Below are 135,857 nucleotides of genomic sequence, written 5' to 3'. Positions count from 1 at the left end.
GCCCCGGGGAGGGGGGAATTCGTCCGGGTTTGGCCGAACGGATCGGTCCGGGTTTGGCAGCCCCGGGCGGCGGGGATCAGTCCGGGTTTGACCGAATGGATCAGTCCGGATTTGGCCCGGTTTGGCAGGCCCGGAGAGGGGCAATCAATCCGGGTTTGACCGAATGGATCCGTCCGGGTTTGGCCGAATTGATCAGTCCGGGTTTGACCGGGTTTGGCAGCCCCAGGGAGGAGGAATCAGTCCGGGTTTGACCGAATGGATCAGTCCGGGTTTGACCGAATGGATCGGTCCGGGTTTGGCAGCCCCGGGCGGCGGGGATCAGTTCGGGTTTGGCAGCCCCGGGGAGGAGGAATCAGTCCGGGTTTGACCGAATGGATCTGTCCGGGTTTGGCAGCCCCGGCCGTGGGACCCCCAGGCTCACAGCTGGACGAGGACACGACTCATGCCTGGGGACCCCCGGGCAGCAGAGGAGACGGGCGGGACCCCAAGCCCTGGTGGCCCTGGTGGCCCTGGTGGCCCTGGTGGCCCTGGTGGCCCTGGTGGCCCTGGTGGCCCTGGTGGCCCTGGGCCATCCCCAGCCCGCCCCTCCTGGGAGCAGCAGCCCCCATTCCACATCCCAGCCGGGGCTGATTATCCCCAATCCACATCCCGGGCGGCGGATAAACAAAGCGTGTCTGCTGCTCCCCCGCTCAGCGAGCCCTCCCCGGGGCCGCTTCCATATTCCAAGAGCTTTCACACCGCCACCATCCCGTCATTAGAGGGTCATTTGCAGGAGCTGTCAAGGGTGGGCCGGGGGCGCGGGGCTGACCCCCGGCAGGAGGCAAAGCAGGAACCCGGGTGCTGTAAAATTAAAGTATTTTGACTCTTTCTCCGCGGTTTTGCTGCTCACTGAGGGTTCCAAAGCAGGATTCAGTCCCCCAACGCCCCCCGGGACCCCTGCCCCGCCGGATGCTGTATCTCTGCCATCTCTGCCCCTCCATCGGGTGCTGTATCTCTGCCATCTCTGCCCCTCCATCACGCCTGCCTGGAATCCAGCAGAGGGTTCAAAAAGTTGTGGCGGGGCAGGGGGAGGCAGCAGCCGTTCCCTGGGAAGAGCTGCTGGTGGAAAAATAAAGGCTGGGATTCCAGGGCTGTAAGGAAAACATCAAAGTGCGGGACAATGACAATAAAGTCGGGTTTAGGCGAGGATCTGCCAGGCTCGGGATGGGAGGGGGGACCTGACCTGAGCAGGGAGGGCTCTGGCCCTGCTCCTGCCCCAATCTACATTGGCTGGGGGACACAGGAGCCCAGACACGAGGACAATAAAGCGGGGGAACAGCCCCAGTCCTGCCCAGGAGCCTTCAGCATCGCAGGGTGGGGTAACTGGCAGGTTTCTGCTCTGGGAAGGGTTTGCTCAGCCAGATCACTTTGGACACATAAAAAGGAAAGAGCGAGAACAAACAGAGCGAGGGTGGCATTTGTACAAATGGTGCTTTAAAGCTGATGAGCTGGGGCGGGCAGGTGGCGTTTGTCCCGTGGCTGGGACAGAGGGACACAGGACACGGGGACACCGGGGTGTGCTGCTCTGCCTGCTCGAGACAAAAAGGGGCCGGGATGGGAAATGCAAGGACAAAGCCAACTTGTGCCTGGACCTCCCTGGAGCATCCCAGCTGTGCCTCAGCCACCCACGACTGCCTCCCTCCCTCCCACTGTGCACAACGGGGCTCAGCCCCTGCAAAAAGCAGCTCCTGGGCCCGGGAGAGCAAGTGTTGGGTGAGGAACAGGGCCTGGGGGAGCAGGGATGTGCCCTGGGATGCTGAGCTGCTCCTGGAAGGGCTCTAAACGTGAATGCATGAGGGAGATGTGGCCAAAACTGTCAGGCTGGAGGATGCAGCAGCTGGGGGTGTGAGGGGGAAGGGAGGGAGTGAAGGACCAGAGCAATGGGATGCTGAGACCACTTGGTCCCACACCACCACGGGTGGAAAGGCTTAAGGGATGGGCTTGGGACAAATTGCAGCCGAGCAGATGTGCTCTGTGCAAAGTGGAACCGAATTGATGAGATTTTTTGAGATCAGCAAGCAAAGATTTAACAAAAAAACCCTAGAAATAAGGAAAGGTGTTGCTATCGGGACAACTTTTAATAGAAAAAATGTCTCTGAAGGAGATGACGTATTTATTTGAGTAATTTTTGGTTACCATTCTGTACACTTCCATGCTTGAATAAATATGAAGCATTTAATATCTCTTATTACCATGTTGTGAGAGCATCACCTTCTCACATCGGGGCTTTGGTCAGGCTCTGTGTGTCCCCACAATGATCCCAGAGAGAAGATGTGCACATCCCCTCATCATCACATCAGGGTTTTGGTCAGGCTCTGTGTGTCCCCACAATGATCCCAGAGCAGATGTGCACATCCCCTCATCCCCTCATCACACTGGGGCTTTGGTCAGGCTCTTTCTGCCCCCACAACGGTCCCGATGCACCCATGGCCCCAGGGCCTGCACCCAGAGCCCAGCAGGACCCCGGTGACACCTGGCCAGGTGTTTCACAGGGTTTCCCCCCTCCCTCTGGCAGAGGCACCTGGTGCTTTGATGCTCCCACATCTGCATAAGCTGCAGATACCGATGCAAAGCTGCCAAAGCTGCCGGGACACAGACAAAGCATTAACACCTCCAGCACGTGTTACCTCTCCTGCAGGTGGCAGGAATGGCATTTAAGAGCAGTACCTGCAATATCTGACACCTCCAAAAACCAGGGAGCCACTTCTGCACCAGCACCAAAGCCCAACTCCAACAGCCATGGCTGGCTGAGGCTGAAATCAGCTCATTTCTCCCCAAAACTGCCTGGACATGTAGGGATGGCATCTTGAGGGATCCCAAAAGTGCCTGGACATGCAGACCTCAGCTTGGGGAATCCCAAAACTGCCTGGATGTGCAGCTTGGGAGATCCCAAAACTGCCTGTATGCGCAGCTTGGGGGATCCCAAAATTGCCTGGATGTGCAGCTTGGGGGATTCCAAACCTGTCTGGATGTGCAGCTTGAGAGATCCCAAAACTGCCTGGATGTGCAGCTTGGGATGGCACCTTGAGGGATCCCAAACCTGTCTGGATGTGCAGCTTGGGTGATCCCAAACCTACCTGGATATGCAGCCCTCAGCACCTTGGGGGATCCCAATATTGTCTGGATGTGCATCTTGGGACATCCCAAAACTGCCTGGATATAAAGCCCTCAGCACCTTGGGGGATCCCAAAAGTGCCTGGATGTGCAGCTTGGGATGGCACCTCAGGGATCCCAAACCTGTCTGGATGTGCACCTGAGGGGATCCCAAACCTGTCTGGATGTGCACCTGAGGGGATCCCAAACCTGTCTGGATGTGCACCTGAGGGGATCCCAAAAGTGCCTGGATGTGCAGCTTGGGGGATCCCAAACCTGCCTGGATGTGCACCTGAGGGGATCCCAAACCTGCCTGGATGTGCACCTGAGGGGATCCCAAAAGTGCCTGGATGTGCAGCTTGAGGGATCCCAAACCTGCCTGGATGTGCAGCTTGGGGGATCCCAAACCTGCCTGGATGTGCACCTGAGGGGATCCCAAACCTGCCTGGATGTGCACCTGAGGGGATCCCAAACCTGCCTGGATGCGCACCTGAAGGGATCCCAAACCTGTCTGGATGTGCACCTGAGGGGATCCCAAACCTGCCTGGATGTGCACCTGAGGGGATCCCAAACCTGTCTGGATGTGCACCTGAGGGGATCCCAAACCTGCCTGCATGTGCAGCTTAGGGATCCCAAACCTGCCTGGATGTTCAGCTTGGGGATCCCAAACCTGCCTGGATGTTCAGCTTGGGGGATCCCAAACCTGTCTGGATGTGCAGCTTAGGGATCCCAAACCTGCCTGCATGTGCAGCCCTTAGCTTGGGATGGCACCTTAGGGGATCCCAGGCTCCCAGCATCGTGTGTCCCTCCAAACCCACAGCCCTGGGTGACACAGGGACGCTGCCCAGACACACGGGTCAGGGAGGTGACACCCAGACAAACCCACAGCACCGTGGTAATTCCTCATTTGGGTCGGGCCAGCAGGAGAATCCCCAGCACAAGCACAAGGACTCAGCCCTGCAGAGCCTGCCCAGCCTCTCAGGGCTGTTTCAGTCTTCCCTGCAGTGGGGGAACTTTGGGGAAATTACCATCAACACGGGAAGTTTTCCTAAACCTAAAAGTGCAGCTGCACCACAGCCCAGCAGTGCTATTTTAAACCAAAACCAATTTAGAACAGCAAAAAGTCAGTCCCAGCTGCAGCAGCTCCTCTCTAAACCATCCTCAGAACCTAACTGGTGCAGCTGAGACTGATAAAGTCACACCTGAGGGCAATAAAATTTGGATTTGTTCCCATTAAGGTTTCAGGGAAACCCTTAAATCTTATCTTAGAGAAATGCAGGTTTATCTGCAGCAATTGCTTTGTTCTGTTACTCATTATTGAGGGTTTGCATATCATAATGTCACCACTGAGCATCATTAGCAGATATTTAAATGCTATCTGCCAAAGCTGGTGTGCACAGACACTCCCTGTGGTTTGGGAAGTCTGAAGTTCAGGATTCTCCTCCTGTGAGGTGCTTCCACCCCCCCAGCAGCAACACAGCAACGTTTTACAGACTCTGTGAGGTTTGATAAATGTCCAGACCACACTTATCAAACCTCACAGAGGCTAAAAATGAAGATATTTGCTCTGGGGACCCAAACTGGACCCTCCCACAGCAAAATTGATTAAAATGATTTTAAATTTATTAATTTTTTAAAATTAATTTATTAATTTCTCTGATGAAAATTCCCCTCTCAAAACCAGACTGATTTTGTTTCTAACCCTCTTCCCCAACGCTCTTCTCCCTGCCCACCACAGGATAAAAAAAGAGAAGCAAGGGTAAAGCAGCAGGGAAATTCCACCATGGATCACAAAGCCAGGCTGGCACAAGCCAGAGAAAAACAATTGCAGGGGCAAAGCTGGAGGGCAGCTGAGCCAGGAGCCTCCAGCTGCACTGAGCCCAAACATTCCCACCTGCAGCTCAGCCAGGCAGGCACTGGAACTCAGATTGTGACAGATCCTTCTGGAAGCACTCAGGGCACAGCTTTGGCTCTGTCCTGGGGCAGATGTGACACCCCAAAACTCCCCCAGGGACCAGGGATGCTTGGCCCAGCCCCAGCAGCACAGGGGGCACCATTTAACACCTCAGGCTGGAAGTTTCTTGCTGAAATAAGGCACAGAAGCCACGTTTATTGCATTCATCTCCACACCAGGAGACTCCATGTGATTTTTATTTCTCCCTTAGATTGCATTTCCGTTACTGTTACAGTATTAAAATGATTAACAAAAAGCATAAAACTGGAACCAAAACCAAGGGTGGGGAGGGGGGGAGAGATTCTCCTGCAGCACCCCTGGCCTGGCCCCTGGAACAGGACAAACTCTGCTCTCCTGAGGGAATCTGCCTTTCCCAGAGCAGGAAGGCACTCAAGGCATGGCTGCTGTAAGCCTGGCTGGTGGGAATCCTCCAGACAAGTCCTGCTGCTTCACTGGATCACTCCAGGCAGGTGTGTTAGATGTCCATGTCAAACTGCTCTTCCTCACCTGCTGGGAGGGACAAAACCACAGGTGAGGCCCCCAAAATTCCACATTAAATACCAAATACTTCAGGGAAGGAGTGGCTGGCAGCTGTGCTGCAGAAATGGGGTAATTTGGGTTTAAAAGCTGCATTCAGGCAGCAGGGTTGGTGTGAAAATCATCTTGTGAGGCTGTGGTAAAGGTGTCACTGCTGGTGGGAGGGATCTCCCTCAGGCATACCAGAGCAGAGGCAGAGAAAATGCCCTTTAAATAACCAATTCCTACCCTGGATTTCCTTGTAACAAGGAATGGAAAGGACCACACTGAGGACAGAAGCCAGGCAGGCACATTTCACAGCCCTTATCCCACGGGCTGACAGCCAGGAGCTGCTCCTGAGCACAGGAATTCTCTGGCAGAGCCACAGCCCAGCACCCAGCCTGCATTTCAGGGGCTCCCTTGAGCCACTTCAGGTCACAGCACGAGGCAATCCTGGCTCTGGAAAGGTTTTACTTGCAGCAAGCACACAACAAGAGCCTCTGGATCTTTATTTTTAGAGAGAGAAGACAAATCCTTGCACTTGGTAGGTTCAGGTTGCAACAAGAAATAACCTCAAATAACTTTAAGAACAATTCTTGAAGGCAACACTGGGGCTTGTGTGGCTGCAGCAGGGCCTCAGAGAAGTGTCCCTGTCACAAAACAGGGTCAGAAACAGGCAGGAGGAATTTACCACTCAGGCTGATATTAAAAACCCAAGTAAATCCTGCTCTGAATTGTAACTTGAACCTCCAGCAGCTGCAGCACAGCCCAGCTCAGGGAGAGGCAGCAGCAGCTGCCCCTCTGCTCTCCACAGGGCTCCCAATCCAACAGCAGCTTCCCAGAGGCTGAATTAATGGGAATCCTATCAAATGACACCTCAAAACTGCAAAAGTCACGTTGCTGAGGATCAAACAACTGCAAAACCCTTGCTACCCTGTGACACTGAGCCCACTGGGACTTTCCAAGAAGTTTCTGGAGAATTTCCTGGGAATCTCCTGGCTCCATTCCAGCTCTGGAACTTCTAGGAACCAGCAGAGCTTCCCAAAGGCTGAATTAATGGGAATCCTATCACATGACACCTCAAAACTGCAAAAGTCACGCTGCTGAGGAGCAAACAACTGCAAAACCCTTGCTACCCTGTGACACCGAGCCCACTGGGACTTTCCAAGAAGTTTCTGGAGAATCTCCTGGCTCCATTCCAGCTCTGGAACTTCTAGGAACCAGCAGAGCCCCTCAGAGGCTGGCTGGGCTCTGCTGCCTGCGCTCACCTGCGCTCACTTTCTCCTCACAGCTCTGGACGTGGTGATTTTCCAGCTTCAGCTCCTCCACGCTGGGGCTGGTGACTCCTGGAATGTCGGGAAGGTCGGAGGGAGGGGTTTTGGCACCCGGGGAATTGCGGCATTCCATCAAAAACTTCCTGTCATAAATAATCCTGGTACCTGGGGGGACAGCACAGGCTCAGCACTCCATCATTTTTCAAGTCCCTTACAGCCCAAAACACTCAGGGATTGGGTATTTAGGTGATAAATGTGATGCAGCACTTCAGTTTCCAGAATTCTGGGTGCAGTGACACTAAAGGTGACACATCAGGGACCCAAATGCTGCCCCTGGGCTCCAAACCCCAGGCAGGGCTGGAAGCAGCAGATCCAACCCTTTCCACCTTGCTCAAGGTCACACCAGCCCACAGAGCAAACAGAAAATTGAATTTAATTCCCACTCATGGCCAGAAATGGGGCTGAAAGCTGCAGGTGGACACACAGCAGTGTCCCTCCGAGCTCTGCCCTGCAGGAATTCCTGCATGGACGCTTCCCTTGGCACAGCAGCACTTACACACACCTTGCTCAGGGCTTACACAGATGGTTAATGCTCCAAAGCTTAACCAGGAACCACCCAGCTCCAGCCTCCAGGCATGGATTTCTAGGAACAGCACTGAACACCCTGTTCCTTACAAAGGAATTTCATGGAAACTGCTCAAAAACCACAGGCAGAAAAGGGATCCCTGCAAACAGCCCACAGCTTTAAGCCAGCAAGGGCTGGAAAAGTGTTTGCTTCCCCCTCTGGATCAGGTGTGTCCTGCTCTGCTCCTGTTCCAGCCGCAGGCAAAGGGATTTGTCCTTGTGCCCTCCCCAAAAGTGTTAACTAAAGTACACAAGTGTGGGCAAACAGCTCCTGCCACCATCTGTCCTGGAACAACCAACTCCCTTTGGTTTGAACACTGTAAATATACAATAAATCCATAAAACAACACGTCCAGCAGCTGGGTTCCTAATGGAGTTCTGCCAGGGAGTTCTCAAAACACCAAAAAACTTCTCGCTGGTGATTCTGAACTGCAGTTCTTTCAGGAGGAGGATCCATCCCTACAGTCAGCTGCCTGGGAGGGGGGTGTGGAATTCCTGGGAAGCTCCAGGAGGTGGACAGGGATTCCTGGAACTGCAGCTCTGCACCAGCTATGGGAGCTTCCACCTTCCCTCCAAGAGCCTCGTGCCCAGAGCTCCTGAAAGGCCAGAAGGAGCAGGACAGGACGGGACACTCAGATGGAGCAGGACAGGACACCTTGGGCAGGACAGGACACTCAAATGGAGCAGGACAGGACACCCTGGGCAGGACAGGACACTCAGATGGAGCAGGACAGGACACCCAGGGGGAGCAGGACACCTTGAGCAGGACAGGACACCAAAATGGATCAGGACAGGACACCCAGGGCAAGCAGGACACAACACTCAAATGGAGCAGGACATTCTGAGCAGGACAGGACACCAAGATGGATCAGGACAGGACACTCTGGGCAGGATGGGACACTCAGATGGAGCTGGACAGGGCACCCAAATGGAGCAGGACAGGGCACCCAGGGGGAGCAGGACAGGGCACCCTGGGCAGGATAAGACACTCAGATGGAGCAGAACAGGACACCCAGATGGAGCAGGACACCTTGAGCAGGACAGGACACCAAGATGGATGAGGACAGGACACACTGGGCAGAACACGACACCCAGGGGGAGCAGGACACTGGGCAGGACAGGACACCAAGATGGAGCAGGACAGGACACGCAGGGCGAGCAGGACACTGGGCAGGACAGGACACCCAGCCCAAGCTGTCAGGGCACCAAGAGGCCCCTACACCCACCCAGAGCCACATTCCCTGCAGCTCTGGGTGCTGCCAGGGTGTGTTTAGCAGGAAAATCCCCACTCCACGGGATGCTCTGCCCCCTGTGAGCCCTACAGGGCAGACACACAGCCCTGTCTGTCTGTCCTCCAGCAGCTGAGTCCTCTCTCCCTTCAGCACCCACCCAGCAGGGCCGGGCAGCACACGGTGTCCCCAACACAATGTCCCCAACACGGGGCAGGGACAGCCCCGGGCACTGCCAGGTGGGCACACCCCGGCCACAAACACAGCCCAGCTTCTCCTCCTGCTCCAAACATCCAGGAGACAAAGGGCTGCCAGCCCCGGAGGGCTCATTACTGCACGCTGCTAATTGCTCATTTCATTTCATTTCAATTTCATTTCATTTCAATTCAATTTCATTTCAATTTCATTTCTGCCGCGTTACTCACAGCTGGGGAAGGCTCCTGCAGGTGCTGCTGGAGCCTTCAGCGATTTGCTGCTTCCAGAGGAGGGAAAACACGGCCAAAACAACCCCAAACCCGGCTGTTCTGCACACCCCGGCCCCGTTGAGTCAGCAGTGTCACTTCCCCTTCTCCCCTCGCGATTTAACCCCTGCAATCCTGCGGGACAACAACCCCTCCGTCCCCTCCCACGGTTTGTTCTTTTGAACAGAAGTTGAAAAGAAGTTCAGTTCTGGCTTCACCATTTCCTGCTGCTATACCCACCCGGACAGGGATGCAGGGGGGAGAGTCTACAAGGTGCAGGGGAAAAAAAAATCACCCCAAAATCGCCCCAAAGCAAAGCCCGGCTCGGGGGCAGCAGAGGCTGCTGGAACTCCCCACACTGAGCCTGTGCCACCACCTGCAGCTGGGGCCAAAGTGGGATGGGGACACAAAACTGCCAAAAATGGAGGGATGGGGACACAAAACCTCTGATAGAGGAACACTTGGCATAATCAGTTGATTACTCTTGGGGACACAAAACCTCTCTGATAGAGGAACCCTTGGCATAATCAGTTTATTACTTTACTTAAGGACAAGTCCCTACAGGAGGTTCCTCTCCTGGACAGCAAAGAGGGAAGGAGCCCGTGGCGTGTTTGCAGCAGAGCACTGCGCCTCCACAATTAGGAGCAGTTTGGGGTTGGAAATAAAGAAAAAAGTCCCCAGGCTTTGCTGGCTGCCAGTAAAAACAGCAAATATTAGAGATTACAATTAATCAGTAACCACGGGGAGGCCGAGGCTGCTCCCTGCGAGGCTCCCCCGTGCTCCCCATCCAGCACGGAGCCCCGGACAGACGCTGTCCGCTCGCCCCGGTCCCCCAAACCACCACCGAGCCCCGGTACCGGGCGGGGGCTCCCGGTTCCTATCCCGGGACAGTTCGGGAGCGCTCCCCGCCCCTTCCAGCGCCCTTGCTGGAACCGAGCCCTCCCTCCCGCGCTGTGCCGGCCCGGCGCGGCGCTCACCGCCCGGCGTGGTCCCGAACACGGTGCCCCCCGGTGTGGTGCTGTAGTCGCCGGGCGGCAGCGGGGCCCCGTCGGGCAGGGCGAGGCATTTGCCGGGGCCCGGGATGTCGCGGCTGGGCGTCTGCCCGTGGCAGCAGCGGCCCGACATGACGGGACCGGCACCGGGAGCGGGAGCGCGACCGGGAGCGGCACCAGCGCTGCTGCCGCCGCCGCCCGCCCCCCGCTTCCGGCCCGGGCCGCGCCTCTTCCGCCGCGGGAACGGGACCGGGCGGGGCGCGGGGGTGGGCGGGGCTTACACGGGGAATGGGAGGGGTTTAACGAAAGGGGCGGGATTATGCTAATAAGGGCTGGTCAATGAGGGGGGCGGGGTTTAGCCCGGACAGGGGTGGGGCTTAACGCTAAATGGGCGGGGTCTGGGCGGGACCCCCGACCGCTCCCCTTTTTCTCCCTTTTTCTCCCATTTTCTCCCATTTTCTCCCTTTTTTTTTCCCTTCCCCCCCTTCCCCCCCTTCTCCCTTTTTCTCCATTTTCCCCTCTTTCCCCTCCTTTCCCCTCCTTTTCCTCCCCTTTTCTTCCCTTTCCCCCCCTTTTCTCCCCCTTTCCCCCCGTTTCTCCCCTTTCCCCCCTTTTCTCCCATCCTCTCCCATTTTCCCCCCTTTTTTCCCCCCCTTTTCCCCCCGAGTCATCCCCAGCCTGTGCTCCCCGCTTTTGGGGTGGCGCTTCCCCGCAGAGCCCCGGGGGCGCTGCCCCTCCGTGCGCTCCCGTTCCCGTGGCCGCGCTGGGAGGTCCGGGGGACAGATGCGAGCCCGGCTGTCCCTGTCCCAAATGGCTCAGCCTCCCCCGAGGGACCCGGCGACAAACGCGGGAGGAGCCGGGGGGGGCCACACACGCCGTGTCCCCGGGGATGCTCCGGTGGGGCTGGAGCTGTGGGAAATAATAACTTTATTAAAGAAAAGATCTAAAGAGTGCGGTGGCGGGGGCTGGAGAAGCCGGGGGTGAAACCTGGTGTGAAGCCCCTCCGGGCATCCCACCCTGCTCACGGGAACCCTCTAGAAAAAGCACTTTATATAAGATATAATTTTATATATAATATATATTTATAATATATTAAAGAATGCTATACTAAAACTATACTAAAGAATAGAGAAAATGGGACGCTGTGGTGTTTTCGGGGTCCCCAGGATGAAGGAGGAATTGAGAATCTGGAATCTGACTCCATGTTCTTAGAAGGCTGAGATATTATATTATATTATATTATATTATATTATATTATATTATATTATATTATATTATATTATATTATATTATATTATATTATATTATATTATATTATATTATATTATATTATATTATATTATATTATATCTATACTAAAGAATAGAGAAGGCTACAAAGAACGATAATGAAAACTCGTTCCTGCTTCCAGAGTCCCGACACAGCCTGACCATGATTGGTCACTAAGTCAAAACAATTCACATGAAACCAATCAAACAACCAACAATCTCCAACCACGTTCCCAAGCAGCAAACACAGCAGAAGCAATGAGATAATATTATTTTCCTTTTTCTCCGAGGCTTCTCAGCTTCCTAGAAGAAGAATCCCGGTGAAGGGATTTTTCAGCAAATATGACAGTGACAGCACACAGCATCCCCGGCTCCAACAGATGGAGCTCGGCAGCCGCGCTCGGCTCCGGACCCAGCCCGGGGCCAAACTCATCCCTCGGGTCCCCGGGGAGCGCTGAGCGATTTTTGGGGCAGCGTTTGGGTGTCCAGGGCAGCGGTGTCGTGCCGGGGTATGGACAGGGCTGTTTCTGCCCCCCAGCTGCTGTGGTGACCCCAAGAACCCCCAGGGGACCGGGCAGGCTGCGGTGCCAGGCAGGCAGCCCTGTGCCAGCTGCTGAATCGATCAGCGGGCACTGGGGCAGGAAAACAACATTTCCTGCGTGGAATGACATCAGCAGTGACCCCCAACCCAGAGAGGCGGCTGCTGCCATTTCCTCCTCCTCCTCCTCCAGAACGGACCGTGGTGGGGTCAGGGACTGGGGAAGGTCAGGGTTTGAGGCACATCCTGGCTGGGGCAGAGCCCTGCCACGGTGTCACCCTCCCGTGTTGGGATCTCTGCTGCTCACAGTGACCCCAAGAAAAGTTCCAAAGTCTCTTTTCCCAGCCTGGCGCTCGAAGAAGGAGTCAGGGCTCTTCATTTCTCGGTCTCAAGGTTGTTTATTGTATCTTATCTATAAAATTCTTTCTCCTGTCCTGTCGAGGTCCGCTCAGCAGGACAGTCCAGGCACTCTGCCTGCCCCCGGGGTGGTGTTGTCTTTTTATACTAAAAATTATGTGTACAATATTTACAGTTACTTTCCAATATTTACAATTTATTACTTTCCAATATTTACAATAACTTCCCAATACCCATCACCTGTGTTAGACAGTGAGCTTCTACTCTAAACCAATCCCAAAGTGCCACCATCACAGCAGAAGATGGAGGCCAAGAAGAAGAAAGAGAAAGGCTGGACACACCCAGTTCCCTCCATCTTGCCCCCCTGAATCCCCATTCTAAAAAACCCCAAAATCTACTTTTCCACCCTGTGATAAATTCACTATCATTCTACTTAATTTGTCATGGCTTGCAGGTCTTCATCTAAGGTTGATAACTTGCTCCAGGGGTCATAATCAAACCCAAACAGGCATTCTGGGCTCTGTGCCAGGGTCTCTGAGCCCCCTGGCAGGGCTTTGGGCTGCTCAGGACAGCCAGAGGGATGTGCTGGGTGGGTCCTGACCCTCCCAGCAGCACACAGGGGACAGGGACAGCGATCCTGTCCCTGCAGGCAGGGAAAAGGCGTTGGGTGCTCTCCCACCCACCCCACCAGCACCCTCGGGTTACAGAGTGTTCCTCTCCAGGGCATTTTATCTGCCCATTCCACGGGCAGCTCCTGGGGCTGGAAAGCCCTTGGTCATCCTCATGTGATGCAGAGTTATCACATTATTGCCTTCTAAATCGGGAGCAGAAGTGCTCTCCGAGGTGTCGGCTCTCCACCAGCACTGCCTTTGTTCCTGACCTGCTTTGGATCCCTGTGAGCTGAGCAGGGCTGGATTTGGGGCAGGGCTCACTCCTCTGGCAGGTCCTGGGGGGAAAAATGTGTTTTATAAGCCATGAAATGCCCCTGCCTGTGGTGTGAGAGTGATGCTGGGGGAGAAAATATGTTTTATAACTCATGAAATACCCCTGTCCCTGGTGTGAGAGCAGCCCTGGGGGAGGAAATGTGTTTTATAAGCCATGAAATGCCCCTGTGTATGGTGTGAGAGCGGTCCTGGGGGAGGAAATGTGTTTTATAAGCCACGAAATGCCCCTGCCTATGGTATGAGAGCTGTCCTGGGCGGCCCAGTGCTGCGTTTTGGGGTGCTGAGCACCCCCAGCAATGCCAGGAGCATCCCAGGCAGGGTTTCCTGCGCAGGGCTGGGGCCAGCGGAGGTGCCCATCCCAAAGGCAGGATGGGTTTGTTTATGGGGCAACCTTTATCTGCAGCAGCAGCCCTCGGGGATGCGGCTTCGTCCGGGTCTGTCCTTATCGGCAGCCGCGATCGGAGGGGAATGTAAACAGCGAGGGATGGGCTGGAAATGCCGCGGCACCGGGACATCCTCACTGCCATCATCCGCCCGCTCTCACACCAGGGGCTGGGGCATTTCATGGCTTATAGAACACATTTTCTCCCCCAGGATCACTCTCCCACCAGGGGCTGGGGCATTTCATGGCTTATAACTTCCTCTGTGGCACGGGATTCACCGTGGTACCCTGTAGGAGGTCGGGGGTAGGATGGTTGGGACAGACGGACACGAGAGATCTCTGCAGCCAGGTGGGGAATTTGGGGTTTATTGCAAAGGGCCAAGGGCAGGGCCCTGCTGGGAGCTGCCAGGCACAGCTCAGAGCAGGACTGAGAGAAGAGAGGGGGAGAGAGGATGAGAGGGTGAGAGAGTAAAAGGGGTAAGAGAGCGAGGTTCCTGTTCCAATACAATAAATCTTCTTCTGTGTTGAATATTCTGATTCTCACTAACCAATCCAGTACAAGATACAAATCCTACAGCATTTACATACAGCCTATAAGAATCACTACATTACCATCCTGTGTTACATTTTAAACCCTAAAAGCTCCTCTTTGGGCCCTTCTGCCAAGCTGGCAGGGTCTGCTCTGACCCTTGGAGCTGTCTGCAAGCAGAGGGTGTTGTTCCATCAAAAGGGGATCACCTTCAGCAGCCACACCATTGTTTTCCAGTTGTTCAGTAACTGAGGGATCTCAAAGCTTGCTTTCATTTCAATCTGGCTTACAGTTTCTATATTCTCAGAATCTTTTGCCAGGCAATCATATTTATAAGGCTTTCCTGTTTCATCTTCCCCAGTAGTACCCATGGCCAGAGCCACAGGGGGAGTGTTTGACTCTTCCTCCTCCTCTTCCTCTTTCTCCTCCTCGTTTTTGCTGCTTTTCCTCCCTGCAGGCATCGGGCTGGAAGCAAGCACAGCCAGGAGGGGGCATGGGGAGCAGGGGTGGGTGCTGCTGGGCACAGCTTTGGCTGCCCCAGAGGAAGGGCAGGGGGAGATGTGCCACATGGATGCTCCTGTCTCCCTCAGAAATGCCCTGCCTGACAGCTCAGCTCTCTCGGAGCTCATTTCTGTTGTTGTTTTTTTCTCGGTATTTCCCACACTTTTTGTGAAATCCGGACCCGTGTTATTGCAAACTTCTCCCTCCTTCCCCCCTCACCCCAGTTTGCTTTAGCAACAGCTGGAGAAAAACCAGAAACAAGGGAAAGGAGCTGTGAAAACATCTGTAAAGCCTTTGTGGTCCTGATGGCAGCATGAGGACTCTCCCTTCTCCGGCAGCTGGAGGGAGATGGGACCTGTCAGAAATGGAACCCGCAAAGTTTGATAAAAATGGCAGAAATTGGGAAAAACTGCTGCAGGCACTGCCCTGCTGCTGTCACAGGCTTTCCTCTCAGCAATGCAGGAAAGAAAACAGCTTTACTATGATTTATTTTTTAATTTGAAACCGTAATTGCTCAGGGATCTGGGGGGCAGGAGCAGGACCCGGGGTTGCCTTAGTGCAGCCTTTGTCACTGGCTGGGTTTCAGGAGCTCGGTGCCCCTTTCCCTCATTCTCCTGATGCTGCTGTGGCCCTGCTGGGCTGTGCCTGCCCTCAGGCTGCCTGCTCAGAGCAGGATGGCCCCAGGGCAGACAGACCCCTGCCTCCCTCTGCTGCCCTCTGAAGCTTTGCCCCGAGCTCCATTCTCCATCAGAGCTTTCCCACTCTTCTGGATGGATAATGAGATGATTGGCTCTCACAATTAAAAGATAACCATTGTGTGAATATCAAGAAAAGCTTTAGTGATGTACAGTTATGTTGTTGTGGTTTAGGTGTCCTCTGTTCTCCCCATAGTTCCCTTTCCCCTGTGTTGTGACCATCAGACAGCCTGGGCTGTCCAGGACAGGTACAAAGTGTGGAATTTTTGGGTTTCCCCAGACAGAGGGGGAAATGAGAATCTGACTCCATGTTCTCAGGAGGCTGATTTATTATTTTATGATCTATATTATATTAAAGAATGCTGTACTAAACTATACTAAAGAATGCAGAAAGGATACAGGCAGAAGGCTAAAAGATAATAATGAAAAACTCCTGACTCTTTCCAGAGCCCTGACACAGCTGATGGTGATTGGTCATTAAGTTAAAACAATTCACATGAAACCAATGAAACAATCACCTGTGGGTAAACAATGTCCAAACCACATTCCAAAGCAGCAAAACACAGGAGAAGCAAATCAGATCATTATTGTTTTCATTTTTTCTCTGAGGCTTCTCAGCTTCCCAGAAGAGAAATCCTGGCAAAGGGATTTTTCCAGAAAATGTGATGGTGACAAAAAGAAGGTGTGCACATGTGTCCCTTACCTGGGGCAGCTGGGAATGGAAAAGCTTGGGGGTGCTCAGGGGGTGCAGCATGGCAACACCTGAGCTCCAATCCAGTTCCAAAGCAGTTTCCAGTGATAAATGGCAGAGAAGAGCTGAGTGACAGACTTTGGGAAGGGCCAGGGCTGCTGATGCAACCCCAGGGGTATAGAAGACTGAGCATCCATCTTGAAGTTGGGGTATGCACGAGGGGCAGTTCCCAATGCTGCAGCTTTTTCCTTATGTAGTCCTTTGTTGTATTTTTGTTAAGGTTTAATAACCTCTTTAAATTTTCAGAGTGAGCAGTTGTTTCTCACAGCACCCTCAGCCCCAAGCTGTTCACCCCATGGTGCCCCAGGTGAGGAGGGGGATCCTGCCCGCCCTGTCCAGCCCCTGAAGGGCAGCCCAGCTCCTTCCCCTGAGCTGTGTGGGACCAATCCCACTGGGATAATAAACTTAATAAACCTTTTTAAACTTTCAAAGTGAGCAGTTGTTTCTCTCAGCACCCCTCAACCCTGAGCTGTTCCCGAGGTGAGGAGGGGGATCCTGCCCACCCTGCCCAGGCTCTGAAGGGCAGCCCAGCTCCTTCCCCTGAGCTGTGTGGGGCAAATCCCACTGGGACAATAAACTTAATAAACCTTTTTAAATTTTCAGAGTGAGCAGTTGTTTCTCTCAGCACCCCTCAACCCTGAGCTGTTCCCCAGGCGATGAGGGGGATCCTGCCCACCCTGCCCAGCCCCTGAAGGGCAGCACAGCTCCTTCCCTGAGCTGTGTGGGGCCAATCCCACTGGGATAATAAACTTTAATAAACCTCTTTAAATTTCCAAAGTGAGCAGTTGTTTCTCTGAGCACCCCTCAACCCTGAGCTGTTCCCGAGGTGAGGAGGGGGATCCTGCCTGGCCCCTGAAGGGCAGCACAGCTCCTTCCCCTGAGCTGTGTGGGGCAAATCCCACTGGGATAATAAACTTTAATAAACCTTTTTAAATTTCCAAAGTGAGCAGTTGTTTCTCTCAGCACCCCTCAACCCTGAGCTGTTCCTGAGGTGAGGAGGGGGATCCTGCCTGGCCCCTGAAGGGCAGCACAGCTCCTTCCCCTGAGCTGTGTGGGGCCAATCCCACTGGGACAATAAACTTAATAAACCTTTTTAAACTTTCAAAGTGAGCAGTTGTTTCTCTCAGCACCCCTCAGCCCCGAGCTGTTCCCCAGGTGAGGAGGGGGATCCTGCCTGCCCTGCCCAGCCCCTGAAGGGCAGCACAGCTCCTTCCCTGAGCTGTGTGGGGCCAATCCCACTGGGATAATAAACTTAATAAACCTCTTTACATTTTCAAAGTGAGCAGTTGTTTCTCACAGCACTCCTGAGCCTCCACCTGCTCACCTGGTGCCCCAGGCAAGGAGGGGGATCCTGCCCAGCTCCTTCCCCTGAGCTGTGTGGGGCAAACCCGGCTGGGAAGGGCTGACAAACAGGGACCAACAGAGTGACCTCAGCCCCGGCTGGGCCGGCTCCGACCTCCGGGTGCCTCTTTCATCACCACCAGGAGCTCCCAGGAGCTTCACTGGAAAACAGGATGTGCGTGCTGGAGACGTGGGAGCTCCTGGGGTGCCAGGCTCAGCCCGGCCTGGGTGGGGCACAGGGATCCTATGGAAGGGTTTGACAGCTAGTTTGCAAAGTTGAGTTAATAAAAGAAATAATAATTGATGATTTTTGAGTGTATTTACAGCAAAGAAGAAAAGAAAGTTGTTAGCATAGAAGCAGATTAGAAAAGAAGTTAATAGAAGAAATAATTGATGATTTTTGAGTGTATTGATAGCAAAGAAGAAAATAAAGTTGTTGACATATAAACAAATTAGAAAAGAAGAAAATAAAGTTGTTAACATATAAACAAATTAGAAAAGAAGTTGAGTTAATAGAAGAAATAATAATTTATGATTTTTGAGTGTATTGATAGCAAAGAAGAAAATAAAGTTGTTAGCATAGAAGCAGATTAGAAAAGAAGTTGAGTTAATAGGAGAAATAATAATTATTTTTGAGAGTATTTACAGCAAAGAAGAAAATAAAGTTGTTAACATATAAACAAATTAGAAAAGAAGTTGAGTTAATAGAAGAAATAATAATTATTTTTGAGTGTATTTACAGCAAAGAAGAAAATAAAGTTGTTAACATATAAACAAATTAGAAAAGAAGTTGAGTTAATAGAAGAAATAATAATTGATTATTTTTGAGTGTATTTACAGCAAAGAAGAAAATAAAGTTGTTAACATATAAACAAATTAGAAAAGAAGTTGAGTTAATAGAAGAAATAATAATTTATGATTTTTGAGTGTATTATAGCAAAGAAGAAAATAAAGTTGTTAGCATAGAAGCAGATTAGAAAAGATACATGAAAATTTTTGTAAGCTGAATTACATGTGTAAGTAAATGTGCATATCTGTTTTATTAAATTTTTGTAAAATTTTTATTAATTACATTAATGCTAATCACTTTGCACTAATAAATATAATAAGTTATTATGATGTAATTAATAACTTAAGATTATGCTAGAATATAAAAATAATATAATTTGTTAAGAAAATATAAGCTAAAAACCACATAAAATAAAAAACTTTTTTTCTTCTTAAAACCTAATCATGTGTGTATGTCACATCCAACCTAACAATAACAGGATTGTCCCACTGGGTGATGGGGCAGCAGCCCCAGGGGAGGTTCTAGATGTGCAGCAGGGTGTGAAGCACCCCAAAAACACAGCACAGCCCCTGCCCGAGCCCTGTAAATGTGGGATACAAACCCTCTGGGGGATATTTGCCTTGGGATATTGAGCATGCCTGTGAAACAGCACATTTTTATCATTTTTTCTTCTTCTGACACAGGGATTTTTTTCCCCTTCCTGCACAAGCCCGTGCCCGCCTTTGCCAGGGGAGGAGGGTTTATGTGGGGATCTGAGTTTATGTGGAGCTTCCTGCAGGGCTTCCTGGGACAGGCAGTACCCAGGGGTTAAAGCTTCATCGCAGCCTGTTTATGTGCTGACAAGGAAATGTGGTGACAGAGAATCCCAAACAACTTCAAAGCAAGATCTGTGGAGCTGATACGGGAAGTATTCTGAAAATCCAGGGGAGTCTGTCACCGCTGTGGGGACACAGCTGGGGCAGAGCCATTCCCAGAGCCCAGCCTGGCCCTGTGCCCACCCCAGCCAGCCCAGAGCTCCCTCCCTGGGGAGGGAATTTGGGTGAAGTCGTTCTCCTTTCTCCTTGGCATCTCCTCAGGCAGAGGAAGAGCATCCCATGGCCCTCATCCCTGTCCTGTGCTGTCCCCAGGTGTCCCCCCTTGGGATGGGCAGGTGAAACCCCCTGAGGGTGGCACTTTGGTGCCATCACCTGCTGCACTGGGCTGGTTATGGAGCCTGTGCTGTGATGGGTATCAGCGGCTGGGGGCTGTGCACAAATCACAAACAGGACAGGACTGCTGGGAACGTGCCTTGAGCTGTTTGATTTTCCAGCATCAGCCTCATTCCATGGTTATGACAATGGGAAGATGCCACCAGCTCACATCCCAGGCAGCAGACCAAGAACTCAATGTTACAACTCACTTTATAAGTGTTTTGACCAATCCCACAAAGCAAAAGCACATTGACAGTAGTTCTATCCAACCACTGTAAGCACAGGTACCTTTGGTTAAACAATGCCTGCTTATTTCAAATACAATCCCTGCTTGTGAGCCTTCAAACACAATGCACAGAGCTCCATTATTAAGCTTAGAACTCCCTAATATCTCACTAGATAAACTTTTCTGTAGCTTAGAGAGTTATTCTAGACAAGTGTTAATACACAGACCATTGTTCTATTTGTCCTTGCTTTTCTACTTCTTACATAATTTTTCTGCTGCCCATTCTCATGGCTGCTGCTCAGCTCTAATCACAGTTCTGCTGTCTCTGGGGCCTTTTGCAGCTTTCCCAAACCCTCGGATTTTGTGGATTCCCACAATGGGAGGCTGAGGAAGATGAGGCAGAGGGGAGAGGGGGACTCTGGTGGTGTCCCCACGGTTGGTGTGGCCAGGAGCAGGGGCAGCACAGCGACTCCAGCGTGTGATGGGTTTATCTCATGTCCTGTACCAGCCAGAGTGCAGCCACATGCCAGGGAGGGAGCGAGTTCTCAGCTATAAAAAGCTTTTGTTTTATCCATAGCTGCTACTTGAGCTCTCACCCCTCACTCTCTGTGACCAAGCAGAGCCTGTGTGTGCCCTCAGATGTGTCTGGGATCAGCTCAGGCATCTGTTTCCTCTCTCCAAACACATCCATGGGCACCAGGAACTCCATGTGCTGCCCAAGGAGATGTCTGCTCCCTGCTCTCTGCATCCCAGCTCTCCCCAGGCAGGGATCTCCCCTAACTGATTCCAATTCTCTGTGTGTAAAATGTATTTTTAAATACCCATTGTTCATCCTGCAGCAACGGCCAAAGGAGCTGCTCTGACCCATGGCATAAACATATTTTCCCAGAGTTTTCTAAACAACCCTTGACCCCTTGGCTTCCTGTGGCCTTTTGCCAGGCTGGCTCTGCTTCCCCCAGGTAGAGCCAGGCCAGAGGTCCTGGCAGGGATGGGAAAGAGAAGAAGATGCTTCTCCTGGTGTCTCCATTCCTTGAATCAAAGCTCTGGAGCAGCAGGGATGGGGGTGAGGGCTGGGTGAGCTCTGTGCTTCAGCTTTTCCAGCTGGAAAACTGGGACAAAGATCCAGAACCACGGCACTGAGGAAAGCCCGGGACTGTCCCTTCCCCTCCCCAGGGAGCAGGGCAGGGCATCGAGCCCTCCTGCCAGGGGCTGGCCCTGCTCTGAGGTGCAGAGAGAAGCATCAGAACGAGGGGTTGGATGTCTGGCTGTCTGTCCTGGGCTGGGAAAGGGAAGAGGATGCTTCTCCTGGTGTCTCCATTCCTTGGATCAAAGGAATGCTTTGTCCCAGGGATGCTTTGTCCCAGCACCTCTGTGCTCCAGCTTTTCCAGCTGGAAAAGTGGGCTGGGAAAGGGAAGAGGATGCTTCTCTTGGTGTCTCCATTCCTTGGATCAAAGCTCTGGAGCAGCAGGGATGTGGGTGAGGGCTGGGTGAGACCCAGAACCTCTGTGCTTCAGCTTTTCCAGCTGCAAAACTGGGACAAAGATCCAGAACCAAAGCCTGAGAATGTCCCTTCCCCTCCCCAGCCCCACCCTGGAGCAGGGCAGGACGTTGATTCCTCCTGCTCTGAGGTGCACAGAGAAGCGGCAGAGCGAGGGGCTGGATGCCTGTCTGTCTGTCCTGCCGTGGGCAGCGTGTCTGTCCGTGCCTGGGAACGCAGGGGACGGCAAGGTGAGGAAGGCCAGAAACGCCATAGGGGCTGTCTGCAGGAAAACAGGCTGGGAAATCAGGCTGGAAAATCCCTGGGGATGAGTCTGGCAGCTCCTCGGGGGTCTGGGGGCCAGCACAGAGCTCAGCTCAGCTGGAGCTGCCAGGGAACGGGAGGCAGGGATGGAAAAGGAGGTGAGGATGAGTGTAGGGAAGGGTGGGAAGCCAGCAGCCCCTGGTCACTGCAGAGGGGTGGCAGAGCTGGGCATCCTGCCCCTTTGGTGGCTCCCCAGAGCCCTCATCACCCAGGGACACTCACAAAAGGGACATTCAAAGCAGGACAGGTGCTCCTGCTTTGCTCTCAGACCCAAAAATGTGAGTGTGACCTGGAGCTGGCTGTGCAGGCACGACACACGACAGCATCCCTGCCCCTGTGTGTGTGCCAGGGGCACAAACTGCCCCTGTGTGTGTGCCAGGGGCACTTTGGGGGCATCACAAACTGCCCCCCTGCCCCTGTGTGTGTGCCAGGGGCACTCTGGGGACAGCACAAACTGCCCCCCTGCCCCTGTGTGTGTGCCAGGGCCACAAACTGCCCTGGGAACAGCAATTCCCAGCTCTCTCCCAGGCAGCAGCAAACACCCAGGCTGGGAGCTGAGTGAGATTGGATCAAGCCCTTGGCTGAGGGCTCTGGAAATCCAAAACAGCCTTGTAAAGATGAAGCTTGTAAAAGCAGGACTCTGCTTTCGTAGCTCATGAATGGGAAGAAATGCCAGCCAGATCATTTTTACACATATTTTTTCCGTCTTTGTCAACATTCCCCCATTTGGCTGAAACTTCAAACTGCCCCATTTGGAGACCGTCTGGCTTAGAAGTTGCAGTATTTGTATAAATAACTGATAGGGAAAGATGATCCACTCTGGAGCCTGCCCAGGGGCCCTGGGAACTGGGATGGGGCTGTGGAGCCTCCTTTGAGCTTTGGTGGTTCCCCAGTGCCAAGTGAGTAGGACAGGAAGTGTGGATGGAGGGTGAATTTGGGTGAGGGTCTCCAAACACCAGCACCCACCCAAATTCAGGAAGGGGAGCCAGGAAGGTCTCTTCCATCCACTGGGAAGGAGGCTCAGGCAATAACTGTGGAAGTGAAATGGTGACTGTGGCCCTGGGTGTCACCCGGGTGGAAGCTGGCTGTCACCTTGGCAACCCTGTGCTGATGTCGGGGTTGGGTCACCGTCCCCACCAGGGGCAGTCTGTCCTGCCCGGGGAGAGTCTGAGCACGGAGAGGGCAGCACAGAGGGCTGAGGGCTCAGGGAGGGGATGGTGTGCACGGCAGGGTGCAGAACAGAGACAGACGGGTGGGATTGGAGATCAGAGAGGGGCTGGAGGGCACAGGGAGGGGCTGGAGGGCACAGGGAGGGGATGGAGGGCACAGAGAGGGGCTGGAGGGCACAGGGAGGGGATGGAGGGCACAGAGAGGGGATGGAGAGCACAGGGAGAGGCTGGAGGGCACAGGGAGGGGATGGAGAGCACAGGGAGAGGCTGGAGGGCACAGGGAGGGGATGGAGGGCACAGGGAGGGGCTGGAGGGCACAGAGAGGGGCTGGAGGGCACAGGGAGGGGATGGAGGGCACAGGGAGAGGCTGGAGGGCACAGGGATGGGCTGGAGGGCACAGAGAGGGGCTGGAGGGCACAGGGAGGGGATGGAGGGCACAGACAGGGGCTGGAGGGCACAGACAGGGGCTGGAGGGCACAGGGAGGGGATGGAGGGCACAGAGAGGGGATGGAGGGCACAGGGAGGGGATGGAGGGCACAGGGAGGGGATGGAGGGCACAGGGAGAGGCTGGAGGGCACAGAGAGGGGATGGAGGGCACAGGGAGGGGATGGAGGGCACAGGGAGGGGCTGGAGGGCACAGGAATGGGCTGGAGGGCACAGGGAGAGGCTGGAGGGCACAGGGAGGGGCTGGAGGGCACACGGAGGGGATGGAGGGCACGGAGAAGACCGGGAAAGCACGGCCAGGGGCTGAGGCGTCCGGCGGGGATGCCGGGGGGAGCGGGGCGGGCCGGGGCAGCGCGTCCGGGGGGAGGAGGTGCCGCTCGCTGTCCGCTCCCCTTCCCTCGCCCTCCGGAGCAGCCCGGGGCCGCCCCGCTCCTTTCAAGGCTCCTCCTCCGGCGCGGAGGGGACCCGGCCCCGCCGGTCCGGCCCGAGGGCTGCGCCGGGAGCGCGGCGGGGAGCGCACGGCGGGGCCGGTGCCCGCAGCCCAGCCCGGCCGAGATGAGCCCCCTCCCCGCGGGCAACGGCAGCGCCTGGGGGGGCTCCGGGAACTGCAGCGGGGCTCCGCTGGGCCGGCAGTGGGTGCTGGGCACCGCCATCAGCCTCACCGTGCTGGTCACCGTGGCCGGTAACCTGCTGGTGATCGTGGCCATCGCCAAAACGCCGCGGCTGCAGACCATGACCAACGTCTTCATCACCTCGCTGGCGTGCGCCGACCTCATCATGGGCTTGCTGGTGGTGCCGCCGGGGGCCACCATGCTGCTGAGCGGCCACTGGCCCTACGGCACGACGGTGTGCGAGCTGTGGACCTCGCTGGACGTGCTGTGTGTGACCGCCAGCATCGAGACGCTGTGCGCCATCGCCGTGGATCGCTACCTGGCCATCACCTCCCCGCTGCAGTACGAGGCGCTGGTGACCAAGGGCCGCGCCCGGGCCGTGGTGTGCCTGGTGTGGGCCATCTCCGCCTTCATCTCCTTCCTCCCCATCATGAACCACTGGTGGAGGGACGGGGCGGACGAGCGGGCGGCGCGCTGCTACGAGGACCCGCGCTGCTGCGACTTTGTCACCAACGTCACCTACGCCATCGTGTCCTCCACCATCTCCTTCTACGTGCCCCTGCTCGTCATGATCTTCGTCTACGTGCGAGTTTTTGCCGTGGCCTCGCGGCACATCCGGCTCATCGGCAAGGACAAGGTGAGGTTCGTGCAGGAGCCGCCCAGCCCCACGGGCAGGAGCAGCCGGCGCAGGAGGCCCTCCCGCCTGCTGGCCATCAAGGAGCACAAGGCTCTCAAAACCCTGGGCATCATCATGGGCGTCTTCACGCTCTGCTGGCTGCCCTTCTTCGTGGCCAACATCATCAAGGTCTTCTGCCGGTCGCTGGTGCCGGACCAGCTCTTTCTCTTCCTCAACTGGCTGGGCTACATCAACTCGGCCTTCAACCCCATCATCTACTGCCGCAGCCCCGACTTCAGGAGCGCCTTCCGCAAGCTGCTGTGCTGCCCTCGCCGCGCCGACCGCCGGCTCCACGCCGTCTCACAGGACCTGCAGCGCTGTCCCTGTGCTTTCAGCCCTCGGGGGGGACCCGCAGGGGACAGCAAGGCGGCTCTCGGGGGCCCCGGGGAGGATGGCGAGGCTCGGGGCGGCGGCAGCAGAACAGAGGAGGCTCCTCTGCCCCACCGGCAGCGCCCCCCGGGCGAGTCCCGGCTGCAGGGCGCGCAGACCTCGCTGTGTTCCCAGCTGCATGAGTAGGTACCTGCAGGCATTTGCTCGGGAGGGGCTCGGGGAGTCCGGTCCAGCCCTTTGGGGTCGGTGCTGGGGGAGCAGGCAGACCCCGGGGTACACGGGAGAGGCTCTGGAATGTGGGACTGGGCACTACTGCCCTGCTCCCTGATGTTCCCCTAAAACTCCGACCCCTCCACTGGGCTGCAAAACTGGGGTCCCAACCAGTCCCACTCCAGCCCGCCAGGACCTGATCTGCTGGGTAAAGGAAGCACGGGTGGTGAACAGGGGAGCAAACCAACCGAGCAGCAAAGTGTCCCCAAGCCTGGCATTTCCCCCTTCTCCCGACCCCACTTTGGGCTGCTAAAGAAGGAAAACGCGGGGACCCCCTCCGCAGCGAGGCGCTCCGGCTGCCGGCGCCACTCTGGGCTCTGCAGGTTGTTTTGCCCTCCAGCGGTGTAAATCTGGGAAGGGAATTAATTTCAACCAGCTCCGTTCCATGACGGGAAATGCACTCCCGGAGCCGGCAGCACGCACTGAGCAGGGGGCAGGGGCTGGCAGGGCTGGCAGGGGCTGGCAGGGGCTGCTGGGGGGATGGCTGGGCTTGGCAGGGGTGGCAGGGATCACCCATGCTGTGGTTCTGCCCTGCCGGGACCCCGACACGAATTTCCACCTCCAATTGCAAGGTTGGGTTTTTCCACGCTGAGTTTTTTTATTATTATGACAAAATTGGAGTTCTTCTGGTTACTGAGGATTTTAACCGTGTTTCTCTCCTGATACCCGAGGGCAGGAGAGGTTTCCTGCTAGAATTGTGCAGGTAGAGGTGCCGGAGGTGTTCTCTGGGCAGGATTCACCCATGCTGGGGACACGGGGCGCTGGCAGGAACTTCTGGGGGCTGGCAGGGGCTGGCAGGGGCTGCTGGGGGGATGGCTGGACTTGGCAGGGGTGGCAGGGGACACCCATGCTGTGGTTCTGCCCTGCCGGGACCCCGACACGAATTTCCACCTCCAATTGCAAGGTTGGGTTTTTCCACGCTGAGTTTTTTTATTATTATGACAAAATTGGAGTTCTTCTGGTTACTGAGGATTTTAACCGTGTTTCTCTCCGTGTTTCCTGCCAGAAATGTGCAGGTAGAGGTGCCGGAGGTGTTCCCTGGGCAGGATTCACCCATGCTGGGGACACGGGGCGCTGCGTGGTGGGAGGGTCTGGGCTCTCACCCCTGCGCTCCCCCATTTCAGGTTTGCTGGCGGAGAGACTCCCGCGGGTCCGTCCGAGTGACTGGGAGCAGCCGAGAACCGGGAGGAGAGCGCTTCCCCCGGCCGGGTCATCATCATCATCATCATCATCATCATCATCATCATCGTCGCTCCCGCCTCTCCTCTGCCCGCCTTGGCCGCCGCCCTCCCCGGGGACCACAGCCAGCCCCAGGCTGCTGCCCGGCTCCGGGCATGTGAGTCCGGATCAGCCCGGCCAGAGCCGCTTTAACCCTCCTGGTGCTGGTGCCTGGCTCGCTGGAGCTGCACGGCGCTCCCGGATCCCTTCTGTGCCCGCCGGCGTGGTGGCTGCGGGTCCCTGTCCAGTGCTGGGTGGCACTGTGTCACCTCCCACCCTCTCCTTGCAGGGCCGGGGGTGCAGAAGCAGCGCCAGGGGTGACGGTGCTGGCAGGACCCGGAGAGGAGGAGGAGGAGGAGGAGGAGGATCTCCCTTGGGAATGCTGGTGGCTTTGGGACAGCACCAGCTCCTTCGTGCCGTCGGTGCTGGAGACCTGGAGCTGGGGAAAAGCTCTGGAGCTGCTCAGCAAGGGGCAGCACAGCCTCAGGGATGTGTGGACAGGGGACAAGCTCCCATCTGGGGTGTTCCTGGCACGGCTGGCAGTGGGATGTGGAGACTGCCAGCTCTGCTTTCTTGAAGGACAAAGGACCCTGTTGTCCCAGGCTTGGCCAGTTTCGGACAGTCTGCTGAGAAGGAGAGAGGAGCCTCCTGCAGGCTCAAGCCCTTCCCAGGATTTCCATCCCTGCCCCAGCTGCTGCATTCCAGGGCTGAGTGCAATCCCTTCAGCAAAGGAAAAGCTCAGGGGAACGAGGGCAGCTCCGAGCACGGAGCACTTCCAAACGCAGGGAGCTGGGATCGTGTCGGGTCTCTCGGCAGTTTCCCCCTCTCGTTATGGACACATGTCCCTGGGGGACGGGAGTGCATTCTCATCTCACAGAGTGCGGACGTGCCCTGCCCACGCTGCGCTGCCCCGCAGCACCTCTGGGCACGAGCTGCTGTCAGCATCTTCAGTGACTGCACAGTTCTTGTCCCGGTTTGTGTCCCCCCTGCGGTGTGAAATAAACCTCTGGATCTCTGCGGTGCCTCCACATCTGTCCCGAGCAGCAGCGAATGCTGCACCGTGTGCTGTTCCCGTCTCCATGTGTTGTTCCCTGCTCCATGTGCTGCTCCATGTGCTGTTCCCCGCTCCATGTGCTGCTCCCTTCTCCATGTGCTGTTCCCTGCTCCATGTGCTGCTCCAGGTGCTGTTCCCCACTCCATGGGCTGTTCCCATGTGCTGTTCCCATGTGCTGTTCCCATGTGCTGTTCCCTGCTCCAGGTGCTGTTCCCTGCTCCAGGTGCTGTTCCCATGTGCTGTTCCCTGCTCCAGGTGCTGTTCCCATGTGCTGTTCCCTGCTCCAGGTGCTGTTCCCCGCTCCAGGTGCTGTTCCCATGTGCTGTTCCCCGCTCCATGGGCTGTTCCCATGTGCTGTTCCCTGCTCCAGGTGCTGTTCCCTGCTCCATGTACAGTTCCCGGAGGTTCAGGAGGTCCATCCCCGTCCCGGGGCCGTGGCTGGCAGGGAAGAGCCGGGCTGGGCGTGCCGTGGTGCTGCCCCGAGCCGTGCCCGTGCTCCCGCAGCCCGAGGGCAGGCGGAGCTGCCCGGTGCCACCTCCTGGTGCCAGGGAAGTCCAGGTCTGCGCAGGAACCCGACCTGGGATGCTGCAGGGTGTCCCTGCAGGGACCTGTACACACCTGTACTCACTCACCTGTACTCAGCCATGCATAGACACCTGTACACGTACACCTGTACACATACACCTGTACACACTCACTTGTACACACACATACATACACACCTGTACACACCTGCATACACACACCTATACTCACCTGTACATACCTATGCATAGACACCTGTACCCACTCACCTGTACTCACCTGTACACACCTGTACACACTCACCTGTACTCACCTGTACACACTCACCTGTACACACCCATGCATAGACACCTGTACACATTCACCTGTACTCACCTGTACACACCCATGCATAGACACCTGTACTCACACACCTGTACACATTCACCTGTACACACTCACTTGTACTCACCTGTATTCACCTATACACACCTGTACACACCTGTATTCACCTATACACATCTTTACCCACCTGTACACACCTATACCCACCTGTACACACCCGTACTCACCCGTATCCACCTGTACACACCTGTACTCACCTGTACACACCGGTACCTACCTGTACACACCTGCACACACCTTTACACACCTGTACACACCTGTACTCACCTGTACTCACCTGTACCCACCTGTACACACCTGCACACACCTTTACACACCTGTACACACCTGCACACACCTGTATCCACCTGTACCCACCTGTACACACCTGCACACACCTGTACCCACCTGTACACACCTGTACACACCTGTACTCACCTGTCCGCCCAGGCCCCGCCCCCTCAGGCCCCGCCCTCTCCGCGCTCTCGCGAGAGGGGCGGGGCGGGGCTCGCCCGCCGCCGCTCCCGTCCCATCCCGGAGCATTCTCGGCCCGTCCCCGTCCCCGTCCCCGCTCGCTCGCAGCCATGGCGGCCCCGGGCTGGGCGCCCACCCACGTGCGGGTGACGGTGCTGCGGGCGCGGGGGCTGCGCGCCAAGGCGGCGGCGGGCGGCAGCGACGCGTACGCGGTGATGGCGCTGGGCCGCGACAAGTTCCGCACGTCGGTGGCCGAGCGGTGCCGGGGGGAGCCGCTGTGGCGGGAGGAGGCCACGTTCGAGCTGCCCGCTCGGCCCGCCGCGCTGCGCCTCACCGTGCTGCACCGCGCCCTCACCGGCGCCGACAAGTTCCTGGGCCGCGCTGAGGTGGAGCTGGGCCCGCTGAGGGAGGACGGCGGCCGGCAGCACACCAGGTGCGACCGGGGGGCTCCGGGGAGCGATGGGGACCCTCAGCCGGAGGGGTGCGAGGGCTCCTGTGTCCCACGGGGGCTGGGGAGGAGGATGGAGAGGCCCCTCTGGGTCAGGCGGAGGCTCGGGAGGAGGTTTTGGGGGTCCTCTCAGGCCCACGGGGGTCATGGAGGGGTTTGGAGGGGATTTCTGTGCCCCACAGGAGCTGCAGAGGAGGATGGAGAGGCCCCTCCGGGTCAGGCGGAGGCTCGGGAGGAGGTTTTGGGGGGGTTATGGAGGGGTTTGGAGGGTACCTGTGCACCCCACGGATGTGTGGGAGAGCGCTGAGGGGATATGTGTGTCCCACGGGAGCTGAAGAGGACGGTGAGGGGATTTCTGTGCCCCACAGGAGCCGGGGAGAAGGATGGAGAGGCCCCTCTGGGTCCTGCAGGGAATGGAGAGGAGGTTTTGGGGGGGGTCTCTTAGGCCCACGGGGGTCATGGAGGGGATTTCTGTGCCCCACAGGAGATGGGGAGAAGGATGGAGTGGCCCCTCTGGGTCCTGTGGAGGTGGTTTTGGGGGCCCACGGGGGTCATGGAGGGGTTTGGAGGGGACCTGTGTGCCCCGCGAGGGTCATGGGGAGGTTTGGGGGGGACCCTTGCGTCCCACGGAGGTGTGGCAGAGCGATGAGGAGATTTCTGTGCCCCACAGGAGCTGGGGAGAAGGATGGAGAGGCCCCTCTGGGTCCTGCAGAGGTGGTTTTGGGGGGGTCTCTCAGGCCCATGGGGGCTATGGGGAGGTTTGGGGGGGACCCTTGCGTCCCACGGAGGTGTGGGAGGGCAATGAGGGGATTTCTGCCTGGGGGTCACCCTGTGCCCAGGGCAGCAGGGGGGTTCTAGTGGGGGACTCTTGTTCCCCACAGGGACCCCTGAAGCCCCAAAAGTGCCCACAGGGTGACCCCTATGAGCCCCCACAGCTGGGGGTCCAGAGATGACTTTTCCAGCCAGTCCTGCCTGGTCCTTGGGTTTGATTTTCAACCACTGACACTACAGAGAAAACAGCCAGCCTGACCCCCAAAACCTGGTGTCCTCAGAGTGCTGCCTCCTTCCAGCAGGCCCCGAGCACTAATTTATTTTTGCTAACAAACACTCGAAGCGTGTCAGGGTGGATAATTCCACCTTCCACGGGCTGCTCCTGCCCAGCTCCAGCTCTGTGTCACACACTCGCTGCTTTGAACACAAACACGGGCACGGTGAAACCCAGGGGTGGTGCCCGGGAAGGTTTTACTGGGAGTCAGCAGCCTTGTAATGTGCTCGTGAGTCACCTTCCTCCTCTGCCTCACCTGAGCACCGCCGGAGCCGTCCCGCTCGTCAAGGCTTAATTAGGTTCATTAAGGCTGTGTCAGACTCGGCTGTGTTTACACTGCAGAGCCCCTTGGTCAGCAGAGCTCAGGCCCGGTGCCTCGGGCTCCCAGGCATTCCTTTGTGTCTGGGCAAAGGAAAATTGAGGGGGAGAAAAAAAAAAAAAGAAAACACGGCTTTGGTACTCCTGGGGAAATTATTCGTGTTTTCAGTTGTTTGCAGGCCTCGGTTTCCTGTTTGAAGCCTGTTTTGTTCTTGCTGCCATGGTGATGTGTAGCCATAAAGGAGTAGTTTTATTTGGAAAATAGATAGATGTTGATTGACAGGTGCTGGCTAACACCATAAATGCCACTAATGGGATTTTTTTTTTTGTGGTTTGGGGGTTGTCAGTCCGTGATTTCCTTCCAGCCACCCCCAGGGCTGCTGCTTTCAGGCAGGGCTGAGCTGAACACGGTGTTTGCCCGGGACACACGGGATCGATTGTGGCACAGGATGCTCCTGGAAATCACTGCTTTGGAATAAAAGTGTCAGTGCTGGCTCATGTTAAAGGCAAAGGGGTTGTGATTCCTGGGCTGCTGCAGCTCCAGGGACTGGGCAAAGCCTCAGTCTCCTGATAAAAACCCTTCCCTGGGTCTCTTCTAAGCCCAGGCCAGAGCTGATTGTCAGCCAAGTGTTCATTTAGTCACAGAATTCCAGAATGGACCTTAAAGCCCATCTTGTTCCACCCCCTGTCCTGGCTAGGGACAGCTTCCACTAGACCATTGCTCCAAACCTGGCCTTAAACACTTGGAGGGATAGGACAGACACAGTTTCTCCAGGACCAGGGCCTCACCACCCTCAGAGGGAAGAATTTCTTCCACATTTCCCTCTGAAGTGTCTGTAGCAGATTCCTGAATCCATCTCCTTCAGTTATCCCCATTAGTTTTGAATTTTCTCTGGAGCAAATCACCTTTTCCTGTTCTCTTTTGTTGCTTCCAGTATACCTTTGGAGGTTGAAGTGCAAATTTGATGGCAGGGCACATTTGCATGCTCTCTTTTTGCTGCCTTTATTTTCCCATTCCAGCTGGTGAGGAGGAAGAAACCAAGCAGTTTCCAGGCAGCCTTTCCTATGGGTTCTGTGGGGTGGGGAATGCTGCAACAAACAAAACCATGCTGGTGTGCAGTGCTGATCATTCTCTGTGCTGGCTCAGATGTGGTTTGAGTGTCACCAAGGGGTGCTTGAGGGCGTGGGGGTGGTGGCATTGTGGTTTGGGGTGCCCTGGGCACTGCTGGGGAGCTGTGTCTGGGGAGGGAGAGGGCTCTGCCTGAGCAATGCCCTTCCTGCTGCGTGCCAGTCACGAGCCTGCAGAGGGGAGTGGAAATCCCCGAGGTCTGGGAGGCTGGGGCTGGCTCTCTGCTCTTGATTAGGGGTTCCTTGGCTTAGGAGGCATTAAGGAGCTGGAATGAAAGGTATGAGGGTGTGGGACGCGTGTGCAGCTCTGAGGCTGCTGCTCTCGCTCCACTTCAAAGCTGTGGCCCCTGCCAGTGTCAGGAGGAGAGATGAAAGGGCAGAGGAGAGTGGCTGAGCTGAAATACAGGAATTCCATGTTGTGCTTCTGTTTTTTCTCCTTTTTTTTTAACCCTTCCTGATCTGCTTTTAAAGCAAATCTTATTGATAACTTTCTGTTTATGATAAGGAATGTTTTCTTTGGCACCTGGGGCTGTGAAGGTGACGTCACCATAAGATTAAAGTCTTTCTTTTCCTACACTGTGGGCTGATTTGATTTTTCAGCCACAAGAACTTTCTGTGTTCTCAATTACTGGTGTGTGATGGTGTTCACAGGGGTCTGAGGATGAGGGAAGAGACGAGGATCTGACTCCATGTTTCAGAAGGCTTGATTTATTATTTTATGATATATATTATATTAAAACTATACTAAAAGAATAGAAGGAAGGATTTCATCAGAAAGCTAGCTAAAAATAGAAAATGATAACAAAAGTTTGTGGCTTGGACTCTCTGTCTGAGCCAGCTGGGCTGTGATTGGCCATTAATTAGAAACAACCACATAAGCCCAATCCCAGATGCACCTGTTGCATTCCACAGCAGCAGATAACCATTGGTTACATTTTGTTCCTGAGGCCTCTCAGCTTCTCAGGAGGAAAAATCCTAAGGAAAGGATTTTTCATGCAAGATGTGTGCCACCCTGGTGGTTAAAGAAACCTCCTTGTTGCTGCAGGTGGTACAAGCTTCGCTCCAAACCGGGGAAGAAGGAAAAGGAGAGAGGGGAGATCGAGGTGGATATCCAGTTCATGAGGAGCAACATGACAGCCAGCATGTTTGATCTGTCCATGAAGGACAAGCCTCGCTCTCCTTTTGGGAAGCTCAAAGACAAGCTCAAGGGCAAGAGGAGCAGTGGCCTCTCGGACACGGCGTCGGCGATCGTCCCCAGCACCTCCCACTCCCCTGCTGACAGCGAGGATGAGGCAGTGGAGAAGGAGAAGAAGAAATCCAAGTTCAAAGCGCTGTTCTCCAAGCCTGGCCTGCAGAAGACGTCCCTGTCCCAGTCCATGTCAGTGCTGCCCACTCAGCAGCCCCTCACCCAGAGGGTTCGGCTGCGGCCCAGCGACTTCCAGGCGCAGTGGGATGAGGAGGAGTCCCAGACATCTCCTGCCTCAGAACGTGAGTGTTGGCACAAAACCTTCCCCCAAAGGGATCTTTGCACTTTTCACAGCACTGGTTCGATTCTCCTTTCTGAACAAATCCACAGAAAGTCCCTGCTGGCACTGAGGCTGGCAGTAGTGTTATAGTAAAGGTTATTCTTGCATCTTCAATTTCTCCGTTTTTTTTTTCCAGGATCCTTTGAAAGTGTGCCAGAACAGAAGCCAGCTCCTTCTCCTCTGTTTAAATCTCGTAAACCAGCCTTTTTGGACAGTAGGCAGCTAACCCAGGGAGCCACTAACCACACCAAAAAGGATGGGCTCTCTTTGTTCAGTGGCCTTAAATCCAAAAACGATCCCGTGTCCAAGTCCAGTCTGTGCATCAATGGCAGTCACGTTTATATGGAAGAGACCACGACGAAGGACAAGACTCCAACCTCCTCCCCCTCTCCTCACAACCTCAGGAGGAAGAAGCTCTTTGCTTCAGAGGAGAACCTGTCCTCCAGGTCCACTAAACCACCTGAAGAGACAGGGAGAACCTCTCCTGGGCAGGCATTCTCTGGATCCACGTCCTTAGAGACCTTCAAATCCATGACTTTGCCATCATACAAACTGCTCAGCAGTGAGGAGCACCTGGACACCAGCGTTCCACCAAGCATTGAGCCTGTTAGAGAGACCAAAAAAACAGACCACAAAAAGTCTGCCTTGCTCTCCCTGGTCACTGGGAAGAAGGAAACGGTGAAGCCCAGCGATGCTGAGATCATTCCCGACAGGACCCTGCAGAGCGAGGAAAATACAATTCCAGAAGAGAAGAGTGAAGAGGAGGCCAAATGCCCTGAAGGCCCAGCAGATCTGGGCAGAGGGAGCCCCTCAGGAGATGCTCACCATGCAGAGGAGGCCATCACAACCAAGCAGCTGCTCAGTCCTTGTGAGGAGGAGCAGAAACCTGAGAAAGCTGCACCAGCCAAGACCAAAGCTGTGAAGCCCAGGTGAGTCCCAGCTGCTGGCAGGAGTGGGGGTGGGCAGTGCTGGTGGCAGGTGGCAGAGGGCTGTGTCTGCCACACCTGGGCTCAGGTGCTGCTCTGTGGGTGCCTGTGGGTTTTATGCTGGTGTTGGGAGCTTTGATAGCAAAGAACAACTCCCAGGTTTTTCCTCAGTGTGAATAAAAGATGGATGTGTGCTGCTCCTTGTAAGTGATGCTGGAGTAGTTGTTCTCTAGAGCAGGAGGCACCTGTGCAGGTGCTGAAGGGGTGAATTTTCTTGCTGGATCTCTTGCACAAACTAACTCTGTCTGAGCTGTGTGGCTGCAGCCTCCCCAGGGTCTGAAATGCCCGTTCTAACATCTCTGCTTTCCTCTTCCCTACTTGGCTGTGCTCTTCCCAAGGGTGGCCTTGGAGCCCTTCTGCTTTTGGCATTGCTCACAGCTACACAGAGGGATTTTTGTGTGGATTTGTACCCAAGGCTTTTTCGGAAATTCTGCTCTTTTATCCCTCATACAAATATAGAAATTGTGTATGGGGTTTATTTTATATAAATGTAGGTGTGCCCTACTAATAAGGCTGTGTTTTGTGTGTGTCCCTAACTCCTCATTTTCAGTGCTTCTCAAGTCTGAGTTTCTTGCCTGTGCAGTGTTTTACATACTAATAAACCTGCTTGGGGTGCAAAGAGATGGTGCTTAAAGCAGCAAAACCAAGCTCTGCAGCAGGAGAGTGTGACAGTGTTCACAGGGCTCTGAGGATGAGGGAAGAGATGAGGATCTGACTCCATGTTTCAGAAGGCTAGATTTATTATTTTATGATATATATTACATTAAAACTATACTAAAAGAATAGAATAAAGGATTTCATCAGAAGACTGGCTAAGAATAGAAAAAGAAAGAATGAATAACAAAGGTTTGTGGCTCTGACTCTCTGTCCGAGCCAGCTGGGCTGTGATTGGCCATTAATTAGAAACAACCACATGAGGCCAATCCCAGATGCACCTGTTGCATTCCACAGCAGCAGATAACCATTGGTTACATTTGGTTCCTGAGGCCTCTCAGCTTCTCAGGAGGAAAAATCTTCAAGAAAAGATTTTTCATACAAGATGTCTGTGACAGGGGAGTTCTGACATAAGCCCAGTGCTTGGTAATTTGCTGTAAAGTCTCACAGACAAGGGGACACCTCTCTCTGAGGTCTCTGTAAGGTGTAGCTCATCTCCAGTGGCAGAGCTGATGGAGGCTGGTGCTGTGCTAAAGCTTGTCTGTTCCTGCCTCGTGTTGCATCTGCAAGTGACATGCGAGTTTTTTGTCCCTTTTTGCAGACTGGGCCTGTCTCCAGAGGAGGAACCCAAAGCCACGCTTCCTACTCTTGCACCTGACCCCCTCCCTGCTTTTCTCTCTGTGCACCGTATCAGCAGTGCCAATAATCCTTTTATTTCTGAAGTGGGGCAGACAGTCCAAGTGCCAGACTCTGAAAACGTCACAAGTTCTCCTGCCTCTCTCACTTCTCCTGCTTTTACTGCAGAGCTCTGGAATGACAAGAATCCTTTTACTGCTGAGTGGGACAGGGCATCCAGAGCCTTGGATCCCGACAGCATTGCCCATTTCCCTTCATCCCATCACCCTGCAGCCTCTGTTCCCCAAGTGCCTCTTCCTGGGCAGGTCTCTGCCAGGGGCAATAATCCTTTTGCTGCTGACTGGGGGCAGGGTCCTGAGGGCTCTGAGGCTTCCCAGGGTTTCTCTGGCCCACGTACACCTTCTGTCCCCTCTGTCTGTCCTTTCAATGACAACAATCCCTTCCTGTCCAAGCATGGGGCACAGGCAGTGCCAGGTTCCCGGGCTGGCTCTTCCCCTTCCTGCCTTCCTGCTGGGGAGGATTGTTCCTCTGCAGGACACCCTGCTCGTGGTGCTTCAGGGGGCTCTGCAGATGTGGCTTTAACCAGTGATGTCACAGCTGTGCCAGACCCTCTGGGCACCTTGTCTGACCCCCCTGGGCTGGCTCCAGAGCTGCACTGGGATTCTGCCCGGCTTCAGCCTGAGGGTTCTTTGGAAAGCAGCAAGCCAGGCCCTGGGAAATCTGTGTCCTTTGTCCTTGGGGAATGGCAGGGTGTTCCATCAGGTGATGTGGGTTTGGGTGGGCAGGAAGGTGGAGAGCAGCCCCTAGATTCCAGTGGGAGGTTACAGATGAGTTCAGGGGCAGTAGGAGAGCGAGCAGGGTTTGGGGGTGACCCATTGACAGAGCCCTCAGGGGACAGCACACATCCCACCTGGAGCAGTGATGGAACAGCTGTGGAGGTCAGTGGTGGGAGCACTGAGCCCTGCACGAGGGGTGACAAAGGTTCTGTGTCTGTCTCCAAGTGCAGTGACAGCCTCGTGCCAGAGGCTGAGCAGGCACAATCCCCCAAGAGCGAGCTCAGGGAGGAGCAGGAGCCCTGTGGTGGAAAGCAGTGGGCAGAACGTGTGCCCATGTTAGAGCCCCAGGCACCTCCACCTGCTGGGAATGAGCCACTTCCTCAGGTCCAGCCAACACGGAGAGTCTGCACGGTGTCCCCTGGGGAAGGGGGTGCAGGGAGGGCTGGCAGGGAGGTCCCTGTGCCCCCAAAGCCAGCCCCACGAGTGGCTGTGCTGCTGAGGAAACCCCCAGGGACTCCCCAGGCTGATGCTCCTGCTCCAGGGGACGCTGCAAATTCCACCCCAGGGCTCCCATTCCCTGAGGCCTCAGCTGCTCGTGGGTGCCTCCCTCAAGGGGGCTCCTTGGGCACTGTCACCCCTGCAGTGGCACCCAGAGGTAAGAGCAGGCCTGTAGAAAGGGAGGGTGGGGATGGTTTGTCTGTCTGTCTGACAAATGTCAGGTCTGCCCTTCCTGTCCCCGGGGACCGGAGCTCGGTGCTGCCCGTGATCCCAGAGGGAGGCTCTGATGAGGAGCTGCTGGGGGACTGCCAGGACAGCTGTGGGGCCACTGCAGGTGACAGAGGTGTTCTAGGGAGTGGAGAGCAGCCCCGAGGTGTGACACCTTTGCATGGAGAGCAGAGAGAGCTCTCTGATAGCTCTGCTGCAGCCCCAGCGAGCCCGGCTGCTCCGGGAGGAGGAGCAGGAGCCGTGCCTGGTGCTTGTGAGCCAGGGAGTTTGGCTGTGCTGCCTGCTGCAGTGGGGGCTCCCAGGGTCTGTGTCCAGGGAGCTGACTCAGGCTTAGCTGTGCCATCTCATTCCAGGGAGTGTGACAGTCCCTCTGAGAAACAAGAGCTGGAAAGGAGTGCAGGTGCTGAGGAGCGTGCAGAGTGTGACTTCTCTGAGCCTTCTGCTTTCTCTTCCTCCCTGTCGAGTCCTTGCCAGCCCCACTCTTCCTCTCATTCCCTTCTCTCTGACACCCTGGGTCGTAGAGCAGAGTCTCCGAAAAAGCCAAGAGCCGAGGGCTTCGCAGATAAAGCGGGAAATTCGGGCAAGAAGAAACTTCTCCAGGCACGGGTTTCACCCTCTGAAACGTCCCCTAACCACACCCCATGGTGTGAAACCGTGTCTCCCCAGCACAGGTGAGGCATGTGGGGGTCACAGCAGGTACCTCTGTGCAGCTGTGAGCTTTGCTTTGCCCTCTGGCTGCAGATCCATCCCTGAGGCTGCTGCATCAGGCCAGGACAGCCCTGATTCCTCTGGGGGCTGGGTTTGTCAGGGCTTGGCTGCTGTGGGGCTGCTGCTGGCTCCAGGAGGGTCTGTGCAGCTCCTCAGGGTGCCCAGGGGAGCACCCTGAGGAGAAGAAACTTCTCCAGGTGTGGGTTTCACCCTCTGAAACATTCCCTAACCACGTGAAACCGTGTCTCCCCAGCACAGGTGAGGCATGTGGGGATCACAGCAGGTACCTCCGTGCAGCTGTGAGCTTTGCTTTGCCCTTTGTCCCTGAGGCTGCTGCATCAGGCCAGGACAGCCCTGATTCCTCTGGGGGCTGGGTTTGTCAGGGCTTGGCTGCTGTGGGGCTACTGCTGGCTCCAGGAGGGTCTGTGCAGCTCCTCAGGGGAACAGCTGCTCCTCACAGCTCTTAGGGGAGCTTAGGGAAAGTGCAGGGGGAATGGAGTCATTCCATCCCACTGGCAGAAGGGCCTGGGGCTGAGCTGTTTGTCAGACACCTGATAAATGAGGTGCTTCATTTCCTGCCTGTGTGGGCTCTCAGGGATCACCAGCACTGCTGCAGCTCCTGCTCTGTGGAGTGCTGCCACTGACCTGTCAGCCCTTGAGACTTCACCCCCCAGAGCCTGGGGTCTAGGACACCTCAGGGCCAGAGTTTGCTGCAATAAAAATAAAATTTTGTTCTGTGTTCAAATTGGTGCTGTAAGTCCTGTGCAGGCAAATAATGACAGCACTTCCTCACAGCTGGTGGTGTCAGTTCAGCTTGGACAAGGCCTGACACTTGTCTCAGGACAGCAGAAGTATTTGGTATGTTGTAAGATCACAAATATGTTCTGATTAGGAAAGTCAGCCTGAAATACCAGTTTCTGAGGGATCAGAGTGGCTGCCCTGTGCTCTGTCTCCTCGTGTAGCCCGACCTGGCTTTTCTTCCATGACACACACAGGATGTATTTCCCTTCCTGCTGCTGCTTTATCTCCAATACCTTGAGTCAGTAAAGATAGTAGAGAACTGGAAAATACTTACAAAACTCCTGTGGCTGTAGAAATACCTTGTCTTCCTGAAGCTGAATCTCTTTTCTTTGAGGAGATAGAGCAGGGAGGGAATCATCCCCAGTTTCTTGCTGTATTTGTTCTCATTCTAAAGATCTGTGTCATGCTGCTCTTACCTCTCCTGCCTGAACAACAGGACCCTTTTTTTTCCTGTTGCAGACTCCATCCTGTGAAGCCAATGAATGCCATGGCAAACAAACCTCAGAGCAAGAACCTGAATGTCATCAGCACCATGAATGAAAAGCTGCTGGAAATGAGTGTGAAGGTATGGAGGGAAGTGGCACTTTCACTGCCCAAGCTTTGATTTATTTGAAGAGTTTGATTTATTTGAAGAGTTTGTGTATTCCAGATAGCTGGGACATGAACATCCTTTTGGTCAGCCCCCAAGAGTGGGAGCAGTCCTTCAATGCTGATTTTCGGGGCTTGTGTTTTGTGGGGGAGATTCTCAGCACAGCCACTTCCTTGGAGCACACTCGTGCAGTTGGGTCAGCAGTGGGATTGAGAGGAGCTTTCAGCATAATCCTGGTCTCAAAAGAGACCTCCAGGTTTGAACACAGCTTCCCTGGCAGGCTGATCATAAAGGCTGGGAACATCCCTGGCTCAGCAGGGAAAATCACAGCTCCCCTTATGGTTTGTCAGGGTTTTTTGGGGAAATAGGGAAGTTAGAACTGAAATAACAGCAGTGCCTCCTCCTGGTGAGAGGGGAGAGGATGAGAGTTGAGTGATTCAGACTGACAAAGGGTTCAAAACTTGCAGTGGGTGTTGTGGTGTTGTGATTGCACCTAAATTGTGTGTGATGCCCCACAGGAGCCTGTTGTGCTCACACCCCCTGCCTGGGCAGTGTTCTGGGAGCTGGAGGAGTCAGCAGAAGCTGCCCAGTACTTCTGATGCTGCTTGAGGGTTAAAACCAGATTTTTTTCAAGGGAATAGGAAGAAACAGCAGAGGCCTGGGTGGGTGTTTCTTGCTGTCTAACCTGAATTTGGCTTTCCCAGTGTGCATTTAAGCAGCTGCTTTGAGCTTTCCCAGGTTTGTTTGGCAGCAGCTGTCACTGGGCTGGTCTGTGTGTTGTGTGTCTGGTTTGGAATGTGCTGTGCCTGCTCTGACCCTGCCTTCCCTCCCTCCCTCCCAAGAAATACGATCCCTCAGACCCTGCCTATGCCTATGCTCAGCTGACACACGATGAGCTGATCCAGCTGGTGCTGAAACAGAAGGATACCATTACCAGGAAGGACCTCCAGGTGCGGGAGCTCGAGGATTACATCGACAACCTGCTGGTCAGAGTCATGGAAGAAACCCCAAACATCCTCAGAGTCTCCATGTCTGGCAACAAAAAAGCTGGGAAGATGTGAAGGCTCTGGTGGGCAAGGACTGAATCCCCCCAGGGGAGGGTGAGGAGCTGGTGGTGCTGCTCACAGAAAATGACCTTTTCCTGTTCCTGCCTTGAGCAACCCTCGGATTGATCAAGAGTTCCATCAGGTGTTGTAATCAAGTCACCTTACTGTATTTATTTTTTGGTTTCTTCCCATTATTTGGGAAGGTCAGGCATTAATCCCAAGGCTGTGATGGGAAGGAGGAGGGTTTTTGATGTGTTTTGCTGCCCAGTAAGGCACTGATGATCCTTTAGGAAGATTTTTTTAAATGGTTTTGTTTTGTAGCTGCTTTTAGAGATCAGTTACTTTTCTTTTCACATCTGAAGTTGTAGTGCAATATAAATCCTTGTACAGTAGAGCTTGAGGATTTGATTGTTTTTAAAATAATAATTAACTACACTGGAGAAGTCCAAAGATGGCCCAGCTTCAGAGCTGGGCTGTAACTTAAAAGGAATTAATGCCTTGAAAGTTGACTGTAAGCTGACCAAATCTCAGTTCATCTCCTCAAGTGGACATTCCCAAGAGTCCTTCAAGGGAAGGTTTTCAGGTTTTTTGGAGTAGGAGACATTGAGGTTCACAGTACGTTTCTATCATAGGAATGGCATCAATGAATTCAGGCCAAAGGTACATTTTAAATCAGAAATTGTTCTCTTAGTGTCTTAAATTTCTGCTCTGGAGCTTGTTCAGAGCAGGCAGAGGCTGCCCTGGCTCTGCCCCTTGTGCCCTGTGGGAGCTCTGTGACCTTTTCCCTTTTACACTGCATTGAGGAATCAGAAATCCTTTGGGGTTTGGAGCTGGGGCTCACCTTGAGGGCCCTTCCAAAGGTACATTTAGAATCAGAAATTGTTCTCTCATGTCTTAAATTTCTGCTCTGGAGCTTGTTCAGAGCAGGCAGAGGCTGCCCTGACTCTGCCCCATGCTCTGCCCCTTGTGCCCTGTGGGGGCTCTGTGACTTTTTCCCCTTTTGGGGGAAGTCAGAAATCCTTTGGGGTTTGGAGCAGGGGCTCACCTTGAGGGCCCTTCCAAAGGTACATTTTAAATCAGAAATTATTCTCTTGGTGTCTTAAATTTCTCCTCTGGAGGTTCAGAGCTCACCTTGAAGGCCCTTCCAAGGTGATCAGCCTTGCAGTGCTATTTGCTGTCATTCCAGACAGGGATTCCTGCCTGCTCTGGCTCCTTGCTGCTCCCAGTGGGAGGAAAACCTTGTGTGGCTGAGGGAGCTGGGTGTGCTGGACAGCCCAGAGCTCCTGGGGGTCTCAGGGGTGTTCTCCCCATCCCCTCAGGCTGCAGGAGCAGCCAGCACAGCCTCCCCCACTGCAAACCGAGCAGGGCTTTGTTTGCTGAGCCCTTGGCACAGATCAAAACCATCAGATGCCTTTTGGGACCCCTGGGATTATTTACCAGGGTAGGGAGAGTCCATGAAAGGCTTAGAGAGAAGCTGGAAAACCAACAGAGCCCTGCAAAGGACCAAAGCTTCATGAGGACCAAAGCTTAAAGCTTTCCAGCCTTAATTCTATGGAAATAAACACTCCTACCTTTGGAAATTGTTGGGTTATTGGGTCACTCCTGGCCCAGGGGTGAGTTTCTAACTCCATTTTTCTACAGGAAAGCACTTTATGGGGGACTGCAGCAGCTCTCACCCTGTGAGCAGTCTGCTTACAATGTCACAAACCACTGGAGATCTCAAATGCTGAATTTTGTAGCGAGGAGCAGTTTGATTGATAGATTTGCACAGAGATGTAAACATTTATTAGGAAAATCAAAGAAATGCTGTTAATAACATTTTTATTCCTACTACCAAAGTCTGGAGCTTTACTGGCAGAGCTGTCCCTTATGGGCAGCCTGACCTCAAACAAGCCTTAGGAGCTGAGAGTCTTGCAAGACTTCAGGTCCTTTTATCTCATTTTAGTGTTATTTGAGCAGTGAGGGTGTTCTCTCCTTCCTGCTGCCCCTTCTGCTCTGAGTGAAGGTGGCCTTGGTGGTGGTTTCATTCTGAGTGGTGCTGCTTGGCCTTGCTGCTGCCTCCTGTGCCTTCTCGAGTGAGGAAGATGAAGGATTGATTTGTTTCCTCCTCGTGCTTCCGTGGATCTCTGGCCAGAGGATCCTGTACCTCACTGATAAATTTATATTTTAGACTTTTTCTCTGCTGGGAAGAGTGACCTGCACAGAACCAAAGCAATAAATAATATTATTCAGAAAATAATAATATTATTATTCAGAAAATAAATAATATTATGCTGTTAGCAGAGATGAAGCCTTAACACTTGGACAGCCTCCCTGGCAGCCTTTCTGTGCCAGTTCAGCCCTGGGTGTTGGGTGGAGCCCAAGCTGAGCCCGGGGCTCTGCTGTCCCTGGGGGGCTGCAGCTGTGGAGCCTCTCCTGGAGCAGAGGAGGGGGCACAGGGGGGTCCCAGTCCTCGACCCCCTCAGCCTCGAAAGCCTCACCCAGCCCTCACACCTCGTTTTTATTGACAACACTCATTAAAGCCTTTGGTGTGGGGGGACTGGCATTTTACATCCTCAAGGGCCTTAAGAATCAAATCTGTTGTTTGTTATTGAAGGATTTAATGCATGTTCCCTGTTTGTACTCTCTGCTTTTAGCCCAGGTACTGTTTGTTTTTAAACACCTTTTGGTTTTATGGAACACTAAAATAAAGATACCTTAAACCCAGAGTTCTGAGCACTGTGTCTTTGTTCTGAAGGGCTTTGTCCCCTCCTTGTGCCTCTCTGCACATCCTCTGTGGCAGTACCAGCTGTGGGTTTCTCTGGGTCTGGATTGAAGCACTTGAGACAGTAGTTCATGTTCAGACTCAAATGTTTATTATTTCTTCTCAGTAAAACAGTCTCACTACTGTGAGTTGGGCAGCTTTTATTAGAAGGCACGAAATGGTCAACAGTCTCTTGTTACAAGGTCTTTTAAGACTAAACTATCCAATTAAGAACCAGGGACCGTGGAGGGACTCGGGGTCCTCATGGCAGCGCTGGCCTCGCACTGCGGCGCGGATGGGAGGAGGAGTAGGCCATCAGGGCCCGGGTTCCCCGCCGAGGCGGCCGCGATGTCCGCTCGGTTCCGCTCCCCCCGCGCTCCCGGCGCCGCCGCTTCCCCGGGCATCCCCGGCGGAACTACCGGGGGCGGAACGCAGCGTGCAGGGGCGGTGGCGCGGCCGGGCGGGAGTCGGGACGGACCGCGGCCCGTGTCGCTATTGGTGGGCTCGGGGCGGGCCGCGCCGCTATTGGCTGCTGGCGGTGCACCCGCCCCGGTGCTCCCGCTGCGCGGCGGCGGCAGCGGCAGCGATGGCGGCGCGGGGCCGGTGCCCCGAGTGCGGCTCGGGGTCGCTGGTGGAGGACGCGCACTACGCGCAGCAGCAGCTGGTCTGTGCCGCCTGCGGCTGCGTCCTGTCCGAGGGGCTCCTCACCACCACCTACACCGACGAGGAGCATCTGCGGGGTGCGGTACCGGAACCGGGGTGGGGGGGTGCAGGACCGACGGTCCGCAGCTCGTTTGGGCCTCTCCGAGCTGGCCCGAGCAGCGAAGCGCTCCGAGCTGTGCCTCTGTGCCAGGCATGGTCGGGTCAGATCGGTCAGACCCCGCTCTCCATCCCCCCAAACACTAGCGGGGTTTTCCACCCCACCCGCAGCAATTCCCGACCAGGTTTGGCTTGGAGCCGGTGATGAGCTTTAAATTTAATTAAATCGAAATTTTAAAATTCAAATTTAATTAATCTCTTCTTGTTAAAAGAGATTATTAAAATCTCATTGAAACGTCTTAGAAAAGCTTTAAGTGAAATGCACCAGCCCCGACGCTGTTGCCTGGCTCTGTCTGGAGGGAATCCCCGGCTCAGAGGAGCTCCAAGAGCTCCCTTTTACCTGCTCTCAGTGCCCTCAAACAGTTCTGATCACTGCAGGCCGGTTCTGTGGGCACCTGCTGGCCCCAGATCCAAATGTCTGTGTCCCTGCATTCCTTGCAGGATTGACTGATTTCCCCCCCTGTTTTCCAGAGGTCGCCTATTCCCAGAGCACTGGCCAGAAGGAGCAGCTGAGCCGCTGCCTGCAGCGAGGTAAGAGCAGCTCCCCGTTCTCCAGTTTGTTTCACCTCATTCTGACAGTGAAAAAGTGCCAAAAACCCCTGGAGCTGAGCCAGGGGAGGGCCCTTGGAGCCTGCCTGCCCCGAGGGACTGGGAGGGGCTTTAGTGCCCTGCAGGGCTGGGTGGGTGCTGCCTGTTGTTGTCATTTTGTGTTGATTCAGTTGATCCTTCAGAGAAGCTTTAATAATAAAAGAAAAGCTTTAATATAAAATCCAGGGAATTGTGGAGACCCTGTGGGGGCATTCCTGGTCTAAGGAGACACAAGAAGCTTCCCTCAAAAAGCTGTTAGACCCCATTGGCTCCTTCCCTTGTTCCTATGTCTGTTCCTATGTCCTTGAGCCACTCCTTCCCTATTCCCTGATTAGGCCTCACCTTTGTGAGACCAGGGACAGCTCCCAGGCCCCTGCAGGGAGAAAACTACAGGGTGCTTTGTCTGTGTGTGGGTGCTTTTTCTGTGTGTGGGTGCTTTTTCTGTGCTTTCTCTGTGTGTGTGGGTGCTTTTTCTGTGTGTGTGGGTGCTTCCTCTGTGTGTGTGGGTGCTTTCTCTGTGCTTTCTGTGTGTGTGGGTGCTTTCCCTGTGTGTGTGGGTGCTTCCTCTGTGTGTGGGTGCTTTCCCTGTGTGTGTGGGTGCTTCCTCTGTGTGTGTGGGTGCTTTCCCTGTGTGTGTGGGTGCTTTCTCTATGCTTTCTCTGTGTGTGGTTGCTGGGACCTGAACATTTCACCACACAGCTGAATAAAACATCTGTGGATATTAGGCAAATGTCCTTTTTGCTTCCTTACCCTGGACTATGCCAGCAGCAATTCAGGCTGCTACAAACGGTTCTGAGCAGAAATTGCGATTCCTTTTTCCCCACAGGGATCCGGCGGGTCCAGGACCTCTGCAAGGTGCTCAAGCTGCCAGCAGCCTTTGAGGAAACGGCTGTGTCCTACTTCCAGAGGGCCCTGGAGCTCCCTGCCTTCCACCTGGTCAGCCTGGAGAAGAAGGAGCTGCTGGGGGGCTGCTGTGTGCTGGTGACGTGCCGGCAGCGCCGCTGGCCGCTCACCATGGGCACCGTGTGCTCCCTGCTCTATGCCAAGCAGGAGCTCTTTGCCAGCGTCTTCCTGAGCCTGCAGAGGGAGCTGGGGCTCTCTGTGCCCGCCCTGAGCCTGGCAGACCTGGTGACAACGCACCTGAGCAGGTGATGGGGCAGCCCTTGGCAGCCTTTGTTTGTCCTGGCTGGGTGGAGGGGATGGGGTGTGACACAGCTCGGGCTGGGCTGGCTTTTGTCCCTCCCTTGTCACACCTGGGCTGTGATTCTCATCCTGCTCCATTCTCCTCAGAGAGGTGCTCAGGGAGGCACTGTGGATCAGGGGATCCCAGATCTCTGAGGTTGGAAAAGATCTCTGAGGCCATTGAGCCCAACCTGTGCCCAATGCCCAAATTGTCAGCCAGCCCAGAGCACTGAGTGCCACCTCCAGGGATGGGGATGCCACCCCCTCCCTGGCAGCAATTCCAGTGCCAGGGAACCCTTTCCATAAACAAACTCCTCCTGGTGTCCTAGAGCAGCAGCCGTGGCAGGAGCAGGGTGTGTCTTGTATTTGTGCGGTTCCCAGACAAAGGGAGGAATGATGCATCTGACTCCATGTTCTTAGAAGGCTAATTTATTATTTTATAATCTATATTATATTAAAGAATGCTATACTAAACTATACTAAAGAACACAGAAAGGATACAGACAGAAGGCTAAAAGATAATAATGAAAACTCCTGACTCTCTCCTCAGAATCCAACACAGCTTGGCCATCACTGGCCAATAAGTCAAAACAATTCACATGAAACAATCACCTACCACATTCCAAAGCAGCAAAACACAGGAGAAGCAAATGAGATAATATTGTTTTCCTTTTTCTCTGAGGCTTCTCAGCTTCCCAGGAGAGAAATCCTGGCAAAGGGATTTGTGGTGGTGTTCGCAGGGGTCTCAGGATGAGGGAAGGGATGAGAATCTTGAGTCCATGTTTCAGAAAGCTGATTTATTATTTTATGATATATATTATATTAAAAGAAAATGATATAGTAAAAGAATAGAAGAAAGGATTTAATCAGAAAGCTAGCAAGGAAAGGAAAGAATGATAATAAAATCTTGTGACTGACCAGAGAGTCTGAGACAGCTGGGCTGTGATTGGCCATTAATTAAAAACAACCACATGAGACCGATCAAAGATGCACCTGTTGCATTCCACAGCAGCAGATAATCATTGGTTTTCTTTTCCTCTGAGGCTTCTCAGCTTCCCAGGAGAGATTTTTCCAGAAAATGTGCCGGTGACAGTTGTGTTTGTCCCCGAGGCTCCCCCTGACCGTGGCTCTTTTCCCCCGCAGCTTCCGGCTGGTCCAGCCCAATGCCAACATCCCTGCGCCCTTCCTGGAGGACAAGGAGCAGCTGGTGGCCCGGACCATGGCCATTGTGGAGCTGGCCAGTGACACGTGGCTGGTGACGGGCCGGCACCCGGTGCCCGTGGTCACGGCCGCGGCGTTCCTGGCCTGGCAGTCGCTGCGGCCGGGCCCGCGCCTCTCGTGCCCCCTGGCACGGTTCTGCCGCCTGGCAGGGGTGGAGCTGCCCCCTCCAGCCCAGCTGAGGCTGAAGGAGCTGCTGGAGATCCTGCTGGCCATGGCCTCCCAGCTCTCCTGGCTGCGTGGATTCTGCCTGGACAAGAAGACGGTGGTGAAGCACATCGGGGACCTGCTGCAGCACCGGCTGTTCCTGCTGAAACGCGCCTTCAGCCAGCAGGACACGGGCCTGGGCATGGGCTCTGTGAGCCAGGAGTGCCAGGGCTCTGTGAGCCAGGGCTCTGTGAGCCAGGAGTGCCAGGGCTCTGTGAGCCAGGGCTCTGTGAGCCAGGGGTGCCAGGGCTCTGTGAGCCAGGGGTGCCATGGCTCTGTGAGCCAGGGGTGCCAAGATTCTGTGAGCCAGAGCTGCCCAGGCCGGGGCTCTGAAAGCCAGGGCTTCCTGGATAAGGACTCTGTAAATAAGGACTCCCCAGGCCAGGGCTCTGTGAGCCAGGGGTGTCTGGGCCAGGATTCTGTGAGCCAGGGCTCTGTGGACCCAGGCTCCCTGCATAAGGATTCTCCCAGCCAGGGTTCCCCATGCCAGGGCTCTGAAAGCCAGGGCTCCCTGGATAAGGACTCTGTGAATAAGGACTCCCCCAGCCAGGGCTGCCCAGGCCAAGGCTCTGTGGACCCAGGCTCCATGGATAAGGATTCTCCAGGCCAGGATTCTCCAAGCCAGGCCTCCATGAGCCACGTCTGCCTAGGCCAGGGCTCTATGAGCCAGGGCTCTGTGGACCCAGGCTCCCTGGATAAGGACTCTGTGTATAAGGACTCCCCAGGCCAGGGCCTCCCCAGCTCTCCTGCGGTGCCACAGCAGCAGGGCTGTCCCTCGGCAGGGCAGCAGCAGCAGAGGGGCACCCTGAGGCCCCTGCTGCCCCCCTGCCTCCTCCACCCCAGGAAGAGGCTGCGGGCGGCGGCTCCGAGCGCTGCGAGCGCGGCCCTGACGGGCGACGAGCCCATCTCAGACAGCGAGATCGAGCAGTACCTGCGGAGCCCCGAGGAGATCCGAGCCTTCAGGAGGGCCAAGGCTTGGTCCTGAAGGTTGCTGTGACCCAGAGGGACAATTTGGGGACCAGAAGTGTGAAGCCCACCAGGGACAGAGTGATTGTGCTGCAGGGACAGGGAATGAGGCTGTGGGGAGGGAGCAGGCTGTGTCCTCCTTAATGTGCTGGGGCTTTTTATGGAGTGACTGCTTCAGGTCATGTTACATTTCTGTTATAAGTAAATAAGAGCACAAAAGGTGCCAGGTTTTTCAGGGCAGCCTCACCTTGGGCTTCTCATTCTTCAGCAGAATGACTTTGTGTGGGTCAAAACACTGCATTTGAACACAAAGTCTGAGAGAAATCACAGTAGATCTTGGCAGATTGGCATATCTTTAATATATTAAACAAAACATATCTGCTAGAAACATTCTATTCATATAAAAATGCAAAAAGACCCCTTTAAAGACATTTCTTTGGCATATTTCCCTCCCCTCCCCCCGGATATTGCAGGAAGCTCTGTTGATATGTCATTCGCTTGTAAACACACAAAGTGTAATTAAGAGTACAAAGCTTTTTCTCTAATACTGTCACAATGCAGCAAGCAGTAGAACCACGGGGCATCAGCCAGGCTGGGGAGGCTGCAGGAGCTGCAGGAAGGGTTTAAAGTGTGTTAAATACCAGGGACAATGAAATATTTAAACATTTAACTGGGCAGAGGAGCCGAGGCAGGCAGGGAGTGGCAGGTTAAGCCCAGGGGTGCCCCAGCCCCGTGGGGTGAGTGGTTCCCAGGTGACACCAAGCCCCACTTAGTGCTTTTTTCCTCCCCTGGCTCGTGGCCCTGCCAGCCCCACAACCCCTCGGAGGTAGCTACGTCATTAAACTCATTTGCAGGCGGGGGAAACTGAGGCAGGGGAGGCTGGAAAGGGCAGGGGAGGCACCAGGCTACCACCTTCCTCCTCTGCTTTGCTGCAGCCTCTCTGCAGCCTGGCTGTTTTACCTGTGTGCTGGGAAAAAAGGGGAAATTTGTTTTCCAATGGTAACAATAAGTGCTTATCCAGGTTCCAGCCCTTTGACCATCAGAGGAAGATCCCCAATTCCTTGGCATCGTTCTCTTGCATTCCCAGGAACGGTCCCTGCTCCCCAGAATGGTCTCTGCCTTCCTAAGAGCAAACCTAGTTTTTTTCTGAGCTTGAAGCCTGGATTAAGGACACAGAGCTGCTCTGGGCCTCTCCCACATCTTGGTTCTTTGGTGCTTTGGCACAGAGAGTCAGTCCTGGCAGCAGCACAGGTCTGCCACCCCCTCCCCACTGCATGGCTTGAGCCTCTGAGGGCCTGGGAGCATTTTCTGGCTGTGGTTTTAGTGTCTGGAGCCTTTTCAGGCCCTTATTTTAGTGTCTGGCATTAAAGCAGTGCAGACAATCACCTCACCTTGGAGCTGAGGCTCCTCTTACCTTGTGCTTGGCTTTGCAATATGGCTTTGGCACGGCGCAGCCCCCAGGGCTGGCACAGCAGGAACGTTCCAGAGGCAGCAGCTGCTCTCCAGAAGCAGTGTGCTCATCCTGGGGCTGTGCTGCCTGCACGTGAAGGGCACTTGGAGTGGTCCCTCGGCGGGAATATTGCAGTCGTGGCACCCGGGGCCGGGAGCGAGGCCCTGGCGTCACCTACGGCTCTGTCTATACATATATACATTCAATAATATAGCTTTGAAAAATAGACATTTCCTCTGTAGAATATAAAATAGCATTTAGGATCAATCTCAAGTGACATGCAGGAGTCATTAAAGCACGGCTGCAATTCCGGCACCGCTGCTGGAAAAGCTCGGAGCCTCCTCGGGGAGATGGGTGGGCCCGGGATCGTGCTGTGCCCCCCGGCTGTGCCGCCCATCCCTGCTCTAGTGCACGAGGAAAACGGGAAAGCACGGCGGCCGTCGGTCCTTCCCCACCTTCACACGGTGGTTTCGCTCTTCCAGAGGCCGGTCTTCATGCCGGCCACGCTGTCGGCGCTGGCCAGGTTGATGTCGTACTTGCTGCCCTTGAGGCCGCCGTTGTGGCTGCCCACGTTGAGGGGGTAGGAGCGCCGCTTCGCCTCCCTCTCGCCACCGCCTGGCCGCAGGTTGTCCCGGCTGCCGCTCCTCCGGCGAGCCTCGGTGATGTCGGGCATCCTCCTCCCTCCATCGCTGCCCTCCGAGGGGCTGGGGAGCGCGTCCCCGTCCTGCGGCATCCCCATCCTGGCCGGGCTGGTCCTGCCGCTGGGGTAGCTCTCGGAGTGGCTGTTGTGGAGGCTGCCGCTCTCGCTGGACGGATGCTCCGAGGGGCCCCGCAGCATTTTCAAGCGGTGATGCTTCCCGTCCCGGCACGGCTTAGTTCTGCCGCGGTGGCTCCTGCGGCCGTGCAGGTTGCTGCTGTGCCTGACGGGCTTCCCATCAGCAGCGTCGGGCTCCGGGCAGGGCGGCGGCCGCGATTCCGCCTGGCTCTGGGCTACCTGCAGGTTGGTGAGCTTGCAGCGGCCCCCGGCAGAGCCGGCGCTGCTGGGTGAGGAGGAGGAGGAGGCTCCGGAGCGAGCGGCCTCTGGCTCGCAGCCGATGAAGACCTGCGAGCCGTCCTCCGGCCCCAGCCCGGGGTGCACGTAGGCCTGCATGGGCAGCGCGTTCCGGTAGGACGGGCAGCAGGAGAACCAGGAGCTGAGCACGTCCCGGCGCCGCAGGCAGTGATGGATGAAGATGAAGAGCCCCAGCGCCACGGCGGTGACGCCGTAGAGGCAGCTGAAGACGATGCTCAGGTACCAGCGCTGCGACACGGCCATGGCGCCGAACGTCCACAGGGCCACGTACAGGGCGTGGGTGGCCACCAGAGCCCAGAACTGCACCCGCAGAGAGTAAACACCGTCCCCCTCGGGGCAGGGTGGCCCCGAGTTCAGCGTCACCGAGATGGAGCCAGAGTCTGTCAGGAGGTCACCGGTGGCCCCCAGTCGCGGCGGGGGCTCCAGCGGCTCCGGGATGTCTTTCTGGTGCGAGGGGCGGCACTGGAGGCTGAGCCCGGCACAGAGGAAATAAATCCAGGTGACGAGCAGGATGAAAGCCACGGGGACGTAGAAAGCGCCCAGGCTGGGCCGCCACACCAGCCAGCAGCTGTGTGAGAAGGAGAGGAGCTCTGAGGGGCCTGGAGCTGCTCGGCACCCCTGCCCTCATGGCAGGGCTCTGTGGAGCTCTGCCAGCTGCCTGGACGATTTTTTCCCAGTAACTCTCAGGAAAAAACTCACTGATCTTTTCCCAAACTTCTCCAGATTCCCAGTGCCACCAGTTCCCTGCCGCAGCAGAGGAAGGCGTGGGAGGGAGGGAGGAAGGGTCGAGCAGGGACACACTTACTAGGGGTTGTTGTCGTGGTAGTTTTGGATGTTGACAGCTGCTGTGATCCCACAGATGATGAGGGGAATCCCGCCGGCGATCAGGTAGAACCTGCGGGGAGGGGAAATGTCAGCGCACACCTGGAGAGCACGGCATGGGCTGGTCCAGGGGAGCAAGTCCCACCCCAGCCCCTTGAGCCTCTGAGGGCCTGATGGGGATTTTGAAGTTATTGATGAACATATTTTGAAGTTTATGAGGAACTTTCGTTCCCAGAAGGAGGTGAGGCCTTCTGTTCCGGAGTGGATATAAATTGTTATTGGGATTAGGCTGATTAAGAAGGAAGTTTTGACTGTGTTTATGATTGTGCTGGGGGTATTTTTGAGGTTGTTGGATATCAGAGGGAATAGGATGGGGGTGAGACGGTTGCTGGAGGTGCCGGGGCAGGGGGTTAGGGGGGTCTGTACCGCAGCATGGGTCTGGGGGCTGCCTGGGACGCGTCCCTGTCCGGCTGCTGCGGCGCCTTCCAGGTCAGCTCCTTGTAGAGCACTCGGGCTTTCACCGCCATCCAGAGCAGCGTGGAGAGGGACGAGTAGTGCAAGATGATGCCGACCTGCGGGAGGAGGCGGCGGTTGGGGCGGGGATGCCGCAGCCCCCGGTGCCCGGTGTCCCGCGGGACCCCGCGGGGCTGGGCACTGCCCGGTACCCACGGCCTGGCACACGGCTCGGTAGCCGGTGAGGGTGATGCCTCCCGCGAAGACGGCGGCCGTCATGGCGATGTGGAAGCACAGGTTAAGCAGCATGTGCCAGCCCTTCCGCGGGATGAGGATGGTGCTGCAAGAGCAAGAGCACAGAGGGCACCTGTGAGCTCCTGCCCGGCCCCGAGAGAGCCACAAATGCTGCACCTGGGGGAGGCACCAACAGCCTGGAGGATGGACAGGTACATTTCTGCACACAGGCAAAGGAGCAGCACCCAGGGCCACTCGCTGGGCAGCACATTCCCTGAGAATGTGCTCCCTCACTGTCCTGAGAACCCCTGTCCTCAAGGGCCATGCCACTGCATGGCCATGCCCATATACCTTCTCCTGGCTTGGGGTGTCCCAGCTGGGGAGCTGGGGCACCTGGGGAGCTGCTCCCACTGCCCACAGACACGCCCAGCCCAGCCCAGCCCGGCCCCCAGAGCAGCAGCACAGGCACCGGCCACTCCCTCACCCGTGGTGGACGATGTAGGTGATGATGGTGGTGAAGAGGCAGAGCAGCAGCACGGCCGTGCAGGTGTACATGGCCGGGTGCAGCACCTCCACAGCTCCTTGTGCCTCGCTGGGGAACCCACTGAGCTCCTGCACAGCACAGCACAGCCCGTCAGACCCCACAGCAGCAGCCCTGTGCCCCTGACCCCTTCCACCACCACCCTCCTGCTCGCATCCCTGCTGCTCTCCCCACACCTACCATGAGCACGGCCACGTTGCTGAGGTGCCGGCAGTGCAGGGAGGTGACGTTGGGCTCACGGGCACCCAGCTGGCACCCCTCAGCACTCCAGCCCCCCATGCCCCCCAGCACTTCGAAGTTCCAGTAGGCAGCCACGGGGTCCGTACCCTCCCCGGGGTGTCGCAGGGACACAGCCACCGGCTCCGACAGGTTCCCCACTCCACAGCCATCTGCAGCCACAGAAAACCAGCTCAGCAGCACAAGTGACACCCCTCTACCTGCACCCCCAGAGGGCCTGAGCACAGGGGACATCCCACACATTGCCACCTCCCCATGAGGACCCCGGGGATGGCTCTGCACTGCGGGAGCACCAGCACAACGCCCCAGGGAGCCCCACGGGGCACCCCAAGCACCAGCACAACGCCCCAGGGCGCACCCCAAGCCCCCCACCATGCTGCCCTTACAGGTCCCGGCGTAGATGACCGGGGTGGCCACGCTGCGGCGTTTGCCATCGTCGGCCAGGCGGGAGGAGTTGCCGGTGCTGCAGAAGAGTTTCCCGTTACGGAACACCAGCAGCTGGAGCTTGCAGTCAGCCCCGGGCGTGGCTGGGGCAGGGCTGGCGAACAGGCTGGGCGGCAGCTGGATGGAGGCCAGGGCGATGCTGTTCTGCGGGGGCAGGCACTGGTGAGCGGGGCCCGACCCCAGCCCCCGAGCCCAGCCCCTCAACCCCAGCCCGACCCCAGTCCCCCAAGCCCAGACTCCCAGCCCAGCCCCAGATCCCAGCCCCCGACCCCAATCCCCCGACTCCAGCCCCCCGAGCCCGTTCCTTGATGTGGAAGCTCCTCAGGGAGCTGAGTTATGGAGTGATGATGACGGTTGATTATTGTTTTTGATACTAGGAAATATAGAGGAAGGCTAATTGAAAGTGTATTGATGACAAGTGATTTGGATTATGTAGGGATACATGGTTTAATTATTTGACAAAAAAAAAAAAAATTGTCGAAAGTTTTGTTCCCGTACCTTGATGTGGAAGCTGCTCAAGGAGATGTTGGGGCGCCCCGTGGTGCAGCGCAGCCTGAGCTGCTGGTCAGGGCTGGGCTCTGCCCCCCGCTCAGCCTGGGGGGGCCGTCCTGGGGGGCTCGGGGTCCCATCCCACCGCTGGAAGGCCACGCAGCTCAGCCCCACGTAGCTCTCGGGCTTCACCACGTACGCCTCGAAGGCGATGTTGCGAGAGTTCTGCCAGCACCACGGAGGGATCATCAGCCCTGGCATGGCCAGAGACCCCAGCCAGCCCTCCTCCCCGAATCCAGCCCCAGCCCGTGCTCCCCCTCACCACTGCCATGTGCTGGGAGTTGCTGCTCAGCGTGTGGGCCGCGATCCTCTCCAGGGAGCGCACGATGCTGGTGCAGGCCTTCTCCTCCTTCTGGGACATCCACAGGATGTGGTCGTCCACCAGCATGATGTTGCTGGCCATCTCCACGATCACGTCTGTCAGCTGGGGACAGCAAGCAGCTCTGCAAAGAGCTACCGCCGTCCCCCGAGGAAACACCCCAATTCATGCTTTTCTGCCCCAAAAACACCAGGCTGCACCGGGGCAGGCAGGGGACACCCGCAGTGCTCGTTACCTGCTTGATCTGGTCCACGTAGCCAATAAACTTCTCTATCATCTGGGCCACGTAGAGGACATCGACCATGTCTGAGAAGTTGGCTGCCTCGGCCGTGTAGACGCGGAGCTGGTGAGCCAGGGTCAGGGCGTTGGAGGCATTGATGGGCATCTGCAGGGTGGCACGGCCACGGTGAGTCACTGGCTGGGCTCCCTCCAGCCCAGCCGAGCCCCCCAGGCCCCCCACTCACCAGCACGAAGGTGTAGAGCACGCGGGTGATGTCGTTGGTGTAGAGGCAGTGGGAGTAGTCGCCGTCCTCCCAGCGCCCGGTGCGGTCGCAGCGCCGCCACGCCTGCTTCTCACCCACCGAGCCCGCGCCCGCCGGCCCCGCAGCGAATGGGTGCTGCAGGCAGGGCTGGAAGGCCGTGATCCCTGCCAGGGTGCGGGGCCACCTGCAGGGGCCACCACACAGTGAGCCCAGGGCAGCCCCGCCCCGAGCCTGCTCCCCCCGTGCTGCCCCTGTGCACCGCAGTGTTGTGGTGTGATGTGATAGCCTGTTTCAGTCATCCTGCTTCTTTCCCCAGGTGTGCCAATGCCCTCTCCCTTCCCCTCCCTTGCCCCTGCTGAATGCTGTCCGTCAATCTTGGCATTCCAGAAGGGGCAGTGTGTGATTGGCAGAGTTCAAAAGATGCCCCTCAGCCCTGGGGACATTGGACCATCCATGTGTCATTTGTCCCCTGACACTTCCCCCCACCTTACCTGGTTGGTGGGATCCCTACCCCTTCCCTCTCCCTCTCCCTCGGGTTAAAAGACACAGCAACCACGGGGTTTTGTGCAAGGGAGGGGAAGGGAGAGGTTATTGGCACACCTGGGCGAAGAACCAGGACGACTGAAACAGGCTATGACATCACACCGCAACACCGCAGCCCCCTCAGCACCCCTGGGCTCTGAGGATGCTGGCGTGGTGTTCCCCCAAAATCCCCCACCCTCCCCAGCCCCGAATCCCGCTCGGCTCCGGCAGCGCAGGGGGAAGCAGCGGGCAGTGGGGGGCACCGCTAATTTAAGCCACATTGAGTGTGCCAGTAATTTATATTCCGTAAGGGCCCCGCCGGGGTTACGGCGGGCGCCCGGAGCCTTTCGTCTCATGCCAGAGAAATTCCAACACCTCTGCTGCTGGAGCCAGGCTGCGCCGCCAGCACGGGAAGCCCTTCAAAAGCCGGTGCCGGTAATTGCTACCAGACGCGCGGTCACCTGCGGCCAGCGGGGGCCCTGCACGCACCGCTCGCTCTCCGTGTGGCACCGGCCGCGTGTGTCCCCTCCCTGCCGCGGCACCTGCGCCGCCCAGGTCCCCACCTGAAGTCCCCGCGGTTGTTGGTGACCCGCTCGGCAGGGCAGTAGGATGCAGAGGTCTCCAGCACCACGATCTCCACCTTCTTGCTGACGTTGCCCTGCGAGGTGGAGACGGCGCATTCCCACTCGCCGTTGGCGGAGACGTGGATGTTGGAGAGGATGAGCTCGCTGTGGGCACAGGAGAGGGGCTGGCACGGTGATCCCCCAAGCTTGGGGACAGGGGGACACAGGCCATGAAGCACCAAAGGTGCCCACACTCTGCAGCCCCCCCCCCCCAGCACTCGGCACCTGACGCCGGCCAGGGGCTGTGCACAAATCACAAATGGGACAGGACTGCTGGGAACGTGCCTTGAGCTGTTTGATTTTCCAGCATCAGCCTCATTCCATGGTTATGACAATGGGAAGATGCCACCAGCTCACATCCCAGGCAGCAGACCAAGAACTCAATGTTACAACTCACTTTATAAGTGTTTTGACCAATCCCACAAAGCAAAAGCACATTGACAGTAGTTCTATCCAACCACTGTAAGCACAGGTACCTTTGGTTAAACAATGCTTGCTTATTTCAAATACAATACCTGCTTGTGAGCCTTCAAACACAACACACAGAGCTCTATTATTAAGCTTCAACCTTCCTAATATCTCTCTAGATAAACTTTTCTGTAGTTTAGGGAGTTATTCCAGACAAGCGTTAATACACAGACCATTGTTCTATTTGTCCTTGCTTTTCTACAGTTTAAATAATTTTTCTGCTGCCCAATCTCATGGCTGCTGCTCAGCTCTAATCACAGTTCTGCTGCCTCTGGGGCCTGCCTTTTGCAGCTTTCCCAAAACCCTCTGATTTTGTGGATTCCCACAGGTACCCACACTCCTGTGACCCCTGTGGCTGCAAGTGGTCATCTCCATTCCCATACCATCCCTATCTCAATCCCAATTCCCTCCCCGCTCCCACCCCAGCCCCACCCCTGACCTGGTGATGAAGGTGCAGTCATGGATGAGACTTTCCTCCACGATGACTCCCGTCTGCTCATCCTCCCGCACGGGCTGGCGGTTGTGGAACCAGCGGATCTGCGTGCTGTTATCCAGGTACGTGGCCGTGCACTGGAAGGGCAGCCGGTCGCCCTGGAACACCACCTGGCGCAGCGACGGGATCAGCTGGTGGGTGTGCAGCTCCGGGGCTCCCGCTGCGGGGGACACAGGTGAGCCCGCGCCGCCGCCGCCGCCGCCGCCCCCGCCCCGGCCCCGGCTCACCGCAGCGGAGCTGCCCGTCCCGAGCCCCTCGCAGCGCCACGCCGCGCAGCTGCCGGGGGAAGGCGCACGCCGTGCGCTCCGAGAGCTGCGCCGGCCGCTCCCGGGCCCAGCGCAGCACCCAGCGCAGGTTGCAGTCGCACGTCAGGTACTCGGTGGCAAAGTCCCTGCAAGGGGATGGTGTCACTGCAAGGCCTGAGACCCTCGGCAGGGTGGCAAAGCAAGGGGATGGTGGCAAAGCAAGGGGATGGTGGCACTGCAGGGCCGGCAAAGCAAGGGGATGGTGGCACTGCAGGGCTGGCAAAGCAAGGGGATGGTGGCACTGCAGGGCTGGGGTAACCACCAGCCCTGAGACCTTCAGCAGGGTGGCAAAGTCCCTGCAAGGGATGGTGTCACTGCAGGGCCTGAGACCCTTGGCAGCAGGGTGGCAAAGCAAGGGGATGGTGGCACTGCAGGGCTAGCAAAGCAAGGGGATGGTGGCAAAGCAAGGAGATGGTGGCACTGCAGGGCTGGGGTAACACCAGCCCTGAGACCCTCGGCAGGGTGGCAAAGCAAGGGGATGGTGGCACTGCAGGGCTAGCAAAGCAAGGGGATGGTGGCAAAGCAAGGAGATGGTGGCACTGCAGGGCCTGAGACCCTTGGCAGGGTGGCAAAGCAAGCGGATGGTGGCACTGCAGGGCTGGGGTAACACCAGCCCTGAGACCCTCGGCAGGGTGGCAAAGCAAGGGGATGGTGCAACCGCCAGCCCTGAGACCCTTGGCAGGGTGGTACAGTGCCTTCAAGGGATGGTGGCACTGCAGGGCTGGCAAAGCAAGGGGATGGTGTCACTGCAGGGCTAGGGTAACCACGGGCCCTGAGACCCTTAGCAGGGACCCTCCCTTCCATGGGATGTGCTGGAATCCCAGGGCACCAACTCACACGACTTTCAGGGAGGGGAGCTCGTCAAAAACACCGGGCGGGAGGCTGGAGAAGATGTTTCCAGACATGTTCCTGTGGGACAGGAGAGAAAGATGGCATGGAGGCGGCCAGGGGGCTGCTGGGAGAGGGGACACCTGTGAGTGTGCCCACAGACCCCCTGGCTCTCAGGAGATGGGACAGGGCTGGCCAGGATGTCCCCAGGGAGCCACTTACAGTCGGAGGAGGTTGTGGAGGCCCTGGAAGACGCTGGCACTCAGGCACCCGATGCGGTTGTTGGAGAGGTCCCTGCGAGGAGAGTGGAGGGGCCATCAGGGCTGGGGATGCCCCACTGTCCCCGTTGTTGTCCCCAGGGCCAGCCCCGGAGGTCTGAGGGGCTGCACTGGCACTTACAGCCGCTTCAGCTCGGGGAGGCCGAGGAAGGCGCCCGGCTGCACCGTGCTGATCAGGTTGTTCTTCAGGTCCCTGGGGGGAGACAGGCACAGCTCTGGGGGTGTTCTGGGGAGCCCCATCTCCAGGAGACACAGCTCCGAGGGCACAGGCACACCCATGCCACCCCTACCCCCATCCCCTCCATTGTTGGGGAAGATGGAACAGGAAAGCCTTATAAATATGATTGTCTGGCAAAAGATTTTGAGAATATGGAAACTATAAGTGGGATTGAAATGAAAGCAAGCTTTGAGATCCCTCAGTTACTGAACAACTGGAAAACAATGGTGTGGCTGGCTGAAGGTGATCCCCTTTTGATGGAACAACACCCTCTGCTTGCAGACAGGCCCAAGGGTCAGAGCAGACCCTGCCAGCTTGGCAGAAGGGGCCCAAAGAGGAGTTTTCAGGGTTTAAAATGTAACACAGTATGGTGATGTAATGATTCTTATAGGCTGTATGGAAATGCTGTAGGATTTGTATCTTGTACTGGATTGGTTAGTGAGAATGAGAATATTCAACACAGAAGAAGATTTATGGTATTGGAATGGGAACCTCACTCTCTTACCCTTTTTACTCTCTTAGCTATTTTACTCCCTTACTCTCTCACCCTCTCTCCCCCTCTCTTCTCTCAGGCCTGCTCTGAGCTGTGCCTGGCAGCTCCCAGCAGGGCCCTGCCCTTGGCCCTTTGCAATAAACCCCAAATTCCCCACCTGGCTGCAGAGATCTCTGCTCTCCATCCATCCCCACCATCCCACCCCCTGATGCTCCTACACTCCATGGCCCCCCAGGTGCTGCCCGCCCCCTGCGAGGGTCTCTGAGCAGTTTTCCATCCCATTTCTCTCTCATTATCTCTCCGAGGGAAGCAGGGCAGGGCCATGCGCTGCTCCGGGGGTGATGCCAGCCCCTGGGTGCCCGGCAGAGCATCGGGTGTCCCTGCACCGGCCCCGCATTGCTCCCGGAGCAGCCGCGTCCCGCCGGTTCATTCCCGTGTGCGCGATAAGAGCACAGCCCCGACAGCTCGTTGGAGCAATTAGCCTGATTACAGGCGCACATCTAATCAGGGGCTCGCCTGGCACAGTGGGCAGCACTGGTGGCATCGGCAGCTCTGGGCACCCCCTGGGACCCGCGGCAGCTTCTGCTGAGCGCCGGCGCTGTCCGGGAGAGGAAATGGGATCCATGTGGACCCGTGTTTATTTACAGCAGCCTCCGCCGAGCTCCTCGCTGGGTCTCTGCTGCTCTGCCTGCAGCCCTGGGGACGCCCCGTGAGCCACAGCCCCACGGCGGGATGGGGAGGGGTGAGACCCCTCCAGCAGAGCCGGGCTGCGAGGGGGGAGGCGGAGACACCAGAGGGGCCCCTAGGCCAGAGGAGACGCAGCCGGGTCACCCCGGCCCTCTCGGCTGATGTAAGAGCCCTGCCCAGCACGGCCGCCGCTCCCGGACGGACAGACAGCCGTCCTGGGCAGACAGGTGCGCACAGGTGAGCGCTGGTGCTGAAGGAACAGCTCCGCTCACCTGCACGGCCACCTGCACCAACAGGAGTCAGTCCCCCTGCCACAAACCCCCGTCCTGCAAACCCCGGTCCTGCAAACCCCGGTCCTGCAAACCCCCGTCCTGCAAACCCCCGTCCTGCAAACCCCCGTCCTGCAAACCCCCATCCCACAAACCCCCATCCCGCAAACCCCCGTCCTGCAATTCCCCATCCCGCAAACCCCGGTCCTGCAAACCCCCGTCCTGCAAACCCCGGTCCCGCAAACCCCCATCCCACAAACCCCCGTCCTGCAAATCCCCATCCTGCAAACCCCCATCCCACAAACCCCCATCCCACAAACCCCCGTCCTGCAAACCCCCGTCCTGCAATTCCCCATCTCGCAAACCCCCGTCCCGCAAACTCTCGTACTGCTGGGTTTTCTAGGGATTCCCACCCCCAGAGCCCCCCCCAGCACACCCTGCCACCCCAAACACATCTCCAGTGCCAAACCTGCGGCCCCTGGCTCAGGTCTGGGGGGTCTGCGTGCTGCAGGAGCCCCAGCCGGGGATGGGACCCGCCGGGGTCCGTGCTGGGCCCCAGGCTTTGCAGCCAGGCTGGCGCTCAGCCTTCCTCACTCCGGCACTTCCTCCCGCGGGCCGGGGCTGCTGCTGCTGCTGCTGATTTCCGATAAGGCTCCTCTTTTCCCTGCTCTGCGCCTTTGCCTTTGCATTTCCTGCGGTCCCGAGCCCCCTCCTCCTCTCCCTCAGCAGTGCCTCAGCAGTGCCACGTTTGCAAGGGGACACCCCAACACCACACGTGCAAGGGCACCCCAATCACCACGAGGGCACAGGGACCCCGGCCCCAAAGCCCTGAACCATCCCCATTCACTGCCTGGGGTGAGCCCACAACTCCCTGTGCGCCCAGTGCAGCCCAGCACAGACACACAGACAGACGGACGGACGGACAGAGCCCATCCTTGTCCCTGCTGTCACCCACCGAGCCCCCTCGCATCCCCCCAGGGCCGTTCCCAAGCGGGGCTCTGCTAATGAGCCGCCGCATACCGTCCCCGCTCAGACTCATTAATCTCATTAGGCGGCTACAAATCACCGCAGATGCCAAGCCGGGGGGAGGCGGTCGGTGGGGGCACCCTGACATCCAGGGAATGGGGTTCTCCCCGCTCTGCTGGGACCCCAAAGCCCCCACGGTGGGTGCCAGGGTGGGCATGGGCCTTGCCAGCCCCAGGATGGGGGGAGAGGGGCCCCGTAGCCCCCAGCACGGGCTCTCCATGGGGCACGGCCCCGAAGCGACCCCATGAGAGCAATTATGGCTCCTGTCGAGGGCAATCAGGCGCGGCGGGGCTGGGGGAGCGCTGCCCGCCTGCCCCGGGCCCCCTCTGACCCTGTGTGGGCAGGGGGTGACCTGGGGCAGCTGCTCTCCCAGGACATGGAGAGCTTTAGGGGGGTGCAGAGCCCTGCTCCTCCCTGGGGCAGCTGAGACCCTCCAGGATCTCCATGGAGAGCTTTAGGGGGACCCTGGGCTTTCAGGGGGTGCAGAGCCCTGCTCCTCCCTGGGGCAGCTGAGACCCTCCAGGACATGGAGACCTTTAGGGGGGTGCAGAGCCCTGCTCCTCCCCAGGTGTTCCCCCCAAGCTGCTCCTTCCCGTGTCCCACGAGGGTGCAGTGACCCCACACCCTGAGCCCTGCTGGGGAGGGCTCTGCTCTGTGGGATGGTGTCCCCAAGGTGGGTGCTCTTCACTCAGCCCCGTGGGGGTTTCCAGGGGAGCCCACAGAGCGCAGGAATGTGTGAGACCCTCTCAGTGCCACGGCGGGGAACAAAACGCCCTCAGTGCCGGTCCCCGCGCCTGCATACCTACAGATCAAACCCATATGGGGGCCATAAATCTCCCCTTCTCACAGCTCCCTCCATAGAGATGCCTTTCATGCAGAGATAAGAAAGTTCACTTTGTTCAGGGGGACAATGTCTCTTTTCATACCCCGCGATGCCCGGGGGTGCCAGGGGCAAATTCTGCACTGTGGGGCTGCTCCTGCTGCAGCACATCGGGGGCAGAACACGAGTGATGGTGCTCCCACCCACCCTGGAAGCCCAGCTGCACCCCAGTGCCCCCCACCCTCCTGCCCCAGCCCCACTCACAGCTTCTCCAGAGCCCGCAGCCCAAAGAAGGAGCCGTTCTCCAGCACCGTGATCTTGTTGTTGCTCAGCAGCCTGTGGGAAGAGCAGAGGGAGAGGGACAGCGCCGTCACCTCATCTGCCACAGCCCCCCAGCAGTGCCCAGGAGCTGGCAGGAATGAGGACAGACAGACAGACACCCACAGCCCTGGTTGTGCCACTGTGGTGGTGGCCACAGAGGTGTCCCCTGCATGGCCAGGTGGGACCAGGGAATGCAGTGGCCACGTGGGGATGCAGGAGCCGTGCTGGGATGCTCTGTGTGCTCTTCTCGCCATGGAGCACCCGGACTGACTGCCAAGGGATGCCCCTGCTGCCTCTTGGGGCATCACCTTGGAGCCAGGAGTTACTGGGGGGCCCAGTGACCCCCACCCCAGCACCAAGGGGGCACCCCAAGGACCTGCAGCTGCAAGGGGCCCCCCAGCTCCTGCTCCCCCAGGAGCCTCCCAGCAGTGAGATTTTACCCCAAAACAAACAGCTTTGCTGACCAAAGGGCCCCTTGCGGGCTGACGGCAATGGATGGAGGGCACCAGCACGCGGAGATTCAGCCAGAAGCTCATTAAAGCTCATTAGCCCAATTAGCAGAGCCAGACCCGGCCCTCGGGGACCAGCGGAACTCCCGTGCGGGCACCGGCGACGCCAGCGCCGGCAAAGCGACCCAGAGCCGGAGCGGGGGCAGGCGGCAGCCGGGCCGGGAGGGCATCCTGGAGGCCTGGCCGGGGGAGCGGCTGCAGAAAGGGCTCATTGAGGGCCGGCCCGGGGCTGTTTACACACGGGCGGGCCCGGCTGAATGGGCGCTGTGTGCTCCGCCCGGGCCCTCCGGACGCGCTGCCCGCGGAGCCGCCGCGCTCGGCTGGGGCAGGACCGGGACCGGCACCGACCAGGACCCGCAGCCCCCGCAGGCCGGGCGGGAGGGAAGGGAAGGGAAGGGAAGGGAAGGGAAGGGAAGGGAAGGGAAGGGTCGGGGCCTGGCAGCGCTGCCCCCGCATCCTGCGCTAATGAGGAGCCGCCACCGGGCACCGGCGCGTCCGCGGGGCCCGGAAACGTCCGGCGGCCCCAAATTGCTTCCACACGCCTCGGCCAGGGCCGTGCCTGGCCCTTCCTCCCCGCCGGGAGCACTCTCTGCCGGGGCTGGGCTCGCCCCAGGGCAGGGACAGCTCCCAGGGGTGTTCCCATCGCTGCTGGCGCAGCCCCCTCAGCCCGTGGCGCGCCCCAATTCCCCGCCACGGCATCGCTGGGGGGGATTTGCTCAAGGCCGAGCTGTCCCCGAGGGCTCCAAGAGGTTTTCATTCCAGCGGCAGGAGGTTTCACAACCGAGGGTACGGGCGTGGGGGCAGAACCGGAGCCCCGGGCCCGCAGCCTTCAACCGAGCCCGGGGAGGCTCGCTCAGACCCTCGGGACCATCTGCACCTCTGCCACAACACCACAGCTCCGTCTTTAAAGAGATTTCCAGCAGGATCGGCTGCCCCTGGCATCTGGAGCCCGGCACGGGGCTGCAGCCGCGGCCGTGGTGGCAGAACCGGAGCCGCAGCCCTCGGCCGAGCCCCGGGGAGGCTCGCTCAGACCCCCGGGACCATCTGCCCCTCCTGCTTTTCAAGATTTCCAGCAGGATTTGCAGCCCCTGGCACCCGCAGCCCGACCTGGGGCTGCAGCCGCGGCCGTGGGGGCAGAACCAGAGCCCCGGACCCGCAGCCCTCAGCCGAGCCCGGGGAGGCTCGTTCAGACCCCCGGGACCATCTGCACCTCTGCCACAACACCACAAGTCCCTCCTTTTAAAGATTTCCAGCAGGATCGGCTGCTCCTGCCATCTGCAGCCCGACCCGGGGCTGCGAAGTCACCCCCGGAGCCCCTCCAGAAAAAGTCCGGGACCCCTGCCCTGCTCAGGGCACCCTGAGGTGCAGGTGCTGCCCAGGAACAGAGATCCTTGACTGAAAGAAGGCCTTGGCACAAAAAGGCTGTGCTGACAGTGATGGTTTGCCCAAAATTCCCCCCTCCCCAGTAAAATTTTTGCTCTTTTCTTCCCTGTCCCACAGCAGCCATCTGGGTCGCACTCCCCAGTCACAGCCCACATCCTCCAACGCGGGTTTGTTTTGTTTTCTCTAGTTTCATGGAGATTATGTTCCAAATTGTTTTCTGTTTGGGTTTTTTAGGGATTTTTTTTTTCCCCAGGAAGTTCTCATCAGGCTCCACAGCACTTTCCATTCCCACATGTCCACAGGCAGCAGAGCTGTGTGTGGGTCCTTGGCACTGTCCCCTTACAGGATATTAACTGAGAACCTCCAAAAATTAATTGAGAATTCCCAAAAATTACCTGAGAACCCCCAATTATTAACTGAGAACCTCCAAATGTTAACTGAGAACCTCCAAAAATTAACTGGGAACCTCCAAATATTAACTGAGAACCTCCAAATATTAACTGTGAACCTCCAAAAATTAATTGAGAACCCCCCCAAAATTACCTGAGAACCCCCAAATATTAACTGAGAACCTCCAAAAATTAATTGAGAACCCCGAAATATTAATTGAGAACCTCCAAATATTAACTGAGAACCTCCAAAAATTAATTGAGAACTCCCAAAAATTATCTGAGAACCCCCAAATATTAACTGAGAACCTCCAAAAATTAATTGAGAACTCCCAAAAATTATCTGAGAACCCCCAAATATTAACTGAGAACCCCCAAAACACAACGGGGTCGCTGTGCCCACGAGGCCACCCTGAGCCAGCCCAAGGGGGTCATGGGCCAGCAGCTGTGGGGACAGACCCAGAGCCCCCCACTGCATTTCAAGCCCTGAGAGCTGCCCTGGGAGGAGGGATCTGCTGGGGGGAAGGGGCTGCAGGGCTCTAAGCCAGCCAGGCTCACCGAGCCCGAGCTGCTGTGAGATCCAGGCAGGGCTTGCAGTGGTTCCCCACATGCCCAGAGGGGACCCCAGAGCCCCCAGAGGGGACCCGGTGCCCTCCCACCCCACCCACCATGGCCCGGCAGGCCATGGAGACAGAGCCGTGGCCTTTGGGGCTGGTGCTCATCCCCCAGCTTGGGCTGGGACCCCTCAGCTCGGCAGGAGCAGCCCCCGGGCAGTCCTGGAGGGAGGGCTGGGGATCCCTCTCACCCCCAGATCCCTCTCACCTCCAGAGCCCTCCCTTCTCCTTCGGGAACGGCTCCTTCGCCCTGCCCGGTGCCCGGGGACCGTCCTGAGGGGGCTCCTGCCGGGGCCAGCCCCGCCACGGGGACAATAATCGGCTAATTGAGCGGCGGCTGGAAAAGCCCCTCTGGACAATGCGGGGATTAAGGGCTGGAGCACGGAGTCAAACGGAAACGATGGCGGGGGGAGCCCCAAGGAGCATCGAGCCCCGAGGAGCATCGAGCCCCACGGAGCATCCCGGGGATGCAGGCGGGAACACACCTGCAACATGAATAAATGCAAAAGACAGACACTCTTGAGGAGATGGTTTAATGGTGAGCATGGCAGTGCTGGATTAATGGCTGGACTCAATGCTCTTAGAGGTCTTTTCCAACCTAAATGGTTCTACAATTCTAAACAAAAAGGATCCCGACTTCCTGAGTTTTAACGTGGTTCTAATGTTCCCCTATCCTGCAGCATCCCGTGGGGGCTTGGAGCCCTCGAGGCTGCCGGCAGAGAGATCCAGATCCCTTCTTCTTCTCCTCCTCCTCCTCCTCTTTTTTCATCTCAAAAAGAGGAGCCAAAAATGAAAAAAAAAAAAAACCAAAAAACCAACAAAAAAAACCCCAAGATTGTTTTTTCAAGCGTGCTGGAATCCACTTGGATAAATAACAGCTCCAGAAACTGGGCTGCTGAAACAATAAACTTCCTCTGGACCCAACCAAAAAAGGACTCGGGGAGACGGCCGGTGGCTCCCCGGGCCGGGCAGGGGGGGCGGCGGCGATGCTGGGGGGCCGCGCTGGGGGCGGGGACCCGGCCCGGCCCCGCTCTCCGAGCCCGGTAATTCAAAGCAGATGCCGGGAGCGGCAGATACGGCGCGGGCTGCGCCCCGAGCACGGCTCTGCTGCTCTGCTGCTCTGCTCCGGGGATTTCGGCAAGGGAAAAGAGGGGCCCCGGGGCCGGTGGGAGCTGCTGGAGGCTCTGGCAATGAGAAAGGCGCTGGGGGAGGCAGAAGCACAGGGAGGGCACGCAGCCACCCGGAGGGACCCCACGGAATCCCAGGGGGACTCTGCAGCGTCCCAGAGGGGCCCTCAACATCCCGGGGGGAACAGACAGTCCAGCAAGGAGCCCACAGCCCCCAGGAAGGAGCCTTGGATCCCAGAGGGGACCCCAGAGCATCCCAGAGGGGCCCTCAGCATCCCGGGGGGAACACACATTGCAGCAAGGAGCCCACAGGAAGGAGCCTTGCATCGCAGAGACAACCCCACAGCCCCCAGAGGGGACCCCACAGGCCCCAGAGGGGACCCCACAGCCCCCAGAGGGGACCCCACAACATCCCAGAAGGAACCTTGTATCTCAGAGGGGTCCTCAACATCGCAGGGGAAACCCACATACCAGCAAAGAGCCCACAGCCCCCAGAGGGGACCTTGCATCCCCACAGCATCCCAGAGGGGACCCCACCTCTTCCAACCCGCTGGGGCTGCAGAAGCCCAGCCCTGGGGGATCCCCCCCTCCCTGCTTTGTTTGGGTGCTTCCCCTCCCTGTGCCGTGCCCGGGCGTTTCCTCCAGCCTCACGTCACTCCGGGCTATTTCGGATGGTGACAATTATTGTTCCAAGCCTCGGCTTTTGTTAGCACAGGAAAAAGAAGCCCCGGAGCCTCCCGAGCCAGCCTGGGCTGGGATGCTCAGGGCAGCACCACGACCTGCAGCCCCTGCAAAACCCAAACCTGATGGAGCTGCAGCCCAAGAAACAACAAATAAAAAGCTGAAGAAGGCTTGAGAAAGAAACCATCTGCAGGGCCCAGGATGGAGTAGCCTTGGAGCAGGGAGTTCAAGTAGAACTGGAAATTGGTCATAAGTCAAAGCCCTCTATTCCCTGCAGACAATCTGTAATTTCAGTGCAATCAAGCTGTGCACATAAATGAGGCCTGTGCTGGGATTCCACATCTGGAAGAGGTTTGGGCTCCCGCCCGTGTGACAGCGGGGCTGGCCCAGCCTCCCCAGCCCTCGTTAGGGATGTGGCGCTTTTTCCATGGGGCGATTAGCACTGGGTCAGCTGGGGGGGATTAAATCTCCTTAATCCCTGTCTGCAGCACCCCTGCACCTCCCAGCCACGCTGGAGGGACGGCCCCAGAGGTGCCAAATCCTCCTGTCCTCGCTGGAGCAGGATGTGGGGCTGCCAACACAGCCAGGTGACAGAGCGGGGTGACAAAGCACCGAGGCTGGCACCCCTCCTTCCTTCCTCCCTCCCTGCAGGGAGCTGGGCACAAGGAATAACCTGGATATAAAATGGGGTGGGTGTTGGGGAGCACACACAGAGAAACCTCTGCTGGGGCTGTAGGGGACGTGTGAGCATCCCCAGAGGCACAGCCCTCCCTGCACACCCTGCGAGGGGATGAGGGGAGAGGAGCCACAGCTCTGCTCAGCAGGCACTGTCCCCCAGCCATCCCTGGGACACCGGGGCCATGCTGAGGTCCCTGGGCCCACAGGCATCCCCCACGCCCTGTCCTTGGTGCCCCAGCCCTGCCCTGCCCCTCCAGGGTGCGCTTTGGGGGGGTAAAGGCGCAGCAGCTGCAGCACAGGCTGATAATTAAAGATAAATAAAGAGAGAGTGTGGGAAAAGCCAAATGAGAGGTGGGAGGAGGGACCCACAGGGTGTCAGACCTCCTGCAGCCACCCAAGCCTCTCTGTCTGTCTGTCTGTCTGTCTGTCCGCAGCATGGACAGCTGGACCCGGGCAGGGCCTGCGTCCCTCCCGCCTGGCGGCTGCGGGGAAGAGCCTCCCCCGTGCTGAGCACTCCTGGCTCCAGGCTGGGCCGGATGAGAGCTGGAACACGGCTCTGCTTTGAAGTGTCACTGCCCCAAACACATTTCCTGCAGCAGGGGCAACAGCACTGCTGAGAGCCCTGGGGACAGAGGGGACCTGGAACCCTGGGGGACAAAGGGGACCTGGAACCCTGGGGGACAAAGGGGACCTGGAACCCTGGGGACAGAGGGGACCTGGAACCCTGGGGGACAAAGGGGACCTGCACAGACAGGACCTGGCACCCTGGGGCGCACGTAGGAGCCCTGCTCACACCCATCTCATCCACAGAATTCAAGATTTGGCTGTCCCCAGCAGGGTGTCCCCAAGGCACGTGCAGCCCTTGCCACATGCCTGGGCCCCTCCACTCCCTGCCCGCACCCCAGTGGCTCCAGGAGACGCTCCCAAAGTCGGAGCCTCTGGTTTTGATTGTTCCATCTGGAAAGGGTTTGGAATAAATCATGTTTACTGCACGAGAGCAGAGCCAGGGTCACCGCATATTTGTAGGTTTCTGCCTACGCCTGTAGGTTTCATGTCACGTTTTAGTGGGATCGTGTAATGCCCTAATGCTTCTGCACGGTCATCCCAGCCCCTCCAAGGGAGCCAGCACAGCTCAGCACAACCCCCTACCCTGCTGGGAGCAGCTGGGCAGGCACTGGAGCAGGCCTGGGATGTGGCATGGGATGAGTTCCCCAAACACAAACTGACAAAGGGCTGAGAACGTCCCCCACGAGTGTTTGTGAGGGGCTGACACACAAGGAAGGGCCCTAAGAGGAAAGACGTGAAGAGCAAAGCTCACAAGTGGAATGGAGAGCCCAGCTGTCACCTGCCTGAGGCCCCCCAGTGTCCCCCACCACGGGAAGCCCAAGACACCCATCAGTGCTGCTGTTCTGGGACAATTGATGCTTTTAGTGTGGCTGTTGCACTCAGGCCCTGCTCGTGGCACCATCTGTAGCACTGGTGCCTTCACAGCCACACTCCAGTGGGGACAGTGGTGCCACTGGGGTCACTTTCACTGCCACCATCACCCCAAAGCAGCGAGCAGCACCCAAGAAACCAGAGCAATGGCAACACAGCCCATGGGCTTGGGCATGTGAGAGCAGACGGGACGAGGCAGCCCCCAGACCCAACTCTGCAGCGTCCCACCCACCCCAGCCCCAGCCAGGAGCTGAGAAACCCCCAAAAATCAACTGAGAACCCCCAAAACACAGTGGGGTCGCACAGCCACCCTGACGGGCTCTGGGGGAGAAGCCACGCTCCCCCCAGCTGCAGAGCTGCCAGCCCAGCCTCCAATCCAGATTTTAATTCAAACATCTCCTCTGGAGTTATAAATAAACCCTGCAGCGAGCAGCACACGGCTGCCAGCTCCAGCCGAACCCCAAGCCCCGGCACGGAGAGGAGCCTTTAGGGATGGAGCGGCAGCGTTAGAACCTCTGCACCAAGCCCAAAGCCATTAACCGCTCCTGATGGCCTCGCAGTAAATGTTTCCAGGGACTTTCAAACAAAAACATGTTCCCCAGCACGCAGAACGCTGCGGAGGGAGAAGGAGCCCGTTTCCTGCGTTTCCAGCTCAGCAGCCCAGAGCCGCGACACCGCTTTATCGCGATTTAAACCATGCCACGCAGCACCGAGCGACCCTCCCGCGGCTGCAGGGTCGCTCACCGAGAGGAAAAAGGAATTTCACTGCGCTCCGCACCCCGCGGGGCTCCCCGGTCCCCGAATCCTCCCCGCAGCATCTGCCGAGCACGGGGCGATGCGGGAGCTCCCGCACGGAGAGGGCTCAGCGCCAGCCACGCGTGGGCTCCCGTCCGGCTCAGGGTGGCCCGGGGCAGCGGGGAGATACCCGAGGGAGATGCCCGGGGGTGGTGCCAGGGGGGAATGCCCGAGGGAGACGCCCGAGGGAGATGCCAGGGGGTGATGCCCGGGGAGGTGCCCGAGGGAGATGCCCGGGGGTGATGCCGGGGGCCGGGGGGAGATGCCAGGGGGCGATGTCGGGGCCAGGGGGGGATGCCCGGCCGCTGCCGCTCGCGGTACTCACAGCGTGACGGTGCCCTCGGGCAGCAGGCGCGGCTCGGGCGGTGCGGGGAGCCCCCCTCCGCTGCAGACCACCCTCCTCCGGGGCGCTCCGGGGCCGCCGCCCGCCTTGGCCCGCTCGGCCGCGCACTTACAGCCCAGGCTGAGCGCGGGGCAGCTCCGAGCAGCGGCTCCGGGGCCGCTCAGCGCCGCCGCCAGCAGCACCAACGCCGCCGCCCGCCGCATGGCCCCGGCCCCGGGCCACGGCTCCGGGCTCCGGCTCCGCGCCCGCCGCCGCCGCCGCCGCCGCCCCGCTCCCCGGGGCGGCTCCGGCGGCGCCGCCTCCCCCGCTCGCTCTCCGCGCTCCGCCGCCGGCCCTGGCGCCTCCCCCGGCCCGCCCCGGCCCGCCCCGGCCCCGCCGAGGGCAGCGGCTCGGCCCCCCCGACGGCACCGGGGGAGAAGCGCACGGAGCAGGAGCCCCGTGGGGTCCGCAGGACCGGGAGCGACGGTGCCCCGGTCCCACGGCAGCCCCGGAGCGCTCCGGGTGCTCCCAGCCCGGGGCTGAGCTGAGCCCGGCGTGGGTCAGAGCCCAGGGGTTCCTGCGGCCACCCTGCGGTGCCTCGCTGCGACATCCGGGCTGTGACAAGCACAGGGCGCCGTGTCGAGGGAACAGCTGGGCAGGCCCTGGAGCAGGCCTGGGATGTGGCATGGGATGAGTTCCCCGAATGCAAAGTGACAAAGGGCTGAACGTCCCCGTGAGTGTTTGCGAGGGGCTGACACACAAGGAAGGGCCCTAAGAGGAAAGACGTGAAGAGCAAAGCTCACAATGGGATGGAGAGCCCAGCTGTCACCTGCCTGAGGCCCCTCAGTGTCCCCCACCCAGGACCTCTTTTTGGGAGTTTTTTGGGAGTTCTGCGGTGTCCCAGTACCTGTGGTTCAAGCTCTCACAGTTCACTCCGTGCTCATGTTGCCCTGTCCCCTCCCAGCTCTGCAGCTACACCCGTCCCCCTCGGCTTCCCTGTTTGCTTCGCTGCTTTTCTCACTAAGTTCAATATTTTTCTTCCCGTTCCCCCCTCCCACGTCCCCTCAGCCTGACTCCAGCCCTCTCGGCCGCCCCGGGGCTCGGCTTCTCCGAGGCCACGGCTCGCTGCAGTGCCGAATCAAAAGGGATCAAAAGGTGGCAATGAAGTCTGCAGGACCCCGTGCCAGGGAGCAGAGGAAAAGGGTCATGGAAGGACGACGAGACGACGCTGGGAATGCGGTTTCTCTCCAGGACCAACAGTTCCTGGAGGGGAAAAGAAGTTTACTCCTCTCTCCAAATAAATAGGACCCGGCGTGGCCGTGGGCGCCGGGGAGCAGAAAACTGCTCAGCTCACACCCAGACCTGCTCAGCTCACACCCAAAGCACTGCTCAGCTCACACCAGAGCTGCTCAGCTCACACCAGAGCTGCTCAGCTCACATCCAGAGCACTGCTCAGCTCACACCCATAGAGCTGCTCAGCTCACACCAGAGCTGCTCAACTCACACCCAAAGCTGCTCAGCTCACACCCAGAGCACTGCTCACACCCAGGGCACTGCTGAGCTCACACCCAGAGCTGCTCAGCTCACACCAGAGCTGCTCAGCTCACACCCAGAGCACTGCTCAGCTCACACCAGAGCTGCTCAGCTCACACCCATAGAGCTGCTCAGCTCACACCCAGAGATGCTCAGCTCACACCCATAGAGCTGCTCAGCTCACACCCATAGAGCTGCTCAGCTCACACCTAGAACTGCTCAGCTCACACCCATAGAGCTGCTCAGCTCACACCCAGAACTGCTCAGCTCACACCCAGAGATGCTCAGCTCACACCCAGAGCTCCTCAGCTCACACCCAGAGATGCTCAGCTCACACCTAGAACTGCTCAGCTCACACCCAGAGATGCTCAGCTCACACCCATAGAGATGCTCAGCTCACACCCAGAGCTCCTCAGCTCACACCCAGAGCTGCTCAGCTCACACCGAGATGCTCAGCTCACACCCATAGAGCTGCTCTGCTCACACCCAGAGATGCTCAGCTCACACCCATAGAGCTGCTCAGCTCACACCCAGAGATGCTCAGCTCACACCAGAGCTGCTCAGCTCACACCCATAGAGCTGCTCAGCTCACACCCATAGAGCTGCTCAGCTCACACCCAGAGATGCTCAGCTCACACCCATAGAGCTGCTCAGCTCACACCCAGAGCTGCTCAGCTCACACCCATAGAGCTGCTCAGCTCACACCCAGAGATGCTCAGCTCACACCCAGAGATGCTCAGCTCACACCAGAGCTGCTCAGCTCACACCCATAGAGCTGCTCAGCTCACACCCAGAACTGCTCAGCTCACACCCAGAGATGCTCAGCTCACACCCAGAGCTGCTCAGCTCCCAGCCCAGGCAGCTCCCGGCCCTGGCACCCAGGCAGGGACAAGGACTGTGGCCCCAAGGGCTCTTCCATGGCCAGTCCCACCCCTACAGACCTCCCACCTTGGCAGCAGGGATCAGCTGTGGAGCCCTGGAGAGCAGCATCATCCTGCTGGTGAGAGAGACAATGAAGTGTCCCACGTATTTCCGTTGGTTTTTTTTTTTTCCTTTTTTTTTCTTCCCCTTTTTTTCCACTGAGCCGAATTTTCCCTGCCTGGGGAATGACGCTGCCCAAGGAGTGAGCCCTGGCACAGGACACCCCTGGCTCAAGGAGAAGGGTCTCAGGAACAGGGTGGGATTGTCCTGGGCTTGTCCTGTGCAGCACCAACGATCCTGGGGGGTCCCTTCCAACTCAAAACCTTCTTTGATTCTGTGCTGCTCCCAGATCCTGCAGCTGAAGCTGGAAGAGCAACAGGAAGCTGCTGGTGTCCAGCATCCGCTCTGAGACCCTGCGAGCACCAGCCCAGCAGGGAGCTCTCCCAAACCCCCCTTCCAGCACTGCCCAGAGCAGGAGTGGCTTTCCCTCCCTCTCATGGGGAGCACGAGACTCCAGGCTGGAGCCTGCTGCTCCCCCTGGGCATTCCCACAAGGGAGAGGAGTCTCTCAAAACACACCCATCACAGGGACACCCCAAAACTCCTCAGGGCACCGGGCTCAGCCACCTCCTTTCACTGCATGAACCCCAAATGAAGAAAATCTGCGTCTCCAGGAGCTCCAGTCCCAGCACTGGAGTTGCATCCATGACACTCTGAAGCAATCACACTGCTGTGCCTGCCCTTCAGAATTTCAGCCTCTAAACTCCCTCCAAGAACAGTAAGAATCTTGTCCAAGCTGCGACGTGTGGAATACCCTGCCCCAGCCCTGCTGGAGGAGAGGAGCTCAAGCAACACTTTCCACATGCTTTGAGCCTGAGAGTTCAGGTTCTTTCAAGTGCTTCCAAGCCCCTCTCCCTGCTTTTCCAGCCCCGACCCCTCCTGATGCTTCCAGCCCAGGAGACAAGGCAGGGTTTGAAACTCCATCTCCACGGTGCTGGATGCCAAATCCCTGCGTCCCTCCCTCCCTCCCACTCGAAGGTAAAAAACTCCCTTAACTGCAGGCACAGGGAAAGACAACAAGCACGAGACTCTCTCAGTTCCTTTCACGGGGATCCAATAAAAACCTTGGCAGTGGCCGTCCTTCCTGCCGGAAAGGCGATATCCCAGAAATAAACACACTTCCCACTTTGAAGGGCTGCAGGGGGATCCGAGCTGCTCTGGCTGTCCCAGCTCCCACCAGGAGCAGCAAGGAGCTGATCCCCAGCTCCCCATCTCTGCTGTTTGAGCCCTGGGGCTTCCCCGAGGGTGAGGATGACTCATTTCCCAGGAGGAGCAGCAAATCGCCCTGTCCAGCACCATCAGCGGGTTTATTCTCCCTACAATCAGCCAGATCTGCCCATGGCCGTGCTCCAAGCCCCCAGGAGGTTTTCCACCCCAGAGCATGAGAAGTGCGGAGGCTCTGGGGGGGATCAGCCTGGTCCACCCCCACCCAAGGGCCATGTGGGCACGAAGGTGACCTCAGGGGACCGCTGGGCATCCTGGGGCCTCCCAGCATCGCCGGCCCCTGGAAATCACGAGTGCGGTGGGGTCCTGCAAGGCAAACCCAGCCGGGGCCGGCTCGGGGAGCCCGAGCTGCTGCTGCCGGGGCTGGGCTGGACGCAAACCCAGCCGGGGGCGGGGGCCGAGGTTCATCCCGAGGCCGGGGATTCTTTCAGGGCTCTTTCAGGGCTCTTTCATCCGCTGGCTGCACTCCAGTGACCAGCAGCTCCCATCTGCCGGGTGAGTGGGTGGTCTGAGCCCTGTGCCCCCCGACAGGTGCCCGGTGCCACCGAGGCCGCATCCCCGCTCCCGCCCGTCCCGGGAGGTGCCCCGGGGCAGCGCCCTCTGCTCCGGCCTCGGGGAGGAGGCTCAGAGCCGTGGGGAGCGGGGCAAACCTTCCGTGCACAACGAGGAAAATCAGCTGCAAGCTGTGCGGGTGGGAGAAGCAGCTGCGAGGGAAGGAGCAGGAGCTCTCGCAGATCCCCGCTCCTCTCCAGAGCTTTGCCACAGCCCAGCTCGGGCTGTCCCCGGGCTGTCCCCTGGTGTCCCCAGGCTGTCCCCGGGCTATCCCCAGCCTGTCCTGTCCCTGGGCTGTCCCCAGGCTGTCCCCGGGCTGTCCCCCAGGCTATCCTCGGGCTATCCCCAGGCTGTCCCCTGGTGTCCCCGGGCTGTCCCCAGGCTGTCCCCTGGTGTCCTCGGGCTGTCCCCAGGTGTCCCTGGGCTGTCCCCTGGTGTCCCCGGGCTGTCCCCAGGCTGTCCCCTGGTGTCCCCAGGCTGTCCCCTGGTGTCCTCGGGCTATCCCCAGGTGTCTCTGGGCTGTCCCCTGGTGTCCCCAGGCTATCCCCGGGCTGTCCCCTGGTGTCCCTAAGCTGTCCCCTGGTGTCCTCAGGCTGTCCCCAGGCTGTCCCCTGGTGTCCCCAGGCTGTCCCCTGGTGTCCCTGGGCTGTCCCCTGGTGTCCCTAGGCTGTCCCCTGGTGTCCCCAGGCTATCCCTGGGCTGTCCCCTTGTGTCCCTGGGCTGTCCCCTGGTGTCCCCAGGCTGTCCCCCAGGCTGCTCCCCGATGGCCACGTGGAGCAGCCCAGATAGAGCCCAGAGAGGGGTCCTGGAGAGGCCCCAGACGCGCTGCTCTGCCCCAGCCCCGCGCAGGGAGCCCCCCCCAAGCCCCCTGAGGGCCTCTGCACCTGAGCAAGGTGGGCACAGGGCGATTTTGGGGCTCGGACCCCGTGCCCGGGCGGGCAGCGCCACCCAGGGGCTCCTGCGGGGACAGCTCGCGACACACGACAGAGCCACAGCCACTTTTGGACCATCCTGATCAAAACCCGCTTGGCTTTCTCTGCCAGCTCCATCTCAGCTGCCTTTCAACCACCCTCCTGTCCCCTCCCCAGGCTGGGGAAGCAGCTCCAAGGGCAGCTCAGGGCATTTATTCACCACGCCGGGACATAAAAATAACATCTTTAATAGCTTTTGAGCTGGCACAGATGGCATTGGACTGAGCACTGTTTATTACTGGACTATGAACCACACACGGTGCAGCCGAGGGGGGCGGCCCCGACCCCCGGTGCTTCTAAACCACGGAGCTACGACAGGTTGGGAGTGGAGTTCTCTTCTCATTTACATTCAGCTTTTAGAGAGAGTGAAACCAACAGCGAGGTTTAACCACACAGAGCACACAGAGCAAAGCCTGGGGAGGATGTTCCTGCTGGCAGCCGAGCTCTCCTCCTCCTCCTCCTCCTCCTCCTCTCAGCAGACACAAAAGCCCAAAAATCAGCTGGGACATGGGTTGTGAGACTGGCTGAACAACACAGGACAAGGCAGGAGCTTCTGCTCACACCTGAAGGGAAGTTACTGCAGTGACACTCCCATTTCCCTCTTCCAAAAGCAGGAGAGGATGTTCAGACACAGCCTAGAAGCTCCCTCAGTGGCCAAGTGATTTTTTTTCGGGAACCCAAAATGCAGTGGGACAATAAAAGTTCCTTTTCTGAATTATTCTCCCTGCTGCCCTGAGCCAAGCACTGTTATCCTCACACAGGTGTAAAGGGGATGGCACAGGCACCAAACCATGAGGGAATCACCTTGGAAAGCAGCAGCAAGCTGGTGGCAGAGCAGAGGCCTGGCACAAAACCCCCATTCTGACCAAAAAACAGCAGCAAAGCTACGAGGCAGGATGAAAATAATTCCCAACAACAACAGAGGAGGGGAAAGGAAGGGAAGGGGGGAAAAGCATTCCACATTTGGGCAGCCATGGGAAAAGTTAGTGTCAGCCTGAAAAGGATAAAATGGAGCTAAAAAGACACTCCCACACTTGTGATGTGCAGCCAAAGCCTCACAGCATGGACTCACAGTGGCAGCTGAGCTCCTCAGTCCCCTGTGCCTGTCACTCACCCCTTCCCCATGGCCATGGCCTCTCCTGTGCCACAGCAGGGCCCCATCCCAGCTCCTGTGTGACCATCCCATGGGCAAAACTCGTATTTGGGGAAACATTTACAGGTTTCTGGCAAGACCATCATGTGTTGAATGAAGTCCTCAGCAAAAACAACCACCAGCACTGCTGCAGTGACACCCACCTTGCTCAGCAGCAACTCCAGCCTGACAAACACCTTTGTGTGTCTGTGTTTGTCCAGCCCAGTTACCCCAAAGTCTCTGTCCTTGATGGCCCTGAGGAACCAAGACACCACAGCCACTTCCAAGCCTCAATTTCCTTGTTGGTTATGCAGATCTCCAGTTTTTAGGGGTACTCTAGAATCACAATGATCATGAGGCATTCTGGCCCCTGCTCTGAGGAATTCCCTCTCACCATCACGATGGGTGCCAACACGGAGGGAGGTAAAATGCATAGTGAGGTCTCTCCTCTGCTGAGGCCACTTGTCTTCCTTTAGTGGCCCTGCACTGTCACAGCCTCTGTTTGGCCTCCACCCCCAGCAGGGGCCTTGCCCCCAGTGGTTTTGTTGGAATAATCCCTCTCTCCAAAAATGGTGCTCCCGATCCTGACGTTGGTGGATCCAACCTCTATCTGGAAGAGACAGAGAGGGGCAGCTCAGGGCAGGGCTGCCACCACCCCACAGCCCAGCCTTGGCTCTCACAGGATGGTTCCCCACACACTCAGCACCCACAGCTACACCCAGGGGCTGATTTGATCCCAGGAATCTCCCCCAGGACCAGGAGAGCTGCACTGGGATCTTCACCCAAAAGGAAGCCTTAGAGGCCTGTCTGGGTGGCACCTGGGCTGGAATTTGGGGTGCAGGCACGTTTGTCCCCCCAGGGAAGGGACAGGAACACACTTACTGCATGCTGGAAGTCCGTGGACATGCCCATGCTCAGCTCCACCTTGTCCAGGGGCAGGTTCAGCTTCTCACACACCTCCTGCCTCAGGGACAGCAGCACCTGCAGGGCACAGGGGACAGCAGAGGTCACACACCTGGACAGCCAAGCCAGCTCCATTCCATGACCCTGGCTCCTGCCTGTCCCTGATGTCTCCTCCACACAGGACCTGCAACTCCCACACTTCCCATGGAAGCACTGTAACAGTGTCTGGAGGTTGCCCAGATTTACTGACAACACACAGGAGGCTCAAACCTCACCTGGGGCTCCAAAATCCTGGCTGCAGCTTCAGAGCATGGCTGGGAGCAACACCCTGCAGAAAGAAGCCTCACACCTGCACTGACACTGGTACTGAGGGCTCTGCACAAGGTGTTCCTCCCTCCTGACAGCCTCACTCGCCCTGGTTTGACTGGGACAGACAAACTGTGCCAGGAAACCAGCCCACAGTGACATTTCCTCTGAGAAAGCCTTACCTGGAAGTCAGGATTTGGCCCCTTACTGAGGTCATGGCCGATGCTGCCAATGGTCATCAGCCCCACGAATTCCAGGCTGGGGCACTTGGTGAGGACGTGCTCCACAGCAGCCGTGGTGTCCCTGGGGGCAAGGCCATGCTTGCCTGCAAAAGCACAGGGAGATCAGTGCCCAGCTCTGCTTTCAGAGCCCAGCCTGTCCCAGCTCCCTGCCAAGCCAGGCACTTGTCACCAAGAGGCACTCACTGTCCTCCCCGCTGGTGTTAACTTGCACCATGACCTTCAGCCTCTGGGGTGATCCTTTTTTCTGCCACGAGCTGTTGACTCTGTCTGCCAGCTTCACAGAATCCACTGTTTCCAACATGAACAGGTTTGGGACAGCTGGGGAGAGAACACAGGCTGAGGGAATTCTGGCATGGGATTGTTTGGGAGTTCATGGGGATTGTTTCAGGGAACCATGAAATATCCTGAGCTGGAAGGGATCCCCAGGGATGGCTGAGTCCAACTGTTCCTGCCCAGACACCCCAAAATCCCATCCTGGGGGCATTGTCCAAGCCCTCCTGGAGCTCTGGCAGCCTCAGGGCCGTGCCCATTCCCTGGGGAGCCTGGGCAGTGCCAGCACCCTCTGGGGGAAGAGCCTTTCTCTGAAATCCTGACCCTCCCTGACACAGCTGAGCACTGGAAGACCACTGCCCACACCAAACCAAGCAGGACTCACCAATCAGCTTGTTGACATTGTTCTTCTGCAGGTGGCCAATGAAATGCCACTTGATGTCTGGACAGGATGAGAGAATCTGAAAGCAGAGGGAATGCTCAGGTTGGAGCAACGATTCCCTCTTCCCCCACGCAGCATTTCAGTCTCAGTTTGCCCACAACCAAATACCAGACACCCAATTTCTTTGTTTGTTGACCCTGAAGATTCAGCCTGTGGTTGTGCTGAGGTTGAGCCTGGAAAGGGATGGGTTTGTGGCTGCAGGGAATGCAAAGGCAAAGCTCTTGTGCAACAGTCATAAAACGATATTTTCCCCAAACTGAGTGCTGCACTTTTTATTTTTTTTTTTTCAGCAAGGACTGTGCTTCTCCTAAAGAGAGCACAAAAGGCAGAGCCCTGTGCAGACAAATCATGACTAAGGCAGATGGAGCCAGCAAGGCAGGAGGGGGAACAGGGCAGAGGCACTGAGCCAAGAACAACCCACCCCACCATTTATCTGCACAGATAAGGATCCAACCAAATCCCTAACAAACCCCAGGAGTTTGAGCAGCTCCCAGGACACAGCTATACATGGTAAAAAAGCATGAAGGGAACTGTGTGCTTACCCTGGAGTCTGATGCCTTTTCCAGCAGCTCCTGAACCTGGGAGAGTGAAGGAGAATTAAATTCTTTAAACCCACAGCAGGCAGAGGATTGGTGTCCTTGGGATTGGTGTTCTTGGGGCCAACATGAGCCTCAAAAAACGAGGCCAGGGAATGATGTGTCACCACAGAGCCACCCAAACTGAGCTGGCCCAAGCCTTCAGGAGGAATTTCTTCACAGAAAGGGTTGTTGAACATTGGAAAGGGCTTCCAGGGAGGTGTTGGAGTCCCCATCCCCGGAGGTGTCCGAGGAAGGACTCAGGAGGTGGCACTCAGTGCTCTGGGCTGGGTGACAAGGTGGGGATCGGGCACAGCTTGGACTCGATGCCCTTGGAGGGCTTGGAATGATTTTGGGATTTTGTGCCCTCTGCAGGGGTCCTGTCCCAGCCCCCTCAACCCTTCCCAGCCCTGACCCTTTCCAGCCCCCAAACCCTTCCCATCCCTGCTGACCCCATCCCAGCCCTGCTGTCCCTATCCCAGCCCTGCTGTCCCTGTCCCAGCCCCGCTGTCCCTGTCCCAGCCCTGCTGTCCCTGTCCCAGCCCCGCTGTCCCTGTCCCAGCCCCCTGCTCACGTAGTTCTCCCCGAAGCTGCGCTGCCCATGGCTGTAGGCCTCCATCACCATCTCTGCTGGTTTGGTCTTGCTGACGGCCACGAGCCGCGGCTGCACGGCCGGGAGCCCCTGCGGGAGCACGGAGGGTGAGCACGGGGAGCCCAGCCCAGCCCAGCCCCGGGGGGAACCGAGGGGCCCGGCCCTGTCGGGGAGGGCCGGCTCGACAGGAGGGAGCGCTGTCGCGATAGCGGGTCCGGCTCCTCTGCTGGGGGGTGTGCACGGCCACACCCTCAGTGTGCTGGCCCTGGGGCACTGCGGGTGTGTGCCCACGGTGACCAGCTGTGCCCACGGTGGGACCCATCCTGGTGGCACTGTGGGTCTGTCCCCATGATCACCAGTGACCTGTGCTCACAGTGGGACCCATCCTGGTGGCACTGCGGGTCTGTCCCCATGATCACCAGTGACCTGTGCCCACGGTGGGACCCATCCTGGTGGCACTGCGGGTCTGTCCCCATGATCACCAGTGACCTGTGCTCACAGTGGGACCCATCCTGGTGGCACTGTGGGTCTGTGCCCATGATCACCAGTGACCTGTGCTCACAGTGGGACCCATCCTGGTGGCACTGTGGGTCTGTCCCCATGATCACCAGTGACCTGTGCCCATGGTGGGACCCATCCTGGTGGTACTGCGGGTCTGTGCCCACAGTGGCACCAGTCCCGGTGGCACTACAGGCACTGCGGGTCTGTCTCCATGGTGATCAGCAGCTGGTGGCATGATCACCCATGGTGGCACCAGTCCCGGTGGCACTACAGGCCTGTCCCCACGGTCACCGGTGACCTATCCCCATGGTGGGACCCATCCCGGTGGCACTGTGGGTCTGTCCCTGTGGTGTGACCCGTCCCAGCGGCACTGCGGGTCTGTCCCCACGGTGGGACCCATCCCGGTGGCACTATAGGCCTGTCCCCACGGTCACCGGTGACCTGTCCCCACGGTAGGACCTGTCCCGGTGGCACTGCGGGCCCCTCCCCACGGTCACCGCTGACCTGCGCCCACAGTGCGGGCCCGTCCCTATGGTGACGGAGCTCTGTCACCGTGGCAGCGGCCCCACCCCGCGTGTCCCGCCGGGTTGCCCCCCGTGCCCCCGGGGCTCACCTGCGGCCGCCGCGCCGCCGCTTGCTGCACCTGCTCGGTGACGGCGCGGAGCGCCGGGCCCAGCCCGTCCCCGGCGGCCATGCCCGCTCTCCACATCCCCCCCGCCCGCCCGCCGCCACTTCCGCCACACACCTGCCCCGCCCCCGCTCTCCGCCAATCGCATCGCTCCGACAGCTCCGCCAGCCAATGGGAGCAGCGGGGCGGGGCGAGGCCGCCATGTTGGGAAGGTCGCGGCCGCCATGGCGGCCCTGAGGGATGGGGCCTCCCTTACCTGGGTTTTGGTGACAAATCCAAATCATTCCATGCCCGCAGTAACAGCAGCGAGCGCTGCCACCAGCCCACCCGACTGTCACGGTCCCGGCCGCCCTCCAGGCCCACCCCCAAAGATGATGTTGCTATCCCTGCATGAGGAGCCGCCTCCAAGGGGGTCAATTTCAATTTCTGAGGGGAAAAGGTGTCGTGGAAGCAAAGCGGGGAACGGGAATTGTCCTGCAGGCCCTGCCTGAGGTGTGGGCAGCGCTTAGAGCGCGGCCAGAGCCCCACAGCAGCTGGAGGGGCCGGGACAAGGCCCGGCTTTATGGAGGAGCTCCCGCGGCAGAGTGGGAAAGCGCCGGCTGGAACACATTAACTCAAATATTTGTCTTAATGTGCAGAACTTCACCGGCCCTCTGCAGATTCAGTGTTGACACAGCTGGCTAAAAACAACCAGAAGGTTCCTGCCCTTTGTCTGGTAAAACACGACAAGGATTTTCTGCAAACTTCACCAAATCCGAGGTGTTTGCGGCTTCAGTCTGGTGTTTTTCGCTCGTTCCGTAGCAAAGCAGGCGCTGACAGAAATGGGATTCCTCGGACAGCTCTGATCCTTCTTCCACCTTCCTCCTCCTCACTGGAAAGGGAGAACTGACCCCCAGCACCCCAGAGCCCCCCAGTCCCACCAAGCACCTCGACCTTCCCTGTGCAAAATCCTCCCCTGCAAGCACCTCCTGCTAAAGTCCATCCACAAACCCTGATGGTAACATTGGAAGATTCTAAAATTGAAGGCCATTTTATTGTCATAGCAAATACCAAAATAAAAAGGCTTTGAATTCAGTACATAAGAAGATCAAGGACTGCTCTGGCAGAGCATTTCCATGCTCCCAGCTATCAGCAGTGCCACAAACCTCTGTTCCCTTTGCTATAGAGTGGGTTTAAAGTTCAGATCTTCATCTCAAGATTACATAAACAGGACAACCTGCCTGTTAGAGACAGAGGAATAAAGGTTTACATGGAGAGACTGATCCATGGAACATTGAGGACATTTAAGAGTGAAGAAACCTGAATGAAGACACAACCACAGGTTTTGAAAACTGACAAACTCTCAACTTTGCTTTTGTTATTTTACTCTTAGTACAACTTAACTAAATTACACTAATACTTTAGCAGTCAGGGTTTTAATTTAAAAAAAAAATCATTAAGAGCTCTTTATCCCAAGCTATTATCTTGCTGTGAAATCACACATAAAAAAAAAAGCCTTTATAATACCACTTTGGCTTAGTAGGGTCCTTTCATTAGTGAAAAATACTTGTGTAAAAGGAGGTGTTAGTTGCTGAAACCTCAAACATGAACACAGAACAATCTCAAGTGAGCTCATCCTCATGGCTAAATTTCTGCTGTTCCCTGCTATGATCTGCCTGCACAGACCTAGTTAAGAGTCAGGAATATCACAGCCTCCCTGGGGATGCTGTTGAGTCTGATGTAGGTCTGGAGATGGGACTTCCCTTAGCTCCTATTTTCTAAGAAATACAAAGAGGATGGGACTCTAAACAGAAACTGATGCTTCATTTCTATTTTGCATTTTCAAGCATCAACAGGGAAGAGAAAACTGCTGAAAAAACCCTGGAGCCAGCAGCTGAGATTCACCTGAGCTCTCTCAGAGCAACACAGAGAGATGAAGGTTTGAACACTGAAAGGTGAGACCAGGGGTGCTGGGGAGCAAGAATTTGGGGCAGGAGCCTGTGAATGCACCGGGCTGCTCTCTGACACTGAGCACTGGCATCATCTCAGAAGAGCATCCTGGCCTCTAATTACATCAGCAATTAATCACCAGGCTCTGCTGCCAAATGCAGATGGATTGGGTAGGGGAAAAAAAATGTTCTCTCTAGGCCTGGACTTTTATCCTCTAATTTTGCATGTGTGGAAAAGAAAGCTCTGTTCCCTCCTTGCATCTGGGATGTGAGGAGCTGATCAGCTCTCTGGAGGGGAAGGTACATTCTGGAAAACTGTTCTGAGACAAGAAGGGGAATCCATCTTTGGGTAGTTCAGGAAGAGCTGCTTGTCTCTGCCCCGTGGCCTTTCAGGATCATGGTTTGTCCTTGGCCAGTGGGAAATCTTCCTTCCACAAGGTGCATTCAGCCCCAATCCCACAGAGCTCATTTCAGCTCACCTGAAGGTCCTTCTTCTAGTCAGACACTGTAAACACTGAGATCCAGCTGCTCCCACAGAGCAGGTAACAAACTGAAAAACTCTCTGCTCACTCCAGCAGCTCCTCCCCAGCAAGGCCTTTTGTAAAGTCAGGGTCCCTGAGACAAAAATTCTTTCCTCCTTGGTTTTCTGTGACAATTTCCATCGTTTCACTGAAAATCCCACCCAGCTCTGCACTCCAGGATGCTGCCCATGCCCTCCCCCAGCAGCTGAACTGCTGGGACAACTCTCCTGTGCCCCACAAAAACATGACAAATGGAGAACAGAGCAGGCAGGACACAGAAAATGAAGATTTTGGGTCACTCCTTGTGTGATGTGGTCTAAGGCTTTGATCCCCCCACGGGTGGGACCTGCAGGACTCCTCTGTCCTCATGGGGTCACCTCATGTGGGCTCAGCAGCCACTGGCCCCAGCCTGGAGCAGCCACTTGTATGTAATGTACAAAATCTAGCACCTTATTTTCAGAGGGGATTGAAATAAAGTACTTGGAATTTTTAGTAAGGAAAAAAAAAACCCAAAACAAGTTGTAGCAGCAATTCCCCTCCTTCCAAAACCTCAACATTTCTTTACCTGCAACTGCTATGAACCACCTCAATCCCAAATGAGGTTCCCACCCAGCTGATAGCACTGACAGCCTCTCCCAAATCCTTGGTCTGGGTGACCAAGAGCTGGGGAGGTGCAGCTACAGAACATACCTGGAGCTTAGAAATTACCAGAAAACCCACCCCATAAATACCAAAGCCCTTGTGTCTAATTGTCATATAAAAGATTGAAAGGATTAAATCTGATTCATCTCTTTCAGCACAGGGAAAGGGGGAAAACTAAAAGGAATTTCCCAGTTCATGATTTTTTTGATAGAAAATGAATAGAAATCTTTCTTTTCAGTTGATGTTATGAAGTAGTTTTGTGTCCTCACTGGCTCCTGCCCCGTCCTCCTCTTGGATTCCTTCTGCCAGTCCCTCTGCAGATTTGCTCTGGCTCCCTGCAGAGTCCATGAACATGTTGGGAATATCTTTGCCGAAGTAGATCTTGCTGTTGGCTGCAATTGCCTTGTACTTCATCAGCTGCAAGTACTCAGGAGTTAACTTGAGCTGCACGGAGAGAAAACAGGTCACAACAGCTCAGCTTTGGGAAAAGGGAATTCCTCCCTGAGCACATAAGCCCAGCAGGCATGGCCAGCCCTCCCCAGGACAAACAGAGTGCCCAGAGCCAGGATTTCCTCCAGCAGGGCTGAGGGCAGCTCCAGATCCCAGTGAATAAATGGCAGAATGGAAAGGGAAGGGAGCAGCTGGGGAAAGGCTCAGTCTAAGCATGATGGAGAGGCTGGAGAGCACATCCCTCTCTGCAGCCCCTGCAAGGAGAGTACTGAGGAGGGAAACATCACTGGTTCTCAGGGGGAAACATCCCTGGCACTGAGGGGGAAACATCCCTGGTTCTGAGGAGGGAAACATCCCTGGTTCTGAGGAGGGAAACATCCCTGGTTCTGAGGAGGGAAACATCCCTGGTTCTGAGGAGGGAAATATCCCTGGTTCTGAGGGGGAAACATCCCTGGCTCTGAGGGGGGAAACATCACTGGCACTGAGGGGGAAACATCCCTGGCTCTGCGGAGGGAAAGATCCCTGGTTCTGAGGGGGAAACATCCCTGGCTCTGAGGGGAGAACATCCCTGGTTCTGAGGGGGGAAACATCCCTGGCTCTGAGGGGGAAACATCCCTGCCTCTGAGGAGGGAAACATCACTGGCACTGAGGGGGAAACATCCCTGGCTCTGAGGGAAACATCCCTGGTTCTGAGGGGGGAAACATCCCTGGCTCTGAGGGGGAAACATCCCTGGCTCTGAGGGAAACATCCCTGGTTCTGAGGAGGGAAACATCCCTGGCTCTGAGGGGGAAACATCCCTGGTTCTGAGGAGGGAAACATCCCTGGCTCTGAGGAGGGAAACATCCCTGGTTCTGAGGGGGAAACATCCCTGGCTCACAGGAGGGAAACATCCCTGGTTCTGAGGGGTAACATCCCTGGCTCTCTCCAGGGAGCAGATCCACCACTGATTCTGGCTCATTCCTTCAGGATAATGACATTTTAAGAGAGGACAAAACTTGGGCACAAACACCCCGGCCCTCTGCTCCTTCTCCCTGGCCACCACACAACTAAAACTTCCTGCTGGGACGTGCTGGGAGCTTGCTATGGGCAGGAACACAGCTGACCATTCTATTCATGTCATTTTTCTGTTTCCACGTTGGATTTTTTGTTGTTTTTACTTTGCAGTACTGAGGCTCTTCCAAGGTGTCTGAGATCAGTTCTTTCCCTGCACTGTGGTTTATTCTACCCCTGCCTGTCACCCTGGAGATCTCCCTGCCAACTTGAGACTGGAATGAAAGCACATTTCTCATCACAACAGTGTGAAAGGGCAGCACTGAAAGTGATATTCCACAGAGAGCCACGGCCCCGTGAGCCGCTGGCAGAGCAGAGATTTCACACACCCTGACACTGATCCGTGCAGAGAACAAAATGAACTTGCAAATAAGGATCTAATTGTTGACTAATTGTTTCAGATGAAAGCTTTGCCAAAAGGACATGGCCTTGTTTTGCTTTTTGACTTAAACAAGGATCACTGCCTGCCCTTGTGCTGGTATTTCCCTACAGCCTGGTGCCAGGGGCCCTGCTCTGAGGCAGCACAAAGGAAAGCACAGTACCTTGTTGGCCTCAGCCACCTTCATTGCAGTGTAACACTCAGCATCAGCTCTCGCCTTCTCTCGTGCAAGAAATGCAGCATCTGGAAGCAAACACATGCTCTCAATCACATTTTTATTTCCAGCCACGTTTGCACTGTTTGCTGCTGGTAACTCTTCAGAAGGTGGCCAGAGCCACCTCTGAACTACACAGGGAAGAGGGAACAAAATGGAAAGCCCAGAAATGGGAGCTCAATTTACAGCTAAATGGCTGCAGGATGAGAGCACGAAGAAGCAAATTGCATCTGCAACTGCAGAGCTCCAAGAACTTGACAAACATCAGGGTTTGATTATCCCCATCACGTGGGCAGAGCTCAGCCTTTCTTCTCGAGCCAGGGCTGACTCTGGTGCTGAAATGCAGAACTGCTCTCCTGCAGATGTGGGATTTACCCACAGCCCCTGCCCAGGGGCCAGCAGCAGCCTGGGCAGCCCAGCAGACTCCCTGCAGATGAGGTCTGTGCTGTGGATGGGATTCCCAGATAGGATTTGGGATATGCAGATGAAGGTTCTGGCAGGCAGAGCAGGGGATTTTAACCACTACAGGCTCTGCCCCTTGCAGAGATCCTGGCCAGGATCTCTGAATCCTTTTCTCTGCTTTATCAACAATTGCTCCAAGGCTCTGACTCTGTGGATACTGAAATTCCTGACTCCTGGCACAGGCACTTAAGGAACATTTCCCCTTTCTGTACTGCCCTCCTTTTCCCCTCTGCATCCATCCAGTGATAAATAATGATGGCTAGCAGGGTACAGATAAAATGAGTGGAATCCTGCCCACCTCCTGCCACTCCTCCTGAGGCATGGAGCCACACAATTGCACCATGTCAGTCTGGGTCTGAGAGCTGCACAGCTGGATAAACCATTTGTTTACTTCTTCTAGCAGGGAGGCCTGGGAGCTGCTGCACTTCAAGATCCTGTAAACAGCTGGATGGTCTGGCCCACAACTTCCTCTCCTGGCTAAAAGGAGACCTTGGTCCCAGTCAGAGACACCAGGAGAAAAGGAGGAGGCAGGAATCCTCTGCCAGACTGAGGGCTGACACCTGCTGACACAGTTATAAGAAATAAATCCCATTGTATGTCTGCAAAGAGCTTCTTAATGAGAAGCTGCTGACCTGTAAAACTCTTAATTGGCTCCTCAATGGCTTCTGCAAAGCTTGTCAGGGCCTCTAATGAATGTAAGGGGAAAAAAGGCCTTGCCACTCCCAAGCTGGAATTGCAGAGCCCTCTCCACGCCCTGGAGTCTCTTTGACAAAGCACTTTATCAGAGGGGTGAGGGAACATCTCCTTCAGTTCAAACTCCTACAGACATCACCTTGAGAAAGGGAGTTTCAAGAAGCACAGCCTGCAAAGAAATTCCTACTCCTGCTTGTGGTCAGGAACTTTACCCCTGAGAACGTCAGCCTGGACTGAAGAACAGTCAACACACACTTCAAGACCTCCTTCAGGATTTACTTACAGGAAAGCTCACCCCCCACTCACCTTCAATCTCTGAAATTCGTTTCTCTGTCTCCTTTTCCATCACTTTCTGTCCATAAGTTATTTCAGCAACTTGTGCAATCTTTTCTGCCTCTGCAATGAAAACAAGAACACGCCCACGCTGTCATCACACGTTCTCCTAACACCAGGAGCAGCCTCACCCTGGAAAATCCTCACTCATCACCCACTTCAGGTGGAAATAAACGGTGGGAACAATTTCCAGCCTGCAGAGAACAAAGCTGGAACCCACTTGAAAAACTCCTGAGTTTCTCTGGGAAGGTTTCAGATCAGAGAAGGTCCCAGAGTGAACCAGGTGCATCCATCCCTCCCTCCCTCCCTCCCTGGGGTCTCTCTGCTCTCTGTCCCCCCATTCCCTCTCCCAGCCCAGCCCCACAGACCGATCAGAGCTTTCTTCCTCTCTGTCTCTGCCTCCTTCTCCACCACCTTCTGCTTCTGGGCTGCTATCAGCAGCTTTGTCTTCTCACTCTCCCTGGGGGAGCAGGAAAAACCAGTTAAAACCAGGAGCTCACTGCTGTGGGACTCCCAGCACACCCCCAGGACGAGCTGCTGGCTCCCCCCTCCTTCCAGCACGTGTCCAGGGCAGGTGGGATCAGCACTGTCAGGGCAGGCACCTGCACACAGCTTTTTGCTTGAATCAAAGCATTCTTTCCTCCCCTCCACAGCAGGAAGATTTCCCTGTGACACAGTCCCTGCAGGCTGCCCTGCTGCCTTTTCTATCTTACTGGTTTTTACTTACATTGATGAGTTTTTAAAGTGAACATAAATTAAAAACTCTGCTCCTGCTCCCAGTCAGGGAAGAGACCCTGGAACTGAGTCTCTCAACACATCCTGCTGTATTTATTACACAGGATTTACCACAAGCAAGCCCAAAAGATGACATGCAGTGCTGGGGAAGCAGAATGGATGAGAGGGATCCAATCCTGGCCGAGCAAAGTGCTGGCAGCTGGCTCAGGGCACTGCAGAGGGATCAGCACTGTCAAGTGCTGTCAAAGGGAGTTTTTTCAAAGCTTTGCAAGTCTTCAGCTTGTTGAATCAACAGTTTCTCCATCCCAGTCAAACAAGAGGATTAGTGGTGAAATCCATCCCTCTGCCACTCAGGCTCAGCTCTGGGAGGGCCAGGGGAAGGAGCCCCAGGGCAAACCATGCCTGTGCTCAAGGGCTGCAGTGAGAGCCCTGCCAGTGCTCAGAGCTGCTCCTCCCCAGCCCCATCCTGAGGGGCAGCAGGAGCTGAGGGCACCATGATACCCCAACCCTGAGTTCTCGTGCCCTTCTGGGTCCTTTTGGGCACTCACAGGCACTTACATGAGCTCGTAGTTCCTCCGGATGGTTTCAGGGATGTTTGGCTTTGTCACTCGAACTGCCTGCACAGAGAGACACACAAGAGAACCTGGGCCTGCACAGACTGTGACCAGGCCCAAACCCCACAGAGAAACAGCACTGAAAGGTCTCCTGACACGACAGGAGAGTGTAACCTGGGCAAAGCAGCACCCAGAGGAATCCTGGAGAAACTCAACACACCAAAACTGTGAGGGGACAGGAAGGACACTGCTCCTACTCCCCAGGTTAAATGAAATCTGTGTTGTAAAGCAATTTCCTAAAGAAATCTCGGATTCTTGTTTCCTTTTAGCCCTTTCCCCTCTTCACAATCTGTTGGGGTACTTGGTTGCTGATTCCCCAACTTCTGAAGAGCTGAAGAGCCTCTCGTGCCACAACAATCTGCCCCTTCCATATCTCAATCAAATCCTGATTACCTGTATAATTAATCCAGGGGCCATCGTGGTTAGGTCTTGCTGCAAAGCCAGTTTAAGGTTTTCATCAATTTGATCTGATTGGGGAGAAAAGAGAAGGGAATGAAAGATGCCCCAAGGCAGTTTGCTGTCAGCACCCAGAGTGAGCTGGGATGGCTCACGTTTCTTATTCCTGGAAAGCACAAATGGGAGTTGGATGAAGAAGTGCTGGGCTGACCCCAAGGCAGGCTCCCAGCAATGGGACACACCACAGGAATGTGGCAGGCATGAAAGGAAGCCCTGCAGTTTGCCATAACCTGCAGCCTGGAATCTTCCTGAGCCAGACACAGCATCTTCACAACCAGCAAGCTGTGCTCTAACCCCCTTTCCCACTGAACTTCCCCACTAAATCCTGGAGTGGTGAGGTAAATCCTGACTGATTGTGACCTGTGCCAGCAGGACACGAAGCAAATGGAAAGGCAGGAGTGGGAAATGGCAGCATCAGTTACTTTAACAGGCTGCAAAAATCATCAGCAAGGTCTCTTTGGCTCAAGGAGTCCCAGAACTCCAGCGTAGCTGAGGATTTCAAAAGGAAACATAACCTAAAACCCTGCTCTGATGAAAGCTCCAAGGAGGGCAGCGCTTCCAGCTGGGGCCTGCTGGGAAGTGCAGAGGGAAAATCAAACGGTAACAGCCTTAGGAGGGATCACATCACACTCCTGGACTGTTTGCTTTGGTCCCAGTTTCCTCTCTGGAACTCCTAATGAAGGCCAGCCAGGAGTTTGGGAAGCAGCTGTTATCAGTTCCCTGCACCTGCTGGCAGATGTGGGGGCAGAGGGTGATGTGAGGCTGCTCAGAGGGGCTGTGCCCCACTGCAGAGCCCGAGCCAGGCCCAGGGCTTCCAGGGACTTTGCACAAGTTCCTTCTGTGCAGAGCAGGAGCTTTCAGCCCATTTCAAGCAGCAGTTGCCAACATCTGGAGCCTCCACAGGCCAGGAACTCGTCCAGCCACCAGCAGGAGCTGGGAACTGGGGGGATCTGAGCCCCAGTGAGGGAAGGGCAGCCAGGCTCCTTGGAAAGCCAGGCTGAAGATACAAGAGGAGCCTGCAAACACCCTGGGCTCACTCAGACACAAAGCCTGTCCTGCTGGGCCCCCAGCAGCCCACAGGCAGCACTGCTGAAAGCCTGGGAGGATTTCCTGTCAGCCCAGAGCCAGAAACAAAACACTCAGCACTGGCAGCTGCTGGGCCAATCCCAGCAGGAAACCACAGCATTCCCTCAGCCTCTCCTGCCCTGTGCCTCCCTGCTGGGGAGGGCAGCTCCTGCCAGCACTGTGGGCACTGCAGCCACAGGTACAGCCCAAAGCCTCAGGCCAGGGGTGCTTGCTCAGTTTCTGTGAGAGCAGAGAGGCACAGCCAGGCTGTTCCATCTGGATCAGCCAATCCTGTGACCAATTCAATCCATCCCAGCTGCTGCACACACAGAGAACGCCACAGAATTCCTGCTCCCTTCCCTAAAGGGAAACTGCTGGCAGGGCTGGCTGTGCAGTTTGTTGTTACAAACACACTGAGGCACAGCTCCAAAAGATAACAGGGATAAACGATGGCAGCTGGCTAACAACTCCAGCTCCAAGCAGAGCCAGCTCGGGATTCATGGATAAAACATGGATAAAACCCCCCAACACTTGGGATTCATGGATAAAACATGGATAAAACCTCCCAGCACTTGGGATTCATGGATGAAACATGGATAAAACATGGATAAAACCCCCCAACACTTGGGATTCATGGATAAAACATGGATAAAACCCCCCAACACTTGGGATTCATGGATGAAACATGGATAAAACATGGATAAAACCTCCCAACACTTGGGATTCATGGATAAAACCCCCCAACACTTGGGATTCATGGATAAAAAATGGATAAAACATGGATAAAATCTCCCAATACTTGGGATTCATGGATAAAACATGGATAAAACCTCCCAGCACTTGGGATTCATGGATAAAACATGGATAAAACCTCCCAGCACTTGGGATTCATGGATAAAACATGGATAAAACATGGATAAAACCTCCCAACACTTGGGATTCATGGATAAAACGTGGATAAAACGTGGATAAAACATGGAGAAAACATGGAGAAAACATACATGGAGAAAACATGGAGAAAACATACATGGAGAAAACATGGAGAAAACCCCCCAACACTTGGGATTCATGGATAAAACATGGATAAAACCTCCCAGCACTTGGGATTCATGGATAAAACATGGATAAAACCCCCCAACCCTGGGGGTTCAGCACTGACAGCCCACAGGGAGAGCCCCCAGGAGCAGCAGCTCACCAAAGAGCTCGATGTACACCTCCTGCAGAGTGTGCACACTGCAGAACTGGTTCAGCTCATGGTGGATCTTGTTGAAGATGAGAGCCTTGTCATAGTCAGCCGTGTAGTTCTTGACAATGTCGTACACTGGGAGAGGAGAGGAACCACAGAATCACAAAATCACAGAATAACGAGGTTGGAAGAGATCTCTGAGATCACTGAGTGCAACCTGTGCCCTCACACCTCAACTATAGCACCAAGTGCCATGTCCAGGCTTTTTGTGCCATGTCCAGGCTTTTTTTAAACTGGGGCTGCACACACACAGCTCCCTGCTAAGCCAGGTACTCCCACACTCAGACCCAAAGGATTTGGGAAAAGGCTGCCCAGGTGGTTCTCCAGGAGCCTTTGCTCACAGCCCCTGAACCCCTGGCACTCCAACCTGCTGCACAAAGCTCAGGGGGGCTGGGATAGAGACAATCAACAGCCCAAATTCCCAGGGGAGGGGGCAGAGGTGACAGACAGAGCTCAGGGCTCTACCAGGTGCTTGGGGCACATCCTGAGGGGCAGCCTGGCTCCCTCCAGGTAAATCCAGCCCCTCCTGTGGGACAGCCTGGCTCCCTCCAGGTAATTCCAAACCCAGCACCCCCTGAGGGACAGCCCTGTTCCCACCAAGCCCAGCCCAGCCCCAGGGCAGAGCTGTGACTCACCCGCACTCTGGATGAGAAAATTCACCACCTCGATCCTGTCGAAATAAATCATCACTCCCCCACTGAAAAAGGAGAAAACACAAAATGAGCTTTGCAGGAGGCTGAGGGCTCCAAAGGACATTGTCCCCTCCATGGGACAGGTGTGGGACCAGCCCAGCACATGGTCCTGGGGCTCCCAGTGAGCCCAGTTTGGGGCTGGAGAGGAGCTTGGTTTCCAGTGAGCCCAGTTTGGAGCTGGGGAGAGCTTGGTTTTGCCAGTGTCCCCAGTTTGGGACTGGAAAGGAGCTCGGTTTTGCCAGTGAGCCCAGTTTGGGCTTGGGAGGAGCTTGGTTTCCACTGTCCCCAGTTTGGGGCTGGAAAGGAGCTCGGTTTTGCCAGTGTCCCCAGTTTGGAGCTGGAGAGGAACTCCGTCTCCAGTGAGCCCAGTTTGGAGCTGGTGAGGGGCTCAGTCTTTCCAGTGTCCCCATTTTGGGCTCGGGAGAAGCTCGGTTTTGCCGGTGCCCCCAGTCTGGGCTCGGTTCCGAGGAGCTCCCGGCCGGTTCGCAATCACCGAACAGCTCACCTGGTACCACACGGGACATTCTTCACCTCGTCCGTCTGCAGCGTGGTCTGCAGGGGATTGAAGGAAAGAGGCTTAGGAGAGGGATTTCCCGGCACCGATCGCACCGAGAGCCGCCTGTCCCCGGTAGCGAGCACGGCCACAGCAGCCCCGGTGCCACCCGCGTTCCCCGGTGCCCGCCCAGCCCGGGCCCGCGTCCAGCAGCACCTGCACTGACTTGTAGGACGTGATGAAGGGCAGCATGAGGTGGAAGCCGGGCCCGCTGGTGGAGGTCAGCAACGCTCCGCCGCTGCGGAGGGAACGGGAGAGAGACAGAGAGGGAGGGAACCGTGAGCGGCGGCTGGCCGGTACCCGGCTCGGTCCCCCCGGGGAGCCCCGCCAGGCTGTCTCACCGGTAGTAGACGCCGATGTGCCCCTCGTCGATCTTGTGCACGGCCGAGAGGAGCGCGGCGGCCGCCACGCCGAGGGCGAGGGCGGCGATGGCGCCGAGCTGGGCCATGCCCGGCACCGGCGGCGGCACCGGCGGCGCGCCACTGACGTCATCACCGCGCGACCCCCGCGCCGCCGCCGCCAGGGGGCGATGGAGGAGCGGGGAATGAGGAGCCGGAGGCCGCGGGTTCGAGACCCGCCCGCGCCCGCCCGAGGGGTTGGGGTGCGGAGACCCCCGAGCCTGCTCTGGGCAGGGGGGACAGGGAGAGGCGGAGGAGTCACCGAGCACAGAACGGTACCTGTCGGAGGGGACAGCCAGACTCCTCCCATTGGAGCCCCTGCCACGGGCCAGGACACTTCCATTTCCCACATTCCCACTTTCCCACATTTCCACTTTTCCACATTCCCACTTTCCCACTTTTCCCCTTTTCCACATTCCCACACTTCCACATTTCCCACAGAAGACCCTCAGCTGGAAAGGGCCCATGGGGTCATCCAGTCCAGCTCCTGGCCCTGCACAGCCACCCCAACAATCCCACCTTGTCCGAATGCTCCTGGAGATCTGACTCTAATATCTAGCCCAAATCCCCCCTCTGTCAATTATTTTTCTCAGTCACAACATTTTTATTTCATCTCTGACCTCCCCCTGCATTGCCCCCCACACAGACCCCCCTGCTCATTTGGCAATCACAGGAAATGGGATGGGCCAGCAAACAGAATCATCCAGCTCTGAAATCCTGGAAAGGGCCTAAAAAACCACATAAAAAACGTCAATAAACCAGAATGATTTGATCTTTCCTTGAGATGGATCTCTGAGGTTATATATAACAAACCTGTCAGGAGGGTTCAGTGCCATTTAGGAATAAGGAATGAAATATCCATGATATTTGTCAATCCAAATTTTACAGCTCTTAAAGAAGTGCAAAAGGGCGCCAGAGATGAAAAACACCCTGCAGTTGGTGTTTTTCTAAAGGCGGTTGCCCAGATTTAAGGCCTTGATAAAATGTATTAAATCTTTAAAGGTTTTAATGAATCTAGTATGTGTTTCATAAATCACAAGCCTCTGCTCAGCCCCTCTCAGTTTAATAAGGGTAAACTAGGAAATTGCTCTGAGCTGGAGCAAAATGCATCCATGGAATATTGAAAAGTAATAGGTTTTTAAATGTGGGGTGTTCTGGCTCGCAGGAGAGGTTTTGCTTCATAACACCAGCACTATATCACTGCCCTGAGCGGGAAACCAGCTGTGGCCACGTGTTTAACAGCATCAAGATGTGAACCAGCACAAAGGTAAATATTATTTGTAATAATCCTAAAAAAAAAAAAAAAAAAAAAGCCAAAAAAAATCATTACAGCTGAACTTGAGGCCAGGAACATTCAGTGGTGTCTGTGCCACGGTGCTCGGGGTTTTAACAGGGCTGTTTGGAAGAATAAATGGTTTATTGCACCCAGTTCTCTCCAGCTCCTTCATCCCTTCCTCATCCCCCTGCCTTGTAAAAATATCCTGGGGGCTTTTCTGTGCAGTTCGGTGAGACAGTTTGGGGGGCTCTGGGTCCAGACTCGTGGGGATGGAGCTGGGATGGGCCCTGGGTGGGATGAGGGCACAGCTGGGATGGCCATGGCAGAGCTGGGATGGCCATGGCACAGCTGGGATGGTGATGGGCACAGCTGGGTTAGCCCTGGGCACAGCTGGGATGGCTGTGGGCATAGCTGGGGTAGCCATGGCACAGATGGGATGGGCATGGACACAGCTGGGATGGCCATGGGCAGAGATGGGATAGCCCTGGGCACAGCTGGAATAGCCATGGGCACAGCTGGGTTATCCATGGGCACAGCTGGGTTCCCCATGGGCACAGCTGGAACAGTCCTGGGCACAGCTGGGTTATCCATGGGCACAGCTGGGTTAGCCCTGGGGCAGGCCCGGGCGGGACGGGCCCGGCTTGGGCCCGGCTCGGTCCCGGCTCGGTCTCGGCTCGGTCTCGACTCGGTCTCGGCTCGGGCCCGGCTCGGTCCCGGCTCGGTCCCGGCTCGGTCCCGGCTCGGTCTCGGCTCGGTCTCGGCTCGGTCCCGGCTCGGTCTCGGCTCGGGCCCGGCGGGGCGGGGCAAGGCGCGCTGTAAAGCCTGTCTGCCCTCGTTAGCTGTCACTGTAACAATGCCGGGCTGGCAATAAAGGCAATTCCGAGGCTGTTGGCCATTAATCACTGCCTGACAGCTGCGAACAGGGCTGGAAAAACTCCATCCCCGCGCTCCTGCTCTGGCGTTTAAGGTTACCTGTGCAGCTGGAGAGGGGGGGCAGAGCTCTGCTCGCCAGTCCTGCCCCAACCCCACTGCTGTCTCCATCTCTATTTCTATCCTGTCCCCGACCCCATCCCAGATTCTGCCTCCATCTCCAGTTCCACCCCATTCCTATCCCCATCCTGTCCCAAATTCTGCCTCCATCTCCAGTTCTATCCCATCCCACCCCATCCCACCCCATCCCACGGATCCCATCCCATGGATCCCATCCCATCCCATGGATCCCATCCCATGGATCCCATCCCATCCCAGCTGTCCCCTAGCTGAAACCTGAAGGAGCAGTGGATCCCAAGGAGGGAAATCCCTGGAAGGAGCTGGGAGCTGCAGGGCAGGGCAGGGGCTGGGAGGGGGAGCACTTCCCCAGTTCCCTCCATGGAAGGTTATTTGCTGATTATGGGGCAGAGCCGTGTTGCAGAGTGTCGGGGCTCGTTCCGTGTCAGCTCTAACAATGCAGCCCTTGGCAGCCCGGGCAGCTCGGTGGCGTTGGCCATTAATCATCCCCTGACAGCCCGGAGCTCACACGTGGTCACTGTGCCCCCTCCTCACGACCAGCAGGGCAGGGGGGCTTCCTTCCTTCCAAAATAATGAGCTGAGGGTCCTGGAGAGGGGTGTGTGAGGTGGGCAGAGAGCAGGGAGACAACCGAGCTCCCAGGGAGCAGCCCCTGGGAGGAGGCTCTTGGGAAAGCCCTACAGAACTGGCATTCCCAGCCTTTTCCTCCCCTCCTTCCCGAGCCCCTGGGCAGGAGCTGGGCTCTGTCCTGGGGGAGGTGATCCCACTGGGAGCCAGTTCCCAGCACGGGAGGGGAGCTCTCCCCGAGGCTGCTCTCCACGTCCCACAGGCGCCAGCCCCGTGGCCGGGTGCCAGCGTGCCAGGTCATCCCCCAGTAAAGAAAGGAGCAATGTGTTTCCAGCCCCCCAATGCTGTTTTCTAAAGGGAAATGATTAATGGTGCTTGGAAACCACAATTCAGCCCGGGAAAGAAAGTAGATTTACCCGAAACATGCGTGAGAATTAGTGCTGGGACGGGCTCCTGGGGCAGAGGGGGGGAGCTAATGGCAAACAGAGCCCGTCTGTGTGCAGGGGGAGGGAACAGCCCGCCAAAAACATGGGCTGGAGGAGCTGGGATGGAGCTCCAGGAGGAGGAGAGTGGCTGTCACAGCCAGGTCCCTTCCCCAGCTGGGAACCTGTCACTCCTTCCCTGAGCCACAGCGAGATGGTGACGATGGAGAAGGGAATTCTCCTCTCACCGTGTCCCAAGAGCACAGCAATGGATGGATGGATGGTGCTGATGGGACCAACACCATTTCCAGAAGTCCAGGAGATACCTGGGAGAAGCAGGAGAACCCACAAAGCTCCGGCCTGTAAAGGCTTCCAAAATGTCTGGTTTAGGCTCAGGGAAGGATCTCACCTTGCTCCTGCTGGGAGGATCCACTGGGATGGGCTGGGGTGCGCCACAGCAGCACAGAACCTTCCAGGTGCTTCGTCCCTGGGCAGCAGGAAACCTCAGAGAAGGGGAAAACACAGTTTTCCTCCATGAGGGTGGCAGGAAGGGAGGTGGCTGTGGCAGCCCCAGGAGCGTGGGAGCCGCAGCATCATCCCGCTGAGTTTCCAAGTTCATGGAAAAGGTTTTCAGGCACAAATCCTGACCTGGTTCTAAGCTGCCGTGCTCTTCTCTGCCTAGGAGAGCAGCAATGGAGTGGAGCAGGAACAGGTGATGTGAATTTATCACGTGAATCCAGAGATAACCCCAAGATCCTGCCTTTGCCTCAGCTCTGGATCAAGGCAGCAGCTGGCCCCACGCAGGTCCTGTCCCATCAGCAGCGTGGAGGAGCTCAGACAGGGCTCTAGGAGAGAGATTTATCTGTGGGATTCCAGGAAGGGCTGGGGAAACCTCTGTGAGGTGCTGAAGCCCAGGTCAGGAGCCATCCCTGGCTCGGTGATATATTTAGAGCGGGATAATGTAAGTGACAGGAGGGAAAAAAAAAAGAAAAAAAAATCTGTGGAGGAGGTGCAGATCCGTCCCCTTGGCTGGGAGTTACTGGATGATCCAAGCCAGGGAACAGATAGTTGGATTTCCCTTATTTCTCCCTTCAAATAAATCACAGCTCCAGAGGCCTTTAAACTCTGCAACATGATCTGTTCCAATAAGGAAGGGAATGAAAGGCTGCGTCTCTCTGGAAGCCTTCAGAGCCATAAATCTCCTATGTACAAACACAGACCAGATTTCCAAGTGCATTTATTTTATTGTATTGTTTTAACAGAAAAATCAAACTGCAATAAACTCCGTCCCTCATTAGCTGTCTCCATATCCAGGCCAAATGTTGCTAACGAATAAAATCAGGACAAAGGAATGTGGATGTGGGTCCAAGGCCTGGCCGGGCGCTGACCCCTCGAAAGGCATTTCCCTCTGAGCCTCCCAGAGGTGTGGGATGAGGGGAGCCAAGGGGGTGGCTCCTGCACTGCCCATTGCTGCAGGTCTGCTGGGGATTGTCACCCTAAATCCAAATCCAGCATCCCCCACCATGGACCTGTCATCCGTGCCAGGCCCCCACCACAACAGCTGGAGTTTAATTTAGGGGCTTCCTGCTTCGGTTTGTTGTGGTGCACCCCAAGAGCAGCAGGAACAGGGGGCACTTTGGGTGGGTGCCCCCCAGGTGCCCCACGTGAAGGGGCTGCAGAATTAGGGCTGAACTCCTTAAGCACCAGGTCAAACCCCAAACTTGCTCTGGAGCTGTCGGTCGTTAATCATCTGCTGGCAGTGCTGAAGGGCCTGGCTGCTCCCAGAGCAGCTCTGGGGGGGACACAGAGCCCAGGGACGGGGACGTGCCTGGCACTGGTGGCGGCGTGGCCCCCAGTGCCCCCATGGGTATTCCCAATGCCCCCAAACCCATGGAAGGAGCAGGGCTGCTCCCAAACACGGTTTGGGATCTTCTGTGACTTGGTGAGCTGCAGGGAAAAGGCGAGAATCAACCCCAAGCAGGCCGGGGAGGAGCGAGGAGCCTGCCTGCAGGATTTATGGCACGGAGCTGCCGGGCCCAGAGCAGCGCCCGCGCCGCGCGGGTCCCGCCTCAGCCCACGGAGAAATTCCTGACTTATTGAATCACATTTGTCATCCCTAAATACATATGCAGGCCCGTGTTTCTGAATCCATAAACATCTTTAACTAACTCGGCTCGGCTCGGCCTCTTTCAGCAGTAATTTATATTTAACTTTTTCCATATGCAGGGCCTGTCGCCTCGGTGTCATTTCCGGGAAGGCCAGGGGGGCCGGGGGGAGCTCGGCGTGTCTTGGCCCGCTGGAGCAGCCCAGCTGCTGGCACGGCTCGAGAAATCCACCCGCCAGAGCCAGTGCTCATTAATCATCTGAACTACTAAACTGCCAGCTCCTTTCAAGATCTTTCAAGAAGTGTTTTCACCCAAAATAGAGTTGAAAACGCGCCGGGCCCTACTTTCAGAGTCTCATCCATCTGGCCATTATGGGGAGTGTCAGGCGGCTCTGACAGACAAGGCTGCTCTGTTCGAGGGGCCCCGGCCCCACAGCCTGTCATATCACGGGGCTGATGGCATCTGACAGCTCCATTTGTACCTCCCCCAGAGATGAAAGGGCCGCTCCTGGTGGCAGGAGAAGGGCAGGGCCACAGGGATGAGCAGGGGCAGCATCCCTGGCACCGTGCTGGCCCCAGGGACACAACACCCAGAGATCTGTCCCCCCAAGCCCATGGCTGCCCTGGGGCTTGTGACCATCTGGGGTGTGATTAAAGGTGGGGGGCTGTGCCCACTGCCCACTCCTGGTTGTGGTGTTGAGCTCTCCCTGTTGCTCTCTGCTGGAGCTGCCAGCCCTGCCCTGGCCCCCATCTCAGCCAGACTCACCTGCAGCATGTGGGTGCTGTGCACACCCCAGTGCTCACAGCCAGTCCCCAAACCCAGCAGAGCAGTCCCAGTGCTCCCCACGGCCAGGAGGGCTCAGGGTCTGCCCCAAACCAGGACATCCCAGTGAGAGGTGCTGGATCCTGGTGCTCCCCTTGAGCTGTTCCCTAGGTAGGACCCCCCCCGAGCTGCCCCAGTGCTGCAGGACACAGCACAGCAACTTGGAAAAGCTTAGGAATTATCGAGGAGCAGCAGCAATGGGGACAGAGCACATCCCTGCAGCCAGAGGAGCAGGCACCCAGCCAGCCCCATCCATCCCAGCTGTTCCCAAAACAAAACCCAAGCAGAGTCCCAGAGACTGTGGGAACCCCAGAAGCAAGGAAAGGCTTTTGGCTCCATTTCCATTCTGCCCAGAACAGGGCTCTTCTCACCTCTGAGGGGCACTGTCCTTCTCCAGCCCGTTGGGTGTTACTGAGATTGTGCAGGGAATGGGAACAAAACAAAACCCCACAAAGGCAACACTGCTCCAGCAGAAACCAGGAGTCCCTTTGATAGGAGCTCTGCCCACAGGAGCAGAGCTCCTGGCCTGGATGCCATCCTCAGTGATGAGCAGCCCCATCCTTCTCATCCAGAGAGGAAAACACAGCAAATCTTTTGGGTGCAGAGAAGACGGTGAGGGTTCAGCAAGAAAGATCTTTAACAGTCCCCATCTCTGTCCTGTCCTTCTCTCTCAGAGCCCCCCAGCCACCCCTCCTGCAGGAGCTGCTCATGGAGAGGTGGCACCAGGACCTGAGGCTCCCACTGCTCCCCATCTTCTTTGGTGCAGGAGCATCTCCCTCTCCCAGGGATGCACCAGTGGTGCTGTGGTGGGCACCTTTGCAGCTGTGGGGGACACAAAAAAGGCCATTTTGGTTCTCTGTTCCACTGAGGTGTCTGTAGGAAGGGTCTGTCAGAAGCCACCAGATGCCCAGGATGCTGCATCCTTCATCTCCTTCCAAATTTTGCCAGGTCAGGAGGAGGGATCCATGAATTTTGGGACCACAAGGTGTTGGAAGAGGTCACGCTGCACCCTGCACAGTGTTGGGTGTCCTGTCCAGTTCTGCTCAGCCCGTTGGGGCCAGCTCTGACAGCACAGGGTCAGCGTTCCACCGTCACCTTTGGCAAAGGCACCTCCCCCGTGGGTCACATCCTCCTGTCCTGTCTCCCTGCACCACGCTGGAAGGTGGGATGAAGTCATGGCAAAGCTGCTCCCGGAGGTTTCCATCAGCACCTTCAGAAAACACAGGGGTCTGTGTAAATCTGTGTAAATTCTGTGTCAATTCTGTGTAAATTCTGTGTTATTGGGACTCAGGCTCCAGGACCCTGCTCGGTGCACGGAGCTGTCAGCTGAGTGCCCTCCCCTGCTCTCCAGGGAGCTTCAGCTGACGTGTTGGTGTGTCAGGATCAGCACTCCTCAGTTTGTCACCACAATAAACAGAGGGTGACAGTGACCCGGCCTGCAGGAACAACGAGCAGGATCGCTGCCACATTCCTGTGTCAACCTGTGCGAGGAAACGGCTGTGGCCCCAGGGCTTTGTCACCTGCCAGGGCCCTGTGCTGGACTGTCACTCTGCACAAGAGGGAAACCATGGCTGTGGTCACACTGGGGACCTCCCGTGGGTCACTGGTGACCAGCCAAGGCCGGGCGTCCTGGTGTGGTGAGGAACACGTCAGCGTGTCCCTGCCGAAGCTGGAACCAGAGCTGCTGGAGGATTTGCAGCACACACCAATCCATGGCCAGGGCAGAGGCAGCAGCAGCTCTTCAGCCGTTATCCAGAGCCAGAGGAAAGTCCACTCCCATCTGTGGCATTCCTGACCACTGCAGTGCCCCGGGTGCTTCCCACACTCTTCTGGCTTTGGCGCCTTGAGGTGTTTGTCCTTCTCCACTCACCTCGTCCAGCCTCTTGTCACTTGTGCTGTCCCACGGCTTGGAGTGGCTGGAGGTGGCCCCACAGCAGGGCAGTGTGAGGCTCTGGTGGGCACACACAGCTCCACCCCTTGGCACTGCCCTGGCTGCTCCGTGTCACCGCTCAGCTGCTCCTCCTGCAGAGCTCCAGCTCACAGCCTGGCACAGGACCTCCACTGCCACCTCCAAGCACGGCTCTGTCCCTCCAGGTCTGCTCTCAGCTCATGCAGCACCAAGTGTGCCCCAAAGCAAAGCACTGACCCCAGGCTGGGCACGGGGATGCTGCTGGGGGGACAGGAGGTGTCCACGCCACTCTGGCTTGCAGGACAAACAGAGCCCGTGTTCTCCGTGGCTTCCACCAGTGCTCACGTGGAAAGAAAAGCTGCTTTATGCAGCTGAGGAACTTCTCATCCACCCACCATGGCTCTGCATCCCGACCTGACCCGTTGGGCAGGCTCCAGCCCTCGAGGACGCCGCGCTCCGCTCCGGACTCTGAAACGCCTTGTACGTCTGCGGGCAGCCACCTCTGCATCACCTAAAAGACATCGGGGATTTTTGTGCAGGAGAGGAAGGAAAACAACAAGAAAAAATAGGGCCTGGCTCTTTCATTCACGCATTTATTGGGCGGACAGCGTGGCTGTGGTCAGCTGGGCTTCGGCCTTCACAGACGGGGATATTTATAAGGCACGCGGAGCGGCTCGGCGTGTGCGTCCAAGTCATTCCTTCCCCGGCACAGGGGATAATGTTGCCTTTGTTCAGCTGCCTCGGGCACAGCAGAGCGTGCCGTGCTGCTCGGCCGGGCCCCTCGCCGTGCCCCGGTGCAGCCCCGCTCCTTCCACACACACCGCGGCCCCGGCAACTGCCACCATAAATCAATAGGAAAGGAGAGGCTGCCAGTTAGACTAAACAAGTGCATTTGCAAGGATTGCTAACCCTCATTAATCACCCTGACAGTCCTAAAAACACATTTCCCCTTTAATGACTGTATTTGGATAATCAGAGCTTTTTCCTCGCGAGTGGCGGTGGGCGCGACTTCGGCGGCACCGGGGTCACCGGCGAGTCAAGCGCTGCGGGTCCCCGGCAGCTCGGGGTGAGCTGGAGAAGGTGCTGCTGTGCCACGGGGAAAGGAGCCACCAGCACAGCCCCAAAACTGCTGTCCCCGCGTCTGACACCCACTGGTGTCCCCCCAGCCCCAGCTGGATTTGAAAAGGTCTTTTTCTGTCTCTTCGCGTTCCCTTTTAGGTGACTTTTGCCTCCTGGAGAGGTCTGAAACCTGGCACATTTTTCTGTATAAATGATGCAACACATTAATGCACAGCACATTATGAAAATGGTAATTCAAACCCATACAACTCTAAATTAAGCCATACATTATCCGACCCACTCAGCCATATATTTTGCAGAAAGACAGGATTGAATCAAATCAAACCGAAACTGTGGAGTGCAGGTTGTTAGACAGAATGATTAATAAAGTGCATCCCAGTGCTCTTATTATAAAATGAATTCCGCAATAACCTGGGCATACATTACACAGGGAATTATTTAATATATTGGCAACGCGACTGTTCCCCAGCAGCTCAGCCCGAGTGCCGCCGCTATCAGATGATACTCGCGGTGTTTACACGGTCTGGCCCCGCTGCTGCAGTCCTTAGGGAGGGGAAAAATATTCCTCAGGGAACCTCCTGCACAGCAGAACTCATCCAGGCAGCACCCAGCCCTGCTGTGGGTGAAGGGAAGGCGCACGGGCTCGTTTTGGAGCAGGGACCATCCTGGCGCGGGGAGGGTTTGGGGGAGAGAGAGGATGGAGCTTTGCCGTGAGGAGGGATTGCCCAGCAGCTCTGGGAGGAGGCTCTGGCAGGATGAGGCTGTGCACCCCCTTGCTCTCTGCCCTGGCTGCTCCATGGTTGGGATCTGGCACGGCCCCCAAAGCCCGGAGCAGCTGTGCCGGGTGCGCTGATTTCGGCACTGGGCTACCGCACCTCGAGGGTCTGCGGCATCATCTTCCCACCCCGTGGCACGAGGTGCCCAGCCACAGGCAGGGATGGGCATGGTGGGACAAAATTCCAGTGCAGGAACCTGAGACAGGCCCTAGCACGAAGCCACAGCCAGGATTTATGATGGGGACTGGCAGTGCCCAAGCGAGGCCGACACCGAGCGGCATCACTGCGGGGAGCGGGGGCCACATCCAGGGAGAAGCAATGCTCCCGAGGGCCAGGGGGTCTGGGTACCTCCTATGCCAGCAGAGAGAACACACTGGAGCTGCTCTACCCACCGCCTGTGGCACCCTGCTCCATGGCCAGCATCAGCTGCCACAGGGCTCAGCATCCAGCAGGGACACAGGAGACACCCGAGGGGCTGCACCAGCCTGGGCCGGGCACCCTCTTCCTGCTGTGCCCACAGGATAGAGCAAAAACCCACAGCAAAGCCCCCATGTGCCAGCCCCAGCCCTCATCCAGCAAACATCCCACCTGGAAGGAGCAACACCAGCACGGCCACAACCAGAGCCCAGCCACGTCCACACAGGGCAAGGGGCAGCCACAGACGCCCAAAACCAGCCTTGGGGAGCTCAGCATGGAGCCAAACTGGCCCCTGGACCACCAAATCTCTCCTGCTGCCATAGGAAACCCCAGCTGGGCCCTCCCAGCGGCCGCACGCCCGCAGCCACGCTCAGGCATAGGCAGGGAAATCAAAATCCCTTTGGCAAAAGTAGTCCCTGTTCTCAGCGCGTTATTTTTCAGCTCAAAGGACACAAAGGAATTTAAACACAGGGCATAAAGCAACATCGAGAAGGCAATTAACAGGGATTAATTGCGTGACTCACTGAAATGCAACACGAACGAGGCAGAAAAAGAATAAGCGATGTGGGGCAATGGGGCATGCAGGGTTTGCAGGGGGAGCTTGGCCGGGGGTCCCAGAGCTGGAGTGAGAGCACCTTCCTTGGGGCACGGAGCAGGCAGAGCCCCCCGGCACGGTGGGGATGGAGCCAGACCATGTCAGAGCCATCCATCACCCTCCTCCCGCACAAAGATGGAACGGGAGCAAGCAGGACCCCCCCGCACCGAGATCCGGAACACAACTGCGCCCCCAAAACCGCACCCCGGGAGGGGGTGAGCACCCGCGGGCATCACCGCTCTGATCCCGCTAAACGCCTTCTCGAACCTTCCCTCCGCCGCCACGCCTGGGGACACGAACACGCGGGGATGGGGACGGGGGCGCGGAGCCCGCGGGGCCGCGCCAGGAGCGCACCCGGGGCTCCTCCGGTGCCGCCGCTGCCGCGGGGCTCCTCCAGTACCGCCGCTGCCGCCGCCGCCGCCGCCGCTAGATGGTGCTGGGACCCCGCCGGACCCCCGGGCAGGGACGAGACGAGACCAGAGCGTGGGTTACAACCAAGAGCCGTTTATTAACAAAATCAGACTTACCGGGGCTCGTCCGCCCGCCCGGGGCCGCCGGTCCTGCCGCTGCGCCCGCCGCTCCTCCGGTCCCCCCACCGACATAAGGGGGGGACACGCGGGGTCCTGCAGCCCCCGGCGGGGCACGGCCTGGGGTGAGCATCACCCAACCGGTGTAGCCCCCCCCCCCGGCCCCGGACACAGGGCAAAAAGAAAAAAAAAAATACCAAAAAAAAAAAGAGTAAAATTAAAAAAAAAAAAATAAACCACAAAAATTTTTAAAACGAAAAAAAAAATTTTGAAAACCCCAAAGATTAAAAATAAGAAAAAAATTACAAAAAAAAAAATTACATCTGCAAGTTACAAATGCAGAGAACAGAATCCCAGAGCGATAAAACGCAGAAGGGAAGGAGGAAAATGCTTTTTTTTTTTTTTTTTTTTGCTTTTCCATGTGTGGCAGGAGTCATGCAAGAATTTCTCGGGGGAAATTAAGAAGGGGAAGGAAAAAAAAAATTCAAAAGAAACAGAAGGGGAAAACCAAAGCCCCACACCTGCAAAGTAAAGAGGGGATTTTTTTTTTTTTCTTTTTTTCGGGTTATTATTTTTTTTTTTTTTTTGGGACACAGACTTTTTTGCATACCATTGATTCATTGGTGTATAATGCACTTATATTCCCAGCTTTAAGCTAACATACAGTAATAAATACAGAGTCCAAGGAGGGCGCGGAGGGCTGGGGCTGAGCCGGTTACTGATATCCCAAAGCCGAGGCTGACGTGAGTCTTTGGCCGTAGAGAGCGTACGGGGAGTAGTAAGGTCCGGCAGCCGGCAAGGAGGGCACGGGCAGGGCGCCGGCCGTGGGCAAGTGGCTCTTGCCGTAGGGGTGGTACCTGTTTAGTCCCAAAGTGTGTGGGCTCCTCAAGGAGAGCGAGGCCGGTAAGGTGTTGGGGCTCCCGGGGGCGGCGGGCGGGAGGTGCAGGTGGCAGGAGGCTGCAGAGCCCAGCCCGGAGGTAGGGTAACCCGCCAAGAGTTTCTCGGCCCCCGGCAGGGCCGTGTGGGTCCGTAGGTGGGTGAGCAGCTCCTCCGAGGTGGCAAACCTCTTGTCGCAGGGTCCGCTGGCAGACACCCAGTTGCATATGTGGGGCAGGGGGTCGTTCTGCAGCATGAAGCCGTAGGTGTAGAGGGGGTGGCCGGGCAGGCTGGGGGTGCCGCTGGAGGAGAGCGTGGTGTGCACCGAGTGCAGGGGGTGCGTGGGGTACACCAAGGGGTATCCGCTCTTGAGGCTGCCGGGGTCGTGCACGCAGCTGGAGCAGTTGCTGGAGCCCAGGTGCGAGGCGCTGTGGTAGCTCAGGCAGTACGGGTCCCGGCATAATCCCTGCATGAAGGAGGGCGGCGAGGCCCCGGTGAGCGGGCTGGAGCTGGGCGGTTTGCCCGGCAGCCCCAGCGCCCCCGGCAGCTGGCTGCCCACCAGCCCCGGCTTGGTGGGGTCCAGCCCGGGCACGAACTGGGACGGGTAGCCGGCGTAGGCGCCGACGATGGAGCCGTGGTAGCCGATGCTGGAGGGCGGCAGGGGGAACACGGAGTGGCCCGGCTTGTAGGGCGACACGGGGGCCACATGGCCGGCGGGCGGCAGCGCGGGGGGCTCCGACTTGCGGCCCGAGGGGGGCTCGCCGTGCGCCCCGGCCTCCACCACCCCGCGCCCCAGCGCCCCGCCCGTCCCCTCGGGGCTGGGCTTGCCGCCTTCGGGCTCCTTCTTCTCCTCGGCGCCCTTGGGCTCGGGGTGCTGCGGCGAAGCCCCGCGGGAGCCGCCGGGCGAGGAGGCGGCGGCGTGCGGGGGGAACGGCGGGCACGCTGCGCTGGGCACCCGAAAGCCGGCCTTGTCCGCGCCGCCCTCCTTGCGGGGCTCCCCGCCGCCCTTCGAGTAGGGCTTGAAGCTCGACTTGTCCTCGGCGGGCGCGTCCCCGCTGCCCGGCGGCTTCAGCGCGGCGGGCCGGGCCGAGGGCTCCTTGTCGGCGGCGGGCGCGGCGGCCGCCACGGCGTTCAGCTTGGAGGAGGGCGGCGGGTCGGGCTTCCCGATCTGCGAGCAGGTCTGGGCCAGCAGCGCCAGCGGGCTCTTCTTGGCGTCCAGCTGCGGGCGGAGCGGAGCCGGTCAGGGGGGACCCCGACGGCGCCCCCGCACCGGCCTCCCCCCACCGCCGAGAGCCCGGGGCCGGGCCCGGCACCGAGCCAGGGCGCGGGGATGGGGGGGACGGGGCGGGGGGACGCGCCCGGCCGGGGGGAAGAGGGACCGGGTGGGGTGTGGGGGGGGGAGCGGGGCTGCGGCGGCGGCGGGGGAGGGAAAGAACGGGGTGGGGGGAGCGGAGACGCCGGGCAGGGCAGAGCTCGGCCGGGAGAACCGGGAGCGGCGGCCGGGAAAAGCCGGGAGCACCGGGAAGAGCCCGGCCGGGAGAACCGGGAGCGGCGGCCGGGAAAAGCCGGGAGCACCGGGAAGAGCCCGGCTGGGAGAGAACCGGGAGCGCCGGGCTGGGAAGAGCCCGGCCGGGGGGACCGGGAGCGGCGGCCGGGAATGCCGGGAGCACCGGGAAGAGCCCGGCTGGGAGAGAACCGGGAGCGCCGGGCTGGGAAGCAGCCGGCCGGGGGAACCGGGAGCGCGGCTCCGGGGGTGCGAGGCGCGGTCGGGGGCGGCGGGCACTGACCTCGATGGGGCTGACGGGCGTGGAGGAGAGCGGCTGGAGGTACTCGGGGTGCAGGAGGTGGCCGCCGTGGGCGCTGAGCATCTTCAGGACGCGGATGGGCAGCCGGCTGGCCTGGCGCAGCGGGTCGGCGGGGGGCGGCCGGGGCGACGGGGCGGCCGCGGCTCCGCGGCTCGGCGGGGTCCTCGGCCGGGGCCCGCCGGGAGCGCCGCTCATTTGGGGCGGGGGAAAGGGGGGGGGTGCCCGGGCTCCGCGGGGCCGGGCCGGGCCGGGCCGGGCGGGCGGCGGAGCGGCGGCGGCGGCGGCCCCGGCGAGACGAAGCCCTTCCCCGGCCCCACCGACACGTCAAATAGCCCCGATGGCGGCCGCGCTCCGAGGGGGCCGGCGCCGCGCACCAATCCGCGCCCGGCCGGGCCCCCGGGGCGGGGAGAGCCGCCGGTGGGGGGGGCGAGCCGCCGCCGCTCCGCCGCCACCGCCCCGCGCCGCCGCGCGGGGGAGAACCGCGGCACCGGCCCGAGAGCGGCAGAGGCAGCGGCTGGCGCGGCTCGCCCGGCACGGCGCGGCGTGATGCCGCTGGCACGGCTCGGCATGGCACGGCGCTGCTGGCACGGCGTGGCACTGCTGGCACAGCTCGGCATGGCGCGGAATGGCACGGCACTGCTGGCATGGCATGGCATGGCATGGCATGGCACAGCTCGGCATGGCACGGCGCTGCTGGCACGGCATGGCACAGCTCGGCATGGCAGGGCACTGCTGGCATGGCATGGCATGGCACAGCTCGGCATGGCACGGCGCTGCTAGCACTGCATGGCACAGCTCGGCATGGCACGGCGCTGCTAGCACTGCATGGCACAGCTCGGCATGGCAGGGCTCTGCTGGCATGGCATGGCATGGCACAGCTCGGCATGGCACGGCGCTGCTGGCACGGCAAGGCATGGCACAGCTTGGCATGGCACAGCGCTGCTGGCACAGCAAGGCATGGCATGGCTCGGCATTGCTGGCACAGCTCGGCCTGACATGGTGTGGCACGGCATGGCACAGCACCGCCGGCACAGCATGGCAAGGCATGGCACTGCTGGCACATCTCAGCGTGGCACAGCATGGCATGGCACTGCTGGCACAGGTCAGCATGTCATGGTGTTGCTGGCACGGCATGGCATGGTGTGGCACAGCATGGCACTGCTGGCACAGTTTACCATGGCATGGCTTGGATGACATACATGATATGGCATGGGATGACTCTGCTGGCACAGTTTACCATGCCATGGGATGGCACTGCTGGCACACCTGGGCATGGCATGGCTTGGATGGCAGCGCTGGTACACCTGGGCATAGCTTGGCTGGGACACCTTAGCAGGGCATAGCATGGCACTGCTAGCACACCTTGGCATGGCTGACACGCCATGGCACAGCTTGGAATGGCACGGCTCGGCTGGCATGGCTGATCATGGCTCAGCTGGCACATCACGGCATGGCACAGCTGCCATGGCATGGCTTAGATAAGATCAGCCTGGCACAGCTGAGCACCCCTGTGCCAGGGGGTCCTGCACCCAAAGCTGCACCCAGGGCCTGTACCTGCCACCAGCCAACACCTGTGCCCCCTCCTGGTGCCACCCAAGGTGAGGGGCTGACCTTAACTCAGGGCTCTCACAAAGTGAAATTCCCTTATGAACCCACAGCTCCTTTTTTCCAGGCATTTTCTCCTTTCTTTGGTTTGCTGAGTCTTAAAAATCTTCAGGTGCCAGCGCAGGCTGTTGTATAACTAATTAACTTCCAACAATTAACTTCCTATTTCTAGTTACCTTTTCCAGACATCCTTGAATTAATTCCAAAAATCCCTGGGGCTTCAGTTTTGCAGGGGGGTGAAAAATAGCCGAGCTCAGCCAGGCTTTGTCCAGAGGAGCCAAGGCACACAAATAAACCCTGGAGCTCTGTCCGAGTGATGTCCTGCATGTGAGGTCCTGGTGGGCTGAGAGCTCCTTTCCTGGCCTTCAGGTGGGAGAATGGGGGGCTGGAGGGGAGATGTGCAATGGGATGGGGATGTGGAGAGACAGGATAAAATCCTGGGGGCCAGGATGGGATGAGAATTGAGGAACTGAGGACCTTTGGCCTGAAGAAAGGCGATGTGGGGCCAGGTGCCCACTCCAGCCCCACCTCTGCCCTCCGAGGGTTTGTGTTTCAGGTCCCTCCTGCCTACGCAGAAAGGGAGAGGGGGAAAGGGGGAGAGACAGACACCTCTAATTAATCATATTAACTCCTGACAGATGCTTTATGTTCCAACAATGTTGCTATTATTAAGTTCATGTGCCCACCCCTCTCCAAGCCCGCTGCTCCGGGTTCTGGGAAAAAAGGCTTTGCTGGATTTCCCCAGTGAGTGCTGGCATCGCCCAGCTCAGTCCCGCTCGTCCAACCCCTATCAATCACACCCAGGGTCAGACCTGTCAATTCCCCCTCTTTGTGAGGCTTTTTTCTTCTCTTTTTTTCTCTCCCTCCCGAAGCTGACCGCAAGATTGATTCAATCCGGACAGCGGGATGTGAGCGGAGAGGCGCTGCCGCTCAAAGGAGCCATTCAAGGAAGGAGGAAACTGAAAAAAAGGCTTTCCTCAAAGTCACTCGAGTTGTTCGCCAACAACAACAGCAGCACGGCCCTCACCGAGTAATCCAAGATCAGGTGGGATGAGTGAGTAAGAGCAGCGTGGCTGGGGTGAGCGAGGGCAGGAGCAGCGACGCCCCCGGGGCTGTTTGTCCTTCCCTGCAACGCCCCCGGGGCTGTTTGTCCGTCCCCCGATCCTGGGGCCTGATCCTGCCCCGGTGCTGGCGCACACAGACCATTCTGGATCAGCTTGTGTTTGCTGGAGCAAAGCAAACAGCCCTTCCTTCATCAGAGGGGTGTCGTGGGTAGTGATGGATCCACGCTGGTGCCAGTCCTGGTGCAGGCTGGATCCTTTGCTCCAAAACCCACGAGGGTCCTGTTTTTATCAAGAACAGTAACCAGAGGGGAGAAAGTTAAATTTCCCTGTTCCTGCGATGCCCCAGGGCTGTTTGTCCTTCCCCAAATCTCAGGGCATGCCCAAGGCCTGATCCTGGCACACAGAGACCGTTCTGGATCAGCTTGTGTTTGCTGGAGTAAAGCAAACAGCCCTTCCTTCATCAAAGGGGTGTTGTGGGTAGTGATGGATCCATGTCCTGGTGCAGCTTGGATCCTTTGCTCTAAAACCCTCAAGGGTCCTGTTTTTATTAAGGAGAACAGTAACCAGAGGGGAGAAAGTTAAGTTTCCCTGTTCCATGTCCAGTTCTGCTCCACGACAAGCCCCTCTCTGCTCGGAGCTTGAACAAGTTCAAATAAAAGCAGCGAGACCCCTGCCCAACAAAAATAACACCAGCACCAAAGGAAAAGCAAAATATTTGGAATAGAAGCAAAGCCAAAGGAGACCAGAAGCCTCGGGGAGTACTTTCACCAATGACTGATGATGTTTCCACCCCTAAGCAGGACTTGCCCTGGTTTGATTTTGCCAAGGACGAGTTCCCATGCAGAGCCCTAATGAAGCCCATGGACTCTGATGTCTTTGTGACCTGTGCAGCGAGGCTGGGGAAGAGGGAATCGGGGTTTTGTTTAACTTCAGGATCTTCCAGTAACTTGGGATGAGTCTGAGCAGAGAGTTTTGTGTCCCATCCTGAGTGCCAGGGGGTGCAGAGCAGGCAGGATGGAGGAGCTACAGCCTGCATGGAGAATTTGGTGGGATGAGATGAGATAAGATATGAATTTAAATCGCTGGACCTCTCCTCTGCTGGGCTTTGGCTCTGGAATAAACCTCTCCTGCCTCATTGCTGCTGGACACAGGTTAAGGGCAGACAGGATAAAGGGAGCTGGGGGGTGTGAGGGGTGTGGGGGCCAGGCTGGGATGGGTCCCACCGAGGTTCCAGTCACTGTGAGGGAGCTGGGGGTGGCTCCAGCCACTGCTGCAGGATGAGGATGTGAGGCACGTCCTAAATCCGAGCCTCTCTCTGCCCCTCAGTGCCTGTTGTACTCCTGCTGCTCCCAGGTAAATCCTCCCTCATCCCCCTAAATCTGCCCCTCAGTGCCTGTTGTACTCCTGCTATTCCCCAGGTAAATCCTCCCTCATCCCCCCTAAATCTGAGCCTCTTTCTGCCCCTCAGTGCCTGTTGTACTCCTGCTATTCCCCAGGTAAATCCTCCCTCATCCCCCTAAATCTGCCCCTCAGTGCCTGTTGTACTCCTGCTATTCCCCAGGTAAATCCTCCCTCATCCCCCCTAAATCTGAGCCTCTTTCTGCCCCTCAGTGCCTGTTTTACTCCTGTGTTCCCCAGGTAAATCCTCCCTCTTCTCCCCCTAAATCTGAACCTCTCTCTGCCCCTTTGTACTCCTGCTGTTCCCCAGGTAAATCCTCCCTTGCTCCCCCTCTAAATCTGAGCCTGTATCTGCCCTTTTGTACTTCTGTGTTCCCCAGGTAAATCCTCCCTCACCCCCCCTAAATTTGAGCCTCCCTCTGCCCCTCAGTGCCTGTTTTACTCCTGTGTTCCCAGGTAAATCCTCCCTAAATCTGATCCTCTATCTGCCCCTCAGTGCCTGTTGTACTCCTGTGTTCCCCAGGTAAATCCTCCCTCATCCCCCCTAAATCTACTCCTCAGTGCCTGTTTTACTCCTGCTTTTCCCAGGTAAATCCCCCCAAAATCTGAGCCTCTCTCTGCCCCTCAGTGCCTGTTTTACTCCTGCTTTTCCCAGGTAAACCCTCCCTCACCCCCCTGCAGCCCCTCCTGCTGCTCCATGGCACCAAATCCTCCCGAGTCAGCGTTTTCCCTGCCCTGCTCCATCCCAGCCCCTCCACTCCCCACGCAGCACCAGCCCAGGCCTTGCTTTTAGCTGCAGAACAAGTGCATAAAAATGATCTTATTTATTACAGGAGACATGTTTTAAAACAACTGACAAAATTGCAAGATGTAAAACGACAAGCAAGTGCTTTTTCTTTTTTAAGCCTGTATAGACTCCTGGCAATGATAAAAATAGTGTTTTCTTTTTTAAAGTTGGAATTAATCTTTCTTTCCAAAGCAATCATGTAGCAGGAAAAGCAGGAAGACACTTGGATATTAACTGATCCTCGCTGGTGATGGTTAGTTATGGAATGGCCAGGACTGTTTCCCTCCACAGAGCCGTTAATGCTGCAAACATTAAAGCACAAAAAAAGGTGAAGGGGTTTTTTTATTTTCCCCCTCCCCTGCTCCCTTGATGTGTGACTAACAGCTGCTTTTTCTGTGTGACAAATCAGTGGGGTCTTCCTGTTGTTGATGTAATGAAGCTGTTTCCTGGTGGGAAATTCTGAGGGGATAAATTGCACAAAGAGGGGGGAAGGAGGAGAACATCCCACACTCACCAAGGAGCTTTTGTAGAGAGGGAGTTTGGGAGGATGGGGCCACTTCACTGGGGCTTTTTGGGGAGGTTTTGCCTCTTTATTTCCAGTTTTTGGCCATGCCATCAGAGGGAGGGGCTGCACAGCCCTGGGATGGGGAAGGAGAACATCCCACACTCACCAAGGAGCTTTGCAGGGAGTTGGGAGTTTGGGAGGATGGGGCCACCTCAATGGGACTTTTTGGGGAGGTTTTGCCTCTTTATTTCCAGTTTTTGGCCATGCCATCAGAGGCAGGGGCTGCACAGCCCTGGGATGGAGCCAGGACACTTTGGGGAGTTCTCTCTGCTGACCCCAGTGATAATCACGGGCTGTGCCAAGCAGCCAAGCTCCTGTGCCTCAGTTTCCCTTATCTCTGCCTCAGTTTCCCTTATCTCTGAAGGTGGGGTGATGGCAACCCCCCAATCTCCATCACTGTCAGCACTGGCACCCCTCAAAATCGCTGTGGGGGACCCCCAGAATTGCTGTGAAAACCTCCCAAATTTGCTGTGGGGACCCCAAAAATCACTGTGGGAACCCCCAAAATCGCTGTGGGGACCCCCAAAATCGCTATGGGGACCCCCCAAAATCGCTGTGGGGACCCCCAAAATCGCTGTGAGGACCCCCCAAAATCGCTGTGGGGACCCCAGCGTGTCCCTGGGCTGGCACTTTAGGGGATCAGCCTCGGTGGTTTCATTCACCCACCAAAAAAATTCACCTTCACCCCTGGTTTCTTTTTTTTTTCTTTGCCAGTATTAGTTAATTAAACTATGCAAATGAAAGCAACTTAATTTCTGTAATACCAGGGCCAGAGCCTCAAACCACTCAGTGCAGCTCGTCTGGCACGTACGTCACAGAAAATGTTTGGAGCAACTCTAATAAAAATGAAAAAGGCTGTAAATCAAGTTTAATTTATTCATTTTCTGTATGGTATGAAAGCATGCCAAAATCAGATTATTTATGAGCCCTTCATAACAATAGGCATTTTTATTGGTTGCAAATGACAAAAGGGGTTCTCAGAGGGATTTTTTTCTTCTTTTAAATTTTTTGAATGCCTCTTCAGAAACATTTATTTTTTTGGACTCTATGATCTCAAAGAAAAATATTTAATCATTGATACAGTAAAAATAATTTATATTTTGATAGTGAAAAACACATCAGTCTTTAAAACATAAATAAGACAGAGCTAATCCAGCCCAAAGGCTCAAGCAAATGCCACCCCACAGGTTCGAGGAAAAGGTTGTGATTTATTCCCATAAATTTCCCATTCAGAGCATAATCCCCTATAAGTCTTTCACAAAATGTCTGAGCCACTTGGGTTTTGCTTTTGGTGGGCTGGGGGGGTGCACACCTGCTCTGTACACACCTCACACCCACCTCGAGGGGACTTTGTGTGCCCAGCCAGGCTCACTCACACAGTCTGGGTGTGTGACACCAAAACCCAACCGTGGGCTGGTTCTGCCTCTGCTCCCCAGCTCATTCCCACCCTTTCTTGTCCTCGTGGTGGCACAGCTGGGGCCAGATGTGTGCCTGGCGATGGGCATGGGCTGCACACCCGGGGCAGGAGCTCAGGGCCCACCTGGGCTGCTCCTGTCGGGGTCGGTGCCTCCCTCTGAGGCTGTGCCCTGCAGGCCCTGGGCACAGGGGTCCAGCCAGGCCCCCAGACCTGTGTGACAAACAGAGGGACACGTCCCTCCTCTCCTTGAGGAGGGGAATTACCCAGAGCAACCCCAAAGGCTCAGCAGCCAAGGAAGGAGGACAGGAAGGGCACCCCAGGAATGAGGTGGGTGCCAGGGACGGCATCTCCACGGTGGGGACAAAGCCCTGTGACACCCTGGGCATCTCCAGCTGGCAGCAGGAGGGGGCAGGGGCACCCCAAACCTCTTGTGGAGACGAACAAAAGCCTGGCTGGGGGCAGCTGGAGGCTCTGGGTGAGGACAGGAACCCTCTGCTGCAGGAACAGGAACTTTCTCAGCACGGCCCGGCCCGGCCTGAGAGTAAAACACCAGCGAGAAGAGAGGGAACCCCCTCCCCGGGAGAATTAGCATCCAGGATCTGTCAGTCACTGGGAGCTTTTGGTAAAAGGGGCCCCTTGTCAACCTCTGCCTTTGATGTGACTGGGACGGAGGTGCTCAATTAAAAGCCTATCAGTCTGTAAGTAAATCAACGCCTATCAGGCTTGTCACATCAAACAAACGATTATTGCACGAACCCGCCCACCCCATTAATCTGGCTGTTCCTTCTTGACAGCTCAGGGTCAGGGCACTGTAAATCCTGCACTGGATTGCAGCCACCTGGAGCAGGATGAAAGCAGCCCCGCAGCTTTGCTGCTGCACCCAATTACTCCCTGGCAGCGGGAGAGGCTGCGGGGTGTGGGGCTGGGGTCCCCAGCACAGCCTGGCCTGGCAGGGTCACCCCAATGTGGGGCTGGGGTCCCCAGCACTGCTCAGCCTGGCAGGGTCACCCCAGTGTGGGGCTGGGATCCCCAGCACAGCCTGGCCTGGCAGGGTCACCCCAATGTGGGGCTGGGGTCCCTAACACAGCCTGGCCTGGCAGGGTCACCCCAATGTGGGGCTGGGGTCCCCAGCACAGCCTGGCCTGGCAGGGTCACCCCAGTGTGGGGCTGGGATCCCCAGCACAGCCTGGCCTGGCAGGGTCACCCCAGTGTGGGGCTGGGGTCCCCAGCACAGCCTGGCCTGGCAGGGTCACCCCAATGTGGGGCTGGGGTCCCCAGCACAGCCTGGCCTGGCAGGGTCACCCCAGTGTGGGGCTGGGGTCCCTAACACAGCCTGGCCTGGCAGGGTCACCCCAGTGTGGGGCTGGGGTCCCTAACACAGCCTGGCCTGGCAGGGTCACCCCAATGTGGGGCTGGGGTCCCCAGCACTGCTCAGCCTGGCAGGGTCACCCCAGTGTGGGGCTGGGGTCCCCAGCACAGCCTGGCCTGGCAGGGTCACCCCAATGTGGAGCTGGGGTCCCCAGCACAGCCTGGCCTGGCAGGGTCACCCCAGTGTGGGGCTGGGGTCCCCAGCACAGCCTGGCCTGGCAGGGTCACCCCAGTGTGGGCCTGGGGTCCCTAACACAGCCTGGCCTGGCAGGGTCACCCCAGTGTGGGGCTGGGGTCCCTAACACAGCCTGGCCTGGCAGGGTCACCCCAGTGTGGGGCTGGGGTCCCCAGCACTGCTCAGCCTGGTAGGGTCACCCTAATGTGGGGCTGGGGTCCCCAACACAGCCTGGCCTGGCAGGGTCACCCCAATGTGGGGCTGGGGTCCCCAGCACTGCTCAGCCTGGCAGGGTCACCCCAGTGTGGGGCTGGGGTCCCCAGCACAGCCTGGCCTGGCAGGGTCACCCCAGTGTGGGGCTGGGGTCCCCAGCACTGCTCAGCCTGGCAGGGTCACCCCAATGTGGGGCTGGGGTCCCCAGCACAGCCTGGCCTGGCAGGGTCACAGCCAGTGACATTGAGGGTCTCTGGTGTTATGGATGGAAAATGAGATTATTTGCTCTTGGGGAGCTCTCAAAGGGAAAGGAACCAACAGGTCGAGCTTCCAGGTGCTCCTTGGCTCTGGATCAGCATCAGCAGCTTGGGGACATTGGGTTTGCCCATCAAGTGAGGACAGCTGGGGTGTCCAGCCCTCACCCTGGGGGTGCAGCCTGTCCTGGCAGGGTCCGGGGCTGGGTGGGAGGCACTGGAGCCCTCCTGAGGGAACAAACGCTGCTATTCAAGGGGAGGCAGGAGCCAAAGTGCCCTGAAAAGCCTCAGAGCTGCGCTGGGAGCCGCCTCGGGGCAGGCAGAGCTTGTGATTCCTGTGCACAGGCAGAGGATTTTCAGAAAGAAAAAGCCAAGTTTTGGATCACATGAGGGCTGTGCCGTGGAGTGTGGGAGTGGGGCAGGCTCCAGGCTGGCTCTGGGGAAGGGTTGGGTGCTCCTGGCCCTCCCAGGGCTCTGCTGTCCCCATGTGCTGGCCGTGCCCCAGGGGAGAGGGGCTCTGTCCTCTGGGGCTGTGGGGGCACAGGGCGGTTGTTGGGGAAGATGAAACAAGAAAATGATTGTCTGGCAAAAGATTCTGAGAATATAGAAACTGTAAGTGGGATTGAAATGAAAGCAAGCTTTGAGATCCCTCAGTTACCGAACAACTGGAAAACAATGGTGTGGCTGGCTGAAGGTGATCCCCTTTTGATGGAACAACACCCTCTGCTTGCAGACAGCTCCAGGGGTCAGAGCAGACCCTGCCAGCTTGGCAGAAGGGGCCCAAAGAGGAGTTTTTAGGGTTTAGAATGTAACACAGGATGGTGATGTAGTGATTCTATAGGCTGTATAGGATTTGTATCTTGTACTGGATTGGTTAGTGAGAATCAGAATATTCAACACAGAAGAAGATTTATGGTATTGGAATGGGAACCTCGCTCTCTTACCCCTTTTACTCTCTCACCCTCTCATCCTCTCTCCCCCTCTCCTCTCTCAGTCCTGCTCTGAGCTGTGCCTGGCAGCTCCCAGCAGGGCCCTGCCCTTGGCCCTTTGCAATAAACCCCAAATTCCCCACCTGGCTGCAGAGATCTCTGCTCTCCATCCATCCCCACCATCCTGCCCCCATTGCTCCTACAGGTGGTCCCAGAGCAGGAGCATCCCTGGGTGCCTGGTGCCCAGAGGCTGCAGGAGGCCCTGCAGGAGGGAGGGACTGTGCCCCCCTTCTCCCCAGGACTGTTATTACTATTATTACTATTATTACTGTTATTGGCATTTTCCCTCTCCTGCTGAGCCTGGCACTGGGTAGTGCAGTTCTGAGGAGCTGGGGCTGCCCTCCTGTGCCAGGCACTGACGCCTGGGAGCTCTGGGAGCTCACCCCACAGCCATGGGCTGAGTTTTTGGGGTGCCACCAGGGCTGCCCTCCCTGCCCCGCTGTCCCCATTGCAGGGTCAGGGGTGTCTCTGAGCAGGTGCAGTCTTGGCACCCCTAAAAGCAGCACTGGAGGGGGACAGGGGCCTTACAGAGCTCAGCAGAGAAACTGAGGCTGCTGTGGGGAGGGGACAGCTGGGACAACAGAGGTGACACCACACAGAGACACTGTCACCATGCCACGTCTGATACCGAATCTCTGCCCATGGCGGTGGCACCTTGCAGGGGAAGCCGTCACCCCTCAGCTGCCCTCAGCTCTCCCAGCACATCAGACAACGCCTGCTGTCCTTGGGATGGACCCCACTGTGTCCCCCTGTGTCCCCCCTCTGTCCCCTGTGCTCCTGCTGGCTCTGCCTGGCCCCGCTGTCCCCATTGCAGGGTCAGGGGTGTCTCTGAGCAGGTGCAGTCTTGGCACCCCTAAAAGCAGCACTGGAGAGGGACAGGGGCTTTACAGAGCTCAGCAGAGAAACTGAGGCTGCTGTGGGGAGGGGACAGCTGGGACAGCAGAGGTGGCACCACACAGAGACACTGTCACCATGCCACGTCTGATACCAAATCTTTGCTGATAGTGGCGTCACCTGGCAGGCAGAGCCGTCACCCCTCAGCTCTCCCAGCACGTCAGACAACGCCTGCTGTCCCTGGGATGGACCCCACCATGTCCCCCTGTGTCCCCCCTGTGTCCCCTGTGCTCCTGCTGGCTCTGCCTGGCCCCAGCCCTGCACTGGGAGATGCTGGAGCTGGTGGGGAGGGAAGGAAGGAAATTCCCCCTCTGTCACCCACTCTGTCCCATCCCAGCCTGGGGATCTGGCCCTGAGGAGTTTCTCTCCCACGCATGATCAATGCTGAGTTTAAGTAAGGTTTATTGGGATCTGTAATTTAACATGACATATTTCTAACACGAATTACTCTGAGATCATCATGTGCATAAAATATGACAGGAATCTTTTAAGTGCAAGCATAGTTCTCAGTTAATTTAATAACTGAGATGGAAAATGGAATAGCATTAAATTTAATATTTTACATAATGCTCCTACACTTCCTTCACTTGCTGCTGGCATCATTTGTTTTCCCTTCTTCATCATTTACAGCCCACTCAGCCTGAATTGTCCTGGAGCCTGGCCAGGGAGGGAAGTGCTGACCCCTGGAAGGGCCACGATGAGCAGCCAGAGTCTCCCCAGGCTGTGGAGAGGTGCTGGGCTGCTCTGTGTGCCCCTTTCCCCAGACTGGGGATGCCCTCTGGGGTCTTGGCACATCCTGGAGAAGCCCCCAGGACACGTTTGCCATGTTCCACGCCAGGTTTTGTGCTGGCTGTGAGATTTGGGAGCCCGTGGAGGGAAGTGCTGACCCCTGGAAGGGCCACGATGAGCAGCCAGAGTCTCCCCAGGCTGTGGAAAGGTGCTGGGCTGCTCTGTGTGCCCCTTTCCCCAGACTGGGGGTGCTCTCTGGGCACCAGGGTCGTGGCACCGTGGCACCGTGACTCGGTCCTGGAGTCCCAGACCTGAAGCACCCATGGTCAGACCAACCCCAAGAAGCCCCCAGGACACCCTTGCTGTGCTCCACGCCAGGTTTTGTGCTGGCTGTGGGATTTGGGAGCCCGTGGAGGGAAGTGCTGACCCCCGGAAGGGCCACGATGAGCAGCCAGAGTCTCCCCAGGCTGTGGAGAGGTGCTGGGCTGCTCTGTGTGCCCCTTTCCCCAGACTGGGGATGCTCTCTGGGCACCAGGGTCGTGGCACCGTGGCACCGTGACTCGGTCCTGGAGTCCCAGACCTGAAGCACCCATGGTCAGACCAACCCCAAGAAGCCCCCAGAACACCCTTGCTGTGCTCCACGCCAGGTTTTGTGCTGGCTGTGGGATTTGGGAGCCCGTGGAGGGAGGTGCTGAGCCCTGGAAGGGCCACGATGAGCAGCCAGAGTCTCCCCAGGCTGTGGAGAGGTGCTGGGCTGCTCTGTGTGCCCCTTTCCCCAGACTGGGGGTGCTCTCTGGGCACGTCCTGGAGAAGCCCCCAGGACACGTTTGCCGTGCTCCACGCCAGGTTTTGTGCTGGCTGTGAGATTTGGGAGCCCGTGCACGGCAGAAGGGATCGATAGCGCTCTCAGCCCTGTCCCTTCCCATCGAGCCTCGCCGCTGATTTAAGCGGCGACGCCGCGGACAAGGTGTTAACAGCGATCCGCGGGGCTGGGGCTGCCAGGGGATGCAGGACCCGAGCCTCCAGCCTTGCCCGGTCCAGCTCAGAGGGTCGCCAAGGCGAGGATGAGGAGGGATGGGCTGGGGAGGAGCTGCCGGTCCTTTATCAGAGAGCCTGACAGCGCCGTAACTCTCTCCTCCTAAGGAGATGAGCTTGCAATAAACCATGGAGCACATTAGAGGTAAACGAGACAAAATGGCAGGGTTTGGAAAGCAATAATCCAGGCTGGAACAGAGAGAGCACTCAGCTCACCTCTGCTCCTGGAAACGCTGCCAGAACAGTTCTTTACTGTGACTTGGAAAATCTCGGCCGCGGGTTTCAACACCTCGAGCTCACACCACATCATGCAAAAGTTAATTCCACTTTCAGGCTGATGTCAACATTCCCCTTTACTGCCACGGCGAAATGTGAGGACTACATTAATTTGCATTTGCTGTGTGCAAGTAACGTGTTCCAGATAATCACAGTAACTCCTCTAAGGTATAGACGAGAATTTCCTGGATAATGTGCAGGATGGAAAAAGCTGATGGGGTCCAGGAGAAGGAAACGCCATTGTGTGTTTTCATAACTGCACCTGGAAGCAGCACAGCCAGAAATGCAGGCTGCAGCCCTTGGCTGGCTCCCCTGGCTGTGCACAGGGTGATTTGGGGGCCTGGCACCCCCTTGATGTGGCAGCACCTCCCAGGGCTCTGTGGGGTGTGAGGAGTGACCAGGGAACGCCATGGGAAGGGAGATTCTGCTCCCAGACAGCCTCCAACACCTGGCAGCCACTTCTCCACATAACAAACAACCCACTGCCAACTGGAGGCTGAAGGAAAATATTGCTTTGAGCAATGTGCTGGAAACGTGGATGCTCCTGTCTGGGGTGGTAACGACCCTTTGTCCACGGGGCTGGGAAATAAATGAAATAAATGGAGCCCCGGGTGCCCCCTCAGGAGCTGCCTCTGCCCCACAGTAAATAACTGGCCCCAGCTCAGAGGAGCTCCTGCACTGAGCTGGGATACAGCGGCCAGGGAATGGATTTTCCATCTCCCCTGAGGAACGGTGTGCCCCAGCCCACGGCAATGATCACACATCACAGCCAAAAGGCTTCCAAAGGCTCTGCAAACCCCACAGCCCCAGGAAACTCATGGCAAAGGTGCTGCAGGGAGAGCCAGGGCCTTGGCCAGCCTGGCTGGGGCTCAGGGCTGTGGCAGGGGACAGGGGACCCTTCCAGGGGGATCACCCCGTGTCCCATCCCCATGGCTGGCACTAAACTGTGAGCTGGGATCGAGTGTGAGAGCGATGAATTCATTTCCATTTATGATCTGTTATGATGATACCCCTGAAGGATAAAAGTCTATACATAATAATCTCCCTCTTCAGCTTTGTTAACAACTTCAATTAACAGGGAGCTGTGTAATGCTTCATCAGCCGCTCGGATTACAGATGAAATTAAGCCATCATATTTATGAACTACGCTGCGAGTTCGAGGAGAACTCCACATATTTTACATTTAATAACTCGCCCTCTCATTTTATTTATAATGTTAATAATGATTTGGTGGCTGCTTTGGGGGAAACAGCAATGACAGAGGGAGGTGGCCGGGCGGGAGGGAAACTCTGCTGGGCTCTCCAGAGCCCGGCCATGCCCCTCCTGCCTCTGCTCCCTCTCCTTTGATTTTCCATTAAATCCCCTCTGAACGCAGCTACTTCTCCATGGAATTGCTTTCCACTCAGCACTTTTAAGGCTGGGATGAGGATTAATGATTGAATCCTGCACCCACCACCAGCTGGAGCATCGGCAGCCAGCACACAGGGTCTGGGCTGTCGCCAGGTTTGGGGACATTCCTGAGGGTCTGTGCCCAAAGGAGGATGGATGCCCAATGCTTCACATGAAGGGACAGAGCTTTGCCACGGGAAGATCCTTCCCTGAAGTGGGGAGGGGCTGTGGGAGGGTTTCTCCTGCGCACCCCACTCCTTCTCAAGCTGCCAGGGGCCTGTGGGGTGGGTTTGGGGTGGTTTCCTGCCAGGGACACCCAACATCACCCCCTTATCTCCCTGGGAGCACAGCACATCCTCCCCAGCCCTGGCACAGCCAGGCTGAGCAAGGTTAATTAATTTGAGCAGAGACTGAAGCCCCAAAGATGGGGAGCAGCACGCTGAACGATGATGGCTGGCAAAAATCATTAGAAGCATCTTTCAACAATCCATACACCGTTATCGATCCTGTTATAGATCATGTTCCTTTCCCCTTTTTTGCAGGATCTTCTGGATCAATACAGCAAGTGCATTGAGACTGTAGCAACACATTTAAAACCTTATAAAAGGTTATTTAGTTGCTAACAGTGCAGCAGTTTCTGCAAAGCCTGCCAAAAGGTTACAGCTTTTTGGGCATCATAAATTACAGACGACAGGGAAAAAAAGTAAGTGCGGTTTTCTTTATTGTCTGGGTGATGGATGGGCTCCTGAACAAGACACAAAATACATCATATCACCTTTAATGGGACCACATTTCTGTAGCCATAACTCACAATTTTAAAATAGAAAATGGTGAAATATGGCGTTGTATATTCCACTCCTGACATATTTATGAGTCCTTCCCTTCTTATAAATACAGTGATTGCTATTTCAAAGCAGCACGTCAGGTATGAGCAGAGCACAAACAGCTGGAGCAAGTGAAAAATTATGGCCAGAGTTGGACATTTTCAAAAACTCTCTCTAGCAGCAGTAAATTTACAATGTTTGCACTAACTGTTATTAAAACCAAATCCATATCTTGGCAACAGGACTCCAGCTGGAGTGACGGTGCCGCTGACAGCCGGGGCGAGCCCGGGGGCTGCTCCTGGGGAGGTGTTAAAGAGTTAAAGAGCACCGGGAGGGCCCTGGGGCAGCCCCGGGGCCGCCCCGGTACCGGCAGAGCCTGGGGCAAAACCTGGGATGGGTCCTGGAGCTGAGCCCCGCCCTGACACCGAACGGCACCGAGGGGCAGGGAAAGGAGGAGGAGCTGGGATGGAGCTGGGATGGAGCTGGGATGGAGGTGAAGATAGAGCTGGGATGGAGCTGGGATGGAGGTGAAGATAGAGCTGGGATGGAGGTGAAGATAGAGCTGGGATGGAGGTGAGGATAGAGCTGGGATGGAGCTGGGATGGAGGTGAAGATAGAGCTGGGATGGAGCTGAGGATAGAGCTGGGATGGAGGTGAAGATAGAGCTGGGATGGAGGTGAAGATAGAGCTGGGATGGAGGTGAGGATAGAGCTGGGATGGAGCTGGGATGATGGAGAGGATGGAGGCAAGGATGGAGCTGAGCATGGAGCAGAGATGGAGCTGAGATGGAGCTGGAATGGAGCTGAGGATGAGGGCAAGGATGAAGGCAAGGTTGGAGCTGAGATGGAGCTGGGGATGAAGGTGAGGATGAAGGCGAAGATGAAGGTGAGGATGAAGGCTAGGAAGGAGCTGGGATGGACCTGAGATGGAGCTGAGGATAGAGCAGAGATGGAGCTGGGATGAAGGCAGGGATGGAGCTGAGATGGAGCTGGGATGGAGCTGAGGATGAGGGCAAGGATAAAGGCGGGGATGGAGCTGGATGGAGCTGGGATGGAGCTGGGAATGAAGCTGAAATGAAGGAAGGATGGAGCTGGGATGAAGGCAAGGATGGAGCTGAGGACGGAGCTGAGGATGAAGGTGAAGATGAAGGTGAGGAAGGAGCACCGTCACTCCCGTGTCAGCGGCACCCCCAGAGCATCCCCACGCTCCATCCCGGGCCTGTCTCGGGTTATCCCTGAGCTCGATGTGACTCCACCCCACGGCCCCGCTCCCGGATCTTTGTTTCCATTCACTCGGGAGAGGCTTTCACCAGCAAATTCCTCGCCAGAACTAATCCTGCCCAGAGCCCTCCTGGGCACCCCTGGCCCCTGGGAGCAGGGGGAGCTCCCCGGCCTCATTTAGGCACACAAAAGGCCTCTAATTAGCTTTTTGTTTAGTCCGATTATGACTGGGAGTTTTGACCTTTCAAAGTGATTAGCTTTTGAAGTGAACTCATTTGCATAGCGTCTCTTTCCAAACTGCATCTACAACCTGGGGTCAGACTTTTTGTTGTTGCCGTTCACTCCTTTTTTATTTTTCTCCTTTTTAACAGCAGCCACGCTGTGTTTTTGACCCCTGGGTGAGGCTCTGCTTCTGTCCTGTGCCACCTCCAGGGCTCTGGCTCCAGTTTTGGGGCTTTCTCCAGTCCTTTCCCAAAGCTCCGGGCTGGAAAATCGCATCTCCCTGGAAGATGCTCACCTGCATCCTGCTGTCACCACCAACACATGGCCCATCCCAGCTCCTGGGGACCCACAAGAAATCCAGGAGTCCTTCCAAGCTGTCTGTCCAGCCACGGCCAAGGTCACCCCCAGAGCCTGGGGGAACAAAGGCCTTTCATACCTCCTTTGTGGCAGCTAAATTCAAAACTCTTTATCACCATAAACACTCTTTTATCTGGGCAAAGCCCTCCAGAGGTGCATTTGATTACCCTGGGTTATTAAACAAAAACTTGCCGATAATGAGTTGATCTCGGCGGTGGCTTCGGGGGACGGGGGAGACCCAGCCCTGCCCGTTATCAGCGCTGCTATCTCTGCCCGTGATTATCCTGTCCCCCCTTCGAGGGCTGGCATCTCCCGGGTGCCAATAACGGAGCAGAAATCTTTGCTCTGGGCGAGTCTTCCTGGCGAGCACCTCCTGGCACAACAGCTCAGGGCTTCTCCAAAGCTTCTGGAGATAAGAGCCCCCCTCGCCTTGGAGAGAAGAGCCAAGGGCTCAACGCAGCACCAAGACCAAGGAAACGCTGATTTGACTCAAAGAAACGCTCTCGTGTGGCCAGAGGCCGAGCTGTGCCCTCTGTGCCCAGCCCGACCTGGGTCCTGCAGCCCCCCTGTGAAAAATGCATGTATTTTATGATTGGCTTGTGGCAAATATTCAAACGAATATTATATGCGTTGTGTTAGAAAGTGATGCTGTGTTAATTCTCTTAAGCAGTGTGTTAAATATAGTTTTAGGTTATAAAAAAATGTTAAAATAGAAACTATGCTATGTAGGATACTTTTTTTAAAGAAAGGACTCTCAGTGAGATAGCAGCCACAGGACACCTCAAACTTTCAGAGAAAAAGAATTTATTGCCCTCTTATCAGAAGAAACGAACTTCTTCCTGCCTCGAAGGCGCTGTCAGGATTCAGAGGAAGAAGCTGACACTGCCCAGACAGAATCCTGTGCTTGAATGGAATTTATGCATCATGGATGGGGTGTATGAATATGCAACAGGCTGTTGTTTTTAAGGGTTAATCCTCTGTTAACGTGGGTCCTTTTTTGGGCTTATTTTGCCCAGAAAGAGGTACCCAGATTGTCTGTAATTCTTTGTTTTTATTGTCTCATATTGCCCTAATTCAAATTGTCCAAATTATTATTACTCTAATTGTATTACTATTTTTATCACCATTTTATTCCTCTTAAACTTTTAAAATTTTAAAAACCCAAGTGACTGGCGTTTTTCACACCCTCCAACCCACCCACAACCTCCCTGCTGAGGCAGCAGCTTCAGGACTGAACCCCTCATCCCTATGGGACAGACAGACAGACAGACAGCCCCCATCCCTGCCCAGCAGCTCCCTTCTCCCTCCCCAAGCAGGGCTGCAATATTTCCTTCCCTGCACAGAGCTCTGTGCTGGCTGCTGGGCTTTATAACATCCCTGTTTCCTGGCCTGCCTTTATTACATCTGTTCTTTGGGGTATGGGGTTATAAATTGGGCAGGTGATGACGTGCAATCACTAACTGCAAAGCCAATACATTTCTGCTGCTACAGCAGCAAGACAAATAAAGGTGAGGGGGGAGGCTCTGACAAAGGGAGATGCACGGCCCTGAGAGCTTCAGTCCCTGCCTGGGGATCCAGGGTTATCCTAATTGAGCTGCTTTGCTTTCTGTCCTTAGCTTCTGGGAAGGTTTGGCTTTTATTATGAAGCCCAACTGCACCTCCAGCTCCTCTTTGGGATGCCTGGGGCCTGGTACTGGCTTTGCTCCCCATCCATGCTGCCCCTACCAGCACATTCCCTGATTTCCTGGGCAGAGCCAAACCCAAACCAAGGCAGTTTCATGCTGATATCGGCCCAGCTGGTGTGAGCTGGATGTCAGGAAAAATCCCTTCATGGAAAGGATGGTGAGCACTGCAACAGGCAGTGGTGCTGTCACCACCCCTGGGAGTGCTCCAAAAACGTGTGGATGTGGCACCTGAGGACAGGGATTAGTGGTGAGGGTGGCAGGGTCAGGGCAGCCTGTGGATTTGACAGGATTTGATCTTGGAGAGCTTTTCCAAACACAGTGATTCTGTGATTCTGTCACCTCAGGAGGGCAGAGCCCTGCCTGCTGCAATGGGAGCAGTTTGGAATCATCGCTCCTGGCACATCCCTGCCCCAGCAGGACCCCCCACACCCAGATCAGCTGCTCCAGGTGGGAGCTGTCACTCCTGGGAGTGCCCAGGGCTGGAGGGAGGCTTAAACCAAGCCAGACCCAACCTGTGTTTGGATCTGCAGTTCCCAGGTGCTCCATGTCCAGCCAGGCAGAGTTTCCACAGCTCAGGAGCCTGGCAGTGCCTCCCTGCCCTGCTCCCACTGAGGCTGGGCCTGACTCAGCCCTGGGCTGAGCTGAGACTGGCCCAGGACTGCTGTCCTGAGCAGCAATAATCACTTGTGCAACCGTGCAAATGTGGCCAGCCAAGATGGGACAGGTGATAAATGGGAGGGAGTCGAGCAGCTGCAGCTTAAGATGTGCCTGTGTGTGCTGCCATACCGGTTTATCATGATAAATGTCATCAGAAAATCAATTCTCTGTGTACTTTTGGGAATCACAACTATCATTTTGGTGTGATTTATTTCCCGTAGAACGCGGACAAGGGCTCTTTGTTCATCATTTTGAAAGTTCATTTAAAATTGCTCTGAGTTCTTGGTTTCCCTCCACAGGCACGGCCTATGGGGATGTGCTCTCCTGTGACATATGGGCCAAGGCAGGAGGAGGCTGGGCTGGCAGCTCTGCCCCTCCTTGCCCTGCTCCTGTGGCTGTGGGACTCATGGAAAGCCCTGGTAGAAAGAAACGTCATGGGGACATCTCTGGGGACAGAGCAGGGGACAGAGCAGGGGACACTGACAACTGCTGGGCTGGGATTCTTTTATCCCTTCTTCTTTTCCACACCACCCACCAAACCTGTTTGTCCTGCTGGGGAGCCAAGAAACTTCCCAAGCTCTGAGCATGGAGTGTCCCATCTCCTCCTCCTCTTTGTGCCAGTCTGTGTGCCAGGCTCACCCTGCTGCTGGCAGGAGCTGGCACAGTGCCCTTCCCACCCCAGAATTCACCCCCTTTGCTGCTGGAGCTGCAGGGATGGGGGCTGGAGCTCCCAGAGGATGCAGGGCTGGGGGTTTGTCCCATGCCAAGGGGCCTGGGGCAGTGGGATTGGTGGCAGTGGTGCCAGGGAAGAGCTGCAAACCATCCAAGCTCAGGTTGTTTATCCATGAGCAGGGAAATGATGGCTCCCCTAAACACCCAGGGGTAAACAACAGGCAGGGGATGAGTGAAAGGACAATATTGGCACAAGGACAAAGGGGATAAATTAGCCATGACAAAGACTGAGGCTGGAAAACGACGAGAAAGCTGAAGATCATCAGGAGAGAGAGGTTCTGGAAGAGCCTCCAGAGCAGGGGGATGGAGCCTCCAGTGCTTCCAGTCCCTTTCTGGGTGGGTGACCTGCACCAGGATGGAGCCCAGTCCCTTTCTGGGTGGGTCACCTGCACTCCTGAAGCTGCTGCTCTCCTTCTCCCTGACCACCTGGCCAAGGGGCCCTTGCTGCTCCGGGGACTGAAACATCCCCACTGCCCTGACCCCGTGGTGTTTGGGAAAAGTTCAGGGAAATCATCACTGCATAAATCTCCCAACCACGGGGCACTTCAAACTGTCTTGGGCAGCAATCATTTGTCTTTAAAGCCCTGAACTCAGGCCTGGGATTGCCACCCTTGCAGGAAAACAAAGGCTGGTAATCCCAGGAGGGATGTGTGAGCAAGGGATCCCTATTTCTGCCCCAAAATCCATTCCCAAAACCCAAGGGAAATGGGAACTCAGCTCTGGAGGCTGCAATGGGCCCGGGGAGGGTCCCTTTGCCGGGTGTGTTCCTGCCCAAGCACTGCAGATGTGTTTTTATGGTTGTTTGTACCAGGTGTGAGCTGCGGCGGGGCGGGGGCGGAACCCCGAGGAGCAGGAGGAGGAGGAGGAGGAGGAGGAGGAGGAGGAAATGTGTTCCGTGGTTTTGCCTTACAGATTGGAGCTGAAACCTCCAATAAATCACGGCAGCAGCTGTCAGGGAGCAGAGCTGTGGTGGGGGGAACCCCAGGACCCCACATCCGTCCTGCTGCAAGTGCCCGAGGGGGGGGGTTCCTCCTGCCTTCAGGAGCTCCCAGTGGTGCCTGCAGGGAAGGAGAGCGATAAAAATCAGAGCAGGCCCCCGCTATAAAAATAATAATAAATTTATTATTATTTTCTTATAATAAATGCTGAAATACTAAAGTGATTTCAGCATTTATTATAAGAAAAAGAAAGGCCTAAAGCAAGGGGGCCCCGGGCCAAGCAGGAACGTTCCCATCGAGGATGCTGCAGCGCCGGAATGTTAAAATAGAAACTGGGTTTCTATTTTATTATATTATATATGTTATTATATTTTAATTAAATTATATATTAATTATTATTATATTATTCATTATATTATTTATTGTATTATTATATTGTATATCATTTTTATTATATTATATATTTTATTGTATATTTTATTATATTTTTATTAAAAGTATATATATTATATATTATATATTATATATTATATATTATGTATATATTATAATATATAATAATTTTATATATATATATATATATCAATATCTATATATATCTATATCCCTATCTCTCTCTCTTTTTATATATATATATATATATATATATATATATTTCTATTTATTATAACTGGGTTTGTATTTTCTATTTTATTTCGCTGGGTTTTCTTTTCAGCAGCGAAGTACCAGCCCTTGGATTGGTTTTCCAACCCTTTGGATTGGTTTCTGTATGGATCCTTCACTTGCATGAAGGTTTTAGGCCTTGATTGGCCATGACAGTTCTGTCCAGGCCGGGTCGTGGTGCACTGTACTGAGGTGTGTTATGGTACCTTGAGTATCGGATTTCTTACAACTCCCCTTTTAACCCCTTTTACAATAGAATAACCAAACTGACAGCACGTGCTTAACGATCTAGCAACTATTTTCCAACAGTTTCTAACCTGTTTTTAACAAGAGGAGCTGAGCCACCGTGTCCTCCTTGCGTGCCAGTTCCCACCAGCAGCAGGGGTGTCCAGCTGCCCTACCTGTCCTGTTTTAGGGCTCCTCCAGCCTGTCCCTGTCCCCAGCCAGGCTCTCCCAGCTCCTTCTGCTTTTCATTACCCTCCCCCAAGCCCAGTACCAAAAGCCTAATTTGGAATAGCAGGGAGTGAGTGTGAAGGGGAAAAACCCTGCGCTCGCTCTGCTCCTGAGCTAATCCCCTGACAAATTCTGCAGGCCTGGCTGTGGTCTGGTTCCAGAGATGCCCCTGATTGAAATGGAAATACTCCCCGATCCTCTCCCTTAAAGGAGAAGCTTCCCTCTGTTTATAAACCCTTCCAGAGGGGGTTTTACGATTCTCTTTTACTGGCTGGCCTGCCTGAGGAATGTGGCAGCCTCAATAGCTGCAGGAAACATCGCTGCCCATAAACCCCCCCGGAAAGAGCCAGGGGCTGACATTGTCATGAAACGAAAATATTCCTGATGCTTATCAGGGGCTCACATCAAAGGAGCCCTGGCTGTAAATCTGCTGGGGCTGTGCCATGGAGCCCAAATTAAAGCAGCTCCTTGGGCAGCTGAGGGCAGGGCAGGGGCTCAGGCTGGGGTCACCTCCCTGCACAGGGAGAGCAGAGAAGGCCTTTGGCTGTGAGCTCGTTTCTTGGTGCAGTTTTGCACCTTTTGGAAAGGTTTTTGGGGTGCTTTGCCCCCTTCCTGCCCCTCTCCCACCAAGACACAAACAGACCTGGGCACTTCATCCCTGGGGTAAAACCTTATTGGTTCTGTGCTTGGCGTGTTTGGGGAGACAAATGCCACCCAGCCAGGCTGCCTGCAAACTTCCAGAATTCAGAAGTGACAGGAGACATCCCAGCTCTACCCGGCACACTCTGCCCCCAAAACGCTCATTATTTCAACCTGAACCAGGGGAAAATCAGACATAAAAAATAAATCAAATACCAGGCATGCATGTGTGTGGGTGGAGAGAGCCCCGTGGGGAGCTGGGGTGGTGGAGGAAGAGCTGGAATGTCACTGCCTGGCATGGGGAGCAGAGTGGTGGCCGTGCTGGGGTGACCCTGCTGTCCCCAGGCTGACAGCACATTCTGCAGCTGGCCTATCTTTTGTTGCCAGTTGGAGCCTGCAGATCGTTCAGATTTGGGTAAATCAGTGTTTGCCAGTCCCTGGAGGATATTTCCCACCGGCCGGGCTGCGGGGTCACCTCCAGGAGCTTTCAGCTGGGTATCACTTGCTCCTTAAAGACCTTGAGTGATGGATATTTTGTCTCACAGGTAAGTTGTTCCCAAAGTTAATTATCTCCCTGGTTGCTCACTTGGGAATTTAATCACGCTCTGCTGAGCTGCTGCCCTCACCAACAATTACAGAAGTGCCCAAAGGGGAAGTTTCTATCTCGTCATGCCCTGATGGCAGCAGATTTACAGCCTCAGAGGAGCCCAGGAGTCCTGGCCAGGCTCTCCTGCCCTCCTGGGCTCTCTCAGGGCAGGACCATCAGGAGGAGAAATCTTTGTATGTGGCCTCCCTTCCCTCCCTGAAGCCTTGACGAGCAAAGCTTAAAATGCAGAAGCTCTGGGAGAGCCAGACACTAATGTGACATCTCTCTCCAGCACTTGCCATCCCCTCCCTGCCAGGGCTTTGATGTTAACTTCTTACAAGCTGGGAGAGAGAATGGGTGGGAAATGGTGCACGTTAATAGGGAAAGCACAGGCAGGCAGCAGGCTCCTGTCTCTGCCCCCAAACACCAGGGGAAAGGGCAGGCTGCCTCCCCCAGGCACCCTCCTCTCTCCTGGGTGTGCCCTGTCCCAGCTCTTTTGGGATGATGTGAACCTTTGGCCCAGCACAAGTGGGTTATTCCTGGGTCAGGAGTCCTTGATGGGGGCTGAAACCAGTTTGGCCACAATTTTAACATGTGTGGCTCCTGCCTTTCTTCTCCTCCTCCTTCCAAACTAGGTTAGTTTCCCCTTGGCTATCAAGGGAGTGCTGGAGATGCTCAGGCAGGTTTGATATTTAGTGCTGCACCTGTGTTGGATGGATCTTAATTATTTATAGCTTTCCTATCCTGTTTTCTCAAGTCACTTGGGGAGAGGTGACAGGTGAAGACTCCTTGCAGCAGATGCTTATGAGGCGGGTGAGGTGCCTGCCGCTCAGATGAGAAGAAAAGAAAGTGTCTTCAGCAGGAGAGAAATGACAAAGCTACAGAGGAGCTGCCTCATTTAGTAGTCAAGGAGGAGGAAAAACAACCCTCCTTAGGTCTCCAGAAGAGAAACACATTCCTGCTCCAGAGATGGATGTTGTGGGGAGCAGAACTCCCCTCCTTGTGCTGGGGGTGCTGAGGGCAGGGCAGGAGTGGGCAGGGCAGGGCAGGAGCTGCCCTGCTGTGACCCTGCTGGCCCTGGCCATGCCATAAACCCCTTGGGGCATCCAAACCCAGGGCTGTACCTCACCCTCCACAGGGTGGGCTTGGCTGGATGCGATGCTGGGGCCAGCTCAGCCTTGGGTTCTCACCAGCCCAGCCTTGGGAGCTCAACTTTGGGCTCTCACCAGCTCAGCTTTGGGTTCTCACCAGCTCAGTTTTGGGCTCTCACCAACTCAGCTTTGGGAGCTCAACTTTGGGCTCTCACCAGCTCAGCCTTGGGCTCTCACCAGCTCAGCCTTGGGCTCTCACCAGCTCAACTTTGGGCTCTCACCAGCTCAGCCTTGGGCTCTCACCAGCTCAACTTTGGTGGTGAGATCTCCCCATGGAAGCCATTTCCCCATCTGTGAGGGCACTGGGGAAGGAGGGAGCCGTGCCCTGCCCTCACCACCCCTGTGCAGCCCAGGACAGAGCCCTGCTGGGTCCTGAGTGTCCCCAACACGCACAGGGCATTGTCACCCGTGCTGCTCCCGTTACCTGCTGCTCTCACACCTGGGGGAGAGGCTCCTTCAGCTCCAGTGCCTGGTGCCTCCTGCTCTCTGCTGACAGAGGATTTAATCTCGACTGACAGCCAGACTGCTCCTCTTCAGGGCTGCATTTGTCACCGTGGGCTCGGTGGCTGAGCAGTGAAGGGCTGGGGCAGCAGGGAGGGCACTGCTGGAGCCTGGCAGACGCTGCTGCTGTGCCTGGGACACGCCGTGGAGGAGGATCCTCACTGCAGTGTGACAGCTGGGCCTCCATTTATAAAGTTTGTGCTTCCCCAGGAGAGCTGGGCAGGGGCAGTGAGCTTTGCCTGAGTTCTGCTCCAGGCCCATCCCACCACTGCAGATGTCAAGTTGATTATTTTAACCACATTAGATCCCTGTTAATTCATATGAATTAACCACCCTAATATCCCTGGGAGAACAACCTATTAGGTGCAGGGAGGAGAAGAAAACCACCTTTAAACCATCACTAATCGATCCCTGGGCTTCGTGCAGCCCAGGCACCCCCTCCTCACTGCGGGGCTGGGTGGGGCTGAACTCCCGGCACCTCCTGGCTGCCGCCGGCTCCAGGTATGACACACACACACACAAAGGTACCTTTTTATAGTTAGGAAATTATAGGTGCCATGACTTCAAAGGCTTTTGCAACAAGAGCTTTCCCTTTGATAAGTGACAGCATCATTAATGGTGATTTATTACCCGGGCTATTTCACAAACAGAAATAACCAGTTTCTTTTCATTTGGCTTGGTGGGTTTTTTTGCTCTGGGCTACTCAGACATACAAGGTGGCTGGTAACAGCTGTTTTACTGCTGGTAAGACATCTCATTTATTAACTTGTCATCATGTGTCATAAAGTTTAGCAAAATGCGAGATGATTGTGTACTTAAGCTGGGTAATTACCCCATTATTAAAGCTGCCTTCTTTATTTATTTGCTCTTCTGGTGGTTCGTTCCTACCTTTGCTCTACATGTTGCCTTAGTCACAGGGCACGGAGATGCTCTGCCTTGTAATTATCCCTGTGCTGACTTCCACTCCTGGAGACATCAGAGGTGTCTCTGCCTGGTGCCACCGGCTCACGGTGATGGGGACCAGGCTGCTGCACCCATCGGTGTCTGGAGTGGTGGCCTGGGGTGGTTCCAGCCCTGTCCCGGCTCCAGCAGCACCCACAGGGATGCTGCACACGCTGGAGGCAGCCCCAGATCTTTTCTCCAGGGGAGGAAGCCCTGGGGCAGTGTGGGATGGCTGCACAAGCATTGGCTCGTGGTGCCAAGTCGCTGATTAAACTCCTGAGCAGCGCCCAGGCACAGCAGATCCACACCTTGATGGAGGAGCTGCCTGGACAGAGGAGAAACCAACCCACGGTTAGCACAGAGATGCTCACGGTGATGGGGACTGAGCTGCTGCATCACCCGGTGTCTGGAGAGCTGGGATGGCACTGGGAGTGGTGGCCTGGGGTGGTTCCAGCCCGATCCCAGCTCCAGCAGCACCGACAGGGATGCTGCACACGCTGGAGGCAGCCCCAGATCGCTTCTCCTCCAAGGAAAGAAGCCCTGGGGCAGTGTGGGGCTCCTGACCCGCTGGAATGGCTGCACAAGCATTGGCTCGTGGTGCCAAGTCACTGATTAAACTCCTGAGCAGTGCCCAGGCACAGCAGATCCACACCTTGATGGAGGAGAAACCAACCCACGGTTAGCACAGAGATGCTCACGGTGATGGGGACCGGGCTGCTGCACCCGCCGGTGTCTGGAGTGGTGGCCTGGGGTGGTTCCAGCCCGATCCCAGCTCCAGCAGCACCGACAGCAGCTCCGGGGATGCTGCACACGCTGGAGGCAGCCCCAGATCGCTTCTCCTCCAAGGAAAGAGGCCCTGGGGCAGTGTGGGGCTCCTGACCCGCCGGGATGGCTGCACAAGCATTGGCTCGTGGTGCCAAGTCGCTGATTAAACTCCCCGAGCGTCACTGCCAGCACCCAGACACGGCAGATCCACACCTTGATGGAGGAGCTGCCTAGACAGAGGAGAAACAAACCCACGGCTAGCAGAGAGATGCTAATTGCCCTGGGAACTCCCAGAACTCAGGTGCGCGTCTCCCAGGAATGTCTGGGACCCTGCCTGGGCACGTCCGTGCCCTCCCCGGGCAGGGCGGGGCAGGGCGGGGCACGGCGGGCACCGGCCCGGGCAGCGGCACCGCGTTCCCAGACAAAGGGAGACGCTCCGAGCTCCCTCCCTGCTCCGAGCCAGCCGACAGAGCTGCTTCACAAACATTCTGGAAGAGCTGAAGCGCCTGAAACCGCCCAGTAGCCGGCGATAATCCGGGCGAACAGGAGCTGCAGAACCCCGCAGGTCTGCGAGGGAAGGTGCCAAACCCACGCAGGGCAGTGCCACAGGGCTGGCTGCTCCACTGGGATTCACTCTTCCCAACCTCTTCTCCCAAACCCAGCCTTGGGGTGGAGCACAGCCCTCGTCTTCCTTCCTAGAGGGGGAAGGAGGCAACACCAGGGGCTGGCCCTGGACCCTGGAGCTGCCCCTGGACCCTGGAGCTGCCCCCTGGACCCTGGAGCTGCCCCTGGATCCTGGAGCTGCCCCTGGATCCTGGAGCTGCCCCTGGACCCTGGAGCTGCCCCCTGGACCCTGGAGCTGCCCCTGGATCCCGAAGCTGCCCCCTGGATCCTGGAGCTGCCCCTGGACCCTGGAGCTGCCCCTGGATCCTGGAGCTGCCCCTGGATCCCGGAGCTGCCCCTGGATCCCGGAGCTGCCCCTGGATCCTGGAGCAGCCCCTGGATCCTGGAGCTGCCCCTGGATCCCGGAGCTGCCCCTGGATCCTGGAGCTGCCCCTTGACCCTGGAGCTGCCCCTGGATCCTGGAGCTGCCCCTGGACCCTGGAGCTGCCCCTGGATCCTGGAGCTGCCCCCTGGACCCTGGAGCTGCCCCTGGACCCTGGAGCTGCCCCCTGGACCCTGGAGCTGCCCCCTGGATCCTGGAGCTGCCCCTGGACCCTGGAGCTGCCCCCTGGATCCTGGAGCTGCCCCCTGGACCCTGGAGCTGCCCCTGGACCCTGGAGCTGCCCTGCCCTGGCCACTCTCCCACAGCTCCATCTCCGTGGGCAATAAGAGAGGATTTTGCAGCACCACAAAGGATTTTTGGTGTCTTGTTCTTTCATGGGCAACCAGCATTTCCCTTGGGACAGGCTCCATGTTCAGCCTTTCTGTCTTCCTTTTACGTTCTCCAAGGTCAGGCAATATTAAACCAGAGAGAAATAATTGCTAAAAAGAATTAAAAAAAAAAAAAAAATTCCCTGCTACCCTACACATTTCTTCCCGGCGCTGCTGTGAATATTGATCAGGGAATTTCATCCATAAATCCATCTCTCACATGGTAAGAGGTTTTATGTTGTAATTAACAAGTGGCTGTTGCACAGCAATTACAAAGAGGTGAAGATTCCATTTCCAGCACTGCCCAGGGTGCAGCGAGGGTTTTTTTTTTCCATCCGTGGAAGAAAAAATTTAGTTTAGGCCCACCCCTACCTTGGTGCACCTCATTCTGTGGGGTCAGGACCCACACCTGGAATGAAGGGAAGAACTGGTGGGATCAGAGAGAGCAAACCCCACCCTGTGCCAGGGGCTGCCACCCACACACGTGGGCACGGGGCTGAATCCCTGCTGGAGGCACTGGGAGGGTTGGAAATGTGGAGGATTCGCAGGGGGAACTGCCCTGGAGCAGCAGAGGGAGCCAAGGGGGCAGGGCCATGGGGAGAAGGACAGAGGATGGAAAGGAACAGCTCAGCCTCATCCTGGGGCTTTGCACCAGCAGAGCTCAGGCAATGCTGGTGGGAATGACAAAATCCCAGTCGAAACCTGCCACTGCCCAGTGAATCTCCCCATTTCCATCTTTGAAAACAGCGTTTTTATCCCAAAGAGATGTTAAAAGTGAAAATGGACAAGATCCATTTTGCATCCCCCATTGATTTCCTGGGTTATTTACAACCGCCAGAGCTGGCCCGGGGCTGAATCCCTGCTCGAGGCATTTGGGAGGGTTGGAAACCACGGGG

The 135,857-nt window shown here is 56.8% G+C and overlaps 8 protein-coding genes across 9 annotated transcripts; 3 read left to right on the top strand and 5 right to left on the bottom strand.

Moving 5' to 3' along the window:
* Positions 1–5,240: 5,240 nt before the first annotated feature.
* EIF4EBP1 (eukaryotic translation initiation factor 4E binding protein 1) lies at positions 5,241–10,404 on the bottom strand. Of its 2 annotated transcripts, none has more exons than XM_036396863.1 (3): positions 10,168–10,404; positions 6,871–7,041; positions 5,241–5,596 (listed from the first exon to the last, which is right to left on the bottom strand). In XM_036396863.1, the coding sequence occupies exons 1-3, from the start codon at positions 10,313–10,315 to the stop codon at positions 5,562–5,564; spliced, it is 354 nt and encodes a 117-aa protein (XP_036252756.1). In that variant the 5' UTR covers positions 10,316–10,404; the 3' UTR covers positions 5,241–5,561. The 2 variants fall into 2 exon arrangements, with proteins under 2 accessions (XP_036252756.1, XP_036252757.1); XM_036396864.1 differs by having other exon boundaries at positions 5,241–5,593.
* A 13,260-nt stretch (positions 10,405–23,664) lies between these two features.
* ADRB3 (adrenoceptor beta 3) lies at positions 23,665–26,160 on the top strand. Its single transcript, XM_036396753.1, has 2 exons — positions 23,665–24,908; positions 26,121–26,160. Exons 1-2 carry the CDS (start codon positions 23,665–23,667, stop codon positions 26,158–26,160), a joined length of 1,284 nt encoding a protein of 427 aa, XP_036252646.1.
* A 2,580-nt stretch (positions 26,161–28,740) lies between these two features.
* Positions 28,741–42,725, top strand: RAB11FIP1 (RAB11 family interacting protein 1). Its single transcript, XM_036396702.1, has 6 exons — positions 28,741–29,063; positions 32,615–33,057; positions 33,232–34,024; positions 35,337–37,544; positions 38,842–38,947; positions 39,814–42,725. Exons 1-6 carry the CDS (start codon positions 28,741–28,743, stop codon positions 40,030–40,032), a joined length of 4,092 nt encoding a protein of 1,363 aa, XP_036252595.1. The 3' UTR covers positions 40,033–42,725.
* A 621-nt stretch (positions 42,726–43,346) lies between these two features.
* BRF2 (BRF2 RNA polymerase III transcription initiation factor subunit) lies at positions 43,347–47,975 on the top strand. The gene is made up of 4 exons (XM_036396704.2): positions 43,347–43,500; positions 44,051–44,110; positions 44,994–45,315; positions 46,493–47,975. The coding sequence occupies exons 1-4, from the start codon at positions 43,347–43,349 to the stop codon at positions 47,757–47,759; spliced, it is 1,803 nt and encodes a 600-aa protein (XP_036252597.1). The 3' UTR covers positions 47,760–47,975.
* Positions 47,976–48,076: 101 nt separating this feature from the next.
* Positions 48,077–69,852, bottom strand: ADGRA2 (adhesion G protein-coupled receptor A2). The gene is made up of 19 exons (XM_036396703.2): positions 69,632–69,852; positions 61,637–61,708; positions 57,982–58,053; positions 57,805–57,876; positions 57,592–57,663; positions 56,677–56,840; positions 56,396–56,609; positions 55,429–55,593; positions 54,326–54,527; positions 54,097–54,246; positions 53,805–53,966; positions 53,492–53,707; positions 52,936–53,137; positions 52,493–52,701; positions 52,256–52,383; positions 51,754–51,877; positions 51,511–51,656; positions 51,068–51,157; positions 48,077–50,830 (listed from the first exon to the last, which is right to left on the bottom strand). Exons 1-19 carry the CDS (start codon positions 69,850–69,852, stop codon positions 49,648–49,650), a joined length of 3,864 nt encoding a protein of 1,287 aa, XP_036252596.1. The 3' UTR covers positions 48,077–49,647.
* Positions 69,853–75,060: 5,208 nt separating this feature from the next.
* On the bottom strand, positions 75,061–80,560 carry PLPBP (pyridoxal phosphate binding protein). Its single transcript, XM_036396808.2, has 8 exons — positions 80,465–80,560; positions 79,333–79,440; positions 78,726–78,761; positions 78,127–78,202; positions 77,655–77,789; positions 77,412–77,554; positions 76,903–77,001; positions 75,061–76,630 (listed from the first exon to the last, which is right to left on the bottom strand). The coding sequence occupies exons 1-8, from the start codon at positions 80,558–80,560 to the stop codon at positions 76,493–76,495; spliced, it is 831 nt and encodes a 276-aa protein (XP_036252701.1). The 3' UTR covers positions 75,061–76,492.
* Positions 80,561–81,490: 930 nt separating this feature from the next.
* Positions 81,491–92,976, bottom strand: ERLIN2 (ER lipid raft associated 2). Its single transcript, XM_036396758.2, has 11 exons — positions 92,855–92,976; positions 92,670–92,751; positions 92,466–92,512; positions 91,904–91,965; positions 91,218–91,343; positions 88,895–88,968; positions 88,446–88,504; positions 87,521–87,612; positions 87,126–87,215; positions 85,614–85,693; positions 81,491–84,014 (listed from the first exon to the last, which is right to left on the bottom strand). The coding sequence occupies exons 1-11, from the start codon at positions 92,959–92,961 to the stop codon at positions 83,805–83,807; spliced, it is 1,029 nt and encodes a 342-aa protein (XP_036252651.1). The 5' UTR covers positions 92,962–92,976; the 3' UTR covers positions 81,491–83,804.
* Positions 92,977–104,370: 11,394 nt separating this feature from the next.
* On the bottom strand, positions 104,371–107,354 carry ZNF703 (zinc finger protein 703). Its single transcript, XM_036396658.2, has 2 exons — positions 107,077–107,354; positions 104,371–106,508 (listed from the first exon to the last, which is right to left on the bottom strand). The coding sequence occupies exons 1-2, from the start codon at positions 107,287–107,289 to the stop codon at positions 105,129–105,131; spliced, it is 1,593 nt and encodes a 530-aa protein (XP_036252551.1). The 5' UTR covers positions 107,290–107,354; the 3' UTR covers positions 104,371–105,128.
* Between the last annotated feature and the right edge of the window lie 28,503 nt (positions 107,355–135,857).

This window comes from Molothrus ater, chromosome 28 (assembly GCF_012460135.2).
Source record: "Molothrus ater isolate BHLD 08-10-18 breed brown headed cowbird chromosome 28, BPBGC_Mater_1.1, whole genome shotgun sequence".
In the NCBI taxonomy this organism is placed as follows: domain Eukaryota; kingdom Metazoa; phylum Chordata; class Aves; order Passeriformes; family Icteridae; genus Molothrus; species Molothrus ater.
The sequence above is the reverse complement of the archived record's forward strand: the minus strand, read 5'-3'. Positions and strand labels throughout refer to the sequence as shown.

Coding starts and splice junctions, on each gene's coding strand:
- ZNF703 (XM_036396658.2), bottom strand. CDS start 107,289: ATGAGCGGCGCTCCCGGCGGGCCCCGGCCGAGGACCCCGCCGAGCCGC. Junction 106,509..107,076: donor CGCCCGTCAGCCCCATCGAG/GTCAGTGCCCGC, acceptor CTCCGCCCGCAG/CTGGACGCCAAGAAGAGCCC.
- ADGRA2 (XM_036396703.2), bottom strand. CDS start 69,852: ATGCGGCGGGCGGCGGCGTTGGTGCTGCTGGCGGCGGCGCTGAGCGGC. Junction 56,610..56,676: donor GGACGGGCAGCTCCGCTGCG/GTGAGCCGGGGC, acceptor TGTCCCCCGCAG/CGGGAGCCCCGGAGCTGCAC. Junction 51,878..52,255: donor ACCTACATCGTCCACCACGG/GTGAGGGAGTGG, acceptor TTGCTCTTGCAG/CACCATCCTCATCCCGCGGA.
- ADRB3 (XM_036396753.1), top strand. CDS start 23,665: ATGAGCCCCCTCCCCGCGGGCAACGGCAGCGCCTGGGGGGGCTCCGGG. Junction 24,909..26,120: donor CTGTGTTCCCAGCTGCATGA/GTAGGTACCTGC, acceptor CCCCCATTTCAG/GTTTGCTGGCGGAGAGACTC.
- ERLIN2 (XM_036396758.2), bottom strand. CDS start 92,961: ATGGCCCAGCTCGGCGCCATCGCCGCCCTCGCCCTCGGCGTGGCGGCC. Junction 91,344..91,903: donor TTTTCTCATCCAGAGTGCGG/GTGAGTCACAGC, acceptor CTCCTCTCCCAG/TGTACGACATTGTCAAGAAC. Junction 87,613..88,445: donor CGGAGGAACTACGAGCTCAT/GTAAGTGCCTGT, acceptor CTGCTCCCCCAG/GGAGAGTGAGAAGACAAAGC.
- RAB11FIP1 (XM_036396702.1), top strand. CDS start 28,741: ATGGCGGCCCCGGGCTGGGCGCCCACCCACGTGCGGGTGACGGTGCTG. Junction 29,064..32,614: donor GGCGGCCGGCAGCACACCAG/GTGCGACCGGGG, acceptor TTGTTGCTGCAG/GTGGTACAAGCTTCGCTCCA. Junction 34,025..35,336: donor ACCAAAGCTGTGAAGCCCAG/GTGAGTCCCAGC, acceptor CCCTTTTTGCAG/ACTGGGCCTGTCTCCAGAGG.
- BRF2 (XM_036396704.2), top strand. CDS start 43,347: ATGGCGGCGCGGGGCCGGTGCCCCGAGTGCGGCTCGGGGTCGCTGGTG. Junction 44,111..44,993: donor GAGCCGCTGCCTGCAGCGAG/GTAAGAGCAGCT, acceptor TTTTCCCCACAG/GGATCCGGCGGGTCCAGGAC. Junction 45,316..46,492: donor GTGACAACGCACCTGAGCAG/GTGATGGGGCAG, acceptor TTTCCCCCGCAG/CTTCCGGCTGGTCCAGCCCA.
- PLPBP (XM_036396808.2), bottom strand. CDS start 80,560: ATGTGGAGAGCGGGCATGGCCGCCGGGGACGGGCTGGGCCCGGCGCTC. Junction 78,203..78,725: donor AAAAGGCATCAGACTCCAGG/GTAAGCACACAG, acceptor CTCTGCTTTCAG/ATTCTCTCATCCTGTCCAGA. Junction 77,002..77,411: donor GGCCAAATCCTGACTTCCAG/GTAAGGCTTTCT, acceptor TGTGCCCTGCAG/GTGCTGCTGTCCCTGAGGCA.
- EIF4EBP1 (XM_036396863.1), bottom strand. CDS start 10,315: ATGTCGGGCCGCTGCTGCCACGGGCAGACGCCCAGCCGCGACATCCCG. Junction 7,042..10,167: donor GTTCGGGACCACGCCGGGCG/GTGAGCGCCGCG, acceptor CTGTCCCCCCAG/GTACCAGGATTATTTATGAC. Junction 5,597..6,870: donor TGAGGAGAAAGTGAGCGCAG/GTGAGCGCAGGC, acceptor TGTCCCTCCCAG/CAGGTGAGGAAGAGCAGTTT.